Genomic DNA, 144,179 nt, shown 5'->3' with positions numbered 1-144,179 from the left:
GCGGCGGCCATCCTGCGGCAGCTGGCCGACTGGGACGTGCCGGGCGTCCGCAGACACCCGTCCCCGGAGAGCTGCGCCGCCTTCGAAGTGTCCGCCGTGTGGGCCGGCCTCGAGGCGGGTCCCGGCGGTCGAGGAGCGCCCGCCCAGAGCTGTGGGGAAGCGCCGCCGGCTCCGTCCGGCCCTCTCCACATCGGTGGGCCCGAAGCGGACCGGGCCTGGGGGAACCCTAAGAGAGGCCCTAAGCGTAGGTTGAACGTGGCTGCGGATCGCCAGCGGCTCCCCGAGGAAGGCCTGGCCTGGCTGCTGTCCGACCCCGAGTCCTCAGATGAGTTCAGTGAGACACAGCTGATGACGGTGAGCACTTACCCCAGAGGAGGAGGCCAGGCCGAGCCCAGCAGACCCGAGGATCCCGGGGACACTCCCAGACACTCGAATTTCCAAGTCAGGGAGAATTTCCTTCACGTGCCAGGCTCTTCCCTGTCCTCGGCTCCGCGAGGACTCACTTCGGTTGTGGAAACGCAGGGCGTTGGAGAGCAGGGCATCTCTTCCCCTAAGAAAATGCAGAGCGTGCTCTGGGGGAAGGGGGGCAGCAGGCCCAGCTACCCGGGAGCTGCTGCTGCTGCTGCTGCTGCTGCAGGTGGCCTGCCGCGGGTCACTCCTAGGAAGAAGGGGGCCCAGGAGAAGAAATCCCTCGGGGGAGCCTCCAAACTTGCCCTGGGGAGAACCTTCCCTTCCGGGGGAGAACGAATCTCGGCAACTCCCCTGGAACCGGCCACCTTGCCCCCAATCTCTGGTATTCCGCTGCTTGGGAGATCCAAGAGGTATACCTTGGTCCCTTCGGGAACCGAACAGTCCAAGCACACCGGCGCTGGGAAGGAATCCGTGGCCAGGCGGGCAAGGGAGTCTGAGGCGGTGGCGGGAGAAGATAAGGACCCAAATAGAGACCCAGCCGCAAAGGGCCAAGTGAGTAGGCCATGCTCCTCCTCTCTGCCCACTCTTCCCCCCCACCAGCTCCAACCGCCCCCAGGACACACGTCTTCACCCATGCTGCCTCTGTCCATCCCTCAGAGGTCGTCATTGGGTGCCCCTCGGTCACTGGGTCATTAGGATGCCAGATCGGGCTCCTTTTACTAGGGACAAACATTAAGGTAGCACTTCGGGTGTGCTGGGCCCGGTTCTCCACCCTTGGCCTGTTTCCAGCCTCCTCTGCGAGACTGGTGCTGGGATGGAAGGGAGGGCTGGTAGCTGAATTGGGTCGGGGGATCCCTTAAAAGTTTCCCCGAAAAGCCTCAGTATTTACACTCACCAGCTTCCTGAATCCTACTTCCTAGCTGTTCCCCAGACCTTCCTTGCAGGGGGCCTGGGCTTTCTCAGTGCCCCAGTGTTGTCCCTAGATCAGCTCTGCCTGCTGGCCCGGGGCTGACTGAGGGAGAAAGTGCTAATGAGATCAGCCTTTCAATTCCCTTCCCAATTCCCTGCCTCACCCCGGCCCCACATCACACAACTCTCTCTCTCTCTCTCTCTCTCTCTCTCACACACACACACACACACACACACACACACACACATCCTTATTCCAAATCGGTGAGAAATTTTTGTTTCAGCTGCCAACTCACAGGCCAGGCACATCTTTTCCACGCATGCATCGTGGAAAAGCCTGCAGTGATGACCTCAACACCAGAGGCCCCCAAGATCCAGGAAACTCAGAGCGCTTGGCCCTGAACCAGGGAGAAGTCGTGCCCAGGATGCCTGTCCCCTCAGGTGAGTGTCGTGGGTTTGATATGAGGGGAGGGGAGAGGGGTTGAGGACAGAAACCTCTGGCTCTGTCTCTGCTGGGGGCACAGCCTTGCTCCCAGGCAGCTTCTCCCACAGGAGACGGGGTGCTGGCAGGGCTGGCCTTGAGCCACATCATCCTCTGTGTGGGGTTTGTGCGGCCGGGGTGATCGGTGGCAGTGCCCCAAACAGCTCCTCCGGGTGTAGACTTGCAGGGGAACAGCGTTTTCTGTTAAGTCCTGTTCGCCCACATTGCTCTCCCACGTGCTGGCTGTGGCTGCAGCTCTGGGAGGGTCGAATGCAGAGCCACAGTCTTTGAGGACCACAGTGGTGAAATGGCTGCCCCTGGGGAACAGGGGAGGCAGGCCCAGGGAGAAGGTTCGGGCTGCTGGGCAGAGCAGGGGCGGCTTGTTGCCAGCGGAGGGTGGTGCTGCCTCACCTCACGTTAGACCCCGCTTGGCCCTTTCCACCTCACTGGGAGCCTGGGAAGCTGGATTGTGTGTCCTTTCCCTCTCAGGTGACCGGGAGCCACTTGACCATCCCCCAAGACCAGAAAGGCAGCAGCAGCCACTGGGAACGCCAGGCTGTCCTTCGGTAATGCTTCCTCTGGCTCCTGGAAATGCAGGTCCAAACTCGAGAGTGGGATCTGGGTCCAAGTTCCACTGACATGTGTGGGGCCCCCCTCCCCTGCCCCCATCACGTACCCCACGGAGGGAACCCACCTCCTTTCCACTGAGGAGCCCTTGCCAGTCTAGCCACCCGGCTCTGGGATGGAGGGCCCGGGGGAGAGGAGAAGGTGGAGGAGAGAGGAGGCCAGAGTATACTACTCATTTCTCTTCCTCCTGTGTCTGCTGGCCTAGTGTCTCGTGCTACAGAGAGAAACAGACGACTTTAAGGAGCAACTTGGTATGAGGAACCAGGGACGGAGAGCGGTGTCTTAGTGCAGAACCCGGGTGGGCACCTGGGGTGTGGGTGGGCTGCAGGTGCAGTCGGCTCGCAGGGACCAACATCCCTGTGGGGAGGAGAACCTAGCAGGCCTGGCCCTGGAGCCGGCTGTGCATGTACAGCTGGGCGTGTGTACAAGTAGCAAAGTACTGTCTGGACTGCATGCACACTTTGCCAACCAGACCAGTTCTAGGGAATCTCCTTCTGATAGGACTTTTAAAGATGCCTCGTTGATTTTTCCCTTGAACTGCTGCTTGGTGTGGCTTCTAAGGTTCTTGTTGGATTGTTTGTTTGTTTGTGTGATGAGTTCTGACTGGTTGTGGCACAGCCCACAGCCTGAGAGGTGCTGGCACATTTTGTTTCCCTTTAGGAACCGGTTCCACATTCAATTCGGGTGGTGGGGAGTGATCAGGCCCAGAGCTCTTTGCATCGGGTCTGGAGGGGTTTTCAGGTTGCAGGGCTAGGCGGTTCCTCACGGGGATACGGGGACCGGCTTCTATATCCCTCTGTCTGGAGCACCTGCTAATGCCTGTCCGTGTTGCAGCCGCCATGCAGTACCTGGCTGACAAGTTCCAGACCCTTTGAAGTGAGTGTTACGCACACCGTACCCCTTCCCACAGTCCTGGCTGTTGAGCAGGGCTGGGGGCTGGCCCTGGCTTGAGGCTCTTCCCTGACTCCGCTGTTTCACAGGTTGAGCCCAGTGTCTTCCTGCAAGAGGAGCAGCTGGTACCTTTGGGGCCCGGGAGCTGTGGCCAAGTTCGTTCCCTCCTGTTCTGCCTCAGCTAGGGCTTCCTCTCCCCCTTGTTTTGCCCCCGCCCCACCCTAGTTTCACAGCATTTTCCAATTAAAGTGCCTCTCATATTCTGTGTTCTGCCTTCTCTCTGGAGGTGTAGGGGTAGGGGGCCGGGGTGGGACGCTGCTCCACATCAGAGCCTTTTCCAGAACAGTATCTCTGGCATCCTGTGGTGGGGACTCTGGGCCAGCCTCTGCTACCATCCCTGCAGTCAAGCCAGCGGAGTGCCCCAGGTCTGGGTCCTGTGTGGGCTCTGCCTGGCCACATTGGCATGTCCTCCCTTTCCCCCGAAGGCCCTCTTCTAGTTCTCTCCAAACCCCCCTCCTCCTTTGGGGTCTGGCGGTTCCCATTCATCTCTGCCATTCCCCCTCCCCATCAGCAGGAACTCATGACCCCCTTCCAGAACTCCAATCTGGAAGCTTTCACATCCTCCCTGCTCTAGCCAGCTGACCACCCTCCTCCAGCCTGGTCGTCTCTATACCCTTGAGTGGAAATTGGCCCGTCAGGTTCTATGGCAAGGGTGGTTAGTAGGTCTGTGTTCTTGCATGGTCCCCGTCAAATACTCTTCCACCAGCCCCATGACACAGATTTTCCTGGAAATGATATTTCCGTGTCCCAGCTCAATCTCCCAGACTGCCTCTTTAGGACACACGAGATTGAGTCCGAACTCCATGTTCGATTTCCCCCTCACTGGAGGTTGGGGAGCACTTCCTTCCGTCAGCCAGGACCCAGGGCTGTACCTGCCTGAGACTCAGAGGGACAGATTTGTGTTTGACTGAGGTGAGGGTGGTTCCGCCTGACACCGTTCTCGAAACACCGGTGTTTTACTACACAAAAGAGGGTATGATGGTAGATAGGACCTTCCAGGTTGGTGACTGTGTGTCCCTGTGTGTGAATAAAAGTAATCAGGGATAATCTCCCTTGAAGGAGAAAGATGTGATTCAGGGAGTAGAGGCTGGTCCAGGTTCCATAAGGCATTGAATGAGCAAAATCAAGGGTCGGATCTGTTTTGTTCAAGGGTTGTCGTTAAATTCCCAAAACATAGGAGGGGGATGATGCAGAAGTCACCAAACCGCACGACAGGGTGTTGGGATGCTCAAAATGTTGGATTCGCTGCAGGAGGCTCTCGATCCTACTCTGTGATCCTATGATGTCTGACAAGTACTGTGGGTGTGGATGGAATGAGATTGGGAAGGGTGGCTCCTCAGAGTAGCTCATCTTAGCATCAGGGGACCCATATATGAGACCACCCAACATGAGCTACCCGGGACAGGGGCGGGATGGGCGCAGTGAGGATGGGAAGTAAGGAGTGACTGTACCTGGACAATGGGGAGCACTTGGGTCCACCCTTCCCCCATATTCTCACCCTGACTCGCTTCCAGAGTTCATGGCATGAGCTCAGGTGGACAGACCACATGTGGGGTGGGACAGTCACCGACCTCAGGGTCAGAAAAGAACGTTCGTGGCACTTAATCCTTCCACTCAAACCCCTCCCTGGAGAAGGTGGGCTTGACTGCTTAGTTTACAGCTTTGACCCTGAACCTGATCCAGTGGTTATTGCTTGGCGGTGTAGCACATCTTGCTGCTGTCTGAGTGACTAAGTTTGGCAGAGACCTTCCAGCTGAGGTTTCTGCTCACCGAGACGTGCAGGCAACTTGTGCCTGGGGAGAAGTCCAGCACCAGCACCAGCACCGCCTGTCGGCAGAGGGGGTCACGGGGCTGTGGTCACCAGGGTGAGGAAATAGAGAAGCTTGTTGAAAGGGAGGTGACATGGGAGGGCGTGACCTCAACCCTTGGTGATGCATTTTCCCTGCCTCCCTTCCCTCCACTGAGCACACCATCTCTCTGTTCCGTGTTCTGACCAACTACCGCAGAAAAATGTTGCTGGAAACATGTATATCACAGGCTGTGGCTTGGCCCTGAGCTTTCCAGTTCCAGAGGGAAATAGTGGCAGGTCATACATCTGGGCCCCTGTGGGTAGGAGAAGGTCAGAACCCCGCCCTCATTCAGTTCACCCCATTTGCCTTTCCCCTCAAGCCCCTTCTCCAGCCTGGGAGACAGTGGCGGCTGGCCTGGAGAGCCCTAGGCCCCATCCTGCCTGCTTCTGCTCCCTGCCCAATTACTGGGAAGATGCCCCCTCCCCACCCCACCCACTCCACACCAGCACCAGCCCAACCACAGGCCAACTGCTCTCTCTGGACTCTTGGGGGGAACTGACACAAACAAAGAAAGTAGGTGTAGGTGAACCCTGGAGAGGGAGCTGGGTGTGGTGGGCAGAGTAATCCTGCCCAAAGGTTTCCAAATCCTAATTCCTGCTGTTGACTTATATGTTACCTTGCATGGCAACAGGGGGTTAAGCTTGCAGATGCAATAAAGGCTGCTACTCAGCTGAATGAAGGTGGGGAGACTCTCACCTGCATTGGCCGGGTCTGGCCAGACACATTGGGGCTGCCTGGGTTGCCATGTCGGCTGTCCCTGCATGATTCCAGGGCGCAGCATTCAAATGACTGCAGTGTGCTTGGTGCTCCCTGTGCTTGTGCAGTGTTGAAGTCCTGGTAATACCACTCAGACACAGGTGGAGGCCAGGCCGGTAGTTTTGGATCCTCCTTTGTCCAAGCCCCCTCTCTTGTCCTTTTGATGCACCCACCGGCCTGACTTTTACAGTAACCATTCACTTTCTTTTAAAGGTTTTACAATTGCTATTTAATAAAATAACCCTTCCAAAGATATAAAAGACAAATTACATTGAATTAAATATAAATCAAACACACCACACATATGCACATTGTAGAGACCATAAGCCCTCAATTAGACAAATAATTATTAACTGATCACTCCATGTAACTATACTCAGTTGATGGAGAGGTACATTGCCCATCCAGAAGTCCCCTATGTGTCCCTTTGTGTGAAGGAATCCAAATGGATAAGTCTACATACTGCCTGATTCCATTTATTTCACATTCTTGAGAAATCCAAACTATAGGGATAGAAAACAGATTGGTTGTTGCCTGGGTCTGGGGGTTGAGACAAGGCATTAAACTACCAAAGAGCATGAAGCAATTTTGGGGCTGATGAAAATGCTTTTTGTTTTTGTTTTTGTTTTTTTGTTTATTTTGTTTTTTTTTAATTAATTAATTTATTTAGGCTGCTTTGGGTCTTTGTTGCTGTGCGCGGGCTTTCTCTAGTTGCGGTGAGCGGGGGCTACTCTTCACTGCGGTGCGCGGGCATCTTATCACGGTGGCTTCTCTTGTTGCAGAGCACAGGCTCTAGACGCACGGACTTAAGTAGTTGTGGCACGTGGGCTCAGTAGTTGTGGCGCATGGGCTTAGTTGCTCCACGGCATGTGGGATCTTCCCGGACCAGGGATAGAACCCCTGTCCCCTGCATTAGCAGGCGGATTCTTAACCACTGTGCCACCAGGGAAGTCCCTGCTTTTTGTTTTGATTGTGGTGGTGGTTCTGTAACAGAATGTGTTTATAGAGGCTCATAGACCTTGTATGTAACTTATATCTCAATAATCCCATATTATTAAAAAAATTATAAAAAGTAGAATTCAACTGCAGGAATAAAAAACTGTAGAAAAAACAAACAGATGGAGGCTAAGCAATATGTTACTAAACAACCAATGGATCACCGAGGAAATCAAAGAGGAAAACAAAAAATACCTAGAGACAAATGAAAAGGAAGACACAATGATCCAAAACCTATGGGATGCAGCAAAAGCAGTTCTAAGAGGGAATTTTATAGCAATACAATCTTACCTCAGGAAACAGAAAAAATCTCAAAGAAACAACCTAAGGTTACCTAAAGCAACTAGAGAAAGAACAAAGAAAACCCGAAGTTAATAGAAGGAAAGAAATCATAAACATTAGAGGAGAAATAAATAGAGATAAAAAAAAGCAATAGAAAAGATCAATGAAACTAAAAGCTGGTTCTTTGAAAAGATAAAAAAAATTGATAAACCTTTAGCCAGACTCATCAAGAAAAAAAGGGAGAGGACTCAATTCAATAAAATTAGAAATGAAAAAGGAGGAGTTACAACTGACACCACAGAAATACAAAGGATCATAAGAGACTACTACAAGCAACTATATGCCAATAAAATGGACAACCTAGAAGAAATGGACAAATTATTAGAAAGCTAAAACCTTCCAAGACTGAAACAGGAAGAAATACAAAATAGGAACAGACCAATCACAAGTACTGAAATTGAAACTGTGATTTTAAAACTTCCAGCATACAAAAGTCCAGGACCAGATAGCTGGCTTCATGGGCAAATTCTAGCAAACATTTAGAGAAGAGTCAACACCTATCCTTCTGAAACTCTTCCAAAAAATTGCAGAGGAAGGAACACTCTCATACTCATTCTACGAGACCACCATATCACCCTGATACCAAAAGCAAAGATACCACAAAAGAAAAAAGAAAAGAAAAGAAAATTACAGGCCAATATCACTGATAACCATAGGCACAAAAATCCTCAACAAAATACTAGCAAACCGAATCCAACACTACATTAAAAGGATCATACACCATGATCAAGTGGGATTTATCCCAGGGATGCAAGAATTTTTCAATATACACAAATCAATCAGTGTGATACACCACATTAACAAACAGAAGAATAAAAACCATATGATCATCTCAATAGATGCAGAAAAAGCTTTTGACAAAATTCAACACCCATTTATGATAAAAACTCTCCAGAAAGTGGGCATTGAGGGAACCTATCTCAACATAATAAAAGCCATATACGACAAACCCACAGCTAACATCATACTCAATTGTGAAAAGCTGAAAGCATTTCTTCTAAGATCAGGAACAAGACAAGGATGTCGAGGGAGGGGCAAGATGGCGGAAGAGTAAGACGCGGAGATCACCTTCCTCCCCACAGATACATGAGAAATACATCTACACGTGGAACTGCTCCTACAGAACACCCACTGAACGCTGGCAGAAGACGTCAGACCTCCCAAAGGGCAAGAAAATCCCCACGTACTTGGGTAGGGCAAAAGAAAAAAGAAATAACAGAGACAAAAGAATAGGGACGGGACCTGCACCAGTGGGAGGGAGCTGTGAAGGAGGAAAGGTTTCCACACACTAGGAAGCCCCTTCGTGGGCAGAGACTGCGGGTAGCAGAGGGGGGAAGCTTCGGAGCCACGGAGGAGAGCGCAGCCACATTGGTGCGGAGGGCAAAGCGGAGATTCCCGCACAGAGGAGCGGTGCCGACCAGCACTCACCAGCCCGAGAGGCTTGTCTGCTCAGCCGCCGGGGCGGGCGGGGCCTGGGAGCTGGGGCTCGGGCTTCGGTGCTAGCCGGGAGGGAGTCCGGGAAAAAGACTGCAGCTGCCAAAGAGGCAAGAGAATTTTTCTTGCCTCTTTGTTTCGCGGCGCGCAAGGAGAGGGGATTCAGAGCGCCGCCTAAACGAGCTCCAGAGACGGGCGCGAGCCGCGGCTATCAGCGCGGATCCCACAGCAACAGGGACGCAGAGGGAAAAACGGAGAGATTCCCGCACAGAGGCTCGGCGCCGAGCAGCACTCACCAGCCCGAGAGGCTTGTCTGCTCACCCGCCGGGGCGGGCGGGGGCTGGGAGCTGAGGCACGGGCTTCGGTCGGATCCCAGGGAGAGGACTGGGGTTGGCTGCGTGAACACAGCCTGAAGGGTCTAGCGCACCACAACTAGCCGGGAGGGTGCACGAGAAAAAGTCTGCAGCTGCCGAAGAGGCAGGAGACTTTTTCTTGCCTCTTTGTTTCGCGGCGTGCAAGGAGAGGGGATTCAGAGCGCCACTTAAACGAACTCCAGAGACGGGCGCGAGCCGCGGCTATCAGCGCGGACCCCAGAGACGGGCATGAGACGCTAAGGCTGCTGCTGCCGCCACCAAACAGCCTGTGGGCGAGCACAGGTCATTCTCCACACCGCCCCTCCCGGGAGCCTGTGCAGCCCGCCACGGCCAGGCTCCCGTGATCCGGGGACAACTTCCCCGGGAGAGCGCACGGCGCGCCTCAGGCTGCTGCAACGTCACGCCGGCCTCTGCCGCTGCAGGCTCGCCCCGCCTCCTCCGTACCGCTCCCTCCCCCCGGCCTGACTGAGCCAGAGCCCCCGAATCATCTGCTCCTTTAACCCCGTTCTGTCTGGGCGGGGAGCAGACGCCCTCAGGGGACCTACATGCAGAGGCGGGTCCAAATCCAAAGCTGAACCCCGGGAGCTGTACGAACAAAGAAGAGAAAGGGAAATCTCTCCCAGCAGCCTCAGAAGCAGCGGATTAAAGCTCCACAAACAACTTGATGTGCCTGCATCTGTTGAATACCTGAATAGACAACGAATCATCCCAAATTTAGGAGATGGACTTTGGGAGCAGGATATATTAACTTTTCCCCTTTTCCTTTTTTTTGTGACTGTAGATGTGTATGCTTCTGGGTGAGATTTTGTCTGTATAGCTTTGCTCTCACCGTTAGTCCTAGGGTTAGGTCCGTCCGTTTTTTTTTTTTTTTTTTTTGGCTTAAAAAATTTTTTTTCCCTAATAAATGTTTTCTTAATAATTTTTTCCTTATTTTGTATTTTTAAAAAAAAATTTTTAATAAGTTTTTTCATATTTTTTATTTTAAAAAATTAAAAAATTTTTTTTCTTAATAAATTTTTTCTAAATAATTTTTTTCTTATTTTTAGTATAAAAAATTAATAAATCTATTTTTAAAAATTAAAAAAAAATTTTTTTCTTAATAAATTTACTCTTAATAATTTTTTTTCTTATTTTTTATTATAATTGCTTTATTTTATTTTATTTTATCCTCTTTTTTTCTTTCTTTCCATTTTTCTCCCTTTTATTCTGAGCCGTGTGGATGAAAGGCTCTTGGTGCTCCAGCCAGGCATCAGGGCTGTGCCTCTGAGGTGGGAGAGCCAACTTCAGGACACTGGTCCACAAGAGTCCTCCCAGCTCCACGTAATACCAAACGGCGAAAATCTCTCACAGATCTCCATCTCAACATCAAGACCCAGCTTCACTCAACGACCAGCAAGCTACAGTGCTGGACACCCTATGCCAAACAACTAGCAAGAGAGGAACACAGCCCCATCCATTAACAGAGAGGCTGCCTAAAATCATAATAAGGCCACAGACACCCCAAAACACACCACCAGACGTGGACGAACCCACCAGAAAGACAACATCCAGCCTCATCCACCAGAACACAGGCACTAGTTCCCTCCACCAGGAAACCTACACAACCCACTGAACCAACCTTAACCACTGGGGACAGATACCAAAAACAACGGGAACTACGAACCTGCAGCCTGTGAAAAGGAGACCCCAAACACAGTAAGATAAGCAAAATGAGAAGACAGAAAAACACACAGCAGATGAAGGAGCAGGGTCAAAACACACCAGACCTAACAAATGAAGAGGAAATAGGTAGTCTACCTGAAAAAGAATTCAGAATAATGATAGTAAGGATGATCCAAAGTCTTGGAAATAGAATAGACAAAATGCAAGAAACATTTAACAAGGACGTAGAAGAACTAAAGAGGAACCAAGAAACGATGACAAGCACAATAAATGAAATTAAAAATACTCTAGATGGGATCAATAGCAGAATAACTGAGGCAGAAGAACGGATAAGTGACCTGGAAGATAAAATTGTGGAAATAACTACTGCAGAGCAGAATAAAGAAAAAAGAATGAAAAGAACTGAGGACAGTCTCAGAGACCTCTGGGACAACATTAAATGCACCAACATTCGAATTATAGGGGTCCCAGAAGAAGAAGAGAAAAAGAAAGGGACTGAGAAAATATTTGAAGAGATTATAGTTGAAAACTTCCCTAATATGGGAAAGGAAATAGTTAATCAAGTCCTGGAAGCACAGAGAGTCCCATACAGGATAAATCCAAGGAGAAACACACCAAGACACATATTAATCAAACTATCAAAAATTAAATATAAAGAAAACATATTAAAAGCAGCAAGGGAAAAACAACAGATAACACACAAGGGCATCCCCATAAGGTTAACAGCTGATCTTTCAGCAGAAACGCTGCAAGCCAGAAGGGAGTGGCAGGATATACTTAAAGTGATGAAGGAGAAAAACCTACAACCAAGATTACTCTACCCAGCAAGGATCTCATTCAGATTTGATGGAGAAATTAAAACCTTTACAGACAAGCAAAAGCTGAGAGAGTTCAGCACCACCAAACCAGCTTTACAACAAATGCTAAAGGAACTTCTCTAGGCAAGAAACACAAGAGAAGGAAAACACCTCCAATAACAAACCCAAAACATTTAAGAAAATGGGAATAGGAACATACATATCGATAATTACCTTAAATGTAAATGGATTAAATGCTCCCACCAAAAGACACAGACTGGCTGAATGGATACAAAAACAAGACCCATATATATGCTGTCTACAAGAGACCCACTTCAGACCTAGAGACACATACAGACTGAAAGTGAGGGGATGGAAAAAGATATTCCATGCAAATGGAAATCAAAAGAAAGCTGGAGTAGCAATTCTCATATCAGACAAAATAGACTTTAAAATAAAGACAATTACAAGAGACAAAGACGGACACTATATAATGATCAAGGGATCGATCCAAGAGGAAGGTATAACAATTGTAAATATTTATGCACCCAACATAGGAGCACCTCAATACATAAGGCAAATACTAACAGCCATAAAAGGGGAAATCGACAGTAACACAATCATAGTAGGGGACTTTAACACCCCACTTTCACCAATGGACAGATCATCCAAAATGAAAATAAATAAGGAAACACAAGCTTTAAATGATACATTAAACAAGATGGACTTAATTGATATTTATAGGACATTCCACCCAAAAACAACAGAATACACATTTTTCTCAAGTGCTCATGGAACATTCTCCAGGATAGATCATATCTTGGGTCACAAATCAAGCCTTGGTAAATTTAAAAAAATTGAAATCGTATCAAGTATCTTTTCCGACCACAACGCTATGAGACTAGATATCAATTACAGGAAAAGATCTGTAAAAAATACAAACACATGGAGGCTACACAATACACTACTTAATAACGAAGTGATCACTGAAGAAATCAAAGGGGAAATCAAAAAATACCTAGAAACAAATGACAATGGAGACACGACGATCCAAAACCTATGGGATGCAGCAAAAGCAGTTCTAAGAGGGAAGCTTATAGCAATACAAGCCTACATCAAGAAACAGGAAACATCTCGAATAAACAACCTAACCTTGCACCTAAAGCAATTAGAGAAAGAAGAACAAAAAAACCCCAAAGCTAGCAGAAGGAAAGAAATCATAAAGATCAGATCAGAAATAAATGAAAAAGAAATGAAGGAAACAATAGCAAAAATCAATGAAACTAAAAGCTGGTTCTTTGAGAAGATAAACAAAATTGATAAACCATTAGCCAGACTCATCAAGAGAAAAAAGGAGAAGACTCAAATTAATAGAATTAGAAATGAAAAAGGAGAAGTAACCACTGACACTGCAGAAATACAAACGATCATAAGAGATTACTACAAGCAACTCTATGCTAATAAAATGGACAACCTGGAAGAAATGGACAGATTCTTAGAAATGCACAACCTGCCGAGACTGAACCAGGAAGAAATAGAAAATATGAACAGACCAATCACAAGCACTGAAATTGAAACTGTGATTAAAAATCTTCCAACACACAAAAGCCCAGGACCAGATGGCTTCACAGGCGAATTCTATCAAACATTTAGAGAAGAGCTAACACCTATCCTTCTCAAACTCTTCCAAAATATTGCAGAGGGAGGAACACTCCCCAACTCATTCTATGAGGCCACCATCACCCTGATACCAAAACCAGGCAAAGATGTCACAAAGAAAGAAAACTACAGGCCAATATCACTGATGAACATAGATGCAAAAATCCTCAACAAAATACTAGCAAACAGAATCCAACAGCACATTAAAAGGATCATACACCATGATCAAGTGGGGTTTATTCCAGGAATGCAAGGATTCTTCAATATACGCAAATCAATCAACGTGATACATCATATTAACAAATTGAAGGAGAAAAACCATATGATCATCTCAATAGATGCAGAGAAAGCTTTCGACAAAATTCAACACGCATTTATGATAAAAGTCCTGCAGAAAGTAGGCATAGAGGGAACTTTCCTCAACATAATAAAGGCCGTATATGACAAACCCACAGCCAACATTGTCCTCAATGGTGAAAAACTGAAACCATTTCCACTAAGATCAGGAACAAGACAAGGTTGCCCACTCTCACCACTATTATTCAACATAGTTTTGGAAGTGTTAGCCACAGCAATCAGAGACGAAAAAGAAATAAAAGGAATCCAAATCGGAAAAGAAGAAGTAAAGCTGTCACTGTTTGCAGATGACATGATACTATACATAGAGAATCCAAAAGATGCTACCAGAAAACTACTAGAGCTAATCAATGAATTTGGTAAAGTAGCAGGATACAAAATTAATGCACAGAAATCTCTTGCATTCCTGTATACTAATGATGAAAAATCTGAAAGTGAAATTAAGAAAACACTCCCGTTTACCATTGCAACAAAAAGAATAAAATACCTAGGAATAAACCTACCTAAGGAGACAAAAGACCTGTATGCAGAAAATTATAGGACACTGATGAAAGAAATTAAAGATGATACAAATAGATGGAGAGATATACCATGTGCTTGGATTGGAAGAATAAACATTGTGAAAATGACTCTGCTACCCAAAGCAATCTACAGATTCAATGCAATCCCTATCAAACTACCACTGGCATTTTTCACAGAACTAGAAAAAAAAATTTCACAATTTGTATGGAAACACAAAAGACCCCGAATAGCCAAAGCAATCTTGAGAACGAAAAATGGAGCTGGAGGAATCAGGCTCCCTGACTTCAGACTATATTACAAAGCTACAGTAATCAAGACAGTTTGGTACTGGCACAAAAACACAAATATAGATCAATGGAACAGGATAGAAAGCCCAGAGATAAGCCCACGCACATATGGTCACCTTATCTTTGATAAAGGAGGCAAGCATATACAGTGGAGAAAAGACAGCCTCTTCAATAAGTGGTGCTGGGAAAATTGGACAGGTACATGTAAAAGTATGAAATTAGAACACTCCCTAACACCATAGACAAAAATAAACTCAAAATGGATTAAAGACCTAAGTGTAAGGCCAGACACTATCAAACTCTTAGAGGAAAACATAGGCAGAACACTGTATGACATAAGTCACAGCAAGATCCTTTTTGACCCAGGTCCTAGAGAAATGGAAATAAAAACACAAATAAACAAATGGGACCTAATGAAACTTAAAAGCTTTTGCACAGCAAAGGAAACCATAAACAAGACCAAAAGACAACCCTCAGAATGGGAGAAAATATTTGCAAATGAAGCAACGGACAAAGGATTAATCTCCAAGATTTACAAGCAGCTCATGCAGCTCAATAACAAAAAAACAAACAACCCAATCCAAAAATGGGCAGAAGACCTAAATAGACATTTCTCCAAAGAAGAGATACAGATTGCCAACAGACACATGAAAGAATGCTCAACATCATTAATCATTAGAGAAATGCAAATCAAAACTACAATGAGGTATCATCTCACACCGGTCAGAATGGCCATCATCAAAAAATCTAGAAACAATAAATGCTGGAGAGGGTGTGGAGAAAAGGGAACACTCTTGCACTGTTGGTGGGAATGTAAATTGATACAGCCACTATGGAGAACAGTATGGAGGTTCCTTAAAAGACTAAAAATAGAACTACCATATGACCCAGCAATCCCACTACTGGGCATATACCCTGAGAAAACCATAATTCAGAAAGAGTCATGTACCAAAATATTCATTGCAGCTCTGTTTACAATAGCCAGGACATGGAAGCAACCTAGGTGTCCATCATCGGATGAATGGATAAAGAAGATGTGGCACATATATACAATGGAATATTACTCAGCCATAAAAAGAAATGAAATGGAGGTGTTTGTAATGAGGTGGATGGAGTTAGAGTCTGTCATACAGAGTGAAGTAAGTCAGAAAGAGAAAAACAAATACAGTATGCTAACACATATATATGGAATCTAAGGGAAAAAAAAAAAAGAGGTCATGAAGAACCTAGTGGCAAGATGGGAATAAAGACACAGACCTACTAGAGAATGGACTTGAGGATATGGGGAGGGGGAGGGGTGAGATGTGACAGGGTGAGAGAGTGTCATGGACATATATACACTACCAAATGTAAAATAGATAACTAGTGGGAAGCAGCCGCATAGCACAGGGAGATCAGCTCGGTGCTTTGTGACCACCTAGAGGGGTGGGATAGGGAGGGTGGGCGGGAGGGAGATGCAAGAGGGAAGAGATATGGCAACATATGTATATGTGTAACTGATTCACTTTGTTGTAAAGCAGAAGCTAGCACACCATTGTAAAGCAATTATACTTCAATAAAGATGTTTAAAAAAAAAAAAAAAAGGATCTTGCTGTGATTTATGTCATAGGGTGATCTGCCTATGTTTTCCTCTAAGCGTTTGATAGTGTCTGACCTTACATTTAGGTCTTTAATCCATTTTGAGTTTATTTTTGTGTACGGTGCTGCGGAGTGTTCTAATTTCATTCTTTTACATGTAGCTGTCCAGTTTTCCTAGCACCACTTATTGAAGAGGGTGTCTTTTCTCCACCATATATTCTTGCCTCCTTTATCAAAGATAAGGTGACCATATGTGCATGGGTTCATCTCTGGGCTTTCTATCCTGATCCATTGATCTATATTTCTGTTTCTGTGCCAGTACCATACTGTCTTGATTACTGTAGCTTTGTAGCATAGTCTGAAGTCAGGGAGCCTGATTCCTCCAGCTCCGTTTTTCTTTCTCAAGATAGCTTTGGCTATTCGGGGTCTTTTGTGTTTCCATACAAATTGTGAAATTTTTTGCTCTAGTTCTGTGAAAAATGCCTTTGGTAGTTTGATAGGGATTGCATTGAATCTGTAGATTGCTTTGGGTAGTAGAGTCATTTTCACAATGTTGATTCTTCCAATCCAAGAACATGGTATATCTCTCCATCTATTTGTATCGTCTTTAATTTCTTTCATCAGTGTCTTAGAGTTTTCTGCATACAGGTCTTTTTTCTCCTTAGGTAGGTTTATTCCTAGATATTTTATTCTTTTTGTTGCAAGGGTAAATGGGAGTGTTTTCTTAATTTCACTTTCAGATTTTTCATTGTTAGTGTATAGGAATGCAAGAGATTTCTGTGCATTAATTTTGTATCCTGCTACTTTACCAAATTCATTGATTAGCTCTACAAGTTTTCTGGTAGCATCTTTAGGATTCTCTATGTATAGTATCATGCCATCTGCAAACAGTGACAGCTTTAATTCTTCTTTTCCAATTTGGATTCATTTTATTTCTTTTTCTTCTCTGATTGCTGTGGCTAAAACTTCCAAAACTATGTTGAATAATAGTGGTGAGAGTGGACAACCTTGTCTTGTTCCTGATCTTAGTGGAAACGTTTTCAGTTTTTCACCATTGAGGATGATGTTGGCTGTGGGTTTGTCATATATGGCCTTTATTATGTTGAGGAAAGTTCCCTCTATGCCTACTTTCTGGAGGGTTTTTATCATAAATGCGTGTTGAATTTTGTCGAAAGCTTTCTCTGCATCTATTGAGATGATCATATGCTTTTTCTCCTTCAATTTGTTAATATGGTGTATCACATTGATTGATTTGCGTATATTGAAGAATCCTCGCATTCCTGGGGTAAACCCCACTTGATCATGGTGTATGATCCTTTTAATGTGCTGTTGGATTCTGTTTGCTAGTATTTTGTTGAGGATTTTTGCATCTATGTTCATCAGTGAAATTGGCCTGCAGTTTTCTTTCTTTGTGACATCTTTGCCCAGCTTCGGTATCACGGTGATAGTGGCCTCGTAGAATGAGTTTGGGAGTGTTCCTCCCTCTGCAATATTTTGGAAGAGTTTGAGAAGGATAGGTGTTAGCTCTTCTCTTAATGTTTGATAGGATTCACCTGTGAAGCCATCTGGTCCGGGGTTTTGTTTGCTGGGAGATTTTTAATCACAGTTTCAATTTCAGTGCTTGTGATTGATCAGTTCATATTTTCTATTTCTTCCTGGTTCAGTCTCGGCAGGTTGTGCATTTCTAAGAATTTGTCCATTTCTTCCAGGTTGTCCATTTTATTGGCATATAGTTGCTTGTAGTAACCTCTCATGATCCTTTGTATTTCTGCAGTATCAGATGTTACTTCCTCTTTTTCATTTCTAATTCTATTGATTTGAGTCTTCTCCCTTTTTTTCTTCATGAGTCTGCCTAAAGGTTTATGAATTTTGTTTATTTTCTCAAAGAACCAGCTTTTAGTTTTATTGATCTTTGCTATCATTGCCTTCATTTCTTTTTCATTTATTTCTGATCTGATCTTTATGATTTCTTTCCTTCTGCTAACTTTGGGTTTTTTTTGTTCTTCTTGCTCTAATTGCTTTAGGTGTAAGCTTAGGTTGTTTACTTGAGATGTTTCTTGTTTCTTAAGGTGGGATTTTATTGCTATAAACTTCCCTCTTAGAACTGCTTTTGCTGCATCCCATAGGTTTTGGGTCGTCGTGTTTTCATTGTCATTTGTTTCTAAGTATTTTTTGATTTCCTCTTTGACTTCTTCAGTAATCTCTTGGTTATGAAGTAGTGTATTGTTTAGCCTTCATGTGTTTGTATTTTTTCCAGGTTATTTCCACTATTTCATCAAAAAATTGATATCTAGTCTCATAGCATTGTGGTCAGAAAAGATACTTGATACGATTTCAATTTTCTTAAATTTACCAAGGCTTGATTTGTGACACAAGATATGATCTATCCTGGAGAATGTTCCATGAGCACTTGAGAAGAATGTGTATTCTGTTGTTCTTGGATGGAACGTCCTATAAATATCAATTAAGTCCATCTTGTTTAATGTACCATTTAAGGCTTGTGTTTCCTTATTTAATTTCATTTTCGATGATCTGTCCATTGGTGAAAGTGGGGTGTTAAAGTCCCCTACTCTGATTGTGTTACTGTCGATTTCCCCTTTTATGGCTGTTAGTATTTGCCTTATGCATTGAGGTGCTCCTATGTTGGGTGCGTGAATATTTACAATTGTTATATCTTCTTCTTGGATTGATCCCTTGATCATTATGTAGTGTCCGTCTTTGTCCCTTGTAATAGTCTTTGTTTTAAAGTCTATTTTGTCTGATATGAGAATTGCTACTCCAGCTTTCTTTTGATTTCCATTTGTATGGAATATGTTTCTCCATCCCCTCACTTTCAGTCTGTATGTGTCCCTAGGTCTGAGATGGGTCTCTTGTAGACAGCATATATACGGGTCTTGTTTTTGTATCCATTCAGCCAGTCTGTGTCTTTTGGTTGGAGCATTTAATCCATTTACATTTAAGGTAATTATCAATATTTATGTTCCTATTACCATTTTCTTAATTGTTTGGGTTTTTTGTTGTAGGTCTTTTCCTTCTCTTGTGTTTCCTGCCTAGAGAAGTTCCTTTAGCATTTGTTGTAGAGCTGCTTTGGTGGTGCTGAATTCTCTTAGCTTTGGCTTGTCTGTAAAGGTTTTAATTTCTCCATCAAATCTGAATGAGATCCTTGCTGTGTAGAGCAATCTTGGTTGTAGGTTTTTCTCCTTCATCCCTTTAAATATGTCCTGCTACTCCCTTCTGGCTTGCAGAGTTTCTGCTGAAAGATCAGCTCTTAACCTTATGGGGATTCCCTTGTGTGTTATTTGTTGTTTTTCCCTTGCTGCTTTTAATATTTTTTTTTTGTATTTAATTTGTCATAGTTTGATTAATATGTGTCTTTGCGTGTTTCTCCTTGGATTTATCCTGTATGGGACTCTCTTTGCTTCCTGGACTTGATTAACTATTTCCTTTCCCATAATAGGGAAGTTTTCAACTATAATCTCTTCAAATATTTTCTCAGTCCCTTTCTTTTTCTCTTCTTCTTCTGGGACCCCTATAATTCGAATGTTGGTGCATTTAATATTGTCCCAGAGGTCTCTGAGACTGTCCTCAATTCTTTTCATTCTTTTCATTTTCTTTATTCTGCTCTGCAGTAGTTATTTCCACTATTTCATCTTCCAGGTCACTTCTCCGTTCTTCTGCCTCAGTTATTCTGCTATTGATCCCTTCTAGAGAATTTTTAATTTCATCTATTGTGTTGCTCATCACTGTTTGTTTGCTGTTTAGTTCTTCTAGGTCCTTGTGAAACGTTTCTTGTATTCTCTCCATTCTATTTCCAAGATTTTGGATCATCTTTACTATCATTATTCTGAATTCTTTTTCAGGTAGACTGCCTATTTCCTCTTCATTTGTTAGGTCTGGTGGGTTTTTACCTTGCTCCTTCATCTGCTGTGTGTTCTTCTGTCTTCTCATTTTGCTTATCTTACTGTGTTTGGGGTCTCCTTTTCGCAGGCTGCAGGTTCGTAGTTCCCGTTGTTTTTGGTGTCTGTCCCCAGTGGCTAAGGTTGGTTCAGTGGGTCGTGTAGGCTTCCTGGTGGAGGGGACTAGTGCTTGTGTTCTGATGGATGAGGCTGGATCTTGTCTTTCTGGTGGGCAGGTCCACGTCTGGTTGTGTGTTTTGGGGTGTCTGTGGCCTTATTATGATTTTAGGCAGCCTCTCTGCTAAGGGATGGGGTTGTGTTCCTGTGTTGCTAGTTGTTTGGCATAGGGTGTCAGCACTGTAGCTTGCTGGTCGTTGAATGGAGCTGGGTCTTGGCATTGAGATGCAGATCTCTGGGAGATTTTCGCCATTTGATATTACGTGGAGCTGGGAGGTCTCTTGTGGACCAGTGTCCTGAACTTGACTCTCCCACCTCAGGGGCACAGCCCTGACGCCTGGCTGGAGCACCAAGAGCCTGTCATCCACACGGCTCAGAATAAAAGGGAGAAAAGAAAGAAAGAAAGAAAGAAGAAGATGAAATATAATATAATAAAATAAAGTAAAATAAAATAGTTATTAAAATAATAAATAATTATTTGAAAATTTTTTAAGCAATAAAGAAAGAAAAAAAAGAAAGAAAGAAGAGAGCAACCAAACCAAAAAACAAATCCACTAATGATAACAAGTGCTAAAAACTATACTTAAAAAAAAAAACAAAACAAAAACCAGACAGACAGAACCCTAGGACAAATGGTAAAAGCAAAGCTATACATACAAAATCATACACAGAAGCATACACATACACACTCACAAAAAGAGAAAAAGGGCTAAATATATATATATTGTTGCTCCCATAATCCACCTCCTCAATTTGGGATGATTCGTTGTCTATTCAGGTATTCCACAGATGCAGGTACATCAAGTTGATTGTGGAGATTTAATCCGCTCCTCCTGAGGCTGCTGGGAGAGATTTTCCTTTTTCTTCTTTGTTCGCACAGCTCCTGGGGTTCAGCTTTGGATTTGGCCCCGCCTCTGCATGTAGGTCACCTGAGGACGTCTGTTCTTCACTCAGACAGGACGGGGTTAAAGGAGCAGCTGATTCGGGTGCTCTGGCTCACTCAGGCCACAGGGAGGGAGGGGTGCGGAATGCTAGGCGAGCCTGCAGCGGCAGAGGCCAGCGTGATGTTGCACCAGCCTGAGGCACGCCATGTGTTCTCCCGGGGAAGTTGTCCCAGGATCACGGGACCCTGGCAGTGGCGGGCTGCACAGGCTCCCGGGAGGGGTGGTGTGGATAGTGACCTGTGTTTGCACACAGGCTTCTTGGTGGCCGCAGCAGCAGCCTTATCATCTCATGCCCATCTCTCCGCACTCATAGCCGCAGCTCGCGCCCGTCTCTGGAGCTCCTTTAAGTGGCGCTCTTAATCCCCTCTCCTCACGCACCAGGAAACAGAGAGGCAAGAAAAAGTCTCTTGTCTCTTCGGCAGCTCCAGACCTTTTCCCGGACTCCCTCCTGGCTAGCTGTGGCGCACTAGCCCCCTTCAGGCTGTGTTCACGCAGCCAACCCCAGTCCTCTCCCTGGGATCCGACCGAAGCCCGAGCCTCAGCTCCCAGCCCCCGCCCGCCCTGGCGGGTGAGCAGATAAGCCTCTCGGGCTGGTGCGTGCTGGTCGGCACCGATCCTCTGTGCGGGCATCTCTCCGCTTTGCCCTCCGCACCCCTGTGGCTGCGCTCTCCTCCGTGGCTCCGAAGCTTCCCCCCTCCGCCACCCGCAGTCTCTGCCCGCGAAGGGCCTTCCTAGTGTGTGGAAACCTTTCCTCCTTCACAGCTCCCTCCCACTGGTGCAGGTCCCGTCCCTATTCTTTTGTCTCTGTTTTTTCTTTTTTCTTTTGCCCTACCCAGGTACGTGGGGAGTTTCTTGCCTTTTGGGAGGTCTGAGGTCTTCTGCCAGCGTTCAGTAGGTGTTCTGTAGGAGCTGTTCCACATGTAGATGTATTTCTGATGTATTTGTGGGGAGGAAAGTGATCTCCATGTCTTACTCTTCTGCCATCTTGAAGCTCCGCCCCAATAAATTTTTTAGAAATACATTATGAACAGATACTGACATTTAATATTTATTTTTTCTAAACATGGTTTTCTCCCATAATCTGATAACGTGGATTGTTATATTACCTTATTTTCTGAAATTAAATCAAGTTTGTATTCCTGGGATGAATCCAGTCACAGCATATTATGTATTTTCCTTTTTTATATCCCGTAGGATTCAGTTTGCTAATATTCTGTTTCTGATTCTTGCTTCTATGCCATGAGTGTGTGATTGACCCATGATTTTCCTTTCTCGAACTGTCCTTGACAGGATTTAATATCAAGGTTATTCCATCCTCAGGAAATGAGTTGGGAAGTATCCCACCTTTTCTATTTTTTCTAAGATTTTGTGTCAAGTTGAAAATATTTATGCCTAGGATGTTTATCAGAATTCAGTGGGGAAGCCTGGAGGTTTTTTTGTGAAAGGTGTTTTGACTACTGGTATAATTTCTTTATGGTTACCTGGAACAATTCAGGTTGGCTATTCTTTCTTGAGTCAGTTTTGGCAAGTTATTTTTTTCTAAAAAGTGGTCACCTTTTCCTAAGTTTTCAAATTGTTTGGAATAAAATGGCCCATAATATCCTCTTTTTCCCCCAAATTTTATTTTTGAAAATATCTCTCCTACAGATAGTAGTTGCAAGAAAATTGCACAGAACACCCAAACATCCTTCACCTGGACTCACCCGTTATTAATATTTTGTCACATTTGTCATATTCTCTGTTTCTCTCTCTGTCTCTCTGTCTCTCTGTCTCTCTCTCTCTGTTTTGTTGAATCATTGGAGTTACTTTAAGACATTGCAGTATATCTTCTCCAAATATTTCAGCATGTATCTCTTAAGAAAAAGATTTGTCTGCTACAAAATCTTAATGCAATTATCATACTCAGAAAATTTAACTTTGAGACAATACAATTACCTACTATATGATCCTCACTCAAAATGTCCGATTGTCCCAATATTGTTTTTGTACCTGATTTCTTAAATAAATCTTGTTTCCAAATAAATTCATGCAGTGCATTTGGTTGTCAAGTGTCTTTAGTGTCCTTTAGAGTATAACAATTTCCTAGACTTTTTTTGGTCTTGCATGACATATTGACATTTTTAAAGATCCAATCCAGGTGTTTTTCAGAAAGCTTCTCGAATTGGGTTTGTCTGATTTCTGCTTCCTGATTCCATCAGGTTAAACATTTTGGCAGGAATATTACATAGGTGATGTCCTTCTCAGTGTGTGGCATCAGGATATTCTTTTTTTTTTCCAGTTTTATTCAGATATATTTGATATACAGCACTGTATAAGTTTAAGGTGTACAGCATAATGATCTGACTTACATACAATATGAAAGTATTATCACAATAAGTTTAGTGAACACCCATTGTCTTATACAGGTACAAAATTAAAGAAAAAAATTTTTTTCTTATGATGAGAACTCTTAGGATTTACTCTCTTAACCAGTTTCATATATAACATATGGCAGTGTTAATTATATTTATCATGTTGTACATTACATCCGTAGTACTTATTTATCTTATAACTGGAAGTTTGTCCCTTTTGCCCACCTTCATCCAATTCCCCTCCGCCACCCCTAGCCTTTGGGAAGCGCAAATCTGATCTCTTTTTCTCCAAGTTTGTTTGTTTGTTTGTTTGTTTTTGAAGTATAGTTGACCTACAACACTATGTTAGTTCCTGTTACACAACATAGTGATTTAGTATTTCTATACATTTCAAAATGGTCAGCACGATAATTGTGGTTACAATATGTCACCATACAAAGATAGTACATAGCTATTGACTACATTCCCTACACTGTGCATATCTCTTTGTATCTATCTGATTATTTTAAGTTGCTGACCTCTTAAGTTCAAACGCATTTTAACGACCCTGCATTTTTACTCCCCTCCTCATGTTTACTGTTTTTGACATCATATTTTCCATCTTTTTGTTCGGTGTATCCCTTAACTACTTATTGCAGATATAGATGATTTTACTACTTTTGTCTTTTAACCTTCTGCTTTGTAAGTGATTGATGTACTACCTTTACTGTATATTTGCCTTTATCAGTGAGATTTTTCCTTTCATCATTTTCATGTTTCTAGTTGTGTCTTTTCTGTTTTGCTTAGAGAAGTCAGATTTGGTGGTAATGAACTCTTTTAGCTTTTGCTTGTCTGTAAAGCTTTTGATCTCTCCTTCAAATCTGAGGGAAAGCCTTGCTGGCAGAGTATTCTTGGATGCAGGTTTTCCCCTTTCACCACTTTTTTTTTTAAAGATTTAATTTTTTTAATTTTTGGCCACGTTGGGTCTCGTTGCTGCGCGTGGGCTTTCTCTAGTTGTGGCAAGCGGGGCTACTGTTCATTGTGGCGGCTTCTCTTGTTGCAAAGCACGGGCTCTAGGGGCACGGGCTTCAGTAGTTGTGGCACACAGGTTCAGTAGTTGTGACACATGGGCTTAGTTGCTCCGCGGCATGTGGGACCTTCCCAGACCAGGGCTCGAACCCATGTCCCCTGCATTGGCAGGCGGATTCTTAACCACTGCACCACCAGGGAAGTCCGTCCTTTCATCACTTTAAATGTATTGTGCCACTCCCTTCTGGCCTGCAGAGTTTCTGCTGAGAAGTCCCTTGTTCGTAACTTGTTGCTTTTCCCTTGCTGCTTTTAATACTCTCTCTTTTCTTTAATTTTTGCCATTTTATTTACTATGTGTCTTGGTGTGGTCCTCTTTCTGTTTGGGACTCTCTGTGTTCCTGTACCTGGATGTCCATTTCCTTTCCCAGGTTAAGGGAGTGTTCAGCTATTATGTCTTCAAATATGTCTGCCCCTTTCTCTCTTTCTTCTCCTGCTGGGACCCCTAGAATCCCAATGTTTCTATGCTTGATGTTGTCCCAGAGGTCTCTTAAACTGTCCTCATTTCTTTTTATTCTTTTTTCTTTTTTCTGTTCAGCTTCAGTGATTTCCGCTACTGTCTTCCAGCTTGTTGATCCACTCCTCTGTATCATCCAACCTACCCTTGAAGTGTATTTTTCATTTCACTTATTGTACTCTTCATCTCTGTTTGGTTGTCCTTTATATGTTCTACGTTTCTCTTAAAAACTCCTAACTTCTCAATTTGTTCATCCAATCTTCTCCTGAGTTCTTTGATCATCTTTATGATCATTACCTTGAGTTCTCTATTGGGTAGATTGCCTATCTCCTCTTCACTTAGTTCTTCTGGGGTTTTATCTTGTTCCTTCATTTGGAACATGTTCCTCTGTCACCTCATTCTGCCTAATTTGCTTTTTTATTCCTATGCATTTGGTAGGTTGATTATGTTTCCCAACCTTGGAGAAGTGCCTTTTTTTGTAGGAGACATCCTATGTGTCTCAGCAGCACACTACCCTCTGGTCACCAGAGCTATGTGCTTTAGGGGTGCCCCCTATGTGGGCCACATGGGTGCTTCTGTTGTGACAGGTTAACTGCTATAAGTGGTCTGGTAGTGGTGGCTGACCCCCAGTCTCACTGGTTGCCAAGCCCTGCCTTGTGCAGAGGCTGCCATCCACTGGTGGGCAAGGTTGGGTCACATGGGGCCCTGCGGCTATTGCTGGCCCACTGGTGTGTGGAACCATGTTCTGGAGTGGGTGAGTGCCAGGTCCAGGGTGTCTCAAAGCTGGTGTTTTCCTGCTGGTGAGTGGGGCTGGATCTTGGGGCAGCTGGCTGAGGCATCCAAGTTTCTTGGAGCTGGTCTGGGCCTGCTGGTGCACAAACCCTGGTCACAGGGTCTCTGACTGCAGCGCCCTGGTCGTCCCGGGGCTGAAACCAAGCAGGACCCTTTGGAGCTCCTGGGCATGGAAACTTTTCCATGTCTGCCGCTCCTTGTTTGTAGGGAACAGACTCCAGCCTCCATGACCTTCCCTGAGTCCCAAAGGACAGATTCAAACAGTTGCTAATCAGGGAAGGGAGGGGATACAGAGACAAGGGAGGAGCAGCCAAGAGACAATAGTGCAGCCTTGGGGCAGGGTCCTGGTTCTGCCTCAGGGATACACATAATATCTTTTGAGCTCTTTATAGAACTAAAACCCCCAACAAATGGAAGATGTCAGCATTCTTCATACCAGAGAAGACCACCTGAGGCCAGACTAAAGGAACCAGAGAAACCCATCAAGATATTACCTGAGAGCCGTTGGCTGGAGCGGCGGCTGCGCGGGTCGCGATGCTGTGAGGTCTGTGGCAGCTGGCAAATCGGGCCCAGGATGTAGAGTTGGCGGTGGCTGACGGCGCGTCTGACGCGCAGTTGGGTGGGGTAGAGAGTAGGGGGCGGTAGTCGGGGGTGGTGGGAGAAGGAGGCGGCGGCGGCGGCGGCGAATTACTTATAAATGGCGCCGAAGCAGGACCCGAAGCCTAAATTCCAGGAGGGTGAGAGAGTGCTGTGCTTCCATGGGCCTCTTCTTTATGAAGCAAAGTGTGTAAAGGTTGCCATAAAGGATAAACAAGTGAAATACTTTATACATTACAGTGGTTGGAATAAAAATTGGGATGAATGGGTTCCAGAAAGCAGAGTACTCAAATACGTGGACACCAATTTGCAGAAACAACGAGAACTTCAAAAAGCCAATCAGTAAGTTTGTTTTGCAACATGAATATGAGGAGAAATGCCTGTAAGTTAATTTTTAGGAATGAAATCCACAATGGAAATCATGTTGGCTGCCTGCCTTTAAAATGATCCTTGGGACCTGTCAGCTGCTGTGTTATGACTTTGACTTCAAGTGATCAGAAAAGCCTTTCCTGGGGAAAGGAAGTAGCATACATGTCATTTCTGGAGTCTCCTTAGAGGGAGCAGTATGCAGAGGGGAAGATGAGAGGGGCTGCCCCTGGAAAGAAGACTTCTGGTCTGCAACAGAAAAATGTTGAAGTGAAAACAAAAAAGAACAAACAGAAAACACCTGGAAATGGAGATGGTGGCAGTACCAGTGAGACACCTCAGCCTCCTCGCAAGAAAAGGGCCCGCGTAGATCCTACTGTTGAAAATGAGGAAACATTCATGAACAGAGTTGAAGTTAAAGTAAAGATTCCTGAAGAACTAAAACCATGGCTTGTTGATGACTGGGACTTAATTACCCGGCAAAAACAGCTCTTTTATCTTCCTGCCAAGAAGAATGTGGATTCCATTCTAGAGGATTATGCAAATTACAAGAAATCTCGAGGAAACACAGATAATAAGGAGTATGCTGTTAATGAAGTTGTGGCGGGGATCAAGGAATACTTCAATGTAATGTTGGGCACTCAGCTGCTCTACAAATTTGAGAGACCACAGTATGCTGAAATCCTCGCAGATCACCCTGATGCGCCCATGTCCCAGGTGTATGGAGCGCCACATCTACTGAGATTATTTGTACGTATTGGAGCAATGTTGGCCTATACACCTCTGGATGAGAAGAGTCTTGCTTTATTACTGAATTATCTTCATGATTTCCTAAAATACCTGGCAAAGAACTCTGCAACTTTGTTTAGTGCCAGCGATTATGAAGTGGCTCCTCCTGAGTACCATCGGAAAGCTGTGTGAGGCGCTTAATACTCACTCTTGTTTGGATCTCTGTAAACACATTTTTGTTTCTTAGTCCTTCTCTTGTACAAATGATGTAGTTTGGAAATGTTAGTGTATAACAGAAGTGATGTTTGTTTTCTGTTTGATTTTAAACAGAAAATAAAAGGGGTTACAGCTCCTAAAAAAAAAAAAAAAAAAAAAGATATTACCTGAGACCAGATTAAAGGAGTGCAGGCCAGGCACACACCCTAATCTTGTCAGCAACCCCACCCTTGAACTATTACTATAAAACTCCTCACCAAATCCTCCTGGGTTGGGACACACAATTTTGAGAGGCACGAGCCCACTGTGTAACCCTTTGCCTGGCAAAGCAATAAAGCTATTCTTTTCTACTTCACCCAAAACTCTGTCTCTGAGATTCGATTCAGCACTGGTGCACAGAGGCCAAATTTTCAGCATCAGGGCTAGGGTTGGCACACTGTAATTGGGGGCCAGATCCTGGGCCCTCTACTGAACAGGGCTGAGTCCTGGGGACCTATGGGCTCAGGAAGTCTGTAGTCACCTGGCTTGCTGGTGGATGGGGCTGTGTTCCCGCCCAGCTAGCTGCGTGGCCTGAGGCATCCCAGTAGTTGTGCCTAAAGGCTGATGGGCAGGTCTGGGCACTGGTGCTAATAAGCTAGAGGGAGGATTCCAAAGTGGTGCTTGCCAGCACCCAGTGTCCACGTGGCAGAATGAGCTCCCCAAAATGGCTGCCTCCAGTGTCTATGTCCCAGGGTGAGCTACAGTTGTTCCCTGCCTCTCTGGGAGTCTCTCCAAGATCATCAGGTGGGTCTGACCCAGGCTCCTTTCAAATTACTGCTTCAGCCCTGGCTCCTGGAGTGTGTGAGATTTTGTGTGCATCCTTTAAGAGTGGAATCTCTATTTCCCACAGCCTTCTGGCTCTCCCAAAAGTAATCCACGCTGGCCTTCAAAGCCAAATATTCTGGGGGATCATCTTCCCTGTGCAGGACCCCTGGGCTAGGGAGCCTGATGTGGGGCTCAGACCCCTCACTCCTTGGGAAGAACCTCTGCAAGTGTAATTATCCTCCCATTTGTGTGTTGCCTACCTGGGGGGTATGAGTCTTGACTATACTACATCTCTTCTCCTCCTACCCATCTCGTTGTGGTTCCTTCTTTATATTTTGATTGTGTAAGATATTTTCTCCTAGTCTTCCAGTCTTTCTCATCAATAGTTGCTCTGTAAATAGTGTAATTTTCGTGTGCCCATGGGAAGAGGTGAGCTCAGGGCCTTCCTACTCTGCCATCTTGGCCACTCCTCCCTGACATCAGGATATTCTTTTATATATATATATATAATTTTTAAAATTTATTTTTTTTTTATTTATTTTTGGCTGCACTGGTCTTTGTTGCTGCATGTGGGCTTTCTCTAGTTGCAGCAAGCAGGGGCTACTCTTTGTTGCAGTGCGCAGGCTTCTCATTGCGATGGCTTCTCTTGTTGTGGAGCATGGGCTCTAGGGGCGTGGGCTTCAGTAGTTGTGGCACGTGGGCTCAGTAGTTGTGGCTCGCGGGCTCTAGAGCACAGGCTCAGTAGTTGTGGCGCACGGGCTTAGTTGCTCCGCAGCATGTGGGATCTTCCCAGACCAGGGCTTGAACCCATGTCCCCTGCATTGGCAGGCAGATTCTTAACCACTGCACCACCAGGGAAGTCCCCATCAGGATATTCTTGATGTCAGTTTGTCCCACAACTGGTGATGTTCACTTTGACTGTTTGTTCAGGGCTCTGCTCCAAATGACTCCATTGTTATATTAACATGTCCCTTTTTTGTAGTAAACAATTTATTTCTGTGTCATTACTTTGATACTATGAATATTCAGTTGCCTCATAATATCATCTTACTATCTTTTAAATTTACTTCAATGCATTTTTTGGATGTACAAAAAAGTGTATATTATATATGCAAGTTGTTGAGTCTTAAGTATACATCTGTGAAACCATCACCACAGTCTATGCCATTAACCTATACATCACCTCCAAAATTTTCCTCCTTCCATGTTATTTATTACTGCATTTTTTGGTGATAAGAACTCTTAACCTAAGATCTACCATTTTACCAAATATGGAAACAACACAAATTTCCACTTTCATGCACTGGATCAATAAATTGTGTCATATTCAAATGAAGAACTACTATTTCATCAGCAAAAATGTACAAATTTCCACTACACAGAATAGGCATGAATCTTACAAATTTAACACTGAGTGAAAGAAGCAAGAAACAACACAGATATATTTAATACTTCCATTCATATAACTGTAAATAACTGGCAACACTTACTCATACCATTTAAAGACACATATATAGGATATAAAACCTTGAGGAAAAGGGAAGAAAGGGTGGTCACAAAAGTAGGAGTGTGGATATTTTCTTCGGAGAAGGAATGGGACTAAGATAAGACAGGGAAACTTCAGGAGCCTTGGGGGAAGCTGACAGTATCCTCTTCTGTGACTTGGGGGTGTACACTCAATAACCATTTATTAAACTACGCATATATATTATGACCTTTTCTCTATCTATGTTACCTTTCACTACAAATGGAGAAAAAATAATGCTAAGGGAAATAACATCCCAGTATAAGCATATTGTAATTATGTTCTAACCAGAAGTAGAACCAAAATTATTTCCTTTATTTATAACATATCTCATTGAGATTAGTAATCTTATTTCATTTATATTAATAGTCTTATTTTCAAGAACTCACAGATTTTACTAAAAATAATAAGAATGATGCTTACATACTTATAATATCAATCTCAATTTTTAATAAATATTCCATATTTGGGCAGTACATTTTCATTCAGAATTATTGTGAATTTGTGCTGAAACCCACGGAAGTGTTGCACTTTGGTTACAATTTCTCAGAGATTTCTCCCCTCCCCATCCACTTCCTCTCAGAGGTGGAGCACCAAGAGCCTGAGGAAAAGAAACGAAGGCAAAAAAACCAGGGCAATGTGCCTGCATTGTAATACACCTATTTGACCAGCAGAGGGCAGTAGTGTTTAAGGCTGTTTGTAGGGAAGGGCCAGATGCCATGCCTTTGGAGTTCTCCTGTTCTTCGTGATTAGCCAATTAACCCCTGGGACTGAGGGAGTTATTTGTACCAGTAAAGGTGGTGGTGATGGTGGTGGTTTTGATGAGCTGCATCTCCTTTGCCTGACGCTTCTATCTTAACACCAACCTTCACCCTTACTCCCCCAGCAGCAACTCTTTTCTTCCTCTTTCTCCTCAGACAGAAACTGAGACCATTGATGAGCTAAACAAGGTGTGCTCCACACACACACACACACACACACACACACACACACACACACACACACGCGCGCGCGCGCGCGCGCGCACAGGCAGAGAAGCAGCAGGCGGTTGTGCGCAGCCCTTCAAGCCCTTCCCCTGTTCTTTGTGGGGAGCAAAGCTAGAATTTTCCTGAAATGTTAGCTTCCACCCCACAGTGAGTGCCCCTGCTTTTGTTTCTAGTCTTGTGTTCCCCCAAGGGAAGGCTCCACACTGGTTTGTGGCATTGATAGGGTCAATAGGAAGAATGTCTTTTTTTTTTTTTAATCTCACTGATTGACGAAATGAAACAAAAATGATTCTCTGGGACCAGCCCTCTGCCTAAAGATAAATAGCATTTCCTTTACAAATACTGCCCCATCCTCTAACCTCATTGTTTAGAATTCCAGCTATCATAATTCACCTCCCTTACTTAAAGATGGGCCTGCAGCAGCAATTAAGGAAGCATTTATGTTGAAACTTTAAATGACTAAATATTTAAAGGATCTTCTCAGATTCTTTTTTTTTTTTTTTTTTTTTTTTGGCCAGGCCGCGCAGCATGCAGGATCTTAGTTCCCCGACCAGGGATTGAACCTGCACCCCCTGCAGTGGAAGTGCAGAGTCTTAATCGCTAGACCACCAGAGAAGTCCTCTTCTCAGATTCTTGTTGGGGATTTTTCATCTCTTTAAGCTACATTTGCTTTATTGCTAATTCTATTATACCATTAGAAGACATTTTGAAAAAAAAATTATTTGGACCATAATTCTAGAACCCAAATGCCTCAACTGATCATTCCCCCCATGGTTCTTGCCCCAGAATCATAGAAGTACAGAATGGTAGAGTTAGACGATCTCATGGAGAAATCTAATAGGTCTACCCCTGAGCAGTGTACAAATGAGGAATCTGAGAGTAGAGGGACAGTGCCATGTGAAAGCCACCAGACAGTTCAACTGTACCTCTTCAGTCCCCGCTTTTTCCTTTATCAGAACAGAAGCGCCTCCATCTCCTCACACTCAGACCTCTTGTGGACGTATGTCAAAGTTGGTGCAGTTTCTTCCCAACCTCCCGACTAGTTCAAAGCACTGAAATCTGTCCCATTTGCTGTCAGTTACAGCTAGAGGCTTGTTAACTCACGTGAGCATTCCAGGTGAAGAAGTGACTATCCCCTTCACTGTGTCCACAGGATCTGTGGTGTGCTGGGGTCACCACGGATTGTTGACCTAACAGGCCTAACAGAAGTCAGAGTAAGGTAGGGCAAGCACTAGATGAGGAATCAGGAGACCTGGCTCCCTCCTAACCTGCTGAAAAGCACTTCCCCTTTCTGAACCCTGTTTCTCCATCTGTGAAAAGAGGAAGGTGGCCTAGAACAGTGGTTCTCAACCTGGGGTCCAAGAACTTCCTGAACTTGTGTGCAAAATTATGTGAGACAATGTATACAGTCTTCTTGGGAGGGTGTACAGAGCTTTCATCAGATTCTCAAACAAGTCCTGCTATGGACTGAATTGTGTTGCCCCAAAATTCCTATCTTGAAGCCCTAACCCTCAATGTGACTGAATTTGGAAATGGAGCCTTGAGGGGGGTAATTAAGGTTAAATGATGTTATAAGATTGGGGCCCTAATCCCACAGGACTGATATCCTTATAAGAGGAAGAGATAATAGAAATCTCTCTCTCTCTCTTTCTCCCTACACACGCAAAGGAAATGTCATGTGAGGAAACAGTGAGAAGGTAGCCATCTGCAATATAAGAAGAGAGCTCTCACCAGGAATTGAATTTGCTGGCACCTTGATCTTGGACTTCTAGTATCCAGAACCATGAGAAACTAAATGTCTGTTGTTTAGGCCACCCAGCCTGTGGTGTTTTGTTTTGGCAACTCGAACAGACTAACACAGGTCTCATAACCCAAAAAAGATTCAGAGCCACTGGACCCACTGGTCCCCAGAAACCCATCCTGGACATTCATGTTTTAATACAACACTTTTTTAGATATTTTTCAGACTTCTTGAGTTTCTGCTCAGAATTGTGCATCTTTTTTATTGCAACATACTTCATTTTCTAATAGTTGCATAACACAGGTTTAGATCTGTATAAACCCAGAGACCAGAGTTTAAATCCTGATTCCACCACCTACTAGCTGTCTGACCTTGACAAGTTATCACATGTTTGTGCCTCATATATAAAATAGGGATAAGGTTAGTATCTACCTCACATGGCTGTTGTGAGAATCAAATGAGATAATGTATATAGAGGGCCTGGCACATAGTAAAGTTTCAACAGATATTAGTAGCTCTTGTGGTTGTCATTGTTGAACATTTAAGTTGCTATTGGGGTTTTTTGCCCTTGTAAATAACACTGCTTCCTTATACATAGAGAATTTTTTTCTTTAAATGATTTCCTCAGGCTAAATTCCTGAGAGTGTTGTAATAGGGTCAATAGTTAGGGGTTTTTTTTCCTTATCATTTAGATTTTTTTTTATCTTGTTCTTATTCAAAGATCTCATTTACATTTATTTAGGTGTAAATCTCTTGGAAATACACAGAAAAGCAAAATAAATCAGTTATTTATTTGTAACATTTCTAGAAGTCCTTTATATTTAGTATAGAACTTTTATGAGTCCTTTTTCAACTCAGAGTACTCTGTGTTGCTGGTTTTGCACGCCTATGCAATTCTTTGGTGGGACAGCATTTATAAAGAGCTACTGAGATCCCATCTGCACCCTTTCAATGGAGATGCTTTCTAAGGGGGTTTCATGTATGTACAAGCAATGACAACTACATCATAAAACTGCCAGATGGCCAAAAGACATCACTGACTATCAAAAGTATGCTGATTTCAGAGACATGAAAATGTAAAAAAAAAAAAAAAAAAAAAATGCCTGTGTTAGAATCAATGAAATATGCTTACTCACCACTACTGTGAATCCCATCTTCTTCAGGTAATTTTCTTAAACTACATTTCCCAACATCCCTTGCAAGCCTGTGATCAGGTTCTCACCAATAAGGTACATCCATGGAAGGCTTTGATTTGGAAGTGACATGAGAAAACAGCTGGGCAGAGGTCATCGGTTTCCCTGGCATGGATGGCAACAGAGGCAGTGTTTCTGAGGTTAATCAGAACAATTAAGCAGCAATGTTTCTGAGAGCTTTGCCTAGAGCTTCTTCTATAGCCCTTCTAACAATTCTGCAGGGGATAAATTCCTTTCTGCCCCAACTAGTTAGAGTTGCCCACGAGATCTTTTCTTTCCTTCTTCCTTGTTAACAAACCCTGATTTTGTTGGGGGCAGCAATATGTTCCAGCTAAAAAGCTACATTTCCCAGGCTTCCTCAAAGAGGGATAAGCACATGACTAAATTCTGGCCAATGAGACATAAGTGGAAGTTGGTACATAGAGGTTTTGGGAAAATTCCTCAGGAAGCAAGGTGATCTCAGTATGTCCCACAAGGTAATGTCCCGCAGCTGGGGTGGTGTGTGTCAGCTCCTCAAAGCTAGAGGGTTTTTTTTTTTTTGGCTGCGTTGGGTCTTCGTTGCTGCGTGCAGGCTTTCCCTAGTTGCAGCAAGCGGAGGCTACTCCTCATTGCGGTGCGTGTGCTTCTCATTGCCGTGGCTTCTCCTGTTGTGGAGCACAGGCTCTAGGTTTGCAGGCTTCAGTAGTTGTGGCGCGCGGGCTCAGTAGTTGCGGCTCGCGGGCTCCAGAGTGCAGGCTCAGTAGTTGTGGCGCACGGGCCTAGCTGCTCTGCAGCATGTGGGATCTCCCCAGACCAGGGCTCAAACCCATGTCCCCTGCATTGTCAGACGGATTCCCAACCACTGTGCCACCAGGAAAGTCCCCAAAGCTAGAGTTTTATTTTATCATTGTTGTTAAGTGTAAGCCTAGGGCACATATTCATTTTGCAAAATAAAAATCATGCCCAGAAATGCATTTGAATTATGATAAAGAAACAAAGATATGAAACCTAGACCTCCATTGTATACTGTTAACTCCCACAGGATGGAGAATGCTCTTTCAGCTCTGTACACAGCATGTACATAGCATCATTTTACCTGAACCCCATTCAACATGCATAAGGAGTCACTAGGTACAAATTGGCCAGATGCTTCTGTAGATAATGTTAGTGCAGGAAATATTTGACAAGCCAGAACCAGAATCTATCACTTTGCCTTCATTTCAGGTAAAATTTTTATTACATGACCAAAGATTTGGATTTTATTTTGTATTTGCAAGGTTTGCCACTGAATAATAATTAATGTCCATCTTATGATAAGCTCATACTTATAACTCAGCAGATGTTAATTTTCTTCTTGTTTGCCCTACATTCCTTTTCTTACCCTCAGAAGTTGATTTTGTTTTTCATGATGGTCTTATTTCTTAGTGTTTTAAATTGGAATGATCTTAGTTCATGAAGCTTTAAATTATTATTATAAATTCCTTTGCAGATTGAGTGCTCTTTGTTTAACTTTTGTTTTGATGTACCGCTGCCTATTCCACACTGGATATATCATTCTTTGACATTATACTCTGCTGAACCTAGCAGTGAAATCTGAGTATCATCTTTCCTACCTAAAAGTACCTAAAAGATTATACAAATATATTTTATGGCAAAGAAACATGGGTGGGGGAGTTAAATCAATTGACCAATCTCCTTTTGCCCTCACCTTCTCTTCCTCTCTGCTGCCTTGAAGGCAGATGTGAAAGCTGAAGCTCAGGCAACCATCTCGTGAAGGCTAAATGACCATTCTAACTTTGAGCAGAAATACAAAAGGAGTCTGAATTTCTGAAAACATCATGAAGTACCATTTCAGCACATGATTGCCCATCTTCAGACTTTAGCTTAAACGGAAAAAAAAATTTTTTAACTTAATTTGCTTAAGCCACTGTTTTTGGAGTCCCAGTTACTGGAGCTAAATTCAGATTCTAATTGATTTAGAATTTGGTACCTCAAAGTGCAAGCTGCGGGCTTCCCTGGTGGCGCAGTGGTTGAGAATCTGCCTGCTAATGCAGGGGACACGGGCTCGAGCCCTGGTCTGGGAAGATCCCACATGCTGCGGAGCAACTAGGCCCGTGAGCCACAAGTACTGAGCCTGTGCTCCACAACAAGAGAGGCCGCGATAGTGAGAGGCCCACGCACGACGATGAAGAGTGGCCCCCGCTTGCCACAACTAGAGAAAGCCCTCGCACAGAAACGAAGACCCAACACAGCCAAAAATAAATAAATAAATAAGTAAATTAAAAAAAAAAAAAAAGAATAGCTTTCTAAAAAAAAAAAAGTGCAAGCTGCAAGTTACAGAATCTAAAGTTTTAGAATTGGCTGACTAGAAAGGGTTGGGCTTGGAGCCATAATGGTAAAGCTATGGCAGGCTGAAAAGTTGTCACTCTTAGGTATGTGGTGGTGAAACATTTGGTCAAATTATTGTCTGTGGTACTTTAGAGAGTGGGTTCTGTGCCAACCAAAACTGTAGGTAGGGCAGTTAGGTTATTTTTAAACTTGTATGTGCTTTTTAATCTTTCTCCATAGAAAGGTTTATCATCCAAGAGGATACAAGGAAGAGAGGCAGAGACAGAGACAGAGATGAAGGGAAGATACCCTCACCCACACAGCTGCCCACTATTGCCCTTGCACAGCCATCTCAGGTACTGGGCCCCACTTCAACAAGACTGGAAGACTTTCCCAGATAAGCAAAAGCTGAGGGAGTTCTTTACTGCTAGACCTGCTTCATGAGATGGGCTAAAGGAAGTCCTTCAAATTGAAACAAAGGGATGGTAAACAGCAATATGAAGCCATGTCAAAATATGATTCTCTGGTAAAGGCAAATACATGCACCAAACACTATGGTAATTTGGGTGCGTAGAATTAAATGACAAAAACATAAAAATAATTATAAACCTATGTTAATGGGTATACAATATATAAAGATGTATGTTATTAATACCATAAAGAGGGGGTGGAGCTGTGAAGGAGTACAGTTTTTGTATATAATTGAAGTTGTTTTTATCCATTTAAAATAGAATGTTATAAATTTAAGATGTTTTATGTAATTGCAATGGTAATCACAAGGAAAATATCTATAGAATATACACACAAGGAAATGAGAAAGGGATTAAAACATATCACTACAAAAAATAAAATCAACAAAACAGGAGGGAAAGCAATAAGAGAGGAAAGGAGAGACAAAAAAAAGCTACAAGACATATGGAAAACAATTGACAAAATGGGAATAGTAAGTCCTTCCTATAAATAATTACTTCAAATGTAAATGGATTAAACTTCCCAAGATATGTAGATTTGCTGAATGGATTAGGAAAAAAAACAGGATCCATATACACTGTCTACAAGAAATTCGCATTAGATCTAAGAACACACATAGGCTGAAAATGAAAGAATGGAAACAGATTTTCCATGCAAAAAGAGAACAGGAATGGCTATACTAATATCAGATAAAATGGGCTTGAAATCAAAAACAGTAACGAGAGACCAAGGACATTATATAATGTTAAAAAGGTAAATTCATCAACAAGATATAACAACTATACAAACTTATGCACCAAACCTTGGAACTCCCAAATATAGGAAGGAAATTTTGACATAACTGAAGGGAGAAATAAATTGCAACACAATATTAGTAGAAGACTGCAATATCCCACTTTCAATAATGGATAAAACAACCAGACAGAAGATCAACAAGGAAATAGAGGACCCAACAATGCTATAGACCAGTTGGACTTAACAACATATGCAGAACACTCCACCCAACAACAGTGGAATATATTCCCATATGTAAATGGAACATTCTCCAGGATAGACTACATGTTAACCCACAAAACAAGTCTTAAGAAATCCAAGAAAAGTGAAATCGCACAAAGTATCTTTTCTGATCATAGCGGAATGAAACCAGAAAGCAATAGCACAAGGAAGACTGGAAAATCCACAAATATGTGGAAATTTAACAACACACTCTTAAACAACCAATGGGTCAAAAAAGAAGTCACAAGGGAAATTAGAAAATACCTTGAGACAGAAGAAAATGGAAACAAAACATACCAAAAGTTATGGGGTACAATGAAAGCAATGCTGGGAGTTTATAACTGTAAATGCATACATTAAAAAGGAAGAAAGATCTTAAATCAACTACGTAATTTTACACCTCAAGGAGCTAGAAAAAGAAGAACAAACTAAACCCAAATCTAGCAGAGGAAGGAAATAATAAAGATTAAAGCAGAGATAAAAGAAATATAGAATAGAAAAGACAACAGAAAAAATCAACAAAACTAAGATTTAGTTTTTTGAAGATCAACAAAACTGACAAATACTTAGCTAGATTAACTAAGAAAAAAAGAGTAGAAGACTAAAATAACTAAAATCAGAAATAAAAGAGGGGATATTACAACCAATGCCACAGAAAACAAACAGGATTTATAAGAGAATATTATGAATAATTGTGTGGCAAGAAATTGGACAACCTAGGAGAAATGAATAAATTCCTAGAAACACACAATCTACCAAACTGAATCAAGAAGAAATAGAGGGCTTCCCTGGTGGCACAGTGGTTGAGAGTCTGCCTGCCAATGCAGGGGACATGGGTTCGAGCCCTGGTCTGGGAAGATCCCACATGCCGCGGAGCAACTAGGCCCGTGAGCCACAACTACTGAGCCTGCGCGTCTGGAGCCTGTGCTCCGCAACAAGAGAGGCCGCGACAGTGAGAGGCCTGCGCACCGCGATGAAGAGTGGCCCCTGCTTGCCGCAACTAGAGAAAGCCCTTACATAGAAACGAAGACCCAACACGGCAAAAAATATATAAATAAATAAATAAATAAATAAATAAATAAATAAGTCAGGAGCTCTTTAGAAAAGAAAAGAAAAGAAAAGGCTCATGACTGTTTAAAAAAAAAGAAGAAGAAATAGAAAGCCTGACAGACCAATAAAAAATAATGAGATTGAATCAGTAATCACAAACCTCCCTGCAAAAAGACCAGGAACAGATAGCTTCACTAGAGAATTCTACCAAACATTTAAAGAATTAATACCAATCTTTCTCAAATGCTTCCAAAAAACTGAAGAGGAGGGGGGACACTTCCAAACTCGTTTTATGAGGCCAGCATTACCCTGATATCAAAGGCACCAAAAGAAATGAAAACTACAGACCAGTTTCCCAGATGAATACAGATGCAAAAATCCTCAACAAAATACTAGTAAAATGAATTCAACAGCACATTAAAAGGACTATGTGTCATGGCTAAATGGGATTTATCCCTTGGATGCAAGGATAGTTTAACATACAAAAATCAATCAATGTAATAAAACACATTAACAGAATTAAGGATAAAAATCACATGATCATCTCAATAGATGTGTAAAAAGCACTTGAAAAATTCAACCCTCTTTCATGATAAAAACACTCAACAAACTAGGAGTAGAAGGAAATTACCTCAACATAATAAAGGCCATATATGAAAAGTCCACAGCTAACATCATACCCAATGGTGAAAAACTGAAAGCTCTTCTTCTAAGATAAGGAACAAGGCAAGGATGCCCACTCTCACCACTTATATTCAACATACTGGAAGTCTTAGCCAGAGCAGTTAGGCAAGAAAAAGAAATAAAAGGCATCCAAATCAGAAAGAAGTAAAATTATCTCTGTTTGCAGATAGCATGATTTTGTACATGGAAAACCCAAAAGATTACACACACACACACACACACACACACACACACACACACAAAACTGTTAGAAATAATAAATTCAACAAAGTTGTAGGACACAAAATCAACAACAAAAATCAGTTATATTTCTATACACTAACAATGAACAATCTGCAAAGGAAATTAAGAAAACAATTCCATTGACAATAGCATCAAAAAGAATAAAATACTGAGGAATAAACTTAAGCAAGGAGTTGAAAGACTTGTACACTGGGACTTCCCTGGTGGTGCAGTGGTTAAGAATCCGCCTGCCAATGCAGGGGACACGGGTTCGAGCTCTGGTCCGGGAAGATCCCGCATGCCGCAGAGCAACTAAGCCTGTGTGCCACAACTACTGAGCCTGCACACCACAACTACTGAAGCCCATGTCCCTAGAGCCCGTGCTCCACAACAAGAGAAGCCACTGCAATGAGAAGCCCACGCACCACAACAAAGAGTAGCCCCCACTTGCTGCAACTAGAGAAAGCCCATGCACAGCAACAAAGACCCAATGCAGCCAAAAATAAATAAATAAATGAATAAAGACGTACACTGAAAACTACAAAACATTGCCGAAAGAAACTAAAGAAGACACAAATAAATGGCAAGGCATCTGTGTACACAGAGTGGAAGACTTAATATTGTTGAGAGGTCCATACTACCTGTAATGGTTAATTTTATGTGTCAACTTGACTGGTCCACGGAGTGCCTAGATATTTAGTCAAACATTATTCTGGGTGTTTCTGTAGGGTGCTTTTTGATGAGATTAACATTTATTTTCTTAAATTTATTTATTTGTTTATTTTTGGCTGTGTCGGGTCTTCGTTACTGCGCGCGGGCTCTCTCTAGTTGCGGTGAGTGGGGGCTACTCTTCATTGAGGTGCATGGGCTTCTCGTGGTGGTGGCTTCTCTTGTTGCACAGCACAGGGTCTAGGCACACAGGCTTCAGTAGTTGTGGCTCATAGGCTCTAGAGCACAGGCTCAGTAGTTGTGGCACATGGGCTTAGTTGCTCCATGGCATATGGGATCTTCCTGGACCAGGGCTTGAACCTGTGTCCCCTGCATTGGCAGGCAGATTCCTAACCACTGCACCACCAGGGAAGCCCGAGATTAACATTTAAATCAGTCAACTGAGTAAAGCATGTTGCCCCCCCTAACGTAGGTAGGCTTCACCCAGTCAGTTGAAGGCCTGAATAAAACAAAAAGGCTGAACTTTCCTTGTGTAAGAGAGAGTTCCTCCTGTGTGCAAGCCTTTGGACTGGGATATCAGCTTCTTTTCCTGCCTTTGGACTCAAACTGAAACATCGGCTCTCCTGGTCTGGTTCTTAGGCCTTCTCACTTGGACTAGAACTAAACCACTGGCTCTCCTGGGTCTCCAGCTTGCCAACTCACCCTCCAGATCTTGGGACTTACCAGCCTCCATGATTGCATGAGTCAATTCCTTAACACACACACACACACACACACACACACACACATTCCATCGGTTCTGTTCCTCTGATTAACACACTACCCAAAGTGATCTACAGATTTAATGCAATCCCTGTCAAAATCCCAATGGCATTTTTTGCAGAAATAGAAAAATTCATCCTAAAATTCAAATAGAATCTCAAAAGACCCTGAATAGCCAAAACAATTTGGAAAAAGAGCATAGTTAGAGGACTCACACTTCCTGATTTCAAAACATATTACAAAGCTGCAGTAATCAAAACTGTGTGGCACTGCCATATTGACAAATAGACCAATGGAATAGAATAGAAAGCTCAGAAATAAACCCTCACTTATCATCAAACGATCTTTGAAGATTACTCAATGAGGAATGGACAGTATCTTCAGCAAACAATGCAGGGTAAATTGGATATCCACATGCAAAAGAATGAAGTTGGACTCTTACCTTATACCATATACAAAAATTAACTAAAAATAACTCAAAGACCTAAAAATATAAAACTCCTGGAAGAAAACATGGGGGAAAGCTTCATGACATTGGACTTGGCAACAATTTCTTGGCTATGACACCAAAAGCACAGGCAACAAAACTAAACATAGACAAATGGGAGTACACCCAAGTTAGAAAGCTTTGTGCATCAAAGGATGAAATCAAAAGTGAAAAAGCAGGAATTCCCTGGCAGTCCAGTGGTTAGGACTCAGTGCTCTCACTGCCAGGGCCCTGGGTTCAATCCCTGGTCGAAGAACTAAGATCCCACAAGCTGCGTGGCACAGCCCAAAAAAAAAGTGAAAAGTCGACCTACTGAGTGGGAGAAAATATTTACAAATCATATATCTGAAAAGTAATAAATATCCAGAATATATTAAAAACTCCTACAATTCAACAACAAAAAAATGAAATAACCCAATTTTTAAATGGGCAAAGAATTTGAATCGATGTTTCTCCAAAGATGATATACAAATGACCATCAAGCATATGAAAAGATGCTCAGTGTCACTAACCATTAGGGAAATGCAAATCAAAACCACAATGAGATATCACCTCATTAGGATAGCTACCATTAAAAAAAAAAGAATATAACAAGTGTTGGAGGATGTGAAGAGATTGGAACCCTTGTGCACTGTTGTCAGGAATGCCAAATGGTGCAACCACTATGAAAAGCAGTATGGTGTTTCCTCAAAAAATTAAAAATAGAACTACCATATGATCCAGCAATCCCACTTCTGGGTATATGTCTAAAAGATTTGAAAGCAGAGTCTCAAAAAGATATTTGCACACCAATGTTCATGGTTGCACTATTCACAATAGCTATGAGTTGGAAGCAACCCAAGTGTCCATTGATGAATGAATGAATTTAAAAACTGTGATAAATACATACAGTGGAACATTATTCAGCTTTTAAAAAGAAGAAAATCTTGTTATATGCTACAACATGGATGAACTATGGGGACATTGTGCTCAGTGAAATAAGCCAGTAACAAAAAGACAAATACTGCATGATTCCACTTATATTAGGTATCTAAAGTAGTCAAATTCATAGAAACAGAAAGTAGAATGGTGGCTACCAGAGGCTGTGGAAAAGGGGAAAAGGGGGGCTGCTGTTTAAAGGGTATAGTGTTTCAGATTTGCAAGGTGAAAATTTCTGGAGATGTTTCACAACACTGTGAATATATTTAACACTACTGAACTGTACACTTAAGAACTGATGGTAAATCTTACGTTTTATGTTACGTGTTTTTTACCATAATACAAAAATGACCTAAAAAAGAAAATCCCGGACTGCATTATGGAGCCTGGCTTGGATAGACACACAGACTGGAGACAGGGATTCCAGTGAGGGGGCTGTGACAATTGTCCACAGAAAAGATGTTAAGGGTTTGGACCAGGACAAATTAAATGGAATGGAGAAGAGGTTTTCAAGAGGTGGTTAGGAAGTAACGCTGCCAGTAGTTTAGCAAGGGAGGAAAAAGTAAGAGGTGGCTGAGATTTTGAACTGGGTGACTGAGAGACTCATGACACCATTAACAAAAATAGGGGATTCAGGAAAAAGGAGGTGATTTGAGAGAAATGAATTTTGTTTCGAACACATTGAATTTGAGGTGTGTGTGGCATAGCAAAGTATAGATGTTCGGTAGGTAATTGGAAGCACAAGTCTGGAACTCTGGAGAGTTCCCTCCAGAGAGGTGGGAGCTGGAGGTATTGATTGGGGAGTTTTCTGCTCAGAGATGGTGATTGAAACCAAGGGTCAGCTACAGCCCACAGACCAAATCAAACCCACAACCTGTTTTTGTACAGCTTATGAACTAAAAACAATTTTTACATTTTAAATGTTTGTGTAAGTACCCACATAATCGCTTTGATTTTGCCCTTTGTCCCACTAAGCTGAAAATATTTACTCTCTGACCTTTAAGAAAAAGTTTGCCAGGGCTTCCCTGGTGGTGCAGTGGTTAAGAATCTGCCTGCCAATGCAGGGGACACGGGTTCGAGCCCTGGTCCGGGAAGATCCTACATGCCACGGAGCAACTAAGCCCGTGCGCCACAACTACTGAGCCCGCATGCCACAACTACTGAAGCCCGCATGCCTAGACCCCGTGCTCCGCAACAAGAGAAGCCACCGCAATGAGAAGCCCACGCACCACAACGAAGAGTAGCCCCCGCTCGCCGCAACTAGAGAAAGCCCGCGCGCAGCAACAAAGACCCAACACAGCCAAAAATAAATAAATAAATTTTAAAAAAAGAAAAGAAAAAGTTTGCCAATGGCTGGTTGAAACCATAAGAGTTCAGGTGCTCACCAAGCGAATGGTGTCAAGGGAAGAGCATCATGGGTAAGGAAGAGAATAGACAGAGGGAAAACCATAATAAAGCAGCAATGAAGATCAATGAAGGAGAGTGCTTCAGAAAAAGACAGCTAGGCCAGAGTATCAAGTGCTGTACGGAGAGTGACAACTGCCATCTGAGTTTGGCAGCTAGGAGACTATTAGTGGTCATTAGGTTGGCAACCAAATAGAGCGGCAGAAACAGAAGTCAGATTGTAAGGGGTTAACAAGTGAGTAGGTGATGAGCAGGGAACTCGCATAGACTATTCTCTGAAGACGTTTAATGTTGGGAGGGACTGGCATAGGGTGGTATCTGGCATGGAAGGCGAGAAGATGGTTTTAGAATGAAGGAGGTCCAAGTGTATTACATGCTGAAGGGGAGATGTAGAAATGCAGAGGTAAATGAATGATACAGGGCATCATTATTGGAGCAAGGTCTGGAGGAGATGATATGGGGTAGGAGTCAGGGTACCCGTCAGAGGAGAGACTGTTGGCAAGGAAGGAGACGATTCTTCCCCAGCCATGGCAAGAGGAGATCAGGGAGAAGCAGACAGACTTTCCGGTGATGAGTCTTCTACTCCCATAGCATAGGAGTAAAAGACTCTTTCTCCTGCAAATTTGGACATTTGTAAGCTACAACAGTAAGCAGACAGTTATCCAGGGCCTGGAGGTCAACCAGAGAAAGGAGTGTGGAAATGCAAGGTGGAGGTGAAAGCATGGTGATATGGCTAGCCATGGGGTTCTGGCTTGGCAGAGAGGTGACTGAGACCGGACCAAGGTGGCCTGGGAGAATTAGGCTGGCTTGAGGGGCTAGAAGCCAAAATGAAGACAGACTGACTCTGGTACAAGAAAGAGAACTGAAAGAAACAGAGGTTATACTCAGAAAAGTGGATTTTCAAGTTTAAAATCTTCAAAATGAAACTCTGGTAGAAGGCATCCTAGGTGTGATTAAATGTGTGGGAGGCTGAATAAGAGTAGAGATGGAGATTACTGAAAACGAAAGGAACAGTTACATGGTCTTATTTATTCCTCATCACATACTTAGCAAATAGAAGATGAAGAAACTGAGGCACTGAGAGGTTAAGTAGCCAGCCCCCAAGCCATGCAGCTAGGAAATGGCAGAGTTGAGATTTGAATCCAGATCTGTGACTCTAATATCCAGTTGACCATGTCATGGGAGAGACATGATGCTTTTCTGTCACTGGGGATAAAGAAGATGGCATGGAGAGAGGAGAACAATGCCCTACGGGTGAAGGCAGAATTAAGCACGTACTTAGTTTGAACAGTGGAAATGGAATAAGGAGGGTTTCATATGTATGAACCAGGTTCCTAAATTAGGGACTTAATTTTTTTATATCTCTTTTTTTCTGTGCCACTTTGAACTAAACTGGTCCTTTGGAAGTTATTAGCACATGACTTCATCCCTCAGTACCTTCATGACAGTCTCTGAGGGTAGCTATTATTATTATGTCCATTTTACTGAGAAGAAACAGGCTGGAAGACTACGATTTGCCCATGATCACATAGAAAGTGACAGATACAGGCATGCCATCCAGATATTGGGTTCTTTTGTTGAGCCATCTAGGTGAAAGTAGGATTTACTGCCCCCCACCATCTCACTGGTATTGAGGAAATCTCTAGCTCCAGCACCTCCAGCCTGAGGTGACTGTGACCAGAGGGAGGTGGCCTTGGAGAATGAGGAACCCCGCGTGCCTGAAACCATATCCTCGGAGAGAACTACCGAGAATCTTACTAAATGTCAGAAATATAGAGATAACAGGCATCCGTGGAGAGGAAAGAATTGTTTCTGAAATAACAATCCAATATACTAATTTATGTTCCATCCTGATGCACACTGTACCATGGGAGCCCAAGGGAGAAGCAACTACTATTGCGTAGGGCACTCAAGGCCAGCTTCTGAAAGGAAGAGCTTCCCGATGGGTAAGGAGGCAATTGAGTTAGGGCAGAGCAGATAGGAACAGCACGCACAGAGACACAGAGAAGGGCCCGTTGACCCATTTGGTGAATGAACTTTGCAGCATGCTTGGAAAGTGGGGTCGCTGTTAAGGAGCCAGGTCATGGGGCCTTGTGTGGCAAGCTCGGAGCATCGGCCTGTATACAGAGGACAGTGGAGAAGACCATCGTGGAGTTTTCAACAGAGAAGTAATATGATTAGGTTTGACTTCTGAGCAGTCTTTCCATAGAGAGGCAGGACTGGGCACAGGAAAATCAGATAGGAGGCTGTCACAGTGGACCAGGTGAGAGATGCCAGCTTGAGCCCTGGAAGGAAGGCTAGAGAAGAGGAAACCTATTTGAGAACATCTTCGTACATAGATTTTTGAGCACTTGTGCTGCTGGGGTTGCTGATTCATAGAAGATGCACCTGTTTCCTGGATATTGCCCAATTGCTCTCCAAAAAGACTAGAAAATTTTATGTAGGCAATGTTCGTTAGAGTACCCCAAACATTTTCCATTTTCTCAGTCTTCCTATAATGCTATTTCATATAAAATGCTCCATAGAGGAGATTGTACTCTCTGACTGTGGATAAAGAAAACCAAAACCTTCATTTTAAGCATGTGATTTCCCAAGCAATCACGTGGCTCCCTTCTGCCTTCACTTCCACCACGCCCAAGCTCCTCAGCAGATTGAAAGCTGTGTTTCTTTCTTGTTATCAGTCCCAAACCATAATTCTAGGTATGCAAGAAATAGTGCCTCTCTTTAGTATTTTTCTAAATCAACTTAATTTCGATTCTTCACCCCATCTCAGCAGAGGGTTGGGAAATTCTACCTGAGTCATTCTTGCAGTTCCTGCCTCCCTGAGATCAAAACTAGATCTTGGAACTTTCCACAGTGTGAGACATCTGACAGAGCCCCATCTGGTCATCGATTAGCTGTAGTACGTAAGCTGCCAACAAGCCACCCATTGTCCCCTGTCCATTGCTGCTTCTGTAGGAAGCTGAGGAAATCTGCCCGACGGCTGGGAGCCCTGGTGTTTCTGGGTGAACCAGGATTGGTGGGGGCACTCCACTTTGGGGAATTACCAGCTCCTCAGAGCACAACTAAGAAGCAGGGTCTAGGGACCCACAGTCCTCTCTCTCCTCCCTCTACCAGGCTATTACCTCCCCCGAGGCAGTAAAGTGCAGAGCTGGCTTCGTTTGGGTCAGATGTGGGGAGAAAGGGGAAAATACAAGAAGGAAAAATACAGCCTTCAGCCTATGGCACCTAAAGGGATGGGCTAATGAGCTGCTGAGTAGGTTTATTAAAACTGATATAATATCAGAGTAAAGCAATCTTAGAGCTTACGGTTAAAAAATAATTTGGAAATGGCAACATCCAATCTAACTTTAAAACACTTAAATGGGGCCACAGCCCCACATCGTGTATTCACGGGGCATCTCCCCGGTGATATTGACACTTTTGTTCCTAGGATGGAGACTCTTTTCCTCCTAGGCCTGTGTGGTGGGCAGAATGATTCCCCCACCACCAAAGATGTCCACATCCTAATCCCGGAAATTGTGAATATGTTACATTATATGTCAAAGGGTAATTAAGGTTTGGAGATGGAATTACAGTTGCTATTCAGCTGGCTTTGAGATAGGGAGATTCTCTTGAACTACCTGGGTGGGCCAGTATAATCACAAGGGTCTTTGTAAGTGGAAGAGGGAGCCAGAGTGAAAGAACCAGAGAGATGGCAACCTGAGAAGGACTCAGCCTGACATTGCCAGCTTTGAAGATGGAGGAAGGGATCATGAGCCAAGGAACGCAGGCAGTGTCTAGAAGGTGGAAAAGTCAAGGAAACTGACTCTTCCCTAGAGCTTCCAGAAGGAGTGCAATCCTGCCAATACCTTGATTTTAGTCCAGTGAGACCCATTTCAGACTTCTGACCTCCAGAAATGTAAGTTAAGCCACTAAGTTTGTAATGATTTGTTACAGCAGCAATAGGGAATGAATACAGCCTGACAGAGGAAAACAATGCTTTTTAATGTCCTGACATTGTTTCCAGTGTAACTGTTTCCATCCCAGGGCTCGAAGGTAGCACTGGGCAAGACTGGAATCATGTTTGTTCCTGTACTTGGATGGCAGAGGGTGAGTAGAACAGATGACCCACCTCTGGCCCTGGCCACGTGGGCCCTGAGAAATCAATATCTTCCCCTTGCCCTCCAACCCATCTAAAAGCCAAGTCTTGACTAGAGATGAGTGCTGAAAGCTGCTGGGTCTACAAATGGGTCCTCCTTCAGGCACATGGCCAAACTGCACTTCTCATCCCCATTGAAGTTATACGTGGCCATGTGGCTTGCCGTGGCCAGTGAAGCTTTAGGACACAGTGTGCAATTCATCTTGTTCTCATCCCACGGCTGTGGTGACCATGAGAGCGTGTGCTGAGATGGGGCCACCATCAGCCTGGGTCCTCGAGTGACTACAGTGAGCCAAGCCCTTGCCAACCCATGTTGCATGTCTAACGTGAGTGGGAAATAAAGTTCTGTTTGGTTAACCCTCTGAAGTTTGGACATTTTTGCTGTTACCAATGCATAGCTTAGTCTAGCCTGCGCTGACAAACCTGGGTCCTGTCCGTAGCTCTCGCTCCTAGTCGATCTCTTACTCAAGTGGCCACAAGAGAGGTGGAGCCTTAGCCTTCTTCACTTCAGGCATGAACCTGTGCAACATGGACTCTGGCCCCAGCCTCATGCCCTTTGTCTCACTTGACACTAACTGACCTCTGCTTTCCCATGGTCTACTCTGGGATACCACATCAGTGAGGAAGCTTTTGGTTGCAAGTAAAACAAGATAGGGATTTTTTTCATCTCACTTCATAAATCCAGAGCGGTCCCGGGGATTATTCAGGAGCACAAAGACTTCATCAAGGGCCCCAGAGTTTTTCTATCCTTCCGGTTTGCTAAGCATGTTGACATTTGTCCTCAGGTTTGTCACATCATAACTGTAAGATGGCTGCTTCACACAGCCATGTCCAAAGACAAGAAGCTACAGGAGGGACACTCCTCACCGATTTCTCTTTTTATGACAGGGAACCCTTTCCCTGAAGCCTTCTAGCTGATTTCCCCTTACGTATCGTGGTTCAGAACTCAGCCATCATACACGACTACTCCTACCTGTAAGGGAGGCTGAGAAACTGAGCCCCTGGCATTTCCAACCTCTTTTGTGGGAGAAAGGCTCTTCCCGTGGGAAAGAAGGGGAGGGGCATGGCTGTCAGGCAGACAGCCAACAGAGTCTGCCAGAACAACTGTCTGCCCAAGCTTCAGCCTGCTTCTCTCCCGCACCAGCTGTGACACTTGGATTCACTGGGTTGTGGGTTTGCTCCTTCCCACACTCCTGGTGAGATGACTGCCTGGGTTATGGCATAGCTGAAACACAAAATGGAGTGTGACTTGTGGCTGAAAGACCACTTGAAGGTTTAATACCCGTCCTTAGGGAATTTTGATTCCTCTAACTTTCGTGCTTATTGGAGGGGTTGGCTTTCCTTAGAAGCAGGCAAGAAAGATAGGGTTACCTTCAGGGGTTTTCCCACATGCTTAGATGCAAAGGAGCTTTCAAAAGTGTCATGCAAAGCTTTGATGAGGTATTTGCTTTCTAAATGTCTGATAGCAGCTGGGGGGATGAAAGAAGTGAAGGCCATACAGCTTGTAAGAAACTTGCTTCTCAGACCTAGCCTGGACAGAAAATTGCAGGCAGGAACTTGCCTGTCTCTTTCTCTCTCCAGCTCCTCCTGGGTGCTTAGTGGTGATGCTTATTCAAGAATAAACGTGTCCTGTTGGAGGCCAGGGTGTCAGGAAGCCCTAGGAGGCAGGACACAGACTAGGAGAGGAGAGAGCCCAACATCTTCCTTTTGGTAAGAAACAGGCACAAATGTCACCCAAGCAGAGGAATCTAGCCATCTGGCTCCTGGGGCTTGTGCAAGGTAAAGAAAGGGCCTTCTCCGTGAGAGTCTTTACTACGGGGGCCCGTTCCAAGCTCCCAGGGAGTGTGAATGGCCAGCTCGCAGGGTAGCAAGGGCTGTTGGAGGTGGAAGGGTGGAGAGCGGGGCAACAGTCACTTTGGAGCCTGCCTAGCCCAGCCGATGAATAGGATTTGGGCCAAGCCAGCATTTGAATCCTGGCCCTGCCACTTATTTGCTGAATGATCCTTTCTGAACCTCACTTTCCTCTCCTGCAAAATAATAATCCCTGTTCATAGAGGCATTATTCACAATAGCCAAAGGGTGGCAACAACACAAATATCCACTGATGGATGAATGGATAAATAAAACATCGTATATCTGTGCAACGGAATAGCATTCAGCCTTAGAAAGGAAGGAAGTCCTACCACATTTATAACATGAATGGGGCTTCCCTGGTGGCGCAGTGGTTGAGAATCTGCCTGCCAATGCAGGGGACATGGGTTCGAGCCCTGGTCTGGCAAGATCCCACATGCCGCAGAGCAGCTGGGCCCGTGAGCCACAATTACTGAGCCTGCGCATCTGGAACCTTTGCTCCGCAACAAGAGAGGCCGCGATAGTGAGAGGCCCGCGCACCGCGATGAAGAGTGGCCCCCCCTTGCCGCAACTAGAGAAAGCCCTCGCACAGAAACAAAGACCCAACACAGCCAAAAATAAATAAATAAATAAATAAATATAACATGAATGAACCTTGAAGACATTATGCCAAGTGAAATAAACCAGTCAAGAAAGGACAATACTGTATAACTCCACTTACATGAGGTACCTAGAGTAGTCAAACGCATAGAAACAGAAAGTAGAGTGGTAGTTGCCAGGAGCTAGGGGGAGAGGGAATGGGAGTTAGTGTTTAAGGGGTACAGTTTCAGTTGAGAAAGGTGAAAAGAGTTGTAGAGATGGATGGTGGTGATGGTTGAACAAAACTTCGAATATACTTAATGCCACTGAACTGTAGACAAAAATAATTAAGAGGGTAAACCTTAAGTTATGTGTATTTTGCCACAGTTTTTAAAAACTGCATGCCAGCTGCCAAACTAAAAGCACTCATGTTAAAATAATGTGTCTAAATTAAACGAGTCAAAACAAAGAGTCTGAGTCCACATTGACATACCGTTCTTACTCCATCCCATTACTGTGGGGGGAGAAGGCTGAGAGTCAGACATAAAATGCAGTAAACAGTGTATTCTTCCTGATATTTATAATTACTCAAAATAAGTTAGAACTTTAAAGTTTACAAAAGGCAGCTTCAAAGCCACCATCTCATTTTATCCTTTCAGTAGACTGAAACGATTTGGAATTTTGAGGCTAAATATGATATTCTATATGTGAAGAATCTATCACCTATCATAAAAATGTATCTGTGATTCCTTGTCCCCAACAATGGTTAAAATGGTAAGCTTTATGTGATGTATATTTTAGCACAATTTTTAAAATGAGAAAAAATTAGCAGTCATGCCTGCCTGGCTCACCTCCCCAGAGAGCTAGGAGGGGGTTAAGGAGATAGTGGACAGAAAAGCTCTGGATAAGACCCCACGGAGTGTTAGTCAACTATACTCCAATATAAAATTTTAAAAAAATTTTTTTTAAAAAAAGACCCCATGGAGAAAGAAGTATTCCTTTTTGGAAGCCGCAACCTCAGAAAGGTTTAGTCCATCATCGTGAGGCCTCATACCAGGTAGCTTGAACCTCAAGAGCCAGCAGGGCTGCTGAAAGACCGCCCCCCCCCACCCCCCGCCCACCTTGGCTTCTGCAGTCATGGCAAGATTGCCCCCTCCAGCTGGGCCAGAAGGGAGTAGAGGCTGGGCCCAGACCAAGGGCTTTCCCTTTTTTTTATTAAATAAACACCACCTTCTCTTTCTTCCCGGCAACTCTTGGCAGCTCTCTGCTGGGCCCCTATGTCCGGCCAGCCCCGGCACTGTAGACTCTGGCTAGGGGCTGAGGCTCTCGAACATCGGTGGCTCCAGCGACGATTTCTGCTTTCTATCTGCACCTCACACTTGCTGAGCATCTCCCCACCCTCCCCGCACAGAGGCAGCCAGTGTTCCCAGAACTTTCACATTCGTTATCTCCCTGAAAAGGTCAAGAGGATTAATTATGGATGTAAACATTATGAACCTTGTAACTACTCTTAAAGATAATGTTCACCAACAGCTGTATTTTGACATTCTCACCGCCTCGACACTATTGTCCAAGTGGTTTTCCACTCTTGCTATGCATTACAGTTACCTGGAGAGCTCTTGAAAACCACCCACATCCAGACACCCTCCCTGGCCTAATTAAATGAGAAGTACAGCGGCGCTCATTACTCTCCATCAGGCGTAATTACCTCTCCATGTCTTTGCATGCAGTGGGTCCTAGTCCTTGACACACAAAAAGAATCAGCAGGAGAGCTTGGCCAATATCCAGCCCCATTCCTCCCACCCTGAGGAGGGCCTGACAATTGTAGTATCCTTTCACGTTTTCAAGAAGTTGTTTCTTCCTGTACTCTACTCCCATCTCCATCCCCATCCTTTCTAAAAACCCATTTTTCTCAAGTCACCGTTTCTCAAAATAGTAGGGGAGTTGTGGGAAATAGGAGAGATAGTGACTGTGGTTGGCTGATAATGGCCCCCAAAGATCCGTCCAGTCCTAGACCCCAGAACCTGTAAATGTTATCTTGTTTGGAAACAAGGTCTTTACATATATAATTAGGTTAAAGATCTTGAGATGAGGAGACAATCCTGGATTATCTGGGTGGACCCTAAATGCCATCGCAATTGCCCTTATAAGAGACAGATAGAGGGAGATTAGACACACAGAAGAGGGGGAGGCCATATAAAGATGGAGGCAGAGATTGGAGTGATGGTCACAAGCCAAGGCATGTGAGCCAGCAGCAAAAAGATGCAAAGAATAGATTCTCCCCTAGAGCCTCTGGAGGGAGTGTGGCCCTGCCAACAGCTTGATTTTGGACTGCTGGCCTTCAGAACTATGAAAGAATAAATTTCTGGTGTTTTAAGCCACCCAGTTTGTGGTAATTTGTTATGGCAGCCTTACGAACCGAATATGGTAACCAAATGAGTTTGGCTACTCTTGTCTTTACAGCAGGATTTCCCAAAAGCTTTATGCTAATAGGCATTGTTTCCCAAACACAGGCCCTAGAAAAGTACTCCCCAGAACACACCTTGTGCTAGGTCACATGCTTGACAGCAGCAATACCCCAAACTCACAGTGTTACAGGTCGTATGCATGAGAGAGAGTTACAGCCATACGTATGTATCCGTTGTGTATCTACCCTTTCAGAACCCACTAGCCATTCATTTATAACTCAGTAAATATTTATGAGCACCTACTATGAGTCAGAAACTATTCAAGGCACTGAGGATATAGTAAATAAGAAAAGAAAATTATATCTCTAGTGAAAAGTATATTCTAATGGAGTGATCAGTCAGTAAACAAATAAGCAAGTAAATAGCAGGTGGTGATGAATATAAAATGAGCTAAAGGGATAGAGAGGGATGGGGGGTGGCTACTTTAGAGTGGGTGTCAAAGAAGGTCAGGTATTTCACCAGGTGATTTTCCTAAATTTGTTTCGTGTAATCCTTTCAACAAGCATTTCATCCTTGTCATATGAGGTAGGTATTATCTCCACTTTGCAGATGAGGAAAGTAAGGCTCAGGGAAGTGAAGTGACTTGCCCAAATCATACAGCTGTTGAGTGGCCAATACGAGATCGAAACCCAGGCCTGTCGGACACCAAACAAAGCCCATTTACTACCACCATGCTGCACGGTTCCTGTCTTCAGTAGGACTCCCGTTGAGATCCTCCAGAGCCTGTCTTGGCCTGTCTATACTTGTTCAGTGATCCCCAGTGGAGTGAGTGGTTCTAAGGGGAAGAAGGCTGGAGGCGAGAGATCAGATGGCAAAGGATACTTCTAGTCAGAGACTTGCCCCGCAGAATAACTTCAACCCATTTCTATCTTTGGAAGGTAGGCAGAGGGTACTGAAACTTCCTGCTTCCTCCCCTGGGTCTTCTCACCTCTCCTTTCTGTCTGCCTCATTGGCTAGAGCCCTCAGGGCAGAACCATGGGGTCCAGATAAAGGGACTTTGTAATGCCTTCATGGCTCTGAGCTGTACCTCTGAGTCCTAGACAGTGGGCAGGACTCAGGTAGAGACCAGCCAAGCAGTGAAAACTTGGGGTATGCTTGCAACAGCGTGAGGCTCAGTTTGGCTACCATACAGGATGCACAAAGCAGAAAGGAGAATCAGGCTGGGCAGGAAGCTGGGGCCAGATCACAGAAGGCCTTGAAGGCCAGGCCAGGAGAATAGCCTCCATTCTCTGGGCTGGTGTTTGCCAAAGTGTGCCCTGCAGACAACTCACGTTTGGGGATAATAATAGCAGGCACAAGAAGGGGTGTTATGTGAGAATGCGAAGTTTCCTTGTCACTAATTTGGAGTTCAGAGGCTAAACAGACCCCTTTTATGCCAAACTTCCCAGACCTGACATGAGGGCAGAGGACAAACCGAGGGGCCGCAGTGGATGCCATCCTCATGGCAAAGATGGATGGAAACCCACGAGAGGCAGACTGGACTGGGGGTAGCCAATCAGTGCTGTGGATTCCAGCTCTAAATCACCTTCTCTCTCCCCTCCCTGCCGCCCCTTTAACTTGTCTCCTTACGCCTACCTGCCCCAAACTCTCGCCCCTCTTCCAACTCTTTCCCTCACCGCACCACCCCCTTCCTCCTCAACCATCCCATCCTATGCCTCTTCACACGCAAGCACTTCTCTAGCTGTACCGTACACTACAGTAATTTATAAATCCTCTGGGTAGTTATGTGAAAGACTGCTACTCACCAGCAAATAGGCTAAAAATTCATCTGAGTTCCACAGAGGGTTTGTCCTAAGCCATTCTCCAAAAAATATAGAATTTTTAAAAATATCATTTGCTTTTATTATTTTTTTTTTTAAGACCCAGACAGGCTCGGCTTGGAGCTTTACCACATTGTTGGTTCCCATGGTAACCACCGCGCGTTCCTGACTCCCGTCCTTCCCTTCCGTCCTGGCACCACCGGCTGTGAGATATGCCTGGGGAGCACCGTTGTCGCAGGGGCGGCCTTGTTTTGGTTTTTACCGCAGCCCCCGCACTGGCCCAGACGCTCTGGAACCTCCGTTGGGGTTGGGGATTTGCACAATGAACAGCGCATCCGTCCTGGGCCCAGCGGCGGCTCACCTTCAGGCGCCTCTGCTTCTCTTAAAATCACATAATGGCCTTTTCAAGCTCAAGACAGTAGAGCAGGGTGGTTAAGAGTGTGGATTTCGAAGCCAGACCGCTTGGTTTGAAAGCCAGGCTCCATCACTTATCAGCTGTTTCACTGGGCAAGTTACTTGACCTGAGTCTGTTCCCTCATCTTTAAAACAGGAATAAAAATGGAACCTCTCAAAGACTTGTTAGGAGGATATGTATGTGTAAAGGTGCTTCAAACGGCCTGGTAAGTGCTACGTAAGCATTACTGACTAGTATTATTGTTGTTGTTGTTTTCTGTCAGTCCCATCATCGACAGACATTTTGGCTGAGTCAGCAATTAAAGTGGTATTCTGTGAGTGAGGAACTTGTGGATATCACAGGGGAAAGCATGTTTCCAATTTGGTGTGTCCTCAAGGTCCTTTTAAGTCCTGAGCCCCAGAAGCAAGGCTCAGCTTCTAGACCCAGTGCCCTCTGTAGCCGCAGAACAGAGCAGACAGCCCACCCAGCCGGGCTCTGCGTCTGGAAGGGACCTCTCACCCCATCACCCATGAAGACCTGGGCACAGGGATCAAACTGTCGTTCAGGTCCCACAGCCAAAGGCATCAGCGCTTTGACCAATTCGGCAACTCAGGACCAAGGCTTAGGCTTTCCAGTTTGGGGTGTGCAGTACCTCAATGCAAATGAAGCTGCCCCTGGACATAGAAAACAAACTTATGGTTACCAAAGGGGAAAATGGGGTGGGGCGGGGTGGAGGGAGTTTGGTATCAGCAGATACAAATTACTATATATAAAATAAACAACAAGGTCCTACTGTATAGCACAGGGAAATATATTCAACATCTTGTAATAAGCCATAATGGAAAAGAATAAGAATAGATATATATGTATAACTGAATCACATTGCTGTACGCTAGAAACTAACAACATTGTAAATCAACTATACTTTTATTTATTTATAAAAAAGAAAATAAATAAAAACTTTTAAAAATGAAGCTACCCCCGGGGGTGTGCCCAGTCCTGGGAGGATCTCGGCAGCCACAGGGAGGAGAGTAGCTCACGATTCAGATATAGCACTGACCACGTGCCATGCCTTGTCCGGAGCAACTCGACATATATAGCATACTGACTCTGTTCATCCGGAGAGGGAAACCAAAGCACAGAGAGGTGAAGTAACCAGTGCAAGGTCACACAGCTAGTAAATGGCAGAGCCAGGAATCCAGTTCAGACAGCCTGAACAGCAGGCTGCTCCAGAGTCCGCGTGCTGACCTGCTCTGCTGGACTGCCTGGCATGGGGCCAGTTCGGCTCTGGCCAGACGAGCCCCAATGCCTGTGCCCATGCAGATGACTTAGTGCCTAGTTGGAGAAATATGGGCCCAACAATAATGGAAAGCAAGGCCAGGGCCATGGCAGCACAGGACATGTGGACAAAGCCCCCCAGGCCACCACCATACCCCGCTGGGATTTTGGGAAATTCGTTTAGCTGGCTGAGGAATTTTCCAGAAGGCCAGAGAGTCCAGGCAGGAAGAGTTCAGACCAGAGTCAGGCCCATCAGGAAGGGGCCTTGTGCAGGGTCCTGGGAGGCCAGTTTAACACACAACTGGGTTCCCTTCGAGGTAAGCACGCAGGGAGGGACACCATCACCCAGCAGCTCCTGCTCAGTGGAGCGCCTTAGCGGCAGGCAACGTGATTTCCAGCGTGTGCCTTTTCCTCTTCGTGGGAGCCCAGCAGCAGCCAAGAACCCCTGCCCAGACTGCCGGCTGTTCGGGGAGAGCGGCCTCCCGGACAGGGACCTCACCCAACTTGGCAGGTCCACTTCCATTTGGAAACAAGAACTCCAGGCCCTCAGCTGGTGACACTCTCTGAAGGCCGCAAGCCCCCATCCCTTCTCTTCAGCCAGTCTGAGGCAAGAATGGGGTCACCCTGAGAGCCTCAGGCACGGCTTGTATTCTTTGAGGGGCCCTGAGGGGCTTGGAGAAGGAGTGCTTGGGCTGCCAGTGCCTTCCACCTGGAAAGCAGGCAGCACTTCCCTTCCTGGTTCAAAAGGCAGAGGGGAAAGTTGGGAGGAACTCCAGGCCAAGAGGCTGGAGGTAGCCAGACTGTGGGAAAAGGGAAGAAGCCAGGAGTCCAGAAGTAAAGTGAGGCTGGAGGGGAGAAGGGGAGGGGACCGAGTCATGGGAGAGAGCTTCCTGGGGACGAGGCCAGAGGACGCAGCCAGTGAGCATTTGTTTCCAGACCACCTCGGCCCCATCTTCTTCTCACAAGACCTCTAAGCTGGTCCTGGGAATAGCATCTGACACCAAACCCATCCTGCATGAGAGAGATCCTTTCAGTAACTTTTATTTTGGTATAGTTTCAAACTTACAGAAAAGTTGCAAGAATAGTACAAAGACCTCCTTTATACCTTTTCCCGGTATCACCAGTTAGTAGCACGCTGCCCCATTGCCTTTATCCTTTGTGCATCCTCTCTCACTCTGTGTATCTCTTTTCCAAGTCATATGAAAGAAAGCCGCAGATGTGATAGGCTTTTACCCATAAATTCCTCAATCATAATTTCTACAAAGACATTCATTAGAAAAATAGCATGGATATAAAGTTTTTATCTCATCTCCAGGCCATGTTCAAATTTCACCAATTGTCCCAGGTTTTTAGCTTAATTTTATTTTCCTTTTGGATGGTTTTTTTTTTAATCACATAGCTAATACGTGAATCCAATCTCCTCGTAAAACATTACAAAGAAGGCCAAAGCCATCGTCCTTGAACACCGCCCTCCATCCCAGTCCCTCTCACCTTAAAAGGCATGATAGTATAATAGGTGAGAGCAGGAGGTCTCTGCCCCTTGCTGGCTGCGTGGCTTTGAGCAAGTTCCTTAAACTTTCTGTGTTTCTGCCATCTGATAATAGTAACGATGTCATAGTTACTACATAGTTGTGAGTATTAAATGAGTTCATCCCAGTAAAGCTCTTAGAATAGTGCCCGGCGCATAGTTAAGTAATCAATAGATGTCAGCTGTTCTTATTGTCCCATTTGACCTCACTCTGTGGGGATGACCCAAGGAAGTGCAAGAAGCAAACTCTGGGCCTGCCAATGACTTCCACGGGGCAGCCTAGCCAAGCAGTGCAGGGGGACATCCTCCCCCTGTTAACTGAGGGAGTGATGGGGACTCAAGAATCCATCAAGGTTACATGCACCCCAATGTTCATAGCAGCACTGTTTCCAATAGCCAAGACATAGAAGCAGCCATCAACAGAGGAATGGATAAAGAAGATGTGGTACACGTATACAATGGAATATTACTCAGCCATAAAAAGGAATGAAATAATGCCATTTGCAGCAACATGGATGGACCTAGAGATGATCATACTAAGTGAAGTAAGTCAGACAGAGAAAGACAAATACCATATGATATCACTTATATATGGAATCTAAAATATGATACAAATGAACTTATTTACAAAACAGAAACAGACTCACAGACATAGAGAACAAACTTAGGTTGTAAAAGGGGAAAGGGGTGGGGGAGGGATAAATTTAGGAGTTTGGGATTAGCAGATACACACTGCTATATATAAAATAGATAACAAGGTCCTACTGGTATAGCACAAGGAAATATAAATATCTTGTAATAAGCCATAATGGAAAAGAATATTTTAAAAAGAATATATATATATATTATATATATAACTGAATCACTTTGCTGTGCACCAGAAACTAACACAACATTATAAATCAACTATACTTCAATTTAAAAAAAAAGAATTCATCAAGGTCAGGCTTCCATGATAGAATTTTTGTGTGTTGCCAGTGTTGCCACCTGCACCTCTGGAGAGTCCGGACAGGCCCGAGAGCAGAGGTGGCGTCCCAGGGACCGGGGGTTGGGGGGGGGGATGGGAACAGATGCACACCAACCGCAGAGGTGGGGAATTTTCCAAGCCAGGTCTTCAGGAGCCTGTGGTGGGAGGGAGACTTCTGGAAGCACCACAGATCCTCCTGGAGGCGTCGCAAAAGGGGTCTGGCTCTCGGCGGATTTTTGCTTGGTCCTCCAGGCTCCTCGTCCTGGAGATTCTGACATTTCTTCTCCCTAGTAAGTGGGGAGGAGCAGGGCAGAAGAATGGGGATGTGGTGAGGTCTACCAAAGCTCCCTCTAGGGCACAATCCCCGCCAGGTGAGCACCTGCCCTCACACAAGATGCCTGCTTGGGGTGGCATGGTGAGTAAGGTGTGGCTCCTGAAAGATCCAGTCCTCGGGCGGCAGCATGATTGCGGGGGTTGGGAGAGCACATTAGAAAGCAGCCCGGGTAGGAATGTTGTCACAAACCCTGCTGGCTGACTAGCCTAGGACAGGTCACTTCACCTCTCTGAACCTCTGCTCCATTCTCCAAAATGAGTACAGCAACCTCTGGCTCCCCGGGAGGCTTAAAGTTTTAAAGAAGATCATGTGTACGAAAGCAAGGGCTTGCCAAGTGGAAGCTATTATTATTTACTGGTTCCCAGGCACTGCTGCGGACAGGATGACAGGAAGGTCATTGTGTTTGGTGGCAGGGCTTGGCTCCTGAACTACTCTCCAGCCCACTCCATCCCCCTGCTTTCACACATACCCTCTTTTCCAACCAGACTGCCTGCTCCTGGGCTGACAAGCTCTTCCTCGCTGCCTGGCCTTGGCACCTGCTGGTCCCATGGCCTGACTTGCCTTGTCTCTCTTTGCCACCTGACAGATGGCAGCAACATCCTCCTTCCCTGGTCCCCAAAAGAATGAGCACCCCCATAGCTCGGGGGCTCAGTCCCACGGGCCTGGACTGCTGAGGCCCCAGCACTTGGAAAGGACTTGCCTCCCTGTAGGGCTCAGAGCTGCAGGGAAAAGGACAGAGGAGGGGGCAGTTCCCAGTCCCTGGGCCTCCCTGTGACTTAAGCTCTCCTTCTCTTGTGAAATCCACAGCTGGCAGAAGGAAGCGCAGAGTCCCAGCAGTGTCTGGGGCAGACGCACACCCCCTTCGTGGGGTTAGGACTCTTCATTTTGTGTAAGAAAGGCTCTGTCCCAGTCTGGGCCACCACCTGAGACCCACGGAAAGCTTGGGCCTCGCTGAGCCTGCCCCCCTGACAGCTGGGCGCTAGCAGCCTAGTCCAGGGGGCTTTGGGAGCAGGGCTCCCAGGGGCATTCGGAGAAGCTGCGAGAGAGGCTGTGAAACAGCAGACACTGAGAGGGTGGAGGAAGAGGAAGTGGCCCCCTTCCCTGGCTGGCCTGACAGACAGCTGTGGAGGCCCTCCTTCCTGTGAGGGACCGGGCCCAGGGCTCAGACCTTCAAGCCTCCCATCTCCCCAAACCACAGCCCAGAGGTGTGAAAGACAGAAAAAAAAAAACAGGGGGAGGGGTGGCAGAGAAGAGACAGGTGCACATTTCACACCTTGACCACAGGTGGGGCTCGGAGCAGCTTCACTCTGACTAACTTCCTTCTGAAGCTTCCCCACTGGTGTCTCGGGAGGCCAGAAGCAGAAGGGTGCAGCTGCCAGAGCTTAGGGTGCAGGCTCCTGGCTAGGTGGGTCTTCCCCAGAGCTGGGCCTGCTTGGAAGCTGGTCTGGGGGCTGCTTGGGATAGGAGAGGGCCGAGTTAGTGGGCCAGACAAGGTTCTTGGCTCGGCATCTTCTGAGGCATGTGAGCTGTGAAAGACAGCAGTGGCCAACTGCGGACCTGACCTTCTGTGGCCTTGGGAGGGGCTGGTCTGGAAAGTTACTAGAAGGGGAGGAAACTGCTGCTCGCTGTGTTCTTTACCCTGTGCCATATGTATCGTTTACAGTTCACAGAGCAGCCCTGACACAGGTGGACTAGCTTTATCCCTACTTTTCAAATGAGGGAACCAAGGCAGAGAGGTAAAATGATTCGCCTAAGGTGACACAGTGGGGCAGCCGGAGGATTCGGCCAGGACTGGCCAAACCCTCCCAGCTAAGGCATGGGGCAGCCTTCCCAAAGGATCCGTCCTCCAGCCACGTCCACAGGGCAGCACACTCCATCCCAGGGCTCCCCTGACATGGAAGGGCTCCCAGGGACTCTGGGTTTGTGGCCAGTATCCCTCACACTCAGCATTCTCAGATATGCTTCTACTAAGGGCTGAGCCCTGTGTGGAGACCTCACAGCCTTGGTCATCTCATATCATCCTTTTTTCTTTTTTTACAAATTTATGTATTTATTTATTTTTGGCTGTGTTGGGTCTTTGTTGCTGTGCGCGGGCTTTTCTCTAGTTGCGGCGAGCGGGGGCTACCCTTCGTTGTGGTGCACAGGCTTCTCATTGCGGAGGCTTCTCCTGTTGCGGATCACGGGCTCTAGGCGCACGGGCTTCAGTAGTTGTGGTGTGTGGGCTCAGTAGTTGTGGCGCGCGGGCTTAGTTGCTCCGCGGCATGTGGGACCTTCCCGGACCAGGGCTCGAACCACTGGTGGCGCAGTGGTTGAGAATCCGCCTGCCGATGCAGGGGATTCTCAACCACTGCGCCACCAGGGAAACCCTCAGATCATCTTATAACACCCCTGCTGAGACCAGCTCAAAAACGGTTATGTCATAGGTCCAAGGTCACACACCTCGAACGGGGTGGAGTCAGGGCTGGAGCCAGACAAATTCAGCATTTTTCCCATTCTTCCCACTGCATCACGGCCACACCGGGAGAAGCGGGAACAGTCCGCACCATAGCCCAGGCTGGCCTCTCAGGATATGGCCCAACGCAGAAAGGAAAGCTCTCTGCACCTTTCCAACACTCTTAGCTGACCTCATCTCGTTTCTCCTTTCCAGCAACCCAGGAAGGTGGGGAATCTTGGTCCCCATGTGGCAAATGAGGAGACTGGGACACAGGAAGGAGACCAGAGGTCCCTAAACTTAGAAATTTCACATGTATCTGGAAGACCCACACTGGGCTGTCAACTCCTGCTAACACAGGATGCTATTGTCACCAACATTTCATAAAGAGAAGATCCTTTTAATACCAAAAAGGGGATGAAGGCCATAACTGCAGAATACAAGAACCTCCTTTAAGTTGAACAAATAGAGCTTTTTGTTTTCCTCCTTTCTCTCACCTGTAGAAGCCCAGTGAATGGAAACTCTTCATGGACCAGCATCGGAAGCTGTGCTCCCGGCTCCCACCCGTCTTCCTCCACCTGCAGGCAAGTCACCTGCCAAGTCCTACCTATCCTAACTGCTGTGGCTTCTGGAATCCTCCCAGGCCCCTCCACTTGTGCTGCAGGTGACAAACTGCTTAGAGCAAGGATAGTCACATCTTCTGGCCACAGGAGGCGGGGAAGGACCTCGCTGCCTCACAAGTGTGTGTTTTGTCCATTAAGTTTGAGCTGAATTCCAGACCCAAGCCTGGAGGCTCAGGTGATGCATTCTGGCTGAAAACTGGACCCCAATGCCATAGCCTCTGTCTCAGTCTCCCTCTCTCTCTCTCTCTCTCTCTGCTTTTCACCTATGAGGAGAGAGGGAAACTGCTTGGGAGAGGCAAGGGGCTGCCTTTTCCCTCTGATAATGAGAGCAGGGCAATAGGGAGATCCCCATGTAGTCTTCCCCAACCCTATTCCCCTTCTCCTCACTCCAGAAGCAACTGCTCTCATGGATGTGTGGTGTGTCCAGTCCCTACTTTAAACTTCTAGGACAAATAGCTGTATCCAAAACAACACGGTATTGTTTTGTGTGTGTGGTTTTTCGAATTTACCTAAGTGGTGTCAAACTATACACAGTATTCCCTAACCTGCCTCTTCCACCATTGGTCATTGACTTTTCTAGATGCGTCCATGTTAAAATATATAGCTTTAAGTTCATTTGTTTTTAACTATGTGAATATATCATTGTTTATCCATTAGAAAGCAACTGAAGGCAGTGTGAGGAGTGGTAAAAGGAGAGTCAGACAGCTGTGGGTTCAATCCTAGCACCTACCCTTGCTTGTTATGTCTGGCGAAGGCCTTTCCCCTTTCTGGATGAGCCATGGGGATGCCGCCCACCCCCCCCACCCCCGCCCCTACAAGGGAGTGGTGTGGTTGGAATGAGGCAGTGTCAGAGAAAACGCCTAAAGCAACACCCAGCACACAGCAAGTTCATTACTAGCAGTTCCCTTTCCTTGCCCCTGTTGCTTAGCAGGGAGGGGCAATGGTAAAGGACTAGAATTAGTATGATGGATTGCTTTCAAGTACTTTCATTTTTTAAGAAGGTTAATCTCCTTTATAGAGTTAACACGTTTAGCTATCCAGTCCACAATCGTGCGAGAGCAACTCCAGCCCAGGACGGATGAGCAGCAGTTCTTACCCCCTGCCCTTGCCAGCTGCCCTGCTTCTCCTTCAGACCTCTCCCCTCAAATCACCTGCCCCTGCCCCTCCCTCGGCCCCAGGCTTTCTGGTCCCAGGCTTGTGTTCAACCCCCAGAGCAGCTTCCCCGGGCCAGTGGGATGTTGGGGTAGGAACCCCGTGGCCTTGGGTCTAGGGAGTTCTGGTATAGATAACCCCTTGGAAGAGGCTGCTGCCGAGAACCGCGTGAAACCCTGACTTCCTCTGTGTAGCGCAGGTTCCCGACCACAAGCACCAAAGCAGAGGGGCAGGCAGCACACGGCCAGGCAGCCAGAGTACCAGCCCAGCCATGGTCCCCGAGGTAAGTGCCGCTGTCCAGCCAGGCCAGACCACAGCTCCAAGTGGAGAGCCTAGGACACTAGGGGAACGTCAGGGCTGGCCCACAAGCCAGGGCCACCAGAGGGTTGGGTGAATAGGTAGGGAATGCAGGGGTTGTGTAGAAGGAGCACTGGACCGGGAATTGGGAAACCACCTTGGCCACTGACTTGTGAATGACCACCGGTGAGACCCCTCCCCTTTCTGGCTTTGGTGCCTCATCTGCGAAACGCATGAGGTTGAGGCTCACCCCACACGGTCCCCAAGGTTCCCTTCAGCTCTGACTTGGAACTTTGATCTTCCATGCCAGACTGAATTGGCCCCTGGGAGGCCCTCAGCTGTGGGGTGGTTTGCAGGGGAAGGGGGTAAGGAATGTTTCTAATAGAGCTTGCTGGGCAAGTCCCCGGCAGGTGGCAGGCCTCAGTGTAGGGGAGGGGAAGGACAGGGGCAGAAAGCATGTGTTGGGGGGCTGCAGTGATTTGTAGAGGGGCCCCATGGGGTGGGGGGCAGGAAGTAGGAGTCCCCAGACAAGGGCTGAGGCGGGAAGAGGAGGGCCAGTGACTGGGAGAGGGGACTGCGGATAGGCGCCAAGGGACGAAGGTGGTGGAACTAGGCGTGGCCAGGACACTGAGGACCGTAAGCCATGAAGGAAGGGCAAGGAGAGAGGAGAGGGGGCCGGGAGGGCTCTGGGCACAAGATGGAAGCTCTCCCTCCAGTCCACAATCCCTGGGTCGATGGGATGACCCAGAAGGGAGAGAGAGAAGCAGCCTTTGAGAAGGGAAGTTACCAGCCCAGCACCCAGGCTGGGCACCTGGAGCTCAGAGGGCGTGGTTTCGGAAGAAAGGCAGGACAGTTACAGGGTACAGCCCAGGCCTCCGGGCCTGCCTTACAGAGGAGTTGCTTCGAGAAAGGCTCCTCAGACTAAATCTTGAAGGAGTGATGTTTTTTAATTGAAGTACAGTTGATTTACAATGTTTCAGGTGTACAGCAAAGTGATTCAGTTATGCTTACATATATATCTATTCTTTTTCAGATTCTTTTCCATTATAGATAACCTACAAGATATTGAATATAGTTCCCTGTGCCATACACATACAGTAGGCCCTTGCTGTTTATCTGTTTTACATGTCGTGGTGTGTTTCTGTTAATCTCAAATTCCTAATCGAAGGAGTGACTTTTAAGGCCTTCACAGGCTCTGTGCCCTCCCTCCCTCCACAGATGAGTGAACGCCAAGAGTTCCCAGCCTCGGATTTTGCCTTCCTCCTGGAAAACTCTTCCTATGACTACGGAGAAAACGAGAGTGACTCCTGCTGCGCCTCCCCACCCTGCCCGCAGGACTTCAGCCTCAACTTCGACCGGGCCTTCCTGCCCGTCCTCTACAGCCTCCTCTTCATGCTGGGGCTGCTGGGCAATGGCGCCGTGGCGGCCGTGCTGCTGAGCCAGCGGGCGGCCCTGAGCAGCACCGACACCTTCCTGCTGCACTTGGCCGTGGCTGACGCGCTGCTGGTGCTGACGCTCCCGCTCTGGGCAGTGGACGCGGCCGTCGAGTGGGTCTTCGGCTCCGGCCTCTGCAAAGTGGCGGGTGCCCTCTTCAACATCAACTTCTACGCGGGGGCCCTCCTGCTGGCCTGCATCAGCTTCGATCGGTACCTGAGCATCGTGCACGCCACCCAGCTCTACCGCCGGGGGCCCCCGACCCGCGTGGCCCTCACCTGTGTGGCGGTCTGGGGGCTCTGTCTGCTCTTTGCGCTCCCGGACTTCATCTTCCTGTCCGCCCACCACGACAAGCGCCTCAATGCCACCCACTGCCAGTACAGCTTCCCGCAGGTGGGCCGCACGGCCCTGCGCGTTCTGCAGCTGGTCGCCGGGTTCCTGCTGCCCCTGCTGGTCATGGCCTATTGCTATGCCCGCATCCTGGCTGTGCTGCTGGTCTCCAGGGGCCAGCGGCGGCTCAGAGCCATGAGGCTGGTGGTGGTGGTGGTGGTGGCCTTTGCCCTCTGCTGGACCCCCTACCACCTGGTGGTGCTGGTGGACACCCTCGTGGACCTGGGGGCCATGGCCCGCAACTGTGGCCTAGAAAGCAGTGTGGACGTGGCCAAGTCGGTCACGTCGGGCATGGGCTACATGCACTGCTGCCTCAACCCTCTGCTCTATGCCTTTGTGGGTGTCAAGTTCCGAGAGCGCATGTGGATGCTACTCATGCGCCTGGGCTGCCCTGACCAGAGGGGCCACCAGCGGCAGCCGCCGGCTTCATCCTGGTCTGAGACCACAGAGGCCTCCTACTCAGGCTTGTGAGGCTGGGATGGGGGATCCCTCTTTCCCACGCAGCCCGACTCCCCCCACATTCCAGGCTCCTCCCTCGCTCGCTCACCAGACACACACTCCTTGGAGTCCCCGATGGCCCCAGTACTGCCGGGTCTCCCAGGGAGCCGCCCTCCTGGCTCTGGGGGCTGCGCCATCACTGCTCCTTAGCTGCGCAGCCCCCATCCCGCCGCTTCAGAGGTGGCTGCCTTCAGGCCCTTCTTACCTTGGCCGCTCGGAACCCCACCACCCTCCTAATTCAGTAACTAGGCCTCAGCCTTCCCCGTATGCAGGGAGCATGAGGCCAACAGCATAATGGCAGCTGCCTTGGCCGGGCCTCCTGTTCCGCAGTGACTATGGCTGTGGTTCCCGAGACCTCTGTGTTTGCTCACTTTGATTTTTATGTCTAAAACTCTGCTTCAAACTTTTCAATAAACAAGCTAATCAGGACCAGGGTGTGTTAGTGCATCATTGCAGCCAGCCCTGCCCAGGCTCTGGGGATGCACTTCCTGCTTCTCCTTGTCTGGCCCTGGGTCTGTGCCAAACAATGCTGCCTCTGTCTCTGTCTCCCCTCCTCTCTGCCCTCCTGGGCGCACCTGTCACTCACAGGGAAGCACCCAGGGACGTGGGTGCAGGGTAAGCAGTTAGCCAACCCGCTGGCTAGACACTGTCTAGGCATAATTTGGGGAAGGGACCTTCAGACATAAATAAGACATAGTCCCTGTACTCCAGAAGCTTAGGCCAGCAAGGAAAATGTATAGGTGACAATACCAAGCAGTCTATGCCACGAGGCAAATGTGCAGCACATGTTCAGAGCACTGCGGCTGGAGCCATTTGGGAAGCCTTCTTGAAGACAGAGGAATGTGTAAGAACTTAAGGGGCAAGTAGTATTTCCAAGGGCAAAGAGAAAGAAAGATGGTATTTCCAGGCAGATGGGAGGGCAGCAGAAAAGGTGGGAAGGCTGGAAACAGCAATGCTTATTGGAGGAATGATAAGTGGTCCCAACTGGCTAGAATTAAGGGTTCAGGTAGAGAAAGGGTGGAAAAGACTGAAAGTTAGTTTGGGATCAGGTGAGGGTATTATAGGTTACAAGGCTGTAGTGGTTATTCATGTTAGAGGTGACGCAGGCTCTTACTAAGGAGATAGAAGTGGGACTGGAAAAAAAGGAGATCGGACGACTTGGCAGTCATTAGCACATAGGCCACCTGGAGGCATGTGTGGGCTGCAGGGAGCATCTTCCCATGGCTATAGCTGGGGTGGAAGTGAGTGGGGGAAGTGACCAGGGCTACTGAGGTAAGGCAGAGGGCTGGACCCTCCCTTTGCAGGGGTGGAACCACTGCACTGTCAGTTCTCCCTAATGAAGTCACCAATGTGCCATGATCCAGTTTCACAGGCCAGCTGGGCTTCGCTAAGATTGCAGATGTGGCTGGAGGTGGGACTGGAGAAGAGGGACCCAAGGATTTAGCCGGGGGAGCGCGTACCACCCTGTGCACATATCCGATCCCATCTAGACTTGTGCTTAGGCTTCAGTTTGTGGCCACTGAAAGAACGCTCTCAGCATCTGCAAAATGCAGGAAGGATGGAAGGCAGATGACAGAATAACACATCCTGCCGATAAAAAAGTATCAGTGATGCTAGACTAGTAAAGATGTTTGTGGCAGGCTGAATAACAAGTCCCCAAATGTCCACACTCTAATCCCTAGGACTTGTGAATATGTTAATATGTTACCTCACGTGGCAAAAGGGAATTGAGGTTGCTAATCAGCTGACTTTAAAATAAGATTTTCCTGGATTATCTGGGTGAGCCCAGTGTTATCACAAGGGTCCTTAAAGGTGAAAGAGGGAGGCAGAAGGGGAGAGAGTCAGAGAAAGAGATGTCACTGGCTTTGAAGATGGAGGAAGGGGGCCACAAACCAAGGAATGCAAGCAGCCCCTAGAAGCTGGAAAGAGAAGGAAATTGATTCCCCGGCCCAGGGCCTCCAGAGAGGAATGCGGCCCTGTCCACTCCTTGATTTTAGACTTATGAGGTCTGCACCAGACTTCTGACCTCCCGAGCTGTAAGATAATACATTTGTGTTGTTTTAAGTCACTAAACTCGTGGTAATCTGCTTTGGCAGACTGTTTTGGCAGAAATAGAAAACAAATACAACGTTGATTCCAGTCTACATCCCAGACAGCTCCCAAAAGTGGGGAGGTTGTTGAAGTGCTTATGGGCAGTCACAAAAATCCAAAAGAAACCCTAAACGGAGGCTGTTCTTCCACACACATCCTGGAGAGCTTGAGAGGTCCGGGGTCTTAGACAAAGACCCAAGGGTTTGTTCTGCTCTGGACATGGGTTGTCAATGAACAGACTTTGCTAACAAGTGAACTGCAGAAAACATTTGTTTATTTTTATTTTATGAACAGTTACATTGTTCAGGTGGCTTCATACAATGTCAAGAGCAACTAAATTCATGAAACATGTCTGTATTTCACTTCCAGATAGGTGTAACAGGTTACATCTGACAGCAGCCCTGGTTTTGAAGTACTGTCTTTAAAACTTGTTCTCTTCTCAGCATGCCTCTCATTCTCTCAACATGCCACTCTCCAGAACTCATTTCTCTTTCGCATTTTGTTCTACATGTTAAAACTACAGCATCTAAGTAAGACCCAAGGTAGATCCAAAGTGCTTTTGGGTATCAGCACAAAATGGTTAGCAACAGAACCCTTAGTGAAGAACAAACATCATTAACAGCAGGAAGCTTTTAAAGAAGGATTTAAATTCTAATATTCATAACTTCACAGCATCAAAGATATCTTTCTAAAACTCCTTACCAATAGATGACTCGCCTCACACAAATACATTCTCAGATAACCTCAACGACCCTGGCTTTGTTTTTTGGCATTAAAATCCTTGCTGAGCTTTCTCATCACATCCCCATGACCTATCCCTGCCGTCTCCTTCCTGACTATTCTGTAATTCTCCTGCACATACTTGGCAAATGGTCTCACATGGGGCTCAATAGGGGTTCCATCTTTCCGAGTTAATGGCAGAATGACCAGAGGGCCCTTGCACTTGGCACAGATGAAGCGGTCGGTGTCCAATGATCTGGTGTAGCGGCCGACCCTAAGGAGGAAAGAGACACCACACAGCAAACGAATCAGTCACTGTACCTCCGCATCTTCTTGGAGCTGCTGCCCCTGAGCCCACAGCCAGACTTCTTCTGTGGGATCTCAGCAAGTGGGGCACCAGGCAGTGGCCGTGGTCAGGCTGGGTCAAAGCAGAAGAGAATGGAGAAAGAAGACATGGAAAGGAGTAGAGAAGTTTTACTCCTCAAGTCAGATAGCCATGTACTTCCTGATAAAATCACTGAAGAGCCACATGGAGGCCACAGTAAAAACGTAATTGGAAAAAGTCTGAGGAGAAGGGTCTTACCTGAATTTGCACTTAGTACACTCATAATGAATCCTGTAGTTAATCTTGTAGTTATGGCAACGGGTGACCTTGGGCAGCTCCGGGTGCACCATATTCGATTTTTGGGCATAATACTTCCATCCGACACCATGAGAATCACGGATGCCATCGAGCAGCCAAGAGGCTGCGTGGCATATCTCATGGATCAAAGTATCCCGGAGTCGGTCTTAGAAGAGGAATGAAAAGAAATCATGCGGCTTAAACCGATTACCTTCCGGTCTGTTACCCAACCACCCCTAGACTCTCCACCCCACCAGACACATAAGCATATGTGGGCAGGCAGGAGTGTTATCGCCCCAGGATTCTGAAGGTGCAATTTCTACCGAATTCAACCCGATTTTATTAATGGCAGAGAGCAAGTGTTTCTGGAAAAGCTCCAATGTGCTCTTTTTGTGAGACACTGCTAGAAATACATCCAGCCGAGACCCGGTCGCCGCCCTCCAGGAGCATAAAGTGGGGTTTGGTCAGGAGAAGCTCCGTGGAGAAGCTGGGATCTGAGCTGGGCCCTTAACAATTGACTGGATGGGCAAAATTATCAAGGTCTTTCTAGATGTGGTAGAGAAGGTGAGCCAAGGTTGGGGTCAGGAAAGCGTGTGGTCCATTTTGAAAGCCAGCGTGAAGAAAGCTTGGTTGGAGCACAGGTGGAGTAGTGAGAGACAAGACTGGCCACATGGAGGGGGGCAAAGTACGAATGGCCTCGAAAGCCACACTCGAGGCATTGGCAAGCCCAAGGTTTCCTAGCAAGAAACTGCATGGAGCAGGGAGAAAAGTGAGGTGATGAGGGTCCATAGCTGGGCAGAGGCAAAGACAGAGAAGGAATGATGATAATAGGAGAGTCATTATGAACATCCTGTGATTGGCTAGATATAGGGGACCTTGAACCTCAGTTACTGGGAGGATGGAGATGCTGCTGCTGGCAGTGGGGAGCTGCAGAGAGAAAGTTAGGCCCGGTAGAAATATGGACGAACTGGATTCTCGGTGGTGGTGAGACATCCAATGATAATGTCCTCTAAGCAACACACAGTAGGCCTGTCCACCCAGGAGTGACAGGGAAAGCTGTGACACAGGCGGCCAGAGAACACCAGCACCCAAGAGTGACCTCCCAGGTGCCGTATCGGATGTAAGTGCGGCAGGGGAGCTGCCCAGCTCCTGCCATCACCTGCAGAATCACAGACTTTCTGAGAAATCTGAATCTTAGCATAACGCTCCCTCTTCGGGTGTCGAGTCTCGCCAGTGGTGCATAAACCAGCAGTTCTCAGCATCTTTTTACTCCAGCCGATGTCAATTTTCTCCGGCAGCTGAGAACAAAAAGCAAACAAGAGCGAATCGGAAAGCGGTTCTAAGCAGACCAGAAAATATCAACTCAAGAGTCTTGCAAATCTAACATTCTGGGGAGAATAAAACCTACGCTGAAGCCCACGTAAAGACGAGACTGTTGCAAGCACGTGAATGCAGGACCTGTGCTCCCCTGTATGGAGACAAAACTCAGGGGCAGCCAAGGAGAGAAGGACACTTCTGCTGGGCTAGGAGATGGAGCCCGTGCATGAGAGCCATGAGGCAAGACTAAAACTGCAACTCAGAACACTTAAGGTTCCACTCATCAGAGTTATCTGATGTAACACCACTGTCATCAGGAAGGGCACCAAAGGCTGGGGAACCTTTAGAAAGATCTAAGAACTTTCCCTGCAGGAAGTTTTGTCACCAGAGACAATAAAGTCTGGAAAACCTAATGACCACAGGTCTCTCTGCCTCCAGATTCTCTCCGATCCAGTCCACACCACAGGCTACTGACAGAACCATTTCTTTCAGCAGGCACTCCACGTTACATCCCATCCATGGGCAGCGGTGCCTACTGATTTCAATTTAAGTTCTTCCAACCCGACTCCCAAGGCCCTCCATTAACCAGCCCTACGCTAGTTAACATGTACTGCTCACTATGTCATAGGCCCTGTTCTAGGCACTTCAGGGGCATTCACTTACCCAGGCCTAACGGTAATTCTGTGAAGTAGTAGGTGGTAGGGACTAGGGTACTAGGACTGCCCCCATTTTACAGATGAGCAAACAGGGGCTCAGTAACTTGCCCAAGGTCCCATAGCTCTTTCCCAGTATCCTTCAACACGAACCCTCTCTTCCAGATAGTCAAGCCTCAACACTTGCCCTCTTCCCCACCACTGTTCTCTCCCCTTACCATCCTTCAAGACCCAGAAGAAGTCTCACTCCCTCCAGGCAATCCTATTTCCCGACCGCTCAGGCTCTCAGTGATTTCTCCCTCTGCTGATCACCTGTGGTAGTAACAGTCTGGACCATATACTATAACCCACAAAACATTCTCCGTGTCTTTCACGTATGCATGTCTCAACTCCCCTCCCCATCTAAACTGACACTTCTCAAGGGCAGGAAATATACAGTTAGTACATCTGCACACCTCCCAGCCCCCAAGAGAGCTGGGCATACAGCAGGTGCTCAGTAAGTGCTTATTTCATCGAGTCTACCTTTTTATCAAAGACAGAGCTGTTACACAAAGCGTAGATTTTCTGAACCAGTTCATCCTTATTTTGCTTGAAATTCTTTCCAGAATACTGCTTTGAGTTCTCAATGCCACGCAAGAAACATCCAGGTATTTTGCACTCAGAATTCCTGCAAAGGTAAATTCAACTGAGTTTTGTAGAGGGAAAGAAATCAGTAGAAGAAATGCATACATACAGGTCATGTCAAGAGAGACTTAGAGAAGACCTGCTGGTCCCTCTTCCTTCCAGCTCCTGCTACAAGGGCATCTCCTATAAGGTTCCATTCATAGCCTTTTTCTCGTCACTCCCCGCACATTGTCAGAGATGTGAAGCCCATGGTTCCAACCTCAACAGGGGTGACCCCACATCTGGATCTGCAGTCTCCATCTCTCTCCTAAGATCTGCGTTTACAACTGCCCAGTGCAAATTTCCAACTTACTAACCGGAGTATGTCTCCAGCTAAATGTGTTTAATTGTTCAACTTCTGTTATAACAGGCTGAAAACCTCAGAGACTTTTTAAATTCATTTTTCTCCCTCACCCCATATTCAACTAGGCACAAAGACAGACAGACCACTGTCTCCTTCGCATCATCTCTTCCAGCCAGCCCCTCCTTTCCACCCTGCTGTCACCACTCTAGGTCAAGTTCCTGTCCTCCCCTCTATGCCTTGCTACTACAGCATCCCGCTGTGTTCCTCACCTCCAGGCTCTTTTTCTTCTAATCCAACCACACACACACACACATCTCCAGATTAATTTTCCTAGGCCATGTTCCAATGATGTCCCTCCCTGGCTTTTCACTGACTGTCTGGCCTAACATTCAAGGCCCAGGTCAACCTGGTTCCAACCTCTGTTTCCAGCTATCATTTCCACTCTGGCCAAACTGGGCAACTTAAATGTTCCCTGGACATGAACCGATTTGTCCCTGGCCTAGAATGGCCACACCTCCACCTCTACTGAGACCCACTCTCTGTGGAGCACTTCATCATTTGCTAAGAACTTCCTTTTGCATCATCATATTTAATCCTCACGACCACCCTCCAAAGAAGCTACTACTATTCTTACCATCTCCACTTTGCACATGACGAAACTTAAGTTCAGAGGTTAAATGGCTTACCCAAATTTCACAGACACTGAATCTTTTGACCCAAATCTCACGGTCTTTCCATTAGACCACTATTGCTGCCCCATCTTTCAAGGCCTAATTCAAATGCACAAAGAATAGTGCTGAGCCCATAAAAAACTCACACGTGTAATATCTATTTATTTGAACTGAAACATTTTTATCTTGGCTGGAACAATCCACGAGTCCAAAGAGATGAGCCCACAGAGCTGAAAAGATGACAAACCAGTAGCAAACAGAGGGAAGTGTTTCTGACCTAACAGAACCCCTGAGACCGAGATTTTGCCAAGACACTCATTAACCCTTAAGTCGCAAAATAAAACCCTATAAGAGTTGCCCAGGGTGGAGACAGAGGGAAAGTACCAGAGAAGATATAGGCAGCTAAAATAAGGGACTTCTGCCCCACAGTCTGATATGGGTGACTAATATTTCTGCCTCCAATTATTTAGTCCTGAAAGCAAATTTGCATCAGAAAAGGTGGCAGATAAAAACCTAAACCATCTGCAGACCTCAGCAGAGAGCGTGATCTCTGCGTGTGTCTGTGCTCACATCAAGCAGCTTGTGGCTTAGCAAGCCTTCACTTCAGTGGCAATGCTGCTTTACTGCAGACTGAGTATCTCCACATCAGAGGAACCAACAAGACCCCAGACGCATGCATCAGACACCATGACCAGCAAGCAGCCTGCACAGGAACAACGCTGAGCACAACAGGAAGCCTACAGACTGAAACAGGAAGCAGCAAGGCAAAAGAGAAGAGTCCAAACAGGCCAGCCTCCTGATGTAAGGCAGAGGACAATGACACAAAGGAGCAGCTTCTTCCTTCATTTGTCACACTCTTTAGCAAAGCAACCTGGGACCTACCCAAGACACATGTCCCTTAGAGGCAAAGCAGCTTAAATATGGATCTAGGAATCCAGAGAACAAGCTTTGCTGCAAAGGGACCCATCTAAGACATGACACGCCAAACCAAAGAGAAATGCAGAAACAGAGAGCCTCTCAGCTCAAGTCCAAGTTTCTCTGTTGCCCCTACGCCTGACACATCATTCTTCTTCTCCCCTTAAGATGCAATTATTGGAGTTCCCTGGTGGCACAGTGGTTAAGAATCCGCCTGCCAATGCAGGGGACACTGGTTCAAGCCCAGGTCCGGGAAGATCCCACAGGCCGCGGAGCAACTAAGCCCGTGCGCCACAACTACTGAGCCTGGGCTCTAGAGCCCGCGAGCCACAACTACTGAAGCCCGTGCGCCTAGAGCCCGTGCTTCACAGAAAGAGAAGCCACCACAGTGAGAAGCCCGCGCACTGCGATGAAGAGTAGCCCCCGCCCGCCGCAACTAGAGGAAGCCTGTGCGCAGCAACGAAGACCCGACGCAGCCAAAAATAAATAAATAAATAAATTTCTTAAAAGGAAAACACCATATGTTTAAAAAAAGGATGCATTTATTGCCCCAAAATACAGGTAAAAAAAGAAACGTAGTCCTTCAAATACATCCCTTCTTTTGTAAGATAATTCAGATGTAAGTATAAATTACTCCTGAATGCAAAGAAAAACAAAGAAAAGTATGCTCACTATATCATATTTTTAAGAGAAAAAGTGAGAAGTTCCTGGAATCTAAGTGAGAAAATGCAATTTTTTTTTTTTGCTTCCTTTGAGCATTAACATGTCTTTGGTCTAAATGACCTGTTGTTTTCAGTATCAATATAATATCTAACATATAGCTTAATAAAGATAAAGAGACTATTTATTTCACCTTAACGTTTAAGCTTTAAAAATTTGCAAGAATTGGGGCTTCCCTGGTGGCGCAGTGGTTGAGAATCTGCCTGCCAATGCAGGGGACACGGGTTCGAGCCCTGGTCTGGGAAGATCCCACATGCCGCGGAGCAACTAGGCCCGTGAGCCACAACTACTGAGCCTGCGCGTCTGGAGCCTGTGCTCCGCAACAAGAGAGGCCAGGACAGTGAGAGGCCCGCGCACCGCGATGAAGAGTGGACCCCGCTCGCCACAACTAGAGAAAGCCCTCGCACAGAAACGAAGACCCAACACAGCCAAAAATTAATTAATTAATTAATTAATTTAAAAAAAATTTGCAAGAATAGAGCTGCAATGAACATTTTGGTACATGACTCTTTTTGAATTATAGTTTTCTCAGGGTATATGCCCAGTAGTGGGATTGCTGGGTCGTATGGTAGTTCTATTTTTAGTTTTTTAAGGAACCTCCATACTGTTCTCCATAATGGCTGTATCAGTTTACATTCCCACCAACAGTGCAAGAGGGTTCCCTTTTCTCCACACCCTCTCCAGCATTTATTGTTTCTAGATTTTTTGATGATGGCCATTCCGACCGGTGTGAGATGATACCTCATTGTAGTTTTGATTTGCATTTCTCTAATGATTAATGATGTTGAGCATTCTTTCATGTGTTTGTTGGCAATCTGTATATGTTCTTTGAAGAAATGTCTATTTAGGTCTTCTGCCCATTTTTGGATTGGGTTGTTTGTGTTTTTGTTATTGAGCTGCATGAGCTGCTTGTAAGTTTTGGAGATTAATCCTTTGTCAGTTGCTTCATTTGCAAATACAGGTAGTAAGACTAAGGGTTCATATAAAATAGATAACCAACAAGGACCTACTGTATAGCATAGGAAACTATACTCAATATTATGTAATAACCTATAATGGAAAAGACTCTGAAAAAGAGTATCTCTATCTATATCTATATATATACATACTGACTCGCTGTGCTGTAGTCCTGCAACTTACATGATATTGTAAATCAACTATACTTCAATTAAAAAAAATTTTTTTTTAAAGAATAAGGGTTAAAAAAATAAGGGTTCATCCAGAACACTAGAAAACCCTGGAAGACAATCTTGACTGCCTCCCCCCAATTCCAATGGATGGGAACGCATCTGTTCTGCCTTCTCACCATTCCCACTGCCTTTGCTTTTAGTTCAGTGCAAACTGGTGGCCATGAGGCTGTATCTAGCCTGAAAAAAAGGATCTTTAGCTACACATCATTGTTTAATCTGAGTGGAAGGACAAAGGAACCCTCAGAGGCCAGAGCTCCTGTCGGGGGGGAGGGCAAAAGGGCTCCAGTCTGCCCGGAATTGCTGAGATCTGTGCAGAGCGCCCACACCCGGCTCTGTTGGGGGAGGGGGAGGGGGGGCACCGAGGCTCCTCCCCGCCCCCTTCCTCCTCTCCTCCTCCTGCCGCTTCTGCCCTCCCCATTCAGGGAGGTAAAACTTGTGCCGCCCCCCCGCCCCAGCAGACATCTTCATCCCCTTGAAAACCCCCACACGTGCCCAGTGGACAGCTTTGCACGTGACAACTGTGCAGTCAACTGCTGTGCCGTTGACCGTGAGCAATACATACATACCCAGGCTCGCATTGTTCAAATTTTGCTGCGCTGGGTTTCTTCTTTGAAGGCCCATGCTTCTTTTCTCTTTTAACAACTGAAAAGGGAGTAGTTCGTTTGTACCCTGAAAACTGGTACCAACCAGCAACTCACAGAAAGGTAATCTCAGGAGGAGCCCTCACAGCCGAGCCCAGAGCAGCACATATACACTCAACGCTTCTCTCGGAAGCGGGCACCCTCCTCTGTTAGTCCGCATGAAAGATTTCACCTACACGAGTAAGCAGAGTAAGCAGGATAGGATTCTGTCCTAGGCGTTGAGGACTATTATGAGGCTACATGAATATGCCTTTGGAGGTTAGACTGTGGGGGCGACTGAGGCACGTGCAGTACCAGGAATGGTGTGGCATAGCTCACGCACTCACTCTGAGGAAAATGGCCCCCATCCTAGGCGGCACCTTCATCCAATGTGCAAGCCAAATCTTTCCCCTTTTGTCTAGCACCCATACTGCCGGTTGCTCTAGCCAGAAATTCACGTATCAGGAGTGAGTGCCCTTCATTCATTTATCTAAAAAACTTATTAAACGTCTAGTACGTGCCAAGTACCAGGCTAGACTCCGGGAGAGACTAAAGGATGAGTGAGAGCCCTCCCATCAAGAGGCTCACCATCAGGATTTCCCTGGCAGTCCAGTGGTTAAGACTCTGTGCTTCCACTGCAGGGGGCACGGGTTCAATTCCTGGTCAGGGAACTAAGATCCCGCATGCCATGTGATGTGGCCAAGACAAAAAAAAGGCTCACTATCTACTGGGAGGACAGATTCAGAAACATACTTAACACAGTTGTGTAAGTGCCTTACTAGTGACAGGGTCTGGGAACTTTGGGAACCTGGGAGGGAGGAGCACCTCGGACTTATGGCTTCCTACAGCAAGTGGCAATTGGGGTGGATCCTAAGAAAAATGGGATATCCTCAGGACAAAAAATTGCAGGGAAAAAGCACTGCCAATGGATGGAACGGCAGATACTAAGACACTGGAGCATGAGGACGACACAGGTGTTCCTCGCCCTTCCCCAGAAAGAGCCTTCTCACTGGGATGGCTGCCTCCCTTGGCCACTAGGAAGCTGCTGAAACATAGTGGAGGGTTAGTAGACAGGACAAGCAGACTCGACAAGACAGACGTATCCGGGGGAAAGGGCACCCACTTGTGGCGCTAGCCTTAGTGGGACAGGCATACTTGGTTTGATTGGCTTACCAGGTGTCACAGGTATGTTTTTGGTTTTATTTTTCCTTTTCCTTGGTTGTGCCACCACAAGTACAGGCTCTTCATCACTTGACAACTTTCCTTTTGAAATCTCTAGCTCAGCCTTAGGATCATCATTTGGTGGCTGGCAGACATTTTCCCCAAGATCCTGCTTACCAACATCATGAGATGATTTGTGTTGGGAGATAACAAACTCATCCCTCTTTTTCTCATTTGAGGGAGTTTGGTCCTCATCACACGAATCATCTTCTATTAGCACAGGGCCCTCCAAGTCATTACCATCATCATCATCATCATCATCATCATCAGTGATAAGTATTGGAGACTCCTGGGGTGGCTGCTCATCGGTATCAGACACTTCCAGAATCTCATCTGAAATTCAAGAGACACAATGACGTATAAACATACTCCCTCTACCCCCCACACCCCCAACTCAAGTTCAGATTATTGAGCACAAATTAAACAAGTCAGGAACTGTGATATAATGAATCCTAGGTAAGAATCAGTTATTTAGACGATTTTCTCTCTATTACTTTTTTATTTTACTGAGAACAGTGACAGATAAAATAGCAATCCAAACCCAGAGGCAATTTTCAAATCACATTCTCTGTAGGTGCTCAGGGGTTCCCACAGGTCCGAAACTTGTATATTTTCACTGGGCCAGAGCAAAATAAGAGAAATTAGAATAATAAAGTGGGTTTTTTTTTTCCCCTATCAAGCTAGCTTTCTATAATTTAAAGGACTATCCTTTATTTTGAGATTATGTCCTGACTAAACTTTTGGTGCTCTTTACCTTATGAAATTATGGTGACAGATGGTAGATGGAGTTTATTTCCATCATTAGACAAATTAAAAATTGGCAACTCTATGTTAGTCACCAAAATTTCTTTTTTTAACTAGTCCATAAGTCCAAAGCTCTCAAAACCACTGATGTGAGAGTGAGGAGTTAAGTTCTGATGCCAGCACTGAGAGGCCTTGGGAACACTGAGACTGTCCCTGCCCTCACTGAGGATCCATCCCTTCATCTGGATACAAGGGGCAACGTGTCTAAGACTCAAGCTCTCTGCAGTCTGCTCAGAGTTCAACTTCTAGGTTTCTATGATTCTGGATGTAAAAAATATAAACCACAGCATGAGCAAGTTGTGAAAATATCTTTATGGTGCAAAAACTCTGTATCCTAAAATTGCAGATTTGGGATAATATATTTTGAGTCTCATCTATGATTTAAATTAATTATCAAAAAATTTCAGATATGCAATAAGGAAAGAGAAAGCAGTGGGTGTTCCTATGGTAAAAAGTCATCCTTCCTAGAAGAGTTAAAGATTTCCCACCTGCAGCTGAAATTCTAAGCAGTAGGGACACAAATGAACTCATTTACCAAACAGAAACAGACTCACAGACCTGGAAAACAAACTTCTGTTTACCAAAGGGGAAAGGTGTTGGGGGGAGGGATAAATTAGGAGTTTGGGATTAACATATACACACTACTATATATAAAATAGATAAACAACAAGAACCTACTGTATAGCACAGGGAACTATATTCAATATCTTGTAATAAACTCTAATGGAAAAGAATAGAAAAAAGGAATATATATATATATGTGCGTGTGTGTATAACCGAATCGCTTTGCTGTGAAACTAACACACCTGAAACTAACACAATATTGTAAATCAACTCTACTTCAATAAAATATAAATAAATAAAAAGTAGGGACACACTGCTTACAATCTATAAAAAATGACTCTGTACATTGACAAAGGTTACAAGTGAGGTTGGAAGTATGTGTTTAAGCTCCTTGGGCCTTTTTTTCTGTAAAACTGCCTAAATTCATTACCATAACAAAAGAAATGGCATGTGGAGAAGAGTAAAGAAACATACAAAGACAGTCCTGTTGAAGCATTCTTCATCCCACTACTGGGATGGATGCTACCAGTCAGAGCAGCCTTAGTTGAAAGTTCATCCTCAAAAGACGATGGATCTTCTGATTCAAAGAGTTAGCAACTGGTGGCCTATGGTGATAAATTGGCCTCTGGCTTTGTCACTCAGGCCCCTACTCTAAAGCTACCTCCCTCGGGGCTCCCTCTGCATTACAGTAGCTTGTCATGTTACACCCCCTACTCTGCACCTGGACCTCTGTCCTGCTCAGGCAATCCACTCAGAGCTAGGGAGGAGGGAAAAAGGAAATGAGAGGGGACAGGTGGTGAAACAGTAGGAAATGCGGGTTCCAAGCCACCTCTCCTTTCCCTTCTCTGATATCAATGGTATATCTGAGGTAGTTATCCAAGAAGTATCCAGTATTTTTAAGGGTGCCAGTACTTTAAGTAGGTGCCTGTGTCTCATGCCCTACACCAGGTACTTAGCAAACAGAGATCAATAAAATACCATCCCGAAGGCTTAAGAAGCTCCTAGTCTTCCTATGTCTCACACCCACTGAGCGGGTTCTGAACTGCGAGTAAAACTCTGGGCCTCCCGAAAGGTGATGAGGGCCTCTGAATCCAAAGAGGCAAGGACCTGCTATGGGAAACAGGCTCTAAGAAAAACAGGACTCTCTAGAAAATATAAAGGGGGTAGCAAAAGGCAAAGACAAACAGCTAGACAGAGAAAACAAGCATTCCTCTGAGAAGTCACTGTCAGCTGGCCCGTAAGCCTCACACACGAGTCTCCATCAGGCTGGAAAGAATAAGCCCCTGTCTCTTACTCCTCCTTCCTCCTCTCTGTCATCGCCACACACAGAGAAAGAGGAAAAGAGCGGAAGGCGGAGGAGCAGGGCAACCTTCACGCTAATCCGGCTGAGTTCCTGACTTCCCTCTGCTCCCGCGATGTAACGCTGGGTAGCTAAGAACTCTACTGAAGGCGATGCCTGGGGTCTAAGGCAGCAAGAACAGTTGCTGCTATGTTAGGAAATTGACCAGGCGGTGCGGGGAACCCAGCCATATCCACGTCCAGCACATAGGAGGAAAAAACAGTGGCACTCACTACGAAATGATTCAGAATAGAACATTTGCTGACTTTCATCCTGAGATGACTGTGCATGGTGAGGCTGCACCTTCTCTAAGTTAGTAGTATACTTGCCTTTGATATGCATTTCAGCTATCTTAGCTCTCTTTTGCTCACAGAGGCATCCATCATCAGAGTCTGAGTCGATCACCACGTAGCTGAGTGATGAGACAGGGAAAAACAAAAGAGAAGCATGAATGCAACATTCTTCTTTTCATGGCATTTTCTACCTTTGCTCCAATGAGCATAATCACTTTGAAATGACTTGTTGGTTTCCCACAGTAACTCTGTTCCCCTTCTCTGGAACTACTCAATTGTTATTCCTGATTTTCCATCTTTCCTATCTTCGTACCAAACCTTTCCATCTGTCTCAATCCTTTCAAAAGGAGGAATGTGTCAAGTACGGAGAGAGTGAAGTGGGCTGTCAGACGGTATGTGTTCAAATAGTTTTGGCGCAGGGGGAAATTGATTAAGGAAAGGTCTAGTTAATTGCCATTTCTCTTTATCCACGTTGAGATCCCCCTGCCACAGATACAGAGAGGCAGCCTCGGCAGGGAGATTTCTCCTGGGCGCCACTCTTTGCAGCCCGAAGCCAGCACCGCCCTCTCTAATTGACGGACTGCTCTGGCAGGAGTCCAACTCAGCAGTATCCCTGTGCCACCCAGGATGCCGGTGGTGAGCACGCCTCTGGGACCATCGTTCTCAGCTGGCCCAGGTATTTGGGTCAGAGGTTCCAGAAGGCTGAAATTCTCCACCTTTCTGTATTTCCCAAACAGTGTACGATAAGTGTGATATACCTTTACGATGAGACAGAAAACTACTTAAAACACTGCTAGAGGACTTGTCTGCACCCGTTACAGGCACAAATCCATTCATCCATTTCCACCATATTCACCACTTTTAAGCTGCCAAGTTGATGGGCCTTTGCTCTCCTGTTAACCATTCATTCCATCCTTAAAATTCTCTCTTTTCTTGATTTCTGGGATACTGTTTGGTTTTGGTTCTCTTCTCACCTTTTTTGCCCACTCCTTCTCACTCAATTCTCTTCCTCACTCATTCCCAGGCTTTATCCACACCCCTTTCATGCCAATCCAATTAATTCCTAAGGATTGGGTAAACATTATCCATCCGCCAGCCCAACATTGCTTCTGACTTCTCGCTCCACAGTGCCAGCTTCCTACCTGGATATCCTGTGCGGAGGGCCGATTTTTAGTCAGTCTCCACAGGTACAGCCTCACCAACTGTTTTATTGATGGTGTCTATTCGAACCAGTCAGGCAGCCATCCTGACTAATCCCTGTCTGTATCTATTGGCTGTAAATGTTTTGAATATCAGCCCTGCCTAATAGGCCCCTCAATTTCAGCATACCCAAAACTGAACTCATCACCTTCCTCCCCAAATCCACCCTTCCTACAATATCCCATATATAGAAGCCTCCTGGGACTGGACCAAGATCTGTGGGCACTCCTGGGAGACCCGTTGAAATGGATTTTCTTTACATATTTGTTCAACATCTACCTAGTGGAGGCAGGAAGAAACCAATTTTTCTACTTAAAATTTGGATACTTTTAAATTTATTATCAAACAAGGGCTCTATAATGTATAATATTGTAAACCAGAATATTTCTAAGGATCCATGACATACCATTTAAAATGTAAGGGGCAGTGATGGAAATTCTGCATCTTTGACTGTGGTGATGGTTACACTACCATATACGTTTGTCAAAACTCATCAAACTGTATACCCAAAAAGGGTTAATTTTTCTGTATGTTAAGTCATTCCTCAATAAACCTAACTGTAAAAGTATAAATAATAAAACTGATCGTTTCCAATAGATAGCTTTATACAATGCATTATTCAGTTCTAGAATTTCAGCTAACTGCAACTGCAGACTTTAAATCACTTTCACACATTGGTGTCAAGCTTGGTGGCTTGCATGCTGCAAAAATAATCAACAGGGATAAATCAGAACTAGCTAGAAAAACATTTTCCCACTTGACAGCACTATTTCGCCTTGGGTGGGTGGGGGGGGACAGGAATGATCAATTCATATTTCTACAGGAATTCAAGGAGTTGATGTGGAAACCACAGTTATTTCAGTTTTATTCCAGGAATTTTTTTTTTCTTAGCACTTCCTATAGTTTGGCACCTGGGCAACACCCCTTCATCTAGTAGAGGGCTCCTAAATAGGAAAAGTAGTAGACAATGCTGACAGTTAGGTTAGGGCCGGATCACAGAGGACTTTAACTACTGGGCTTACCAGTTTGATTTCCCTATGATAAGCAACTTGAATAGAGAATTAATATGATCAAAGCAGTGTCTCAGGAGATTAATCTGGAAGTGGGATACAGACTGGATCAGAGGAGGAAGAAATCAGGGTTAGGAGCCCACTTAAAAAACTCTTGCACGGGGGCTTCCCTGGTGGCGCAGTGGTTAAGAATCCGCCTGCCAATGCAAGGGACGTGGGTTCGAGCCCTGGTCCAGGAAGATCCCACATGCTGCGGAGCAACTAAGCCCGTGCGCCACAACTACTGAGCCTGCGCTCTAGAGCCTGTGAGCCACAACTGTTGAAGCCCGCGCAGCTAGAGCCCGTGCTCCGCAACAAGAGAAGCCACCGCCACGAGAAGCTTGTGCACCGCAACAAAGCGTAGCCCGCGCTTGCTGCAACTAGAGAAAGCCCGCGCACAGCAACGAAGACCCAACGCAGCCAAAAATAAATAAAATAAATAAATTTATTAAAAAAAAAAAAAGCTCCGCACAGATACAAGAGTAAAAACTGATAAAGGCCTTAGTAGTGGAGACTGGAAGTTAAGGGATGGTTCGGAGAGACATTTTGAATAAGAAACTGACCAATTAAATAATGGGCCAAGGATAAGAAATCTAATATTTTGAACCCAGTTGTGAGACCAAACACCCATTATGACCCTGAACATAGGATTCACAGAGAAAATGTGATGTTTATTCTTAAGTCATCTTACCAGGAACATCGTTCCTTAAAAAAGTCAAATTTCACTAATTCTCCTACCCACCTGATGTTCCCTTTCTGCACGTTCAGTCCAGACACAACTGAAACAGAGAAAGAAAGAGGGCATCAGAAAGCATCTGAAGCATGATCAGATCTGGTTACCCATGTCTTTAACTCCCTAAAACCAAAGTCCATAAATTACAGCTGGTCAAAATTTATGGTGGACTCTTACATCTCCCATGAGAGAGAAGAAATAAAAGTAAGGAGATCTTGAATGAAAAAAGTAAAGGAAGCAAATTGGAAAAGAAGCACAAAGAACTTCCTCTGCTCCTCACAGTAGGGAAATAAACTTTGCTTTGCCAATCTAGAACAAGACCTAGAGGAGACAAACCTAGGACAGCTTACACCAAATGTCCCAAATCACATTTTAGTCATCTCTACGGAGACATGGCTAAATTATGCTTTAAATGGTAAATTACTGCTTTGAGGGGACTCTACTTACAGTAATCAAGTTCTTCATCACTGCTTGAGTCCACAGTAAGAATGGAACTGAAAAATAAAATACATTCTGTTTTAAAGGAAGGCTACTAACGTCATAAGCAACCAAATGTCAAAAATCTCAAATGAAAAGAACCATCAATCAGAGTTTCTGAAATGCAAAAAGGTTTTAAGGGCTTATGAAATGAAGATCACAATAGGGGAGGAGAAGAAAAATTAGATGGCACAAGCTGCTCAGTCCGTACTGCACAAAGACCGGACAAGAATGTTAGTTGAGTATCATTAGCTATCAGTGAGAAGCCTGTTTTCTGCCAAGTGGTATATTTCTATTTAAAGATATGAAAGTGAATTCTGAGAAAGGGACCACAGGGGAAAGGACTTGAGGATGCAGAGTTTACAGTTAAAAATCAAAAGGGCAAAAGAGCAAGGGGGACACCTTTTGGGGCTTTGCTGCTTGAAGAGGGTCTACTGATCGGGACTGCTACCTGAGTAAATGGACAAATGCTGAAGTCCATTTCTTGGGGAGCAAACAGAGCGTGATTTCAAAGCTGCAACTGCTCCCTGCAGTGAACCTTGGTGTTGGGCCGCTTGCTTCTCTGCCTCGCAATTTGCCAGAGGCCCTAGTACTCATCCTACCCCCACCGGCGGCAGGCTAGTTGGCCTGCTGTTGTAGCTTGGCAGTATGGTCGGCCCTCCGTATCCACGGGTTCCACATTTGCTCATTCAATCAACGTCAGATGGAAAACATTCAGGAAAACAAAAAAAAAAAATCGGCAAGCTCCAAAAAGCAAAACTTAAATTTGCTGCGCAATGGCAACTATTTACAGAGCATTTCCATTGTATTAGGTATTATAAGTCATCTAGAGATGACTTAAAGTATACAGGAGGATGTACATAGGTTATATGCAATTACTACACCATTTTATATAAGACACTTGAGCATCCAGGATTTTGGTATCCGAGAGGGGTCCTGGAACCAATCTCCCACGGATACTGAGGGAAAACTGTACTATCTGAGGTGACACCAAAACACATTGCAGCTGGGGATCCTTTTTTTTTTAAAATTAATTTATTTTATTTTTGGCTGCGTTGGGCTTTCATCGCTGCACGCGGGCTTCGTCTAGTTACGGCGAGCGGGGGCTACTCTTCGTTGTGGTGTGCGGGCTTCTCATTGCGGTGGCTTCTCTTGTTGAGGAGCACAGGCTCTAGGCACATGGGCTTCAGTAGTTGTGGCACGTGGGCTCAGTAGTTGTGGCGCACGGGCTTAGTTGCTCCACGGCATGTGGGATCTGCCCGGATCAGGGATCAAACCCGTGTCCCCTGCATTGGCAGGCAGATTCTTAACCACTGCGCCACCAGGGAAGCCCGCAGCTGGGGATCCTTTAGCTCACCAGATAGCAGCTGACTGGACACTGTCAGCTATCTTGACTGGACTCAAGATCCAGCTCAGAAAAGTCATACTGCGATAAGCATCACTTCCATGCTGGAGCCAGGCTCCAGTTGTAGGACCTACCCATAGGTAATCTTATCATGAATTACTGTGACAATAGAGCTAACAGAGGAAACCAAAGTGCTGAAGAAAGCCTTATAATAGCTATAAGGCTTTACATATATTTATATGGTTTTATACACATAAGGTTTTACATATTTATAAGGTTTTACATATAAAAAGTTAGCCTTACCCACTTCTTGTGGACTTTTATTTTGGCCTTGAGGTTGATTACTGGATTGCTTATATACCTTTTATATACATTCTTTCAAGACACATGCTGGCTCACCCCCTTGATTAAGTTTCCTATTCATTTATTGATCACTGTACACTGGACTTATTCAGTAGTAGGCTTCAAGTCCCTTTCTTTTTTTTAATCAAGAAAGAAAACTCTTGGTTTCCTAGGTATGGGTCAAAACGTGACCTTGGTTATTTGAAACCTATTATCAATATATCGCACTATATATAAACTAAAACATGGTTCATACTTCATTTATCTTTTTACATATTTTTGTGTTACACGCACACACTTTTTTTTTAGAGGTCAGGCAAAAGGAATCAGGGATTGGAAACATGACACAAAAAGTTACACAACAGAGAGTCCCACTCTAATCCCGAAAGAGAAAATATCGAATTCCAGCCTGGCTAGTAACCAACAGGAAAAGTGAAAAGGTCCGAGGACAGCACTAAGGAAGAAATAGGAGGTCAAAAAGAAGGCAGATTTTAGACACCCTTCTCAAGTAAAATTTACGACCAGGAATACAAGTCCCTAGACAGTGTTTCAAGACTCATGTCACTGATTTATTTTTAATTTTTTTTAAAATAAGTTTATTTATTTATTTATTTGTTTTTGGCTGCGTTGGGTCTTCGTTGCTTAACCAGAACTCTATCATGAAAGGACTAAGAAATCATATTAGGGGACTTCCCTGGTGGCACAGTGGTTAAGAATCCGCCTGCCAATGCAGGGAACATGGGTTCGAGCCCTGGTCTGGGAAGATCCCACATGCCACGGAGCAACTAAGCCCGTGCGCCACAACTACTAAGCCTGCGCTCTAGAGTCCGCGAGCCACAACTACTGAGCCCGCGCGCTACAACTACTGAAGCCCACGCACCTAGAGCCCATGCTCTGCAACAAGAGAAGCCACCTCAATGAGAAGCCCGCACACCGCAACAAAGAGTAGCCCCTGCTCGCCACAACTAGGGAAAGCCCACGCGCAGCAACGAAGACCCAACATAGTCATAATTTAATTAATTAATTAATTTTTTAAAAATGTAACATGGCCAACACAGATTTTTTCATTTTTTCCTTTCATCCTGTTCCTTTACAGTCTTACCCATCTCAGTCAATGGCACCACCATCCAACCAGAAATGCAAATCAAAAATTTAGGAGTCATCCTTGATTTTGCCCTCTCTCAACTCTCACGTCCAATCCAACAGCAAGACCTTCTGGCTCTACTTCTAGAGTGTATTTCATCTAACCTAATACATTATTATATGTACCTCTAAGAAAGGAAAAAACACTACTAAATGATGACATGCTATCAAACATACGATGCATCCCAATCTCAGAAATGTTAAAATGTGGGTAGTCTCTGAACTGATAATATATCCTACATTCATCCAAATCTCTCCAACTTCACTATCACCACTCTACTCTAAACCACCATCACTTCTCACCTAGATTTCTGTAAATGCAACTCTTAGGCCTCAGCTGTAAAAGAACCATTTATCTCATAGGGCTATTGTGAAAATTAAACAAGATCCTACAGGATCATGTACTTCTCCCCCATCATGGCATTTATCACACTATACTGTCATTGCCTGTTTACATGCTTCTATCTCCCATTCCAGACAGTAAGCTAGGCAAGGATTTGGAAGTGTATCTGTTTCATACTGTTCAGTACAAAGCCAGTACTTAATAAATAATTGTTGAATAAATGAATGAATCTCAAAAAGTGGTTCCCAGGACCCCTTTCATTATTTTCCACCCTCCCACCCACACCCCCATAGAACCTTGTTTTTGTTTTTTGGGTTTTTTAAAATTTTAATTTATTTATTTATTTATGGCCATGTTGGGTCTTCGTTTCTGTGCGAGGGCTTTCTCTAGTTGCGGCAAGCGGGGGCCACTCTTCATCGCGGTGCGCGGGCCTCTCACTATCGTGGCCCCTCTTGTTGCGGAGCACAGGCTCCAGACGCGCAGGCTCAGTAATTGTGGCTCACGGGCCCAGCTGCTCCGTGGCATGTGGGATCTTCCCAGACCAGGGCTCGAACCCGTGTCCCCTGCATTGGCAGGCGGATTCTCAGCCACTGCGCCACCAGGGAAGCCCAGAACCTTGTTTTTAAAGGATTTTTTTGCCCAATAGCTCTCACTAAGTAATATTTTTCTCCACTTAAAAAATTAATTACACATATATGCCCATCTATGTGACAGTCTGAGGTACAGAGTCAGCCCAAAGTAAAAACAAACAAACAACTAACAATATTGTCTGCATTAATGAAAATACAGTGCCCGGATCCTGAGACATAATGGTCCTGACTTGCAACAAGGGCGGGTGGAGAGACTGGCAGGTCGTTGTCCAACCTCAAGAGCAATCTCCAAGCAGAAGTCCAGCATCTGGGCTTTGCATCTGTAGCTTCAGGAATTCAGGTTTCTCAATTCTTCATCAAATGCTAGAGGAGTGATTCCTATTAACCAAGTTTGCAAGGGGCTGACTTATAATACAGAATATACCTGCTTACTTCTCAGGAGAACTAATGCCAACCAAGTGCCCTGGGCACTCCCTATTTGGGGCAAGTGACTGAGGGTCATTGAGAGAGCTCGGACTTTACCTTGTGCATTTTTGATCACATACACATTACTTTGATCCTTTAGTTGAATGCTGCAAATAGCATCTTTGTGCATTTAATTACTTTCATAAATTGGATTTTCCTAGGATTGATTTCCAGAAGTCAAATTACTCAGTCAAAAGTATGACCAATTTTATAGCTCTTGGTACATTTCCCTAATTGTTTCCAAAGCGTTGTACTAGTTTACAGTGTCAGGAATATTACTATAATAGGACTAAATATTTAAAATGTGCTAATTTAAGAGGTAAATCATTCTTAAATTAGCATTTCTTTTTATTACTTCTTAAGATGTATGTTTTCCAAATGTTTGCTGCATTCTTTTGCTAATCTTCCCCATTTTACTGACTATCATGAAATAATGTTTACCAGACAGTTTTGTGACTGATTAAAACACACTGAAAAGAGGAGTAAGGAAGAGGAACACTTTGTCCCTGTTCTTCCAACAGTCCCACTCCCCAGCGATAAACAATGTTTCTTATTTATTCTTTTAGAAAGTTCTTAAGCATAAAGCACATACCAGCACAAGTCAAGCGCACAAAGCTTTTCTTCTTATAAATGGTATTATGCTATATGGATTGTTCTACAGGTTGCAGTTTTTGACTTTATATACCTTAGTATTTCCCCTATCAGCACATATAGCTCTTATCACTTTGTTCTGGATGGACCGTAATTTATTCAAATACACCCTTAGGGCATTTAAACTCCTTCCAAATTTGTGCTATTACAAACAATGTTGCAATGAACATCCTCGTATGCATTTCTCTGTGTGCTAGTACTTAATCATACATCCTTCATCCACAGAACTGAACAAAGACCAAAACAACCTGTGTATGTCTGTATATGATCCAATGAGCATGAGTTACAGGGAGAAGGGACAAGGGGGAAAGGAAGGAGAAGGGGGAAAGGAGTCAAGAGAAAATAAGAGTGAACTACAAAAAGAACATGTATGATGCAACCACATTTTTGCACTTATGTATATGTGAGTATATGTATACAGAAATTAAATAAAATTGTCCTAAAAATGAAAGAAAAAGTCCTAGTAGTGAAATTACTGGGCCAAAGGACATGGGCATTTAAAATTTTGACATTGCCAGATTGCCCTCCAAAAAAGGTTGCACCAATTTATAGTCCCACCATGACTGTATGAAATTTCCCTACAAATTTGCCAACACTGGGTATTATCAAAATTTTTTTTTAATCTTTGCCAATCTGATATATGAAAAATGCTATCTCACTCATTTAAAATTCTTTCATTTCTTTAAATAAAATTAAAAGTTGAATAAATTTTAATGTCTATGGGCCATTTGTATTTTTTTCCCTGAGAACTACCTTCTAAAACTTTTGCTCATTTTCTGTTTGTTCACCTTTTTTAATTGTTGCTTTTATTTAGTTAGTTTTTGGCTACACCACGTGGCTTGCGGAATCTCAGTTCCCCGATCAGGGATTGAACCCCAGCCGTGGCAGTGAAAGCCCGGAATCCTAACCGCTAGGCCACCTGGGAACTCCCTAATTGTTGCTTTTAAAAGTTCTTTGTAGATTAAGGAATATAGCCTTTTATCATAAGTAATAAAAATATTTTTCCAGTTTGTTGTCATTTTTATGCTTTTGTTAGATATCAAATTTAGAAAGACCTTCTCCACTCCAAAATTACTGGAAACGAAATCCAGCTATATTTTCTAGCATTTTTAATGGTTTCATTTTTTTATTTTTTTTATTTATTTTTTTAATAAATTTATTTATTTTATTTATTTATTTTTCGCTGTGTTGAGTCTTCATTGTTGCGCGCGGGTTTTCTCTGTTGCAGCGAGCAGGGGCTACTCTTCGTTGCGGTGTGCGGGCTTCTCATTGCAGTGGCTTCTCTTGTTACGGAGCACAGGCTCTAGAGCGCAGGCTTAGTAGTTGTGGCTCACGGGCTTAGTTGCTCCGTGGCATGTGGGATCTTCCCGGACCAGGGCTCAAACCCGTGTCCCCTGCATTGGCAGGCGGATTCTCAACCACTGCGCCACCAGGGAAGCCCCATTTTTTTATTTTTAAATATTTTATCCAAGTGTAATTTATTTTGGTATAAGGAGTGATGAGGTAAGAATCCAATTCTTATTGTTTCCCGAATGGTCAACCAATTATCTTCGAATTATTTTTCAATGAATCTATCTTTTCCCCACTGATTTGAAATGTCATTTTTTTCATCATGAACTAAATTTTCATATGTATTTGGGTCTATTTCCAGACTCTCTATTCTATGGTCTCTACTTTCTCCCATACCAGACACTTGTCTGTATGCTTATCTTACCTGTGAAGGAGGAAAACAGAGCAGTGTTCTGGGAGAATGAAGACTTAGAGGAGATGAGGCAACTATCTTAAAATGCCTATCCCAGAGAAGAAAAATACTTCACCTGTGTACCTCAAGAGGGCAGCACTGCGAACACTGGGAGTAACAAAAGGACAGATTTGAAATTCATCAGAATGAAGAACTTTCTAGAAATTACACATATTCAACATTGCATTGTGTTGCTTCATGAAGTTGTACACTCCTGGCTACTAAAAGAGCTGTTATACAGAGGATTCATGCATTGGATAGAAGCTAGACTCCCATGATTCTAAGCTCTCTTTTCACAATTCTCATTTTATGACTAACCAAATTATACACTCTGTAGACTCTAAGTGACATAAACATATACTTTTTGAGAAAGTCGTTTTGCCAACAGAGTAAGACTAAACTAGGAGAAAAGAGAATTTTTCAAATCTCACCAATCATCATCCCGGATCTTCCAACGCACATCCTCTGCTTCGGACATGTCCACATCTGTAGTCAGGACAAGGATATACGTTTGAAAGGAAACCAGAACCAGTTAGATGTTTCTACATTCTGCATTTACCTTTGAGCAGCTTCTTCACCCTAACTTAAAGCCAAAACTTTGCTCTATGAAATGAGAAGTATTTAAATTTGTTTATTGCCGACCTTTCTCCCACCTTGCCCCACCAAGGTTCTTCGTTGATCCGTTAGAAAGCCCAAAGCCCATAGCGGCCCCTGATGTTAAGCCGCCTCAACCGCCACCTGTTACAGAGATGTGCGGGGAGGACAATCGTTCATTTATCAGCCCCCAGATCAATTTTCTCCCCATTGTAAGGCTTTAGCATGTACTACTCCGTCCCTGACCCAATGCTCTTCTGACCCCAAATGTATTCCCACCCCCCCCTACATCGCCACCGGCCCTCCCCTCTCCCCACATCTTCATTCCCCCTACTTCCGCCTCATGCCCCAAGGAAGTCTTCCATCAGGCTTTCACACGCTACCACCCCCCCCACCCCGCCACCCCCGTACCCTCCACCACCTCCCTACTCCTGCTTGTAGCCAGTCTTACACAGACCAGGCCACACCCCGACACACACCTCAATCCAACTCACACTCTCCCCATACCCCTACTCGCACAGGGAATCACGTCACCGTCCCCCCACGCCACCACCTTCTGCCCCAGTGGGGCCTCAAACCCTCCGCTTACCATCACACTCCGCACTCCGCCTCCCCCGCCCCCCCCCACACACACCCCCACCGCCAGCTTTGCACCAATCAAGCCTAGACCCCTCTTCCCTCTTGCACATCAGACCTCAACACCTCCACTCACCCCCCCACACACACCCCTCCATCCCCTTGCTCCCGCCTCCTCTCCCCAGGAGGTCTTACACCAACAGGCCTAGACCCTTCCCCCACTCCCGCCTGGAACCAGTTTTGCACCATGAGGCCTAGGCCCCTCCCCCACCTCAGCGCCCCCAGCCAGCCTTGCACCAATCAAGTCTCGACTCCTCCACTCCCACCCCCCCCACTCTCGCCTTCTCTCCCCACGAGGTCTTACACCAACAGGCCTAGACCCCTCCCCACTCCTGGCAGCTTTGCACCATGTCCTAGACCCATCCCCCCACCTCGCCTCCCAGCGCCCCCAGCCGGCCTTGCACCAATCAGGCCTTGACTCCTCCGCTCCCCTCTCCCACGCCCGTCTCTCGCCCCTAGCTGATCAGGCATCGACCCCCCCCCACGCACACCCCTACCCACCCTCCACCTGCCCCTACTTCCACACGTTACTCCAACCTCTATCAGCCGGCTGGCCTTCCACCACTCAGGCCTAGAGTGCCCCCTACAACTGTACGCCACCTCCCAGGCCTCTACTCCCTCATGCACCAACTGATATCTCTGCCCCCCATCCCCCACCTTTCTTTTGCGGAGTTAATATCACTAACACACACACAAAAATTCCTTCTTCCAAAAGCTTTAAGTGGAAATGGGCAAAATATTTTGCCAAAATCTCAGTCTCAAGGCTCATGGACAGAGTGTCCAGAAGTCAGCTCAACTAGGACGAGGGTGAAGATGGTTAAGATTGTTTCCGCTTCGGTACTCTCCCTTCACCTACCTGCTGCTGCGGCCTCTGGCCCGATCGAATCGCCGCCGCTCTCCTCCGACTGGAAGTGGAAGGTGTGCAAGGTCCCAAGCAACTGTGAAACACGCCAAGCGCGAGCGCTTTTATAGAGCCCAGGCTCAGCAGGGGGGGGTAGGAACTGACGTATTCCCGCCCTCCCTGTACCCACCTATCACAGTGCGGTAACCAGGCAATTTTGCGGCTATGAACTCAAACTTGGCGCCCAGTTATAGTGCTTCCGGAATCAAGCTTATCACTTCCAAGAGGTATCGCTAATATTTCCGGAACGTACCATTTCACGCACAGGGTACAAGCTCATTTCTGTAGTTTGGCGATCCCTAAATTAATTTTTGGGGCGACAGGGAAAAACCGAGTCGAATCCTCCCGAACAAAGTTTCATCCTTGTGAGGACTTGGATAAGCGAGCCCCATTCCTTGCTTGAATTGCCCAACTAAGTCCGTTAGCCTCCCTCCAAACGTTAGCCTCCCTCCAAACAACGTGGAGGCGCGGGAGGGGGGTGGGGGGAGGGGTCAGACCCCTTGATAAGAGTGAGGCAGCAACCCAAAAGTGCCAGGCAACACTGAACTATGATGTTCGCTTCCAGACCCCTCCAAACTCCGGAGATAAAGAGAAATTAGTTACTTGAAGCTTTCTGGCACTCACTCCCGACACACCAAGAAAAACAAACGGGGGCAGCAAAGGCTTTCTAGATTGTGCCCGTTTCTCTGGCAAAAACCCATACATCTCATAATTTAAGCATTTGGCCAACAGAATACATATAAAACGTCCCTGCATTTAAAAACATTAATGACATTGAGCTTATTTCATGCTAGGCTCTGTTCCAAGTGTTTTTATATGGATTTAATCCTTACGACACTTTAAAAAAGTAGGCAGTGTTAGCACTCTCATTTTACAGAGATCACATGGCTAAAAAGTGGCAGGGAGCTAGAATGCAAATTCCAGCAGCACTAGTTAGTCTTAAGCACCAAACTGCCTACATATAAAAAGGTACTTTCTGAGTTGATAGGGAATGGAATAAGAAGAGCTTATCATTATAACCTTATCACTTACAACAAACTTGCAAGTTTACCTCTACAAGCCTATTCCATAAAAATGGGGATTACATAACTGTGTGCCTCAGAGGTTTGGGCAAAGAATCTGAACATTAGCTGTAGTTAATATTAAGAGGCATGTGCTTCAAGTAAAGAGTGGGTTTAGGATTGGAATCAAATGGTAAGTTACACAAGTTTATTCAAGGTGCACAAGCAACTCCTTTAGACTGAAGGCAGGAGGAGCTGAAGTAGACTGGAAATAACTGATGCAGATTCCTAATAAACAGAAGAGGGTGGAGGTAAGAACTTATTTATGGGGACTTCCCTGGTGGTCCAGTGGTTAAGAATCCGCCTTGCAATGCAGAGGACGCATGTTCGATCCCTGGTAGGGGGACTAAGATCCCACATGCCGTGGGGCAACTAAACCTGCACGCCGCAACTACTGAGCCCACGCACTCTAGAGCCCGCGCGCCACAACTAGAGAAGCCCATGCGCCACAACGAAAAGACCCCGCAAGCCACAACGAAAAGACCCCGCATGCCGCAACTAACACCGGATGCAGTCAAATAAACAGATATTAGAAAAAAAAAAAAGAACTTATGACTAATCTACTGGACATCTTTCTTGCCCCATCCTCCAAGAAACAAACACTAACCCACATTAGGGCTTTGAGGGTCTCAATCCACAGAACTTGGGAGGTAAATTACCTAACATTTTATTGAAAAAAAATTGGTTATATCTCTGAGAAAACAGGCAGCTAAGCAGCCTGTTCTGGTCCCTGATGCATGGATATCCTCCTCCCTCATACTGGTGGTTGAGTTCAATCACCATACAGAGTGGGAAGGAATAGTCCACATAAAGAATGAGACTACAAGGGTAGATGAAGAAGCCAGAATGGTTATAAGCTGAACAGGAACAAACACAAATGCATGTGCTGGGAGTCTCAGGCTTTGTTAAGTCTTAATGGATCGTACACCAACCTGACCCATGCTCCACCACACTTGGCTGAGAAAACAAAAGAATTCTTACTATCATAGCTGCACTGTAGGGAAATCTGGTCCTTTTGTTGTTTGGAGCTGTTCAAATATAGATTTCATCACTGGAGGACCCTATTATTCCATCCAATGCTCAATTTAACAGAACACAAAATACATCAGCCATATTAAGGGCAAATCATTCATTTATTGTTTAAAGATTGCAAGACAACATCTGAATTTCTGTAGCACAATGTAAATGTTTTACTTTTTTGATAAAGCAGAGTATAATAGAAAAAACAATTAGTTTCCAGTAATATCTATATCTCTATTCAGAATTAAGTCTTCCACAGACATGTTACCTGGAAACAAAAGCCTGTTACAATAAGCAAAGCTTCAACCAGAGCGGCTACTTTTCGGGCCAGGGAAAGGTTCATCCCTATAGGAGGATGATGTGCTATGTAAAATGGCTGCAAGGTCACAGCCTTGAGGGCGTTGGAAGTCTATTATCCTATTCCACATTAAGTAGTTTGGTGAACTTCAAACGTCCGTTCATCTGCAACCAAGCTGGCAACCTTTAACTGATTATTTCAAGCAGGTAAAAAATAAATTAAAAGAAATCCCTACACTGATGTTCCTTGATTTACACTGTTAAATCGTTCATTAACATGTAATTCTGGCTAAGAATTACATTTGAGACTCCTTGCTCAGATTTTGGTTAACAGTACAAATCTTTCAGAAATTCAAGTTCTTATTAATCAATAATTTGTCAGCTAGGATACATTCAGGCATCAGCTGCAACTACAGAATAGGTGCACTGCCTCAGCGCTTTGGAAAGACAGAATCTAGAACACTACTAGCAGACAAAATATCTGTTACTAGACAGCATATGTGCAGTACAGCAAGACAAAAACATATATTCATATGTTGGCTTGTTTAAGCCTCAAGCCCTCAATCCTTTGTTGAAATACAATAATTTCATTCCTATGGTTTTCAATACCAAAAACTCAACCTTCAGGAGGGCTAAAGTCTAATTTATACTCCAAACCAAGTAGCAGTGCAGTTCGCTACTACTGAGGCTGAATCCATAAAGACTTCAAAACCACGTCCAGAAGACAAGTTATTATATATAACACCCTAGAAGGTCTGAAACATAATAATCATATACATAGCTGGTCCTCCAGAGCTTTTTACCTATAACATGTTTTTTGATGAAAGTTATTTAATGTACTGGAGATAACTGTGACTTACTGATCAAATATTTGAATACTTATACTTACCTGGGATTTCATTTCTGCTGAAAGAAAAAGGAAGAACAGGACTCACTTAAAAAAAAAAAAAAACTTTAGAAGTGAAAGTAAAAATCTTATCACACACTATCACTTTTGGAAGCAGCATAGAGGGGCAGTCAACGGTAAAACACTGGTGAAATAGGTCAAAAACTCTAGGCCAAAAATCATTATTATTATCATCAGTGACAGTACCACAACTGTGCCCTTCATAATTAATAATCACTCCTAAGAATCTTCATTTGGCACCAGATGATGTGTTTAAGAGAAACACTCTGGGAGGTTTTGAATCAGACTTGGTTTTTTGTTAGCCAAGTTACAGGAAAATTTTTAAAGTGGGGGGAAGGGAAGAAGGAAACGGACCAGAAAAAGAATTTAAGCCATAAACCAACAAAGCACTGATAGTTCCAAACATGTCAGACACTAAAATGACTGATATAGGCTCAAGTGGTTTATAAAACCTATAAAAAGACTACACCAGCAAAGTCCCCATTTATCTATAGAGTTCAGAAACTAAAACAAGGAATATTTTAGCTTAAAACCTTATCTCAAGAGAATCATATACACTTCACATGAATAAAAATACCTGAAACCAAACATTTTTAAAAGCTCCAATACCCAAAATATAAAGAAAAAAATTAATTCAGAAGACTCAATCAATCCATGATAATCACAAAACGGCTGGGCAATCTCTATCTCCCCTCCACACTAACCATCCATCCCATGGAAGACCAAGGGAGATCAGACCTTCCAGACTTATGCAACACCTGGCTGCTGCAAAATTCTATGGAGACTCCTTGTGGAACAGCAGTTTCCCATCTCTTGTGTCTCTCCCTATCATGATCATGCAGGAAGCAAGTCTGGCTGTGCTATTTGTTATCATTGTCTGTCACCCATCTGCAACATGATATTGTACAGATAAGTACAAAGTAATGTATCTAGTTCCCTTTCCCCCAGAAGGTTGAGGCTCAGGTACAGGGGTAATTCTCCTGTGCACACAGTCATTATTTAGGCCGACTCAGTGACTTCAACAGGCTTAATCATGTGATCAGGTTTGTTGCCAGCTGCATAATGCTCCCACATCTGTAGATAGAGCCGCTCTAGTTCCATTGTGTATTGTTTGGTGTTGAACAGAGGACTAGATATTCTCTGCTTCCAGACTTTGCCACGAATTCTCTTCAGGCTGAATAATAAAAAGAGATCCAAGTTTACAAATCAGAGCAGAAACTCAGAACTAGCCCCCATAAACACCTAGACACCTTTATGGTAAATTACATGACCAAACTTTCTCTTCTGATTGGCCCTCCCTTACCTCAATGCTAAAAAAGTGAAAGGTCACAGCTAACATAATGTTGAACACTTATAATGGAGTTCACCTCCACGTCTCCTGAAAAAACTGTTCTTTCCTAAATAAGCATATCCAAGAGACACCATGCTTTCTCCACTTCATCTTATTTCTACCTATAAAATAAAAATAAGACTTGGCAATGACACGTCTATTCCTATGTACTACTGGTTAGAACGTAAACTGTTTACCCTTTTAATACGCAACTTAGCAATGTGTCTATTAGAACCATAAATGTTCATAACCCTATGACCTATCAATAACACTTTTAAATCTATTCAACAGAAATATTCAGAGATGCAGACATACCTGACCATGCAAAGATGTTCACTGAAGCATCATTTACAATAGCTAAGGCACAAACATAAGATGGAAGTATTCATTTTATGAATGTTTTAATGAAATAGGAAAACACTCAAGGGGGAAAACTGCAGTATGTCTACTGCTTTAATTTTCCCCTTGTACATGAACTGAGTTGTTTATTTAGATATTAAAAAAAAAAAGGGTTCCTAATATCACCAAGACTATGGTTCTGTTCAGAAACAGGAAAAAAAAAGCAATCAATTCTTCTGGGGAAAGAGGATAGAATTCTCTCTCTCCTCCTGTTGTGAATATATCATTTGTCATGAGACTATTCTTATACAGAGAGAATTATTACTTTAGAACCAGAAGCTGGAATACTCCTGTGCATTTTTAAAAACAATTAATAAAAAGGTTATTCTAATGTTTTTTTGTGCCAGAACTAGTAAAACAGCTATGCATATCTGTTGGCCTCAACCCAACCATGACCATATTAATGTTATCTTCCAAATAAAAATACCTTTGTGTTTTTTTTTAAAGTTCTATATGTCGGCTTCCCTGGTGGTGCAGTGGTTAAGAATCCGCCTGCCAATGCAGGGGACACGGGTTCGAGCCCTGGTCCGGGAAGATCCCACATGCCGCGAAGCAACTAAGCCCGTGCGCCACAACTACTGAGCCTGCGCTCCAGAGCCTACGAGCCACAACTACTGAGCCCGCGTGCCACAACTACTGAAGCCTGTGCGCCTAGAGCCCGTGCTCCGCAACAAGAGAAGCCACCGCAATGAGAAGCCCGCGCACTGCAACTAAGAGCAGCCCCGGCTCGCCGCAACTAGAGAAAGCCCGCGCGCAGCAATGAAGACCCAAAGCGGCCAAAAATAAATAAATAAATAAAATAAATTTTAAAATAAATAAATAAATAAAGTTCTGTATGTCAATAGGAGAATGGTTAAACTGTGGTGCATCCATACACTGAAATACTACTCAGCAATAAAAGGGAATGAACTACTGATACGAGCCAACAACATGGATGAATCTCAAAACATTATCCTGAGTGAAAGAAGCCTTCAGAGTACATGCTGTATGATTCCATTTGTATAAGGTTCTAGAAAGGCAAGACTAAATAAATTATGGTGCAAAAAAAATTCAGAACAGTGGTTGTCTCTGAGGGTTGGTGAGGAGGACCAACTGAGGAGGGGTGTGAAGGAACTTTCTGGAGTGATGGTAATGTTCTACATGCTGTTGGAGGCCTGGGTTATAAAGGTATTTCTCAAAACTCACTTAAGATTTGTGTATTCCAGTTTGGGATTAGCAGGTACAAACTACTGTAGATAAAGTAAACAACAAGGTCCTACTGTACAGCACAGAGAACTATATTCAATATCATATAATAAACCATAATGGAAAAGAATATGAAAAAGAATATACACATGTATAATAATATATATATATATATAACTGAATCAACTTTGCTGTACACCAGAAACACTGTAAATCAACTATACTTCAACGAAAAAAGTAAAATTAAATTAAAAAAAGATTTGTGTATACACTGTATATAAATTCTGCCTCAAAAGACAAAAGAAACAAATATTAAACTCTAGTTAATGATGGCCATTCTGAAGTATTTAGGGAGAAGAATACTGATATCTGCAATTTACTTTAAATAAGATGGATTTCTAAATGGATATAGGAATAAACAGATGGAATCAATGTGATAAAAGTACAGTAAAATTATCAGTGGCAGAAGCTAGGTGGTAGGTATAGAAGTGTTTATTATAAAATTGAACTTTTTCATAACAAAATGTTGGGGAAAAGTATTGTATGAAATCAACTAAGTTCCAAAAAAAAAATACACTAAATTATTTACTGTAGTTATCTCTGGGATGATGGACATAAACCTTAATTGTTTAATGCCTGGGCTCAAAGTTTTCACTCGTTTTTCTTAGCTGTATATGATGTTCAGGGGAGAAAATTTTGAAAATGATAAATAAATGCTTAACATACATCTGTTGAATGCTTACTATGTACCAAGAACTGTTGTTAAGTGCTTCACGTGGAACGCTTCTTTTCTTTTTTTAAACATCTTTATTGGAGTATAATTGCTTTACAATGTTGTGTTAGTTTCTGCTGTATAACAACGTGAATCAGCTATACGTATACATATATCCCCATATCCCCTCCCTCTTGCGTTTCCCTCCCACCCTCCCTATCCCACCCCTCTAGGTGGTCACAAAGCATCAAGCTGATCTCCCCCTGTGCTATGCGGCTGCTTCCCACTAGCTATCTATTTTACATTTGGTAGTGTATCTATATCAATGCTACTCTCTCACTTCGTCCCAGCTTACCCTTCCTTCCCCCTCCCCGTGTCCTCAAGTCCACTCTCTATGTCTGCATCTTTATTCCTGTCCTGTCCCTTAGGTTCTTCAGAACCTTTTTTTTTTTAGATTCCATATGTGTGTTAGCATACGGTATTTGTAGAATTTCTCTTTCTGACTTCACTCTGTATGACAGTCTCTAGGTCCTTCCACCTCACTACAAATAACTCAATTTTGTTTCTTTAGATGGCTGAGTAATATTCCATTGTATATATGTGCCACATCTTCTTTACCCATTCATCTGTCAATGGGCACTTAGGTTGCTTCCATGTCCTGGCTATTGTACATAGAGCTGCAGTGAACATTGTGGTACATGTCTCTTTTTGAATTATGGTTTTCTCAGGGTATATGCCCAGGATTGGGATTGCTGGGTCATATGGTAGTTCTATTTTTAGTTTTTTAAGGAACCGCCATACTGTTCTCCATAGTGGCTGTATCAATTTACATTCCCACCAACAGTGCAAGAGGGTCCCCTTTTGTCCACACCCTCTCCAGCATTTACTGTTTGTAGATTTTTTGATGATGGCCATTCTGACCAAGAACACTTTTTTTTAATCCTCACATCTCTGCAAGGTAGGTACTATCATTCATCCCCATTTTGCAGATGGAAAAACCAAGGCACATAGAGACTAACTTGTCCAAAGTCACAAAGCTTGTGAGAGAGCCTGGATTCAAACCCAGGAAATCTGACTCAAAGAGGGTGCTTCTTTAAACTTCTACATAATATGCTACTTGTCAGAAAACACAAAGAAAAAAAAATCACACGTAATACCCAAAGGAAAATCTCATTTAAGAGATAAACACTATTGTATGGATAAAGCATCATTTATCTAAGCATCATCTCTCTAATTCCCACCCATTTGGGGGCATTTAAGTCGTGCCCAAATATTATTACAAGGATATTCTTAGGGTCAAAGGTCTAGCTTTTTTTTTTTTTTTTTTTAGGGCTCTGAAAGGACTACCAATTTACTCACCAATGTATGAAAAGGTCAGCACCTCAATGCTCCCTCATCATTGGTATCATATTAAAAATCTTTTATTTTATAGGTAAATAATGGGTATACCTCAATGTTATTTTAATTTATTTCTACTAGGGAATTCCCTGGTGGTCCAGTGGTTAGGACTCCACGCTTTCACTGCCGAGGGCGTGGGTTCAATCCCTGATCAGGGAACTAAAATCCCACAAGGCGGTGGCGAGGCCAATAAATTAAAAAATAAATATTTATTTCTACTACAGAGGTTGAAACTTTGTTAACCATTTGTATTTCTACTTTAGTCAGTTGTCATTTCTTTGCTTACTTTCCTATTAAGGGATTTAAAATGTAAATATTCTTCAGTCTTTATATAGCCAGGCTATTAATATTTGACATTAAGGAACAGATTTTTTTCCCTCTTGTTTGCCTTTTAATTTTCTTTTTTTTTTTTAATTGAAGTATAGCTAGTTTACATCTTTTAATTCTCTTGACTTACTTTTATTCAGCCACTTACTCTTTACATAGTGAAACCTAATGATCACTTCATTTATGAAAGTTTAAAAAGTTCTTCTCAGGACTCCCCTGGCGGTCCAGTGGTTAAGACTCCATGCTTCCACTGCAGGGAGCACAGGTTCGATCCCTGGTCGGGGAAGTAAGTTCCCGCACGCCACGTGGCGCGGCCATAAAAATAAATAACAAGTTAAATTAAATTAAAAAATAAAATAATAAAAAGTCCTTCTCCCATCCAGAGAGCATACAACTAATTCATTTATTTTATATTACCCTTATTTTATGATTTCACTTCATAACACCTATATTCTCTCTAAATTTTTGTTTCCTTCACCTCACCATATAATTTGTTCATGGAAAAGTTTACTTACTATTCTAGATCAGTTCCCAGTTTCACAGCTATGTCTTCATATTCTTGTCTATTTTTAGCAATAAGCTCAAGACAGCCTAAACAAGTGAGCTGGGAAGCTGCAACTCGGGAAGCAAGAGTCTCTCCTGCAATAAGAAAGATAACAACTGCACATCTGAGAATGCAAATAGCACACAGTTATTAATGTTGTTTATGTTAAATATCCACACAATGCAGATGAGGAGTGTCCAGACTTGAACAAGTCTCATTTTCAATCATCTTGCCCTAAATGTTGCTTCTAGTACATATGATTTCACCTGGAAGTGTCTCTCCCAAGGAGATTTTAAAAAGAACAAGGAAGCAACTCACCTGGCATAGTCACCATGGGTGTCCCTGCCCAAAGGACATCCATCCCTGTGGTGTGTCCATTACAGAGTGGAGTGTCCAAGCAGACATCAGCCAGCTGGCCTCTCCGAACATGTTCCTCTTTAGGAGCAACAGGTGAAAAAATGATACGGTTCTGGGGAAGGCCCATATTTTGTGCGTACTGTTGAATATTAGGTTCTCCTACTGCTGGAAAACGCAACAGCCACAGTACACTATTGGGAACACGCTTCAGAATCTAAAATAGGGAAAACAAGAGCAAGTATTAATAGCAGCTCTGCCCTTCTCAAGAAAGGCTCCCATAAATTTCTAGTAATTCTACCATACTCTATTCTTTTCACCCAGATAAGCAGCCTACCGTGAACTTAAGTCTTTCTTTCACATAGATGAATTAGATCAACTGAATTATAGGTTCCTGTTCTGCTTAGCTGTCCCCAAAGACAGTTCAAAGAAAGAGGAGATTAATGCAAGAAGACACAAAACAAGTTACTAATTGGCAAAATCTGAGGCCCTGTGGGATTGATACTAGGAGTGGTTTTTGTCCATGAGATAGGAATTTTCCATTTCAAATTTTAAATCCCCCACCATGGTACAACAAATAAAGTTAGTTCACATTTGCCAAACTTTAGTTGCCTAATCTAGATCAGGGGTCAGCAGACATTTTCTGTAAAGGACCAGAGAGCAAATACTTTTGCCTTTGATGCCAACATGGACTGTGTCATAACTATTCAATTCTGCCCTTGTCACTGGAAAGTAGCCATAGACAATATGTAAGTAGGCATGGCTGTGTGTCAATAAAATTTTATTTACAAAAACAAGCAGCTGGGACTTCCCTGGTGGTCCAGTGGTTAGGACTCCATGCTTCCACTGCAGGGGACTCAGGTTCGATCCCTGGTCAGGGAACTAAGATTCCGCATGCCACACTGCCAAAATAAAAAAACAAACAAAAAAACAAGCAGTGGACTGGATTTGGCTCATCGGCCATAGTTTGCCAACCCGATTTAGACCTACATCTACTCAATGTATCATACAAGTTCACCATCCCGTCTCTGAAAGCCATGAGAACAGATGGATTTCAGAATTTAGAATATTTCAGATTTTTAAAAAGTAGTACAGTATATATATATTATATAACACTCTCAGCGGCAACTCCCTGCAAACCAACATATTAGTATCTCTGCATCAAGATGTAGGAATATTCATACTAAATGGAATAAATAAAGAACCATAAATAGCCTAACATCAGTTCAGGCAGTGTGGCTGCCAACCAAATAAATTTACCACAAACTTATGAAGATGCTTTTGGTTTTCAGGTTTTTTGAAATGGGGAAGTGAAGATTAAGGGATAGTAAACCTGTACTCATCTGTTTCCTCTTCTCCACCCTCCCTCCTCCTTTAAAAAAAGAAAACAGACCAAAAAACCCAGATATTAATCAGAAAAAAAGTCAACCAAGAATTATCTCCATTTTAGCTCTATGGAAAAAGAGGCAGATATGGATAGCAAAGTTTAGAACCTTCAGAGGTCCTGCTTATGCAAACTGGTATGATGAAATGACTGAGAAGTAATGGCATAAGCCAATTCCTTCCTGGTTCTAACTCTACAATATTGCAAGAATGATGTAAAATGTGGATGAGTATACGTAACAGCTTTGCTATCAGCTTAGACCATGGGTTGGCAAACTATAGCCTATGAGCCAAATCTGGCATATTGCCTGTTTTTGTAAATAAAAACTTATTGGAACATACCTATACTCATTCATTCATATAATGAGTATGGTGTTTTCTTGCTACAACGGCAGAATTGAGTAGGTGTGACAGAGTATGGACTGCAAAACCAAAAATATTTACCACCTGGACTTTTAAGAAAAAGTTTGCTGATCCCTGCGTTTGAACACATAAATTTTAAAAGTTCATAATATGATATTTAGACACTTGAAGGACAAATCAAAAATTGCTGAAATCTAGGGCTCTTTTGAAGATTATCACAATAATCTAGCACAATAGCTCCTGAATGGGAGGATGGGGGGGCAGCCTCAGCAAGATGACCTATACACAGAATCTTTACTAGAATCTCTAGACATTAATAATGAATCTACGCACACTCACATTTGCCCACATCTGCAAAGTAGATGGGTCAATTTTATATAACTGATTAAAGTTACAGTACACAATGGCATCTTCCGGTAACCCGTACTGAGAACGTGTGGTTACAATAATGGTACGGGGAACCTCCTCTCCAGTGGCAGCCTTATTGTTGATCTAGAACAAGAAAAAATATACGATTATATTTAAAGTAAACATGGTCCGACATTTTCCTTTTCTTTTCAATATTTGTTTATTTATTTATTTGGCTGCTTCAGGTCTTAGTTGCAGCACGCAGGATCTTCGTTGCACCATTGCAGCATGCGGGGTCTTTAGTTGCGGCATGCGGGATCTAGTTCCCTGACCAGGGATCGAACCCAGGTCCCCTGCATTGGGAGCGTGGAGTCTTAACCACTGGACCACCAGGGAAGTCCCCAATCTGATATTTTTCAATCAATAAACAATCCTTACGATGCAAAGCGGTATAACCATTAAAAGTCATGTCACTGAACTATAATGAGAATATATTCATGACACATTAAGTTAAAGGATAAAGGTTAGAGCATTATCTTAATTTGGGGGGGACTGCACTATGAAACATTTCACTCTAGCCAAAAAGTTCTCTTCAAAACCCTATTAGTCCAACAGCAAGCTTTTGCTCACTCTTTTCTCCATGTATGAAATATCCTTTTCTAAATCACACCCACCTTTCAAGACTAAACTTAAATTACTAAACAATCTCTACTAAGACTGCCTCTCCTCACATTGCTCAGCACTATTTCTGAGCATCTACATACACAATTACAGTCTTATCTTAAAATTCCCACACATCTGGGTACTGCCTTACCTTGTTATGCAACTATTCCAGGTGTGACAGACATCTCATACATTACGGGCATTGTGTTCTACACTCAAAATTCTTTGTACCTGTGCACTTCAAGAAGTATACTTTTTTTTCCTTAAGTCAAGCATGTCTGCCCTATTGTTTCAAAGGACAGTTCAGGCCCAATACACATTACGGGTGATTAATTCCTTTACCTGAATTCATTTCAAGCATTCTTTGTATAAACTGCTATACCACTAAAACTGTTAACTCCTAAAGAGGTCAGAGATCCTTGCCTTATGATCTCTTGACAGAGCTACATATTCACTTATTCAAGTATGCAATATATAATATTGGGTTGGCCAAAAAGTTCATTCGGATTTTTCATACGCGCTTACAAAAAACCTGAAGGAACTTTTTGGCCAACCCAATATTTACTCAGCACGTACTTCAATATTGTGGCTAAGACACGGACCCTAAAGTAATTCAATTCAGTGGAGAATACATACAAACCCAGGGAATTATAATGTGTTGTGCTGGATGTAAAGATATATCCCAAATACTACAAGAACAGAGAATACAGGTACCAATGGAGCAGGGAAGGAGAGGTCAGGGATATGGACAGAAACAGATTCCTGGCGGAGTTGTCTGAACTGAAAGTCTTAAAGATGAGTAAGATTTAACTGGGGAAAGGATGAGTTACAGAAGCAAGACACTGTATGATGCCTACAGACAGTTCACCGTTGATAAGAGTAAAGCCACAGACAGGGAATAACAAGGTATTAACACAGAAGACTCTCATTAAGTAACCTGCTGGCTGAATCCAAGAGACTTTTAAAATCAAACAAACCTATATAAGATGGCAGTTTCCACTGAATTCATTTCCTCATCTATAAAACAGGAGTAATGACGCTTACCACCTAGAGTTATGAGATGTAAAGAAGATAAATGTATACTTGGTGGTAGATAGTATGTTCTATTATTCTCTTCTCACCTGGGTAGTTGCCAGTCCATTGCTAATACTGAATCCATTAATTGTTATCTGAATTTGTCCTCTGTTAATCATTTCAATAACTGCTTCTGCAATCGTATTCATAGGAATGACAGGCATATTAAGAGCTATATTACTGCTGTCTGCGTTGTCTCCTCCATCAGGACATTTCATCTTAAAATAATTACACAAAATACATCATTAGGGAAAAGATCCCAAATGCAGATAACTTAATTTCAATGACAGTATTGACCAGGTTCTGACCTTGACAATTTTCACATCTGGTAGACTATCAAGAAATGCTTTGAGGTCGATGCCATTCAGCACAATCCGATTGTCATAAATGTGCCCATTGGACTTAAAATCGATGACTGCTTTTTTCTAATCGAAAAAAAAGTTTCAGACATATCTTTTAGGATGCACAGGGACAGCAGCAAGGAAATAAATGACTACAGTTCTTTGCAATTCCCCTATAGTACTGTTTTTCTACCTACCTTCAGGTGAGGGAACATATTAGCATGATCACCAATAAAGAAAGTATGGGGCATATAAGCCAGTTTCTCAGAATACTGCTCAGCAACTTCAGCAGGTGAAGTTTCCTGATCAGTGATGATATAATCCATGAAAAGCGCGCCACTAGTCCCAGGGTACCCCAGCCACATTGCCTAAAAGAAAAAGAAAAATCAGACCCAAAACTGACTAGGAACCTTCAGCAAAATGGTCTAAAATTAAATAAGTAAACAAACAACCAAGGAGGGTGGACTTCTTTAGCCAAGAGCAATCAAGTAATATTTTAGACTAACCTTCTAAGTGCTAAACCGTTTTTCCAATTTACAAGACAGAACAACTGTTTACATCCAACTACAAATTGCACGTCTCCATATACATGTACCTGTGGGCACTGTGTTCTCACTCAAAATTCTTTGTCCCTGTGCATTTTCAAGAACTACACTTTTTTTTTCATAAGTCAAGCATGTCTGTCCTATTGTTTCAAAGGACAGTTAACCAAAGAGGGAAAAAACCTATCACTGTCTTCTTAGCCCAATAAACACTGTGAATAATTATCATTATTTCCTTTACCTGAATAGGAGCTGGCCTGAGAGCAAAGAGTTCATTTCGAGCACCCTTGGTATAACCATTCATATTTACAAGGATGTGTATACCATCTTGATGGATGCGATCAGCTGCTTTTCCATTGCATGGAATCTATGGAATAAAAAAATAAGAACTCATACTATGTATAATCTAAGACTGATTCAATCAGTCTTAATGGCATTGAACAGAATTCAAATTCCCAGATGCAAAAGTGGTAACAACACAAATTACATTAACGCAGGGTAAAAATATGGTTAAGTACCATTAAAATGGGCCCACAGCATTACACAAACAGGATACAGAGGAAGGAGAGTTTACCTCTAGACTGAATGTATGAACAACTAGGCTTGGGACTTCCCTGGTGGCTCAGTGGTTAAGAAACCGCCTGCCAATGCAGGGGACACGGGTTCGAGCCCTGGTCCGGGAAGATCCCACACACTGCGGGGCAACTAAGCCCATGTGCCACAACTACTGAAGCCTGCATGCCTACAGCCCATGCTTTGCAACAAGAGAAGCCACCGCAATGAGAAGCCCATGCACCGCAACGAAGAGTAGCCCCTGCTCGCCACAACTAGAGAAAGCCCGTGCGCACCAACAAACACCCAACGCAACCAAAAAAAAAAAACAAACAAAAAACTAGGCTTCATAGAGGAGTTGATATTTGAAATGGGCTTCAAAGATGGATAGGAGGACTTCCCTGGTGGCGCAGTCATTAAGAATCCACCTGCCAATGCAAGGGACACGGGTTCGAGCCCTGGTCCGGGAAGATCCCACACACTGCGGGGCAACTAAGCCCATGTGCCACAACTACTGAAGCCCGCGTGCCTAGAGCCCATGCTCCACAACAAGAGAAGCCACCGCAATGAGAAGCCCACGCACCCCAACGAAGAGTAGCCCCCGCTCGCCACAACTAGAGACAGCCCGCACACAGCAACAAAGACCCAACGCAGCAATAAATTAATTAATTAATTAATTAATTAATTAATTTTAAAAAAAGATGGATAGGAGTTTGAGGGAGTTGGACAGAATACAATCTCGACAGAGAACTGTATGAATAAAGAACCAGAGTAAAGTGCATGGTAGGTTTAAAAAATGGGTAGATCACTTCTACTTGGTATAGGGTATAACTGAGGGCTAATGATGGGTGAAAAGCACTGGCAAACAAGGTTGCTTGTTTAGAAAGGTTGTGAAGGCCACACTGAAGAGCTTGGACTTCATATAGGCACACCAATGTTCACTGCAGCACTATTTACAATTGCCAAGATATGGAAGTAACCTAAGTGTTCATCGATGGATGAATGGATAAAGAAGATGTGGTATATATACACAATGGAATATTCCTCAGCCATTTAAAAGTTGCCAGAGGGAAGGGAGGGAGGGGGCAAAATAGGTGAACAGGATTAAGTAGTACAAACCTCCAGATATAAAACAAGCAAGCCACAGGGATATAACATACAACATGAGGAATATGGTCAATAATACTGTAATAACTTTGTATGGGGACAGATAGTTACTAGACTTATCATGGTGATTTCATAATGTATGCAAATGTCAATTAACTATGTAGTACACCTGAAACTAACATAACCTTGTACGTCAACTACATTTCAATTTATATATATATATATAAAATTAATAAATATATATATTTTTAAAGAGTTTAGACTTCAGTCAATAAGCAGTGAATCCTAAAAGGTCTCAGAGGTGGAGGGCCATATTCTTCTTGGTCACAGAGAGTCCAACCCTACATCAAAAATGGTCAGGTATATTTCCAAAGCAACAGCTATAATGCAAAAGACGTTGGTAGAAATTATTTATGAAATGACAAGAATCTCACAATCCTTCTGCTAGGACTTCAATGATTCATATATATGAATTACTGGATATACCATATGTACCTCTGTTAGTCACCAAAGTGGCCAACAGCATCTATAAAAAAAACTCTAGTCCATACCTTCAGCAAATTCATTCCCTCACAGGTTTCAATCTTAATTTATCATAAAACTTTTGCTCCTAGAGGAAACAGCAATGCAGCAAGTATAGAAATAAAGAAAACCAAAGGCAAAGGCCCTTTAAATGACCTATTTGTTCTTCTTCCAAGCCACCATTTTGTTCAATTTATTCAGGTAATATTAGTATCTACTGTCACAAGTGCTAGCTCAATCCCCAGAGAAGTTCTACGTCCAAGCACAAATACACCATATTTCTGTTTCATTTGCAAACTCAGCAAAAATCCATGCTGATTATAAATGCAATGTAATAAATGTAAACAATCAAGGAAATAAGATCAAAGCAATTGACCACAGGTATGTAGTAGCTGATGTTAAATATCTGTCATGAAAAATATTGAGGATATGGGCTTCCCTGGTGGCGCAGTGGTTAAGAATCCGCCTGTCAATGCAGGGGACACAGGTTTGAGCCCTGGTCCGGGAAGATCCCACATGCCACGGAGCAACTAAGTCCATGTGCCACAACTACTGAGCCTGCGCTCTAGAGCTCGTGAGCCACAACTACTGAGCCCACATGCCACAACTACTGAAGCCCACGCACCTAGAGCCCATGCTCCGCAACAAGAGAAGCCACCACAATGAGAAGCCCGCGCACTGCAACGAAGAGCAGCCCCCACTCGCCGCAACTAGAGAAAGCCCACGGGCAGCAATGAAGACGCAAAGCGGCCAAAAATTAATTAATTAATTAAATTAAAAAAAGAAAATTGAGGATACAAGCTACACACCAACAGTTTTATTCACTATTTGCTCAAAATAAAAAGTTGGCAGTACAAGCCTCTTAGATAGCCTCATCCACCAGAGGGCAGACAGCAGAAGCAAGAATCCTGCAGCGTGTGGAACAAAAACCACATTCACAGAAAGATAGACAAAATGAAAAGGCAGAGGGCTATGTACCAGATGAAGGAACAAGATAAAACCCCAGAAAAACAACTAAATGAAGTGGAGATAGGCAACCTTCCAGAAAAATAATTCAGAATAATGATAGTGAAGATGATCCAGGACCTCGGAAAAAGAATGGAGGCAAAGATTGAGAAGATGCAAGAAATGTTTAACAAAGACCTAGAAGAATTAAAGAACAAACAAACAGAGATGAACAATACAATAACTGAAATGAAAACTACACTAGAAGGAATCAATGGCAGAATAACTGAGGCAGAAGAACGGATAAGTGACCTGGAAGACAGAATGGTGGAATTCACTGCTGCGGAACAGAATAAAAAAAAAAGAATGAAAACAAATGACAGCCTAAGAGACGTCTGGGACAACATTAAACGCAACAACATTCGCATTATAGGGGTCCCAGAAGGAGAAGAGAGAGAGAAAGGACCCGAGAAAATATCTGAAGAGATTATAGCCGAAAACTTCCCTAACATGGGAAAGGAAATAACCACCCAAGTCCATGAAGCACAGAGAGTCCCATACAGGATAAACCCAAGGAGAAACATGCCGAGACACACAGTAATCAAACTGGCAAAAATTAAAGACAAAGAAAAATTATTGAAAGCAGCAAGGGAAAGATGACAAATAACATACAAGGGAACTCCCATAAGGTTAACAGCTGCTTTCTCAGCAGAAACTCTACAAGCCAGAAGGGAGTGGCATGACATATTTAAAGTGATGAAAGGGAAGAACCGACAACCAAGATTACTCTACCTGGCAAGGATCTCATTCAGATTTGATGGAGAAATCAAAAGCTTTAGAGACAAGCAAAAGCTAAGAAAATTCAGCACCACCAAACCAGCTCTACAACAAATACTAAAGGAACTTCTCTAAGTGGGAAACACAAGAGAAGAAAAGGACCTACAAAAACAAACCCAAAATAATTAAGAAAATGGTCACAGGAACATACATATCATTAATTACCTTAAACGTGAATGGATTAAATGCTCCAACCAAAAGACACAGGCTCGCTGAGTGGATACAAAAACAAGACCCATATATATGCTGTCTAGAAGAGACCCACTTCAGACCTAGGGACACATACAGACTGAAAGTGAGGGAATGGAAAAAGATATTCCATGCAAATGGAAATCAAAAGAAAGCTGGAGTAGCAATACTCATATCAGATAAAATAGACTTTAAAATGAATAATGTTATAAGAGACAAGGAAGGACGCTACAAAATGATCAAGGGACCAATCCAAAAAGAAGATATAACAATTATAAATATATATGCACCCAACATAGGAGCACCTCAATACATAAGGCAACTGCTAACAGCTATAAAAGAGAAAATCGACAGCAACACAATAATAGCAGGGGACTTTAACACCTCACTTACACCAATGGACAGATCATCCAAAATGAAAATTAATAAGGAAACACAAGCTTTAAATGACACAACAGACCAGATAGATTTAAATGATATTTATAGGACATTCCATCCAAAAACAGATAACACTTTCTTCTCAAGTGCACACAGAACATTCTCCAGGATAGATCACATCTTGGGTCACAAATCAAGCCTCAGTAAATTTAAGAAAATTGAAATCATATCAAGCAACTTTTCCGACTGCAACGCTATGAGATTAGAAATCAATTACAGGGAAAAAATGTAAAAAACACAAACACATGGAGGCTAAACAATACGTTACTAAATAACCAAGAGATCACTGAAGAAATCAAAGAGGAAATCAAAAAATACCTAGAGACAAATGATAATGAAAACACGATGATCCAAAACCTATGGGATGCAGCAAAAGCAGTTCTAAGAGGGAAGTTTATAGCTACAATCCTACCTCAAGAAACAAGAAAAACCTCAAATAAATAATCTAACCTTACACCTAAAGGAACTAGAGAAAGAAGAACAAACAAAATCCGAAGTTAGTAGAAGGAAAGAAATCATAAAGATCAGAGCAGAAAAAAATGAAATAGAAACAAAGAAAATAGCAAAGAACAATAAAACTAAAAGCTGGTTCTTGGAAAAGATAAACAAAATTGATCAACTATTAGCCAGACTCATCAAGAAAAAGAGGGAGAGGACTCAAAAAAAAAAAAAAAGTTGGAAGTATAAGAGTTTCACCTACCTGAGAAAGATCAATGAAATGATTGGCTTCTGCCATCACCTTCACTCGGAAGTTTGTGCCATCATCTGGGCTCAGGGCATAACAGAATACCTGAAAGGCAGCACATAGTATATTTAATAACCTTGGCTCAAATCTTTCCAAAAGACACTGGGCTTAACACCTAAAGGTGACTATAAAGCTACCACTGTGGGTTTGTTTGGTTTTATAAATAGTGACTCTAGAGCAACACTAGTCTTACCTCAAATTTATCAGGATTGTGCATGCCTGGAATAGACTGCATAAGATGAGAAGTAGGATGATTCCCAAAGTCAGAACTCACATATCCTACACGCAGCCGACCATCACTGAGCTTCAAGTCTTTTGGATGTTCATACGGTGGTTTATGAAGGACATTTATCTACCAATGGAATTCAGTGCTTGTTAGTAAAGTTGAGTCTATATGTAAATTTTCATCTAGGAAAACTGACTAGAAGCATACCTGTTAGGAATGGTATGCCCAGAATACTTCTTTAATTCATATAACCAGTCTAATACAACCTTAGCAATTTGTATAATATGCTTCATACTTTGACCTGTTCCTGAGGCCTATGAAGTAGCCCAAGCAAGTTAACGTTGTAGGAAGGAAGCAGAGTGGAAAGAGCATGACAAACCCTGCATTTTAGAAAATTCTGTAGGGAAGCATTTTTTAAAAACAGAATTACACCTAGCACTCTGCTCTATTCTGCTGAGAAAATTCCCACCTTTGATCAAGTACTGCTCTAATTCTCAAAGGTGAGTAGAAAATACCGAACACTTCATTAAAAACTATGGTTTCAAAATTAAAGGAAAACACCATCAGCCTACTGTTAAGTATTTCAGTTAAGGATTCCACCTTATAGAATGGAAGGGGTTATGATCAAGACAGGACACAATGGGAGGGGGGCTTCTGGGCTGGCTCACGAAGCTTCATTTCTCAACTTGGGTGGTAAACACCGTATGATAACTCATTAAGCCATAAATTTGATTCATGTAGTTTTCTGTATCTGTGTTTTACTTTACAACGAAAAGATTAAAACGAAAGACTCGCACCTTATCCAGGCAGAGGTTCCCATGCCTCTCAGCAATAGCTTTCCTGAAGCCATGAGAAAGAGGATATAGCATACTATGATGAGGATGCACAGAAGGCAACCTATTCTTCTCTAACTGGTCAGCCACAATGCTGACCAACTTCTTCATTCGTTCATCATAGTCTGTCCAATCACAGACAATCTAGAGGAGGCAAAAAGAAGTTATTATCCAGAAAACCTTACTCCAAGACTTAACATCTTATGTGTCTTTGGCCTAAAGTAATGTCAGATAACCCATTAAAAAACACTGTCTCCAGCCAAGCTTGGATTAATATGGCACATAACAACTAAAAAGTGATTACAACCCTGAAAGCCAATTACTGGCCTGTTATTCTTTACCTGCAGGCAATGAGCCAGATTACAATAAGCGTCAGGAAAATCAGGTTTAAGCTTCAGAGCAGTGCGATAAGAAGCAATTGCTTCTGGAATATTCCCTGAATCCTGGAAATAAATAAAGTGGGATGGTTAAAATTTTTCCTAAAATTAAAAACATTAGGTGCTAAGATGCATATATTGTAATAAAATATATATAAAAAATAGTACCTTGTGAATGGAAGCCAGATTGCTGTGGGCATCCGCAAATGCAGGGTTAATCTGAATGGCACGAGTATAACACTGCAAGGCTCCCTGAACATCCTGCATCTCCTTTAGAGTGTTTCCCATATTAGAGTAGGCATCAGCAAAGGTAGGACTGATTCTAAAGGAGAGGACAAAGATTTTATTTCTCTAGTACAAAAACCTTTAACCCCCTGTAATATTAATTTAGTCTGCTATTATGAAAAGTCCCACATACCAAATGTGCCAAATGCCAAACCTTTAAAAACTTAGAAGAAAAAAATAAGGCTGTGAGTCTCTTACCGAATAGCCTCCTTATAATGCATCAGAGCTTCCTGCAGTTTTCCCTGCTGCTGCAATACACTTGCTAAATTTGAATGGGCAGCAGCAAACTCTGGGAAGACCTATAAAGATTCAAGATGATAACTGAGGTTTAAAAAAGAAATAACTGCTAAAACAGCAGTAATAACTTACCACAACAAGAACTTTGCTCAAGCACCTTTATATCCCTACACTTCTCTCCACCTTCTCCAAGTCTACTCATTCTTCAAAGCCAAGTAGTTCAAATTCTACCTCTTCCTTTATTTTATACCTCTCCGTGTTTCAAAACATAATGAGGTAGACCTCTCCTCATCTTAGTTTATGCTGGTAACTCTAGCATCTCTCTCTTCAAAACTCCTACCACACCTACCAACCAACATTACAGTCATCAGGTACTGAAATTATATATTTACTGGTAACTCTTCTTGAACTCTAGCTTACTGTTTAAATTTTTTGTGCCGATCTTATCTACCCATAAAATAACAAACTCAATGTTAAGGATTTTCTTGAATGTCACACAGGACCTCACTCATACCTTAGGTACTCAATTACTGGTTCAACGAATGATTCACCCACTATCTATTTTTAAAAAAGAGGTGGATGACATGGCAAACTTAATTGCCTTCCCTCTACTATCACACAGACAAAATACCCAGCCACACCACCCTCAACATACTTCTAATGCTTTACGATACAAGCGAACTGCCTCTTCAATGTTTCCCTGTTCTCGTTTGATATTGGCTAGGTTATTCAGAGAGTCTGCATGGGTGGGACACAGCCGGAGAGCTGTATTATAACAATCTTCTGCTTCGGCAACCTAAAAAACAAAACAAACTATTCAAAAACCTATATAGAGGAATCACAGAGCCACCACTGATATTGTTCTAACAATTGCTTAGTTAAGCCTAATGGCTGGTAATATTCCAGAAAACAGGTATTTTTGCTATTCTTCCTCTCATCTACAACTCCGAAATTAAACAATTTACCACCTCAATATTTAATGACAATATGTACAAAAATGACTTTTTTTTAATCCCATCAGGTAACAAAGAAAGAGACTGAATAAAAATCCTTACACTGCCCTTCTCTTTGAGAGCGTTGGCTAGGTTGCAGTAAGCATCAGGGAAATGTGGTTGCAATTCAATAGCTCGCCTGTAGGTGTCTATTGCCAGATCTATCAGGCCTTGCTCATAGTATACACAAGCCAGGTTGCCATGTACCACTGCATGATTTGGACTCAAGCTTAGGGCACGAAGGTAAGCTGCCACAGCTCTATAAACAGAAACACACAGACACACAATGCAACTAACTTTTAATGGATGCTTTGTTACAATTATTTCATTCTATACTATATCAAAGTATATCAATTATAACTAGTTACAATTAATTCATGCCATACTACATTTAACCTCAAAAATCAAAATTGCACCTTTATAAAGTGTATTTTTACACTGAAAAATTTTCTATACCCCCATAAGAAACAGACTTTCCTTTGACAACAGCAACAAAAAGTTAAAAGTCAGGATTTACTTAGCTTTCTGAATCAGATAGAAGGAATAATTTAGTCTAAAAGATAACCATTTCAATAGTTTTACAATAAAGGAAATTTCAACTAAACTCCTAGTGAAAGGATAATGGCTTTGTGAAAAGCCAACAATGAAGTCAGGCAACAATAAACCTATAATAAAAGGTAATACAGCAGACCTGAGCAAGGGAAAGCAACATAGTAGAAAAGGAAAGTGTATTTCAATGACCCACTGTGATAATTTCAGTCTAAACTCTCAAGTGTTGATACAACAAAAACTCCAAATAGAACATTCCCTCACCTGTCAAAAATCCGTGCCTCTTTCAAGACATTTCCTAAATTGATATAAGCATCCAGAAAATTGGGGTCAAGGGTGACAGCCTAAAAATTGCAAGACAGTTACTTAGAGCAAGTTAGAATTTCAGATTAACTTCCCAATTACAATTTTTTAGTCAGATAATTTTAGACCTCCAATTACATTTTCTAGTATAATTAAATCTTATTTCTTTCATTTTTAAAACCCAATTATTTTAGTACCCACTCATTATTCACAAATCTCAATGTTATCAAAATAACTTCCCATGTAATATAAGAGCAAAATGTGTCCTGAAGGGAAAAATTTTAAATTGGGTCTGCTCCAATTTTATTGAGCTGAACACTTCTCATGGTTGGCCCCATTTTATTCTCAATTAATCAGCCTAGCTCTTCTAGAAAATAATGGCAGGAAGAAGCAGCAAGCTCTAACTGAAAAAGGAAATACATACCTCAGTAACTACAACTGTATACTCAGACCTTAGTAAGATATGTAATTAGAGCTGTATACTCAGTAAGATACATTACTTCAAGGGGATACTAACCATTAAATGGTTCATTCAAATAGTTCTGAAGCTGTCTTAAAATATGACCAGATATATCTACAGCAGTAATTCTCAACCCTGGCAGTATATTAGAATTCACCTCCTAAATGGAGCCTGGGTTCCATCATAGGCCAGTTAAATCAGACCCTCTGAAAACGGGGCCAGGATATCCATATCTTTTACAAGCTCCTCATGTGCAACCAAGGAGAACCACAGAGCAAGAGAGTAGGTACTACTATAGTGTAATGAATGGAAACCTGAACTGAAATACTGAAAAGGTAAAGGTAATGAGTAACTGTGAATATATTTAAGATTCATTAAGAACATTCCTCTTCACTTAGATGGCAACTCTGCTGCACTTAACTTACTTAGATTGCCTATAGTAATAGATGTCCACCCCAAAAATTTAACTTTTTATTATGGAAAATTTCGAATATATACAAAAGCAAAGGAATATAACAAACCCCCAAGTCTCCATTACCCAGCTTCAACAATTAAAAAATCATATTCAATTTTATTTAATCTATATTCCAACCTAACTCACCGTCTTCCCAGATCATTCTGAAGCTAATCCCAGACATATCAGTTCATTCGAAAATATTTCAAAATATATTTTAGGGACAATACAGGAATACTTTTTCCTTCTAACATAACCACAATACCAATATCACACCTAAAAAAGTGACAGCAATTCCTTAATATCAAATATCCATTCAGTGGTCCAATTTCTGATTAACTTTGATTGAGGATCCAAATAAGACCCATACAATTAACATGTCTTTGTGAGTTTCTTTAAATCTTAAATTAAAAGTTTAATTTAAATCTCCATTTTTATTCCTGTAATTTGTTGAAGAAATCAGATCACTGTCCTATACAGCTTCCCATAGTTTGAATTTGCTGACTGCACCCCTATGGTGTCCTTTCCCTGTCCCATGTATTTCCTGTAAATTGGTAGAACTACAAGCATAATCAGATTTGGGTTCTTTTCTCTTTTTGCAAGGCTACTTCACTGGTGGAAGTATTTACTTCTGTCACAAGGTACAAAATGTGGTTTTGTCTCTTTTTTTTGCCACTGATAAATGCCTAAATTTATTATTGGTGATACTCTGATTCTATCATTCCTACTTCATTTATTAGCTGGAACACTTGTATAAAGAGAAACTTCCCCCACCAACTACTGGGTTACCCTGATGTCCAGTTCATACAGGAGAGAGAGGACAATTGTTTAACCAGTTCTCAAAATGAGTTGCTCCTTATCTTCCAAAGATGACCCATGAATTTCTTCTTAGTATAATTATACTCATGAACTTAAATGTATTTGATAAGTTTCAATATATTTCAGTTATTATTCCCATTGATGCTCAACTCCCATCTTTAGCCAGTAGGAGCCTCTTCCAGTTGCCTCCTGAGTCCTTTTGACATAAATATATCAAAACTTCCTTGCTTTCTGGCACAACAAGGCACTCCAGATTATTTTTGTACATTTCCTGCCCCAGATCTGGAATCAGTCTTTTCACCAAGAAACACTGCTTCTTTACAGTAAAGCTGCCCGTTTAAAAAAAGAATTTTTAATTACTAAAGTACATTTTCAATGCTAAACTGGAAACTGCCATGTACCATCCAGCAAATGCTGCAGTACTGTCAGAGAAACAAAGATATTATGTGACTAATTAAGTAAAGGCCTATTATTTAGTTCTAGTAGAAACACCCTGCATACATAAGCACTTCAAAAATACCAATTATTAATTTAACGACTAACCTTTTCAAAGTGATGAATTGCAAGCCAAATCTCCCCTTGTGCATTGAAAACACAGCCAAGATTACTCCAAGCTACTGCAAAGTTCGGTTGCGTCTCAATTGCTTTCAAATAACATGCCTTAGGAGGGGTTAATGAAAGAAGATGGGAGGGGAAGGAGGTAAAGGGAAGGGGGAAAATTTATAAAGGGAAAAAAAAAAGATTGGGGGAGGGGGGAAGAAGGTGATATCATTATTCCTTCTCTGACCAGCCAAAAGTGACCCTGCAGCATAGGCTCGCTTGCGCCAAAACTAATGCGCTGCCACAGCTGGCTGCTCCTGCGCCTGCGCCACCAGAACCCAGGTGCAAACCACCATGTTCAGTTCTGCCAACCAATGACCAACCCTTACACTGGAACTTAACTGGAAAGTCAGTTGCCTTAAGACTCTATGCTGGACTTCTCTTATCTGAACACCTAAGGGCTCTTGCTACGTTTTCAAGTGGTATCTGGAAGGCACCACTTAAGGCTAAGTTCCTCCCCCCCTCCCCCACCCAAGTTTCCCAAAGTCTGTTCTAAGATGTGTTAATAGTTATGACTGGAAAAAAGGATTTCACGATCAAATAAATTAGGAAAACAGAAAACAGGTTTCTTGACTACAGGACTTCCCTAAGCCTTTAATAGTATATACACGGTTCCCTGAACTTAGTTGACCATGGAACTCTTCTTTCATTGGGCATTTTATGAGAATACCTATAAAACACATTTTGGGAAATGCTGCTCTAAATAAACAATAATGTTCCTCACTAACATCAAAACTATGCTCTAAATAAACAATAATGTTCCTCACTAACATCAAAACTATGCTACTGAGGAGGAAAATGCTTTTCTGACAAGCCAGATATCATAAGGCCAGGCTATAAGTCACATCCTCACAATGCCCGTCTCCCAAGGGGGACTGAAGCTGAAACCTCATATGACAGGACTGCACCTAGGTTGAGGTCCCTGTAATGCGAGCGCAAACATCGCTTGCGCAACCTAACAGCATCGCACTGCGCAATCGCTGCGAACTGCTGCGCTACATAGAACACCCCTAGACGCAGCAAACGGCCAACCAGATCCATTAATCTACTAGACAGGCCCATAGAGAATATTTGTTTAATGAGATTAGTTGGACTCGAGGTATGTTAAAACCCAATTTTATCCAAAAAGGCTACAAAATAGGACTGAGGGAGCCAGTCAATCAGATTACTCATCTAGTCAACCGTTCACAGGGGCTCATTTGCACGCATTGCGCATTAACGCTGCGCAGCCTTTGCGCTACTGCAGGGTCACAGCGCATCATCAGAAGAGCAGAATGCTGCAATCCAAACAAAGAAGAAAAAAGGAAAAAATGAACAACAAGAAGAGTTAGAAGCTTTTACTAGTAAATTATCTCTAATAATTTTTAATATCAATTAACTTTTACTTATCTTTGACAGAATTGTGGCTATAGTATAAAACATTCTCTTACATAACTTGCTTGTAAATAAAATTATTTTAAGCTGTTTCTGAAGCCACAAGACAGAAGATTCAGGCATGGAGGCAAATTGTTTTGCTGTGGCAGTTACAAACCCGTTACCATATTTCTCATCATGTGACTTTTCGGTGCGTTCCTTGCTGGAAGAGGAGGAGGTGTGTGTCTGCCCTAGATCCAGGCCTCGAGCTCCCTTCAGCGAGGCACCTTACGCATGGAATAGGAGGTTTCACCCACCTGAAACCTTCTAAATACAATATCAATGGTGAAAAACCAAAAACAAGAGAGAAAATAAAAACAAGATCATTAGTAAAAGTTCAACAAAGCAATTGAAATTCTTTGGATGTCTATTACATATGGGAATGAGGACAGTCTCAAGTCTGTAATATGGGAAACATGCAGAAGGGAGAGGGTTAATCAGGGCTATTGCATACAGCAGGGATTTTTGCTGGAAGAAAGGCTCTTCATTTTCTACAAAGACAACTTAATTTTGCTTCCATCTACTAGGAATATGCTGGCTTGAATTTTCAAATGCACTGATTACAAAAGAAATACATTGCATTTCACTCAAGAGTATTTTCTTGTTCACTAAGTTCTCACAAAAACAGAATAACATTTTTCAAACTAGGTGTCTCCAGAGCTCTGAAATAAAGAAGTCAGCAACCTAAGGCAGGCGCAACGTCTCAGCCTAAACCGATCTCTAAAGCTGCAGTGAAGTGCAATTCATGTTAGCTGTCCGCTTGGTGGGGTGACAATTAATAGAAGCTTACCAAATATTTGTTCTATAAATTACCAATTAGATTTATCAGCTAAGATTGAAATCAATTACAATTCATTAGCTGGAAACCTACATAAGGTTAATCCAAAGTGTCAGCAGAATTTATGAGCTATGCACTTAAAACTAGTGCCTTTTAACATCAGATGGTGCTGAAAAGCCTTCTCCCTCCCTGGATGAAGCAGTCAAACAGACAGCTACGCTGCGCATACACTCCACGTATTAGCATGCGCGTGGGGCTCAGAGCAACAGGTGGGAGTTTCAGAAGCATTCTGGTTTCTCCCCACTCCTCACCCCTGCAGCGCGGTTGCGTAAGGTGGCTTGTAACAAGACAATTTCATTTATAAATTTAATTTAAAATTATACCAAAAGCTTTAATAACCCAACCTGGTGTTCAAATTCATTATTTGGAAACACAGAATGCTAAAAGCCACCTTTCCACTTGGGCAAGTTTTCTTTCGATCAGTCCATTTCCCAAACAAACCAGCTTTGTCCTTCTGACTTTTTTTTTAAAGGAGGTGGGATGGGGAGGAATAAAAGAAGGAAGTAAGGAAGAAAAGAAGGTAGACAACTAGGATTGGAAAAGAGGAAACAGGAACTTGGGGAAGGGAGTGAGGACAAGAAGGGGCAGGATGTTCCAATTATTAATTTGCAATCATTTAACAGCCTTTCTTCCACTGTAAAAAGGGTGAGGAAGATGAAGGGAGGAAGGTTAAATAAGAATTTTAAATGCCAGTATTACAGGGTAACATTTGGATGAAATTCTTCTCCACTTACAAGCCACAAAGGACTTAGAAGAGCAGCATTTTCAATGGCACCTGCATCATATAGGAGTCTTGAGCCAAATCACAGGCGCTCTGCTTGTCACCAGCAGGCAAGCCTCAGATTTGAAGGAATGTTATTTATTCCCACATAAGATCATGATGGAGCCCACTGTTATAAAGATGATCTAGCTCAGCAGAAAGGCTCCAAAATGTTCAGGTTCTTGCTTTACCCCCAGATTTAGAACAGATATGCCAAATCCTGGCCCTGCTCTAGTCTGAGGCAATTCATGCCATCAGTTTTCCTCAGTTTCATAGGACTGTTTTGTGAAGATAGCTCAATGAAGAGTTGAAGACTTGGCAAAAAGTACAAGTATCCATAACACTGATGTTTAAATGTGTTCTATCAAACACCTACCTTGGCTTCTTCCAAGCGACCCAGGGCTTTGAGCAGGTTCCCCAGGTCACTGCGAACACAGTACAAATCCTAGAAACCCAGAGATACTCTGTCATTAATTATACTCTGCTTTGTCAACCAAAGATATCTTGAAATTACTTTTACGTATCTAGCTCCATCATTTTATTGTCAACTAGAGATACTGCTTGACAAATTTAAGAACAGGAACACAATCCCCTCATCCTCAATTCCAAATTCCAAAAAAATTTTAAAACTCATTTGATGATTAAATCTGACTTGAACTGGCATGAAGTTATTTACAGAATTTATTGATCACACTTAATGTGAATATGCATACCTTTTGCTGCAGAAATATAAATGTGTTTTACTAGAAGGTGTTGCTCCAGACATACCTGGGAGTCATATATGGTATTATCATCTTTCTAAAATCCTAAAAACTCTGAATTTTAAGACGCATTTGATCCCACCAGTTTCAGATAAAAGACTATGGGCCTTGCTATAGCTTCTCCTCTCCCCAAATGTTAGTCACGTTAAAAAAAAAAAAAAAAAGCATCAAATGTTTGTTCAACTATTTTGTTCAAGGTTATGATGAACTACTACTACATCGAGGGTCAAAAATTTTCCATAGTGGAAAAAAGGACTTAGCTGTGATTAGTTATTGGCAAACCTACCCTTAGGCTGTCAGAGTATGCAGAAAACTTGACTTCATTTCACTATTAGACAAAAGGATTACCATCCAACCAAAGCTTTAATCCTGGCACCTGGCACTAGATTACTCATTAGTATTAACTGCCATTAGAGTTGAGTGGGCGAATAATGAAAAGCAGTCGACTCGGCTTTTTATTAGCAGCACAATTGTGTTGCTAGTCATCTGACTCACCAGTCCGTTCATCAGTATGAAAGACACATCAGAACAGTGAGCTTAAATTTTTATTTGTCCTTGGTTTGCCTTGTCAGTCAACAAGCAAAGACAATGGCAATAAGGAGTAAGCTTATCATTCCAAACTGTTCCACGTGTGGAAGAGCCTGACACTAAGTCCTAGAAAGTGAAATTTTGTCAACTGTGCCAAAGTATCATCATATATACTACTCTATGTGCAACTGTATTATGGTTTCCACAATCAGGTGATAATTTTACTGATAAACAGCTTTTGTGATTGTATATTATCATCCATCAAGTGAACAAAAAGTCAGCCAGCAAAGAATAGGCTGCCACAGAACACCCTTATGGTTGGCCATACTGAGTCAGTTCCATGAGCTACCTGATCTGTCTGTCCATGGAGCAATGACTAGTGTTTTGGGAGAAAATGGTGGTCTCCCGTGACCTCAAGCACAAAAGGCTAATACTAATCCTCATAGGTATCATTAATCTTACTACAGACTTAGCATCCTCTAATAAGTCTAAGTATTTTTCAACCCTATTTATACTCTCAGAAGTAATGAATTCTATAATCTTGCTATCTACTTTGTATGATTTTTCCCCCCTAAACTTTAAGGGCTACCGTTATGTTTTGGCAGACCATGACTGAACAATCCAATCTGTTCAAACAAATTCCTTCTACTATATCTCATTATCGTGGTTATACATCTTTGGACTTTTACCAATTCCTATGCCTTTTCTGAGCCATAATAATCAGAAGTCTTGCAATAATTCTCCAACAATGACCCTAATGGACTATACATCTTAGCCAACTGTTGCATAATTTTACCCTCTAGTTTCTATAAACTCTTGGATGCATGCCATCCAAGTACTGACAGTGTATGTGTCTATATTTAGTTATATCATCTAGACCCATTACAGCATACTAAATCAAGTTAACACAATGCCCACAGTTAAAAATAGATTATCTTCAAGATCACTATAAAATAATCAATAAGGCAGTTTTAGAAAAAGGTAAAACATATCATATTAAATATAATAGTGAAATCCAATTCTCCCATTGGAAATCTAAACCTTCATGCATGAATAACTAATTTCCAGAAAATTCAAGGATACCACTATTCTCCCCAAAGTTCAAAACCTAAGACATCAGTTCCGCTTCATTAGTCACAATGAAACAATATCTGCTAAGAGAATCACAATTCTCAAACCCAGCCCATTGTGTCCATTCCTAGGTTAATATCTTCTATGCAAACCTTTATTCAATTCAACAATATGCCTGGAACTGTAGGGAAATAAATTAATAGAATCCTTATCTTCAAAGGGCTTACAATCTATGTGGAAAGACAAAACACATACATATTAAACAGCCACATAGTGGTAAAGAAATGAACTCAAAGAAGAAATTTTAAGCCAGGCCTTAAAGGATGAGTACGGTTTTAACAGACAAAGGAGGAGGACATTGCAGACAAGGGAAAATACTATGAATAAAGGTAAGGAGATGGAAATGAGTAAGAATCTGCCGTATAACAACCCTTCCTGAGATAGCATTTATTTCCCGCCTTTCCTCCTAGAGCCCCCCACCCCCACCCACAACATCTATATACACACGAAATAAAATCAGGTTGATTAAAGCCTACAGTAGTTCTCAATTGCCTCTCAAATTAAATTCAAACTCCTCAGCCTCTATTCTTTCTCAATCTTCCAATTGACTCTCCTCTACTACACTCACTTCTTGTTACTACTTGACTCACCACTTCAGCCAAGGAAGTCTACTTGCTATTTACCTTCCTACAGAATGCTTAGGTTATAAGCATCCACTCGAGAAAATCTTCTGATTAATACTCCCTAAGAATAATCATCTGAGGAGCTTACACCTTTTTTCCTTTATGGGTCAGGTCCTGTCTCATATTATAATCCACAACTCCCCCCACAACACATCTCCCCAATTCCTAACAAAGCACTGTACACACAATAAGCACTCAAGTATTTAAATATGACATTTGCACAGCAAACTTACAAAAAGCAGAGCAGAGAGGGACAGAAATACAGTTGACCCTCTGCATCTGTAGATGCAGAAACTGTGGACTCTTGAGGGCCAACTGTACTACACCACTGTTTATAAGGGGCTTGAGCACCCACAGATTTTGGTATCCGTGGGGGGTCCTAGAACCAATCCCCCACGGATACCTAGGGATGACTGTATAAGGTTTTCTACAGTTTAGCTGTATGACTGAGACTCGCAACAGTAACAAATAACATGACAGTAACACGTGATGGTCAGGATGCCAGTAGCTCTCAGTGCTATGCATCCACAATCAAAACAGAAGCAATGGTTCAAAAACCTATAGACTCAGAAACAGAGTTCCTTAGAGCAACTCAGTATTATAGCCATCTTACAAAGAACATTTTATACATAATTCATAAAAGGGATTGCCAAGCATGGGCAACTCTAGTGAGTTATCATGTGAAAGATTACCAGCTGCAACAGCACCTTCAAATACAATGGACTAATATTTTAGTGAAATTATTAAATCACCCAATATTACAGAAGCCAATTCAGAATGTAAAAATATGAAACAGCTCTACTTCTTAAAAGTAATTTCTATAATCAAGTCACAGAATAACTTCTAAACTGACATACCATTAACTTAAAAAGACAAACACTATTGAAAACAGGTTGCCAAGACCACCACCTTAACATTTTACTTTTTCACTACTGCAAAACCAAAATAACCTGAGTTTCTTTAACTATTTTTCATAGAATGCCAACTACATCTGTGATTCAGGCCAGCAATGCACTGCCAACAAGAGCACAATCTAGGAACAGACTCAAGATTCTCTGTCAGTACTGAATTGACACAGGCATTTGACAGTAAGCTTAAATCTAGTTAAGACTAGATACCCTGAAATGAATTAAAACATGATCACTACGGTATATTTAGGTGAAATCAAGGCAGTAGGCACAGTCCCTTTTTCATTCTTACTGGTAAAAACAGAGAAATAAAGCAGCACCTTCCACTAAAAGAAACAGAACCAGATGGGAATGCACAGCTGTTCAATGCCTTCAAGGGGTAGTCCCATGATTTATTTTAGTATTATCTTACTTCTTTGGTAGGGCACAATGATAAGCTTCCTGTTAACAGGTTAAATATTGAAAAGCATGGTTCTGTCTCCCACTTTAGCTTCCCCTTCTCATCATACTCCTACAGTTTGGTATACTGTCAGCAGCAATGACTGCTCTGCGATACATGTAGGCAACTGGAAACCTGAGCAAAGGGGATCAGAGTTCCAAGGTGTTTGGGCCCACGGCTGTGTAAGAGGGCACAAGTGAATGTATACGCAATCAACAAGTGAAGGATGGAACCAACCTTAATTAATAAAGGGAAAGAATTTACTGTGACAATTAGGTACACAAGTGAGCCCTGAGCCTTGGCAAGAACAAGGTGCAAGCCCCAGTGGCAGCACATACAGGGTTCCCTAAAACTTTCTGTAACTAGCTAGATGGTACTGCAATAAAAATTACAAAAAAGTCACTCAAATTTACATATATATGCATTGAGTATCTCCAAAAGGATACATAAGAAATTAGTTTCATCAGCTACCTCCAAGAAGGGTAGCTGGGAGACTTTTCACTGTATCCATACAAAAAGCAATAAATAAAATTTAAAATTTTATAATCAAAATTAACGGAAAAAACAACTGTTCATAGATATGATAAAAAGTGATTTCAGATCTTTGCATAAACTACTATATTAAGCTTCAGTTTCCCACCTGTAAAATAAGGATTAAGGGACAGCAGAATGGTTTTCAAACTGTGCTCAAGGGCTGCCTTGAGGGGTGGATGCCCTCTGGGTACCCAGATAAAAAGGGCTTCCTGGGGCTTCCCTGGTGGCACAGTGGTTGAGAATCTGCCTGCCAATGCAGGGGACATGGGTTCGAGCCCTGGTGTGGGAAGATCCCACATGCCGCGGAGCAACTGGGCCCGTGAGCCACAATTACTGAGCCTGCGCGTCTGGAGCCTGTGCTCCGCAACAAGAGAGGCCGCGATAGTGAGAGGCCCGCACACCGCGATGAAGAGTGGCCCCCGCTTGCCACAACTAGAGAAAGCCCTCGCACAGAAACGAAGACCCAACACAGCCATAAATAAATAAATTAATTAATTAAAATTAAAAAAAAAAAGGGCTTTCTTTATTTCTTCTCTCTACAATGTTTGCTTTCAAGATATTCAGACTCAGCTTTTAATATCCACTTCACCATTGCTAGCTGTTTGATCCCAAGAAAGTTAACATAACCCCTGAGTCTGTTTTTAAGTGGTAAAATTGGAACAGATACCATCTACTTTGAAGGATCATTGTGAGCATTAAGAAAGACCAACGTCTGAATGGCACAATGTCTGAGCACTTAGTAGACTTTCAATAAATGGTAGCTATAATAGTTAATTATTAACCACTTCAAGGGTTGGTGCAAAGCTAAATGTTGATGACGTAGCTCAGAAACATATTCTTAAATGTTTTCTGGATTCCTATAATCTCCCTCTTTATCACTTTCCTGTTATGTCTATCTTACTTCCCTAACTACATCAAAAGTTCTAAGGGCAAGTCTTACTTTTTCTGTGTACCTTCCAGAAACCCTAACACATTGTGAACTTAATGTCTGCCAACTGGGCCTCACTTGTTCCCCGGAAAACATCTGCAATTTAGACAAAAAAATTTTTAGAACTAATCAAAAGCCTGGTGTGCATACTATCACCTCTATTCTACCACTTCTAATTATGTAGAAAGAAAAGAGAATAGGATATTGAGGAAAAAAATTTGCAGCCTAGTTTTCATGTCACGGATCCATATACTGACATCTTAACTATTCTATATTACAGATTAAGGCCCTTCTTCCACTATTCCTTGAAAATCAATTAACTGTTGCAAACATGTTATAGCAGAAGTTACCCAAATTTAATCAAAAGAGCCCAAAGAAACAATGTCATGTGTTCTGTACTTTTACGGGCATTATAAAGATAGACGTAGAGTTTCTTGCAATAAGGATAATTTTTATGCTCTCAAATAACTTGCTAGGTAAAATAATTTTTTTTAAAACATAACACAGACCTGAGTCAAAGCCATTTCACCATTTTAAGTAGACAAAACATTTCCAAACTCTTGACTTTTTTCCATGCAAAAACCTATTTTAGTGTCTAAAGTATCAAACTGTTTCTTTCTAGGCTTTTGTGAAGGGAAAATAATAACCATTAAAATTATACTCACAGGATTGTACTGAAGAGCAGAGACGTAAGCTTGTACTGCCCCTTCCATGTCGCCTGCTGCTACCAAAGCGGCTGCCAGGTTAATATAACCATCGATGAAATCTGGTTTGAGACGCAATGCATGCCGGTAATGCTCAATTGCTTCCTGCAACTGCCCTCTTTCCTTGTACACATTCCCCAAATTCGAATAGGCTTCTGCCAGAAGAGGGTTCTGTTTAATTGCCAGAGTACTAAAGTGGGCAGATCTGGAAAAGGGGAAAAGTATTCATGCATGGGTATGCACGTTACAGAAAGAAGGTATGGCCCATATGCAACTCAAACAGTTTCTGAAGATCCTGTGTATTGCTCATTATATAATAATACATTATCTTTTAACTAGCGCATAGTAGGAAAATTTTTGGAAATCAAAGTTTTTCAGAAGTGGAGGCATTCCAGATTTCAAATTGGAACACTCTTTTTTCTTATGAGATAAAATTCTTAACTAGAGTCTCATTACCAAACTGCCTCATTGTAAACCATGATCGTTAAGATCAAGAATAAAAATGCTATGTGCGTGAGTCTCATTTTCCATTTCTTGAAAAGATTCAATGACGCACACCTTTAAATATCTAAATAAGCCAAAATGACAATTTATTAAAAGGATAAGAACACAGATTCTTCCCTTTTGATTAATTCAACTGATTAGCTAAAAGTAGCACATCATAATGACTTGATGGCATCTGCAACTTGAACCACATATGCACCTCCTACCACAGCATATACACCTTCATCTCTGAGCATTTCTGTCCCTCAAGCTGACACATCTTACAAAGGTGAGAGTGGATGCTCAGATGTATACTAAGAATAATTACCTGAACAGAGTTTTAAAAAAGCAGCAGACGTAGGTGGAAAGAACTAGAAAAGGTCCCTAGTCATACTGATAATATAACCACCACCACAAAAGGAGGGAGGAAAAACTGGCAGCTGGGCATGTCACAAGTGGGCAAGAGAGCCGATGTGCGTTGGTGGCTCCAGGTGAAACCCAGTACTGGAAAAATTTCAAGTTCAAATATTTAAGTATCATTTTTCAAGCTTAGCACCCAGAGGCAGCAATCACCAGCATCACCCCCACATCTCCTACCTGTCCAGCCTTCGACACTGGAAGTGTATAGATGAAAGTAATAAAAGTACACCAGTATTGTCTGGCTCTTGTCTCCAGAGCTGCATGCAGTGTCTCTCAGCTGCCTCAAAATCTCCTGCCTGATATTCTCGATGTGCCAACTCTGCTAACCCTTGGAAGGAAAGCATACGTTTCGTTGGTTCTGGAGAATCATCAAAACATTTGAGGGAAGGGGGGGGGAAACAAAAAGTTAGAAATGCAAACAAAAAAATGTAAAAATATGGTATATTAAACTTAAAGATGAAAATGCTTGAAACTATGTAAAGCACTAGAGTGTTCTGCACGTTACTGATACCCCCAAGTTAATATCAAGTGCAGAATTAGCATTTTTAGAATTCACCCATTAACTTTCTTTCCCAGACCAGACAGAAATATTTACTTCCAAAGGAGATTACATAATGACAAAAAATACTTCGTATTTTTAAATTACAAATCAGAAGTGGCATCTAAAGATTCACGAAACATTCCTCATACCTTAGTTAACACAGAAAAACAAAATATAAAACATGTGATTTGCAAGGTCACATAGATTTAATAATGTCAGAATAACCTACTGGGAAACTTAATACTTTGTCCCGTGTTCTAGGTTGGATCTGTGGGGCGTGGGGTACTGGTAACAATCTCTCTCTTAACCTGGGTTGGGGGCACCAGATGCGTAGTGAACTCAATTATATTGTTGCTTTTGTATATTTCACAACTTAATTTTTTAATTACTTTAAGGGCAACACTAGAAACAAGCATACGAACAAAAAACTAAAAGTCAAGGTGCTATTTTTAAAACAGCTGATAAACAAGATGAATTCATCTGTCAAGAGCCAAAATATTTAAAGGGATCATCAAACATTTTAAATAAAGACCCAAGATTACATTGCTCCTCTACCATCCCAAACTCACACTGAGACCAAATTAGCTAAATCCCACCCACGCTGGTTTAACACTAGCATTTTCCAAAGACCTCTGATACTGACTAAAGGATTAAGACACTGCAAACAACCCTGTGTAAACCAAGCAGTTACCTACAACTACAATGATTTTTTAAAAGAATGGGAAAACACTAAAATATAAAACCATTCGATAAAGCACAACAGAATAACAAATGAAAGCACTTTGCTGTGTGTAAGTGACTTCGTTCAGATATATAAAGATAAAGGGTATACATCTAAAGCCCAGAGAGGGAAAACAACAACAAGCTACCTAAGTATCAATTGTAAATACTTACTTAATAATACATTACTGGGAATTTGACCACACCGCTTTAACTAGATAGCGTGGGAAACCTTGTACAAATTACTTAAATTCTACCAAGGTCAGAGTGACAAGCTCAAATTTGAGCCTAGACCCCCAATCATTAGAGCTGGTGAGCGAACTGTATTCACAGGAACGCAAAGTAAATTTCCTAACAGAATGCACAGCTAGCTGACCACTAACATAGGAGCAGAGAGACCTGCATCCAACTCTGGGGGCGGTTTATATCTCTGAGAGAAACTAGAAAATCACATTTTAGACAAGCCTCTAGAACTTCCTAGCTCCTTATTTTAAGACATTATTAACTTTTCAAGGCCGCCTGCTATTTTAACGCTCGAAATGACAACTTCCTCAAATAAAATAACACGTAGAAAAGGGCAGGCTAGTACAGGAGAATCTAGGACACAATCTTAAATCTTTAAAAATCCCTGAGAAGGAGGGGAACACTGACTAATAACTAATCCCACTACCTACAATCATGGATAAGACAATTGAAAATTCACTTCTTAGTGCGCAATGTTCAAAAACAATAAAACCCTTGACACATCTCAACTGAGAAATCAACAAAAAAATAACCTCGTGGGAAACCTTAGAACCGCAGCCCAATCCCCCCTCCTTCCCGCCCCAAATAGCCTCAATATGGAAAGGCAGCTGAAGGACACTCCTATAATTTGGTTGTTTCCTTATTTTTAGTACCAAATACTCTCGACTAATTGTCTAAAAGGGCAACCGCCTTGCACTTGTGCAGCTACACTCCAGTTGCTTTACAAACTCTTCAAGCAGGGATGAAAACTTAAAAAAAATACACCCCCTATGAATAAAGAGATACCGGACTAAAGAATGGGGATGGAAGACCCAGAGGCGGCGGCGGAGGAATACAGGGAGAAAGTAACACAAAGCGAGAAACTGGCGGGCAGGATGGTCAACGCCAAAGCCCCAACACCAGGGTGGTTTCTCCCCAAGGGTAGGAAGTGGACCGCAGGGCTGGCAACCTCGCGAAGGAAAGGGTGTGGCTCCCTGCGGGAGGGGAGGGAGGAGGACAGGGTGGGAAATCCAGGCTGGGGGCAGCGGGTGGAATTGAGCGATGGCAAAAGGAACCCCTGGAAATTTCCAATCGAAACCGGGGCCACTCAACCGAAGACACAGCAGAAAGGCGCTGCCCGGCAGGGTGCTGCTTCCAAATCCTCTCTTGTCGAGGTTACTCGAAGCACACCCAGGAGCTTGTGCTCGTCCTTGGGGTGATACAAAGTGAGGATACGATTACCTCGGAACGGCACCCCCGCCCTCGATTGACAGAGGACCACCAAATCCGGCTAAGGGGAGCAGGGTGGAGGGGGACGTGGAGGGGGAAGAGGAGGGGGCGGTGAGCTGAATTAGGAGAGAATACGGCGGCGAAGGCAAGTGAAAGGCAGCGAGAAGGGCAGGGATTCCAATGCACTCCATTCCGAGACATCCTAAGCGCGCGCGTGTGGAAGAAGCGTCCCGAGAGAGTAGAAGGCTAGAAAATGCATAGGATTACAAAGCAAGAAAGGAAGCAAAAAACAAGCAAGCGAGAGGAAATGTTTAAGGAACGGACGACAGCAGAAACCCCGATCGGATGCCGGTAGACGACGAAAAGCTCAGCGATGCCACTGATGTAATGGGGATGGCTAGAGGGAAGGGAGTGATGAGAGGCAGAGGACGGCGCGAGACCCCAAGGGGGTGTCTGCCAAGGTAGAACAGACACCGGTACCTGTGCTGTCGGCCACGTTGCCCACGGAAGACGCCATCTGGAGCTTCTGGAGGGAGTGCGAAAAGGGGGTAATTGAGTCCCGCTGCCGCCACTACTGGCAAGAATGTTTCTAGAGGTAGCAAATACAAGGGCAGCAGCCGTACCACTGCTTTGGCAGGCTTAAGCGGCGGCAACAGTTACATACACTGAACCTTAGGAACTCTGGTTGGCTATCTATCTCTCACGGTCTTGAAATGGCGGCGACGGCTCCTCGGCCGAGACAACACGGACCGGAACTACTTTCTGTTACAATCAAGTACCAGCGCGGAAGTAGCGCGGTAACCACTTACGTCAAAATGACTATAATCAAAGTCACTCTTTCCTATGTAGCCTTCCGCACAGGGCCCATTGCGACAAACACGATTTGTGTCGAGAGCGCATGCGAGCAACCCTGTCAACCCGACTCGCGGCTAGGGCACTGTCTGGGGCAGGACCGTCCAAGTTTTCTACTAGCGAAGCGGAAGGTGAAAAAGAAACATACACATGATGGCTACATTTTTGCCAGAGTGGTAAAGTATAGTCCACTACCTAGCCAAGAACGTAGATTTTAATAGAAATGCCGAAGGCATCTACAAAAGTTTCATCAACTTTATTTGTACAAAAAAGGATAGTTACAAGGTTGATGAATCAATTCTGAGCAAGTAAATTTAAATGGTTATATTTCAAAGGCCGGGATTCAAAACGATGGCGGAGAGGGTTCCAATTAGAACACATCTTAATTCTGATTCCAGCCATTGATTTAAGCACTTTGATGAAAAAGATTGAGAGTTTCACAGGGCCAAGTTGAACCCAAGCATCTCAGATTTGGGCCATATAGCCCGAAATTTCCAAATCCTTTTGGTGTTCAGGATAGTTTTGCCCACAGTATTATGGCAAATGCTTCATAACTCGGGGACATGCTGAGAGTTTGCACTCCAAAGGCAGCAGCCATAAAAATGTTAAAGACGATTCATATTCGTCAAAATCCATGACCCTTCTGAGTTGTGACTTCATTTCCACCACGTAGCTCTGCAGAACGTTACAATCGGTGATATCATTTAACTCAAGGCAGCTCAACAATGATAAGTGGATTAATTTGCCATCTACCTAAACCACACGTCGAGATTGAAACTAAGTTGCCTCCACTTATTGAACAAATCAGTACTTTATGATCCTCCTGCAGTTTCAAGTCCACTGTTCAGACATTTTGTCACATTGGTATTAACTTATATCTCATCTCTTGTTCCAGGAAGGATTTGAGGTAGCTTGCCACATCAGCAAGAAATTATAAACCAATGGAGGCAACAAGTTGTGCCTCTCGGAGCCTTCTTTTTTCCAAAAAAAAAAAAAAAGTCCTTGATCTAAGAAAACAAGTCGGTGAATTTCTTCAAAATGTTTCTACTACCTAGCCAACTGACTACACACACACACACCCTTAAGTCCTCAAATTTTGCTTCAATTTCTTTGAGACAGTTCACATACTGTTAATTATGGATATGGGCACAGAGGAAATTTGTAATATTGATCATTTCTTCTATCACATCCATAATTACGAGTCAGATGCAGTGAAAAAGACAAAGTTCACTACACAAACTCTCCTGGAAATTGGGCACCAACCTCTTCTCTTAATTTGATTTAACTGGTAAAACCTTTTTCTCCCCGCTCCCCCCACCCCCACCCCCACCCCGGCATAAGTGTTCCATCTGTGGTGAATAAAATCAGCTTTTCAACTTTTAGAACGGACTTCTCAGATTCCACTGGCAGATGTTTAGGCCTTACTGATTAGTGGGTGCTAGCTAATTAAGTAAAACTCTTCTTCTTGTTAAATGCCAGATTATGTTCCCAGCCAGGCAGGCTATTTGGCCCATCCATACTTGTGGTCTAAGTTTCCTTATCCTGAGAGGAGTCAAAGGACGCTGCTGTGGAAAGCTGGGTGGTGGGGCTCACAGTGATTCAATAAGGAAAAACTCCTGTTGGAGTCTCAAGAACCCCCTCCAGGTACCTTCCAGCAGTAGCACCTGGAGGGTTTAGTTGGAAGGACTTATAAGATAAACGCATCTTCTTTGGCCAATCAAGTAACATTTACTAGAGTGCAAGGCACTGTGGGAGACACAAAAATCAGCAAGACAAGATCTTTGCCCTCAAGGAAATTGAAGCCCAGTTAGGTAGACACAAAAAGCCACTAGAGCATAAAACAGAAGAGTATTATTAAGGTGATAAAATACATCACTGTCTATAAATATCTGAGGAGGGAACAGTCACTTCAGGCTGCAGGAGGGTGACCAAGAAGGCCTGACCTGGGCATTGATGGGGGTGCTTTTGTGTGTTCTCTTTCACACTGATTTCTGTTTGTTTGTTTTCCTCCCTTTTATGGGCAGCAATTCTAAATTCAGAATCACCTAAAATAAACCAGGCGCTTCTTCCACCGCAATCCCAAACTTTGACACCGTAATAATACCGCTAATGGTGTATTCGTTTTCTGTTACTGTCTCGCAAATTGCCCACCAATTTAGCGGCTTGAAACAACGCACACTTCAGAGCAGTCGCGCCAGCGCTCGGCGAGGGAGCCGGAGACACGCTCTGGCCGCCGCCGCCGCCGCCGCCGCCGCCGCCGCCGCCGCCGCCGCCGCCGCCGCCGCCGCCGCCGCCGCCGCGCAGTTGCCGCTGGAAAATGGCTCCAAAGGTTCAATGAAGCTGGAAAAATACATAGATGTAGCGCCGCAGGCTCTCCAGATGTTTGGGGATAATATTCCAGAGAGAGATCGACCCCCACCCCCCGGAGTAGCTAACCATTCATAACGAAGAAAATTCGTTTTAAAACCTTCCGGAAATCTTTGAGCTCGAATAAAAGTAAAGAAACTGATTTCATGGTAGCACAGCAACCATCACTAGCCAGTGAGTTTGGAAAAAATGATTCCTTATTTGGTAGCTGCTATGGTAAAGACATGGCCAGCTGTGATATCAACAGGGAAGATGAAAAAGGTAGAACAAAATAGATCAAAGACTGAAAGCCTAATGGGTACATTAAAAAGGCGGCTTTCTGCAGAACAAAAGCAGAAAAGCAAGGGGAGCACACCCTCTGGGAGCTCTGCCAGATGAGGATACGTTTTCCTCTCCTCAGCACCAATAGTCTTTAAAGATGCGAGAGCTCAAAAGACCAATAAGGTCCACTTTCCTCGTCAATCATCACTATAGTCCTACCCCGTAGTCTCTTGACCTACAAACTCTGAGGAGCGGTGTATCAAAATGGAGGAAGTGAGATTCAAAGCCCTGTTTCATTCTTCCAATCCAAATCCAACACGGAAGGATGTCTGAAAAGATTTTCACAGTCTTCAGCCTGAAACTGTGTGCCGAGAACAAAATAATTCATTAAAGAGTTCAGGGGCTTCCCTGCTGGCGCAGTGGTTGAGAATCTACCTGCCAATGCAGGGGACACGGGTTCGAGCCCTCGTCTGGGAAGATCCCACATGCCGTGCAGCGACTGGGCCCGTGAGCCACAATTACTGAGCCTGCGCGTCTGGAGCCCGTGCTCCGCAACAAGAGAGGCCGCGATAGTGAGAGGCCCGCGCACCGTGATGAAGAGTGGCCCCTGCTTGCCACAACTAGAGAAAGCCCTCGCACAGAAACGAAGACCCAACACAGCCATAAATAAATTAATTAATTAATTAAAAAAAAAAAAGAGTTCAGAATCTCAGAATGGAGATTTGCGTCTTCACCACAATGAACACGTGCCTGTAGTTATTGGACTTACCCGTCAAGACTGCGTTTGGTATTCTGTGCCTAGAAATGAGGGGGATGTATGCTTTGGAAGGATCGCCTATTGTCTGGACAGTTTTCCCATGGAAGTTTCTGCAGTTCCTTCTCAAGCGGGAGAGAACTCTTTCTCCAAAAATGAAAACGAGGACCTAGTCGTTGCCCCAGAGATCTTTGTGGACAAGTCTGTGTATGGCTTGTTCATTGGCACCTCAGGTGTCACACTGCAAAGCCCAAGAGTGAGTCATGATGATGTCCCTCCACACTCACCATTGCCACCTCCAATGCAGAAAAATCAAATCCAAAGTAACGTTGGTGGACTTACCAGCACAGATGTCCATGTGTCTGAAAGTATACGTGCTATCATTTGAATTTTGATCCTGACTCTGCTCCTGTGGTTGCAAGAGTTTCTTTTTTTTAATTTATTCATTTTTAAAATTGATTTATTTTTGGCTGCATTGGGTCTTCATTGCTGCGTGCAGGCTTTCTCTAGTTGCGGCGAGTGGGGGCTACTCTTTGTTGTGGTGCACGGGCTTCTCATTGCGGTGGCTTCTCTTGTTGTGGAGCACCGGCTCTAGGCGCACGGGCCTCAGCAGTTGTGGCTCACGGGTCAGTAGTTGTGGCTCGCGGGCTCTAGCTCTAGAGCACAGGCTCAGTAGTTGTGGCACACGGGCTTAGTTGCTCCGTGGCATGTGGGATCTTCCTGGACCAGGGCTCAAACCCATGTCCCCTGCATTGGCAGGCGGATTCTCAGCCATTGCGCCACCAGGGAAGCCCAAGAGTTTGTGACTCAGTGGAAAGTAGTGGTCTTATGGTTGTGACAAGCTTTGCAGAGAAGCTGAGAAAACTTGTGAAATAAGGATAGTGCTGGGGACAAATCACATGCTGGGAGACAGAAGGAAATCTAGCAAATGTGCCAGATGGTTCTTTTCTTGCTCCGGCTAGTTCTGATGACTGTTACCTTTTAAGCTCCAGCTTTCGCTTCCATGGTAAACACTTCACACTAGAATTGAGCACTCAAATGTTAGGTTTTGCTTTTATGAACAACCAGATGTGGATGGACAATTTGCTGATCTAATTAAACATTCAACCAGGGACTCTGAAAATGGAGCTTTTTGTTATTCAAGGTCTCGGTTGCCTGGATATGCAATTTACCCTGTCAGACTGACCAACCAAGTATCACGATTCCTGCAGGTGCTATTTTGTTATATGTCAGTATATCAGAATAGACTTATTTCAAAAACTGCCTTTGCCAAACAAAATGAAGAATTATTGACAGGAGAAGCATTACTGAAAGATTAGGAGAACCCTGCATCGTGCACTTTGGGTTCCAGAAAAAGACTGAAATATAATGTACAAACTTTCATTACTATCAAAATCTTTTGCTGCAATAACTGTTAAAGATTTAGGTGAAAAGAGTAATCAATTTGTTTAGGGGTGGGGCAGTATTGCCAATGTGTCTTGAGTTTATTTTTGGTTCTTTAAAAAGGAAAGTCTTGAGGTTTGAGAAGTGTGAATTGTCTTCCACTGTATGCAAAATAATCACAATGTAAATTATCAAATTCTCCTTAATCTGTGCCTCCCCCCAAGTCCTTTGCTGCTATCCATTGTGATTTTTAGACATTAAGAACACATTTCACATGTATGCAACCCAAAGTAAAGTTGAATGAAACTTTTAGAATAAAAATGGTCGTCTCTTTAAATGGCCTATTTTCAAAAGATAGTGTTGAAGAAACATACCCATGTGATAAAATGCAGAATTTATATATACACTAAAAATGATTTTTAATCTCATACTTTAGAAAGATTTAGAATTATGAATTGACATAGCTTGGGTAATAGAATGCAGATCTGCAGTATATCTTTTACAACATTCTTTTCTAAATTATTTTTAAGGTTGTGCTAATTTTTTGGTTATGAAAAGTTGAATTTTTCTGTTGCCTTCATTTTCATCTAGTGGTTTGTATATTTTGTAAAAATGGCCTTAGAGGCCAGACACTATAAAACTCTTAGAGGAAAACATAGGCAGAACACTCTATGACATAAATCACAGCAAGATCGTTTTTGACCCACCTCCTAGAGAAATGGAAATAAAAAACAGAAATAAACAAATGGGACCTAATGAAACTTAAAAACTTTTGCACACCGAAGGAAGCCATAAACAAGATGAAAAGACAACCCTCAGAATGGGAGATAATATTTGCAAATGAAGCAACTGACAAAGGATTAATCTCCAAAATTTACAAGCAGCTCATGCAGCTCAGTATCAAAAAAACAAACAACCCAATCCAAAAATGGGCAGAAGACCTAAACAGACATTTCTCCAAAGAAGATATACAGATTGCCAACAAACACATGAAAGAATGCTCAACATCACTAACCATTAGAGAAATGCAAATCAAAACTACAATGAGGTATCACCTCACACCAGTCAGAATGGCCATCATCAAAAAATCTACAAACAATAAATGCTGGAGAGGGTGTGCAGAAAAGGGAACCCTCTTGCACTGTTGGTGGGAATGTAAATTGATACAGCCACTATGGAGAACAGTATGGAGGTTCCTTAAAAAACTAAAAATAGAACTACCATATGACCCAGCAATCCCAATCCTGGGCATATACCCTGAGAAAACCATAATTCAAAAAGGGTCATGTACCACAATGTTCACTGCAGCTCTATGTACAATAGCCAGGACATGGAAGCAACCTAAGTGTCCATCGACAGATGAATGGATAAAGAAGATGTGGCACATATATACAATGGAATATTACCCAGCCATAAAAAGAAACGAAATTGAGTTATTTGTAGTGAGGTGGATGGACCTAGAGTCTGTCATACAGAGTGAAGTAAGTCAGAAAGAGAAAAACAAATACCGTATGCTAACACATATATATGGAATCTAAAAAAAAAAAAAAAAGGTTCTGAAGAACCTAGGGGCAGGACAGGAATAAAGACGCAGACCGTAGAGAATGGACTTGAGGACACGGGGAGGGGGAAGGGTAAGCTGGGACGAAGTGAGAGAGTGGCATGGACATATATACACTACCAAATGTAAAATAGATAGCTAGTGGGAAGCAGCCCCATAGCACAGGGGGAGGTCAGCTCGGTGCTTTGTGACCACCTAGCGGGGTGGGATAGGGAGGGTAGGAGGGAGACGCAAGAGGGAGGGAAAATGGGGATATATGTATACCGTATAGCTGATTCACTTTGTTATACAGCAGAAACTAAAACACCATTGTAAAGCAATTATACTCTAATAAAGATGTTAAAAGAAAATGGCCTTACATTAAAAAATCTTGAAGAAATGTAGCCCACCAATTTAGAAATTGTTGCCTTTTCTGCCTTTAAACTGATACAAATTGGCATTATATATAAAGACCTATGGAACTAGAACTATTATTAAAGAAATATTACATAAACTTAGATTCCTATGATAGCAATTTTCTGCATCTATACTTTCCTCTGGCAAACGCTTTACCTCAGTTTCTTCAGTTTAGTCACATTTTCTTGGGTAGAACTTGACTGTACCACTAATTTGCATAAATGGATTGGCGGATTCTCTTGCAACATTCAAATTTACATTAGGTTTTGAGTTGACTTAGATAAAAAGAAAACATTGTTTTGCAGTTGGATTTATATTTTTCTTTAACGTAGTCATTAGTAAAATGTGCTAGATTTGACCCCTGCCCCCACCAAAGACTCTAGCTGGAAAAAAATGTGGAAATTGTGAAGCATTATGTGAGAAAAATATTAAACCATATCAGATATATAGAAGTCTTATTGCCTACCATATGTACTGCCATTTTTTAAAGTTTTTAATTTGTTTATTTTAAATTTAGCTAAGTCTTGAGTAATTTGGAATCATTAGTTAAGCATTTTATGTCTGATTCAGTAGTCATGGGGGTGGTTATCCCTAATATTTTTTAGTTATTTTGAAATGCAGAGTGTTTATTCATTGCACAATGCTGTAATGTAGTGCTTTGGGATTGCCCTGACCAGAAGATGTTTCCAGTTACACAAGAAAACTCTTTCTATCTAAGATGAAACCTGTAATTCGAGATGTTTCTTCTTTTGTCACTTAGTTTTCCCTACCCTCATTTAAACACAAGGGGAAAAGTCCTAAGTAAGTCAAACTTAATGGCTTTGTCATTCAAACGTAACTGTATCCCCACTTTTTTCTCTATTTGTTTTTTAGGGTCAGAATTGAGATATTACCAAGAAAAGGCACAAAGCCATAATATTATGGCACTATTTCTTTTGACTTAAAGGGGAAAAAGTACTGAATTCTGGCCGATGTTGATCGTACCTTGTTGTGGAGACTCCTCTCATTTTCTGATATGTTTTCACCTAATAAGAAGATGGAGAATATGGAGAATATTGTAATAATATCATTTGTGTTCACTATAAGCTATTTGGATTTAGAATTATTACAGAGTTGTAAGCTTGTTATCAAATTAATGTAATACATTTAAACTACTCTTTTGCAAAGTTATTTATTTTTAAACAATTTAAAATATATCTAGGGTGAGTTAAAAGTCTTGTGCATCTATATTAGATGGCAGGTATTGTTAGAGAGCCACTGTATATTAATAATAACTGTTGAAATGACTTCTCCATGTTTCTAACAGCATTTACAAGTGCTTTGTGTGAAACCATGGTACACAGAGGTCTTTGGACTGCCCTGAAACCCATTTTATCACGTGTGCGTAGCTTGTTCCCCACGTTTTCCTCATGCGATACTATGTGTGTAAGATCTAACTATTCAGTGTCAAGTTCAGATTATTCTGATTTTCAGCTAAATGTTTTAAAACTTAAAAAAATTTTCACACAGTGAGCTTTTATTTTTTTTTATTTTTATTTATTTTTTTAATAAATTTATTTATTTATTATATTTGGCTGCATTGGGTCTTCGTTGCTGCGCACGGGCTTTCTCTAGTTGCGGCGAGCGGGGGCTACTCTTTGTTGTGGTGCGCGGGCTTCTCATTGCGTTGGCTTCTCTTGTTGTGGAGCATGGACTCTAGGCATGCAGGCTTCAGTAGTTGCAGCTCGCGGGCTCAGTAGTTGTGGCTCGAGGGCTCTAGAGCACAGGCTCAGTAGTTGTGGCGCACGGGCTTAGTTGCTCCGCAGCATGTGGGATCTTCCCGGACCAGGGCTGGAACCCGTGTCCCCTGCATTGGCAGGCGGATTCTTAACCACTGTGCCACCAGGGAAGCCCTATTTTTATTTTATTTTACTATTTTTTATTGAGGTATAGTTGATGTACAATATTATATAGGGTTTCAGGTGTACAATATAGTGATTCACAATTTTTAAAAGTTACATTCCATTTATAGTTATTATAAAATATTGGCTATATTCTCTTGCTGTATGATATATCCTTGTAGCTTATTTATTTTATACATAGTACTCTGTATCTCTTAATCCCCTACCTGTATCTTGCCTCTCCCCTGTCCCTCTCCCCAGTAGTAACCACTAGTTTGTTCTCTATATCTGTGAGTCTGTTTCTGTTTTGTTATGTTCATTTATTTGTTTTATTTTTAAGATCCCACATATAAATGATAACAAGCAGTATTTGTCTTTCTATCTCTGACTTATTTCACTAAGCATAATAGCCTCCAGGTCCATCCATGTTGTCGCAAACAGCAAAATTTCATTCTTTTTTTATGGCTGAGTAGTATTCCATTGTATATCTATATACCACATCTTCTTTATCCATTCCTCTGTAGATGGACACTTAGGTTGCTTCCATATCTTGGCAATTGTAAATAGTGCTGCTATGAACATTGGGTGCATGTATCTTTTCGAATTAGTGTTTTCATTGTCCTCGGATATCTACCCAGGATTGGAATTGCTGGATCATATAGTAGTTCTATTTTTAGTTTTTTGAGAAACCTCCATACTATTTTCCACAGTGGCTTCACCAATTTACATTCCCATCAACAGTGTAACATTCCCTTTTCTCCACATCCTTGCTAACATTTATTTGTGTTCTTTTTGATGACAGCCATCCTGACAGGTGTGAGGTGATATCTCATTGTGGTTTTAATTTGAATTTCCCTGATGATTAACGATGTTGAGCGTCTTTTCATGTGCCTGTTAGCCATCCGTTTGTCTTCTTTGGAAAAATGTCTATTCAGGTCTTCTGCCCATTTTTTAAATTGTTTGTTTGTTTAAATGTTTAAAAATTTTATTTTGTGTCATTTTAGAGGGCAAATGTTAATACTGTTCTATTCAGAAAGACAATTTTAATGTGCCTTTGTGTAGCCATATTATAAAATACCTTAAAGAAATATGCCCTGTTATAATGCAGTCTGAAATTAAGTTCTGATTGTATATCAATAAAAATAAAAGTATTTGCCAAAAAATTAATAAATGTATAAACAGAAAGAAGGAGGTATTGCAATATTTTCTACTTTTGTATATAAAGAGAGCCATTAGACATAGGTAGCACAACCTAATGTGAAAGGTTAATTTTATATGATACTCAAAGAGTCTAGTTAAAAATGGAAGGTAGGGAATTCCCTGGAGGTCCAGTGGTTGGGACACTGCGCTCTCACTGCCGAGGGCCCAGATTCAATCCCTGGTTGGGGAACTAAGATCCCACAAGCTGTGCAGGGCGCAGCCAAGAAAAAAATGGAAGGGAAAAAAGAGAGATAAAACTTTAACCCCTAGTTTGGCCTAAATAATTTTGATCATATTTTTGGATTCTATTAAATGGTAACTTAAATGACATTTGGGAAAACCTGTACTTGATTTTTAAAATATGTGCTTCTAAAAATCTGAGCTCAAGGCAAAAAAAGGAAAACAGGAAAGCTGTGTCCACTTGCCATACTAAATGGATCAAAGTGGTTTTTGTCAAATGTTTCATCACAAAACGTGATGAAGGCCAGAGCTATTGTCAGGCTTATTAGGACTCTACTATGAATTTTTACAAATAATAAGAAAGCTATAGAAAGAATTTGGAAATTTTCTGTGTGTCCCTGATTCTGTCTCTCAATCTAAGAAAAACTGTTCTCTTTCTACTTGGAGCCATAATCTGAAAATGTGGAAGGTCAAAATATCTATTGCAGGAGATGATCATAGAACTAAAAAATAGGTTTTAAGGAAACCAGCTACACAGGGCAACCATCTTGCTCTTAAAGAAAACCATGTGCCAAAAGCCGCGCGGCCAAACAAACAAAAAAACAGTATACATTATAATTTGAGCCAGCATTCAAAACTGGATAAAGAGATAAAAGTTACTAAAATCTTAAATAGGTTATGTGCAATGTCTCTGCTAAAGTTGTAAGTCTAAACATTTTGTTTAAAATGCCTTCAGAAATTGCGATTTTAATTATTATACATTTCACGTGAGAGATATTGCTTTATGAATGATTCAAAATACCTATTATATATATTTAGATCATAATGGCTTTTCATCAAATGTGAATTTTTTTTTCTTTATTGGCCTCACCACGCGGCTTGCGGGATCTCAGTTTCCCGACCAGGGATTGAACCCAGGCCCTCGTCAGTGAAAGCCCAGAATCCTAACCACTAGGTCACCAGGGGACTCCCTGAATTCTTTTTTTTTAATTGAAGTATAGTTGATTTACAATGTTGTGTTAGTTAGTTTCAGCTGTACAGCAAAGTGATTCAGTTATACATATATATACATATATATATTCTTTTTCAGATTCTTTCCCATTATAGGTTATTACAAGATATTGAATATAGTTCCTTGTGCTATACAGTAGGTCCTTGTTTTTCAAATGTGAATTCTTAATTTGAAAATGAAATCATACTATCAGCAATAGACAGTTTTGTTGAATAGTCTAATAAGGAACAATTGCCAGTTCCATAAATAACTTTATATTTCTAAAATAAAGTGTTGGTACACTAGTAATCACAAATTTAGTTTCTTTTAATACTTTTTTAATTCCGTAAAGAAAGTTTTTTTATAATCATCCTTTTTATTAATCAATCATGACATGGCAAAATGTTTAGTTGCTGTTTCTGGAAAGTGTTACAAACTCTACATCTAGAGATGATGAAAAATTCTTACAGAATTTGTGATAAGTATACATGTTGGGTTAGAAATTTTATAGTCGTGTTGGAGTGTCATGAGATTAATACTTGCAGTCCAGACTGCTGTAGTTTATACTTTTTCTGTACGTTTCAATCAGGTATGTAAAACCATTTGTAC

At 43.1% G+C, this 144,179-nt stretch overlaps 5 protein-coding genes and 1 pseudogene across 9 annotated transcripts in view; 4 read left to right on the top strand and 2 right to left on the bottom strand.

Annotated features, from left to right (window-relative positions):
• The window catches only part of LOC133081806 (uncharacterized protein CXorf49 homolog), a 3,594-nt gene extending 291 nt beyond the window's left edge, over positions 1–3,303 (top strand). The window contains exons 1-5 of the mRNA XM_061178159.1: positions 1–963; positions 1,605–1,761; positions 2,291–2,367; positions 2,634–2,679; positions 3,263–3,303. The exon at positions 1–963 is cut by the window's left edge and continues 291 nt beyond it. Coding sequence (XP_061034142.1) covers positions 1–963; positions 1,605–1,761; positions 2,291–2,367; positions 2,634–2,679; positions 3,263–3,303 — 1,284 coding nt within the window. The remainder of the gene's footprint in view (positions 964–1,604; positions 1,762–2,290; positions 2,368–2,633; positions 2,680–3,262) is intronic.
• A 23,007-nt stretch (positions 3,304–26,310) lies between these two features.
• Positions 26,311–27,709, top strand: LOC133081990 (mortality factor 4-like protein 1). Its single transcript, XM_061178341.1, has 2 exons — positions 26,311–26,614; positions 26,830–27,709. The coding sequence occupies exons 1-2, from the start codon at positions 26,373–26,375 to the stop codon at positions 27,557–27,559; spliced, it is 972 nt and encodes a 323-aa protein (XP_061034324.1). The 5' UTR covers positions 26,311–26,372; the 3' UTR covers positions 27,560–27,709.
• Positions 27,710–60,918: 33,209 nt separating this feature from the next.
• Positions 60,919–65,900, top strand: CXCR3 (C-X-C motif chemokine receptor 3). The gene is made up of 4 exons (XM_061178158.1): positions 60,919–61,021; positions 63,175–63,399; positions 63,508–63,591; positions 64,774–65,900. Exons 1-4 carry the CDS (start codon positions 60,919–60,921, stop codon positions 65,898–65,900), a joined length of 1,539 nt encoding a protein of 512 aa, XP_061034141.1.
• A 2,826-nt stretch (positions 65,901–68,726) lies between these two features.
• GCNA (germ cell nuclear acidic peptidase) lies at positions 68,727–95,268 on the bottom strand. Its single transcript, XM_061178157.1, has 10 exons — positions 95,194–95,268; positions 92,800–92,881; positions 91,145–91,199; positions 80,575–80,753; positions 77,587–77,967; positions 76,360–76,435; positions 71,853–71,997; positions 70,520–70,658; positions 69,322–69,526; positions 68,727–69,012 (listed from the first exon to the last, which is right to left on the bottom strand). Exons 1-10 carry the CDS (start codon positions 95,266–95,268, stop codon positions 68,763–68,765), a joined length of 1,587 nt encoding a protein of 528 aa, XP_061034140.1. The 3' UTR covers positions 68,727–68,762.
• OGT (O-linked N-acetylglucosamine (GlcNAc) transferase) lies at positions 95,072–132,483 on the bottom strand. Of its 5 annotated transcripts, none has more exons than XM_061179163.1 (23): positions 132,369–132,483; positions 132,226–132,271; positions 129,210–129,390; positions 128,091–128,334; positions 121,950–122,018; positions 118,506–118,622; positions 116,191–116,270; positions 115,441–115,636; positions 115,041–115,181; positions 114,347–114,447; positions 114,032–114,185; positions 113,828–113,929; positions 113,451–113,630; positions 112,621–112,779; positions 112,383–112,472; positions 107,334–107,459; positions 106,748–106,918; positions 106,518–106,634; positions 106,257–106,427; positions 104,458–104,616; positions 102,343–102,595; positions 101,996–102,119; positions 95,072–97,303 (listed from the first exon to the last, which is right to left on the bottom strand). In XM_061179163.1, exons 2-23 carry the CDS (start codon positions 132,260–132,262, stop codon positions 97,129–97,131), a joined length of 3,147 nt encoding a protein of 1,048 aa, XP_061035146.1. In that variant the 5' UTR covers positions 132,263–132,271; positions 132,369–132,483; the 3' UTR covers positions 95,072–97,128. The 5 variants fall into 5 exon arrangements, with proteins under 5 accessions (XP_061035146.1, XP_061035147.1, XP_061035148.1 ...); XM_061179164.1 differs by having other exon boundaries at positions 132,410–132,475; XM_061179165.1 differs by having other exon boundaries at positions 104,464–104,616; positions 132,226–132,483.
• Positions 132,459–137,290, top strand: LOC133081803 (suppressor of cytokine signaling 6-like; annotated as a pseudogene).
• Positions 137,291–144,179: the final 6,889 nt, after the last annotated feature.

This window comes from Eubalaena glacialis, chromosome X (genome assembly GCF_028564815.1).
Source record: "Eubalaena glacialis isolate mEubGla1 chromosome X, mEubGla1.1.hap2.+ XY, whole genome shotgun sequence".
NCBI lineage: Eukaryota > Metazoa > Chordata > Mammalia > Artiodactyla > Balaenidae > Eubalaena > Eubalaena glacialis.
The sequence above is the reverse complement of the archived record's forward strand: the minus strand, read 5'-3'. Positions and strand labels throughout refer to the sequence as shown.

Bases quoted from the DNA above. Each gene is read 5' to 3' on its own strand.
- LOC133081990 (XM_061178341.1), top strand. From the start codon at position 26,373: ATGGCGCCGAAGCAGGACCCGAAGCCTAAATTCCAGGAGGGTGAGAGA. The intron at 26,615-26,829 runs GTAAGTTTGTTT...GTCTCCTTAGAG, and splicing joins GAACTTCAAAAAGCCAATCA to GGAGCAGTATGCAGAGGGGA.
- OGT (XM_061179163.1), bottom strand. From the start codon at position 132,262: ATGGCGTCTTCCGTGGGCAACGTGGCCGACAGCACAG. The intron at 129,391-132,225 runs GTACCGGTGTCT...ATGATTCTCCAG, and splicing joins CAACGTGGCCGACAGCACAG to AACCAACGAAACGTATGCTT. The intron at 116,271-118,505 runs GTTAGTCGTTAA...TGCAATTTTTAG, and splicing joins CAATTCATCACTTTGAAAAG to GCTGTCACCCTTGACCCCAA.
- GCNA (XM_061178157.1), bottom strand. From the start codon at position 95,268: ATGAACCTTTCCCTGGCCCGAAAAGTAGCCGCTCTGGTTGAAGCTTTG. The intron at 76,436-77,586 runs GTAAGCCAATCA...CTCCCTTTTCAG, and splicing joins AAACATACCTGTGACACCTG to TTGTTAAAAGAGAAAAGAAG. The intron at 70,659-71,852 runs GTAGACTCGATG...TTTTGTTCTCAG, and splicing joins GCTCTGTCTTTGATAAAAAG to CTGCCGGAGAAAATTGACAT.
- CXCR3 (XM_061178158.1), top strand. From the start codon at position 60,919: ATGGGGCAGCCTTCCCAAAGGATCCGTCCTCCAGCCACGTCCACAGGG. The intron at 61,022-63,174 runs GTTTGTGGCCAG...TCTCCTTTATAG, and splicing joins AGGGCTCCCAGGGACTCTGG to AGTTAACACGTTTAGCTATC. The intron at 63,592-64,773 runs GTAAGTGCCGCT...TCCTAATCGAAG, and splicing joins GCCCAGCCATGGTCCCCGAG to GAGTGACTTTTAAGGCCTTC.